Source organism: Gobius niger, assembly GCF_951799975.1.
Source record: "Gobius niger genome assembly, chromosome: 11".
In the NCBI taxonomy this organism is placed as follows: domain Eukaryota; kingdom Metazoa; phylum Chordata; class Actinopteri; order Gobiiformes; family Gobiidae; genus Gobius; species Gobius niger.
The window spans coordinates 32,448,381-32,591,254 of NC_136862.1; the positions used below are offsets into that span (position 1 = coordinate 32,448,381).

Genomic DNA, 142,874 nt, shown 5'->3' on the forward strand with positions numbered 1-142,874 from the left:
TGAACCCTGCGGTTTATATAGATGTTTATTGTCATTTTCTCATTTGGACCAGCCCTGAGGACAGGACACATTTCAATAGTTTTTATGTCTTTTCCCAAACTTTAATGCCCTTAATTTCCTTTTGTTGGTGCCAAAAACAAAAGACACTGAAAGACAGAGATGTTAGCTTTGATTTAAGCAAACATGCTAAAGCCGTTCGTTAGCTAGCTTGCATTGTTGGTAAAGTGGACACTCACAAAAACTGAGGGGTTATTTGTCACATGGGGTATAAATGGTGGGACATTTTTTTCTTCTGTGTCTAGTATGTTTTTCTGATCTTTATCTTAAGATGAGCTTTTGTAGAGGCTGTATGTTTGGGTTATTTAGTGAATTTGTACATGTTACACCTTATAAAGCGTTTTGCTTAAAGGGACTATACGGAGTTTAAAAATGTCAAAATTGTGTATTTTCCTCCCCCTACATGTTCCAACAATGCCCTAAGGCGTAGAATGAACCTGTTCACCACAACTGCCTCTAAAATCCTGCACTGTCACTCAAAAAGGTGTTAATTCGGGTCCAAAGTGCCGTCATGCACGAGCTTAATATAGAAGGTGAAGTTACACGTATGACCTGAGGTGGCAGTAGTGAGCATAAAATGGCCAACTTGCATCTAGCCCCTTTAACGAGTGTTATGAAATTAACTGGCATTGCAACTGTTTTAAAACTTGTTTTGCCCTTTTAGCTCAAAAAGCAAAAAAGTTACAAAGGTTTATCAAGTTTCATGTTAACTTCAAAAACAATAGTGACAACCAACCGTCTCGCTTTGTGACAACCTGCCCCGCATATGGGGCAGGTTGTCACAATCGATTTTGTTTGCTGGTTAATAACTATTTATCTGAATATGATAGAAAAAGAGAGCGAGGTCTACTTCAAGTCAAGGGTTGAAGCTTTCATTTAGTGCAGGTCAGACCCTGAAAAAAGTGTGACAAATAGCCCCGGTCGCCCCGAGCTGCCGTTCTCTTTGACAGTGCTCGGAGAGAGGAAAGTCCTGAAGCGGCTTACAGACAAGTGCGGCCTATAAATGTGGAAGAGAGCGGGGAGGGTTTGGCTGTAGTGTTGGGTCGCTACGGAGACTAGAGACTAGTCTAGACTTAGAGACTAGGCTAAACTGAGAGGTCATTGCTGAAGGAAACCCACCGTGGGAGAATGTGTTTCTCATCATCAATGCGTCGGGCCACACAGTAGACATTGATGTCCCGAGATTTTCATCCTTGACCCCTGGTATAGAACCCTCCCTGGTCATGAATCTCTACACATGGTTTTGGAGACTGTGCAGACTAGTATGTGCCAAGATGTTGAAAGCCTTGTCAGTAGAGCTAAGAAATGTCTCATGTAACCCAACCCTCCCCACCTTTACTTGGCTGTGGCTTTTGTTCGTTCAATAGCCTTTTATAATAGTATTTTCTATTTCTTAATTTTTTTTTTCCTTGCTGATTTTCACAATATTACAAGTTTTGTTGCGTTTGAGTGTGGACATAAATAACCGGAGTATTCGACCACCAAGCTCCCAACCAAGAAGCTTGGTCCGCAGCAGGAGCTTGGTTCACATTGCCGGCAGTAAGTCAGACCTGTTCCCGGTGCGTGTTGGTCTCCGCCAGGGCTGCCCTTTGTCACCGGTTCTTTTCATTACTTTTAAGGACAAAGGTGCTTCCCCTCTACAGGTCGGTGGGGAGTCCTTACCTCAAGTGGAGGAGTTCAAGTATCTCGGGGTCTTGTTCACGAGTGAGGGACGGATGGAGCGTGAGATCGATAGACGGATCGGTGCGGCGTCAGCAGTGATGCGGTCGCTGTATCGGTCTGTCGTGGTGAAGAGGGAGCTGAGTCGGGGCAAAGCTCTCGATTTACCGATCGATCTACGTTCCCGCCCTCACCTATGGTCATGAGATTTGGGTAATGATGGCCTGTGTTTACATCAGAAACAGCAGGGACGCCTCCAAACTGTGTTGGCTTTAACGCTTTTTACTAAAGCTCAAGTATTGCTTCATGTCAAAGCGCTCAGGTGAAGGAGCACTTTACAGTCAGTTATTTTATGCCAAATAACCGTCCCACGTCCGACATGTTCCTCGAAGACCTCACAGCGCGGGTGCATTTGTATATGTCGTCTCACAATTGTTAGGCAGGTCTGTAAAGCTATAACGGTGAATTTGGGACTACAGTGCATAGAGCTGCATAAAAAATAATGTATGTGCTGTGCAGAAACTTGTGGAGCAATTTGAACAATTTATGATGAAAAAACGCCTATACGCACGCGCTTATGTGTGGATCCCGTTTTAAACAAAAACAAGGCTGTGTGGACGCAATTTCCGGAGGGCATATTTATAAATGCCCTTCTACAAGTGGACTAGGCCTGAAACTTTTATACTCAAACAGTCGCTAACGGTCAGCTCACAGTAACATTTTCTCCAAGTACTTCTTTACTTCAGTATTTATTTGGGTCACTATTTGAGTACTTGAGTAAAGTGATTTCCAGATCCAGGTGGTGACGTTTTTTTGAGGGGCAACATTTTTTCTGGAATTGACGTTTTTTAAACACATCTATAAAAATAAGACTTGCGCCATTTTCCTTTCCATCCGAGGGCCATTAACTGAGATCTGGCTCAATGTAAGGACACAACGTTCACACTTGTGCCGTTTTCTAAGCACTTCTCCTTCTTCGGGCGATTGCACAGGCTGTAAAAGAAGACGGCATACATCAGAAGGTATGACATATATCAACAATAAAGACTACCCACCCTTTGCACTGCTGCATTTGGTCGATAGTTTCCGGGAGATCTTTGTTCAGCGTCTCTGGGAGGAAAAGGTTCACCACGCAGGACGCCATGGTGAGACTGCCCATCACGATGTACGGCAGGATCCTGTTGTACGTACCTGGTGAGTACAAATATACTGTATATATAATATAACAAATGTCCAAATATCTAAAAGAAACTAAGATAAATCAAGGCATGGGCATGTCTGCATTATGCAGTACTTGGGCCGACACTGGACCGTCATAATGAGTGAGAGTCACGTTACTGAAGTTGGGCCGATACTGGGCCGTCATAATGAGTGAGAGTCATGTTACTGGTTGGGCCGATACTGGGCTGTCATAATGAGTGAGAGTCATGTTACTGAAGTTGGGCCGACACTGGACCGTCATAATGAGTGAGAGTCATGTTACTGAAGTTGGGCTGACACTGGGCTGTCATAATGAGTGAGAGTCATGTTACTGAAGTTGGGCCGACACTGGGCTGTCATAATGAGTGAGAGTCATGTTAGTGGTTGGGCCGATACTGGGCCGTCATAATGAGTGAGAGTCATGTTACTGAAGTTGGGCCGATACTGGGCCGTCATAATGAGTGAGAGTCATGTTAGTGAAGTTGGGCCGACACTGGGCCGTCATAATGAGTGAGAGTCATGTTAGTGAAGTTGGGCCGACACTGGGCTGTCATAATGAGTGAGAGTCATGTTACTGAAGTTGGGCCGACACTGGGCTGTCATAATGAGTGAGAGTCATGTTAGTGGTTGGGCCGATACTGGGCCGTCATAATGAGTGAGAGTCATGTTACTGAAGTTGGGCCGATACTGGGCTGTCATAATGAGTGAGAGTCATGTTACTGAAGTTGGGCCGACACTGGACCGTCATAATGAGTGAGAGTCACGTTACTGAAGTTGGGCCAACACTGGGCTGTCATAATGAGTGAGAGTCACGTTACTGAAGTTGGGCCGATACTGGGCTGTCATAATGAGTGAGAGTCACGTTACTGAAGTTGGGCCGATACTGGACCGCCATAATGAGTGAGAGTCACGTTACTGAAGTTGGGCCGATACTGGGCTGTCATAATGAGTGAGAGTCATGTTACTGAAGTTGGGCCGATACTGGGCCGTCATAATGAGTGAGAGTCATGTTACTGAAGTTGGGCCGATACTGGGCTGTCATAATGAGTGAGAGTCATGTTAGTGGTTGGGCCGACACTAGGCTGTCATAATGAGTGAGAGTCATGTTAGTGGTTGGACCGATACTGGGCCGTCATAATGAGTGAGAGTCATGTTACTGAAGTTGGGCCGATACTGGGCCGTCATAATGAGTGAGAGTCACGTTGCTGAAGTTGGGCCGACACTGGGCCGTCATAATGAGTGAGAGTCACGTTGCTGAAGTTGGGCCGACACTGGGCCGTCATAATGAGTGAGAGTCACGTTACTGAAGTTGGGCCGACACTGGGCCGTCATAATGAGTGAGAGTCATGTTACTGAAGTTGGGCCGACACTGGGCCGTCATAATGAGTGAGAGTCATGTTACTGAAGTTGGGCCGATACTGGGCCGTCATAATGAGTGAAAGTCACGTTACTGAAGTTGGGCCGACACTGGAACGTCATAATGAGTGAGAGTCACGTTACTGAAGTTGGGCCGACACTGGGCCGTCATAATGAGTGAGAGTCACGTTACTGAAGTTGGGCCGACACTGGACCGTCATAATGAGTGAGAGTCACGTTACTGAAGTTGGGCCGACACTGGACCGTCATAATGAGTGAGAGTCACGTTACTGAAGTTGGGCCGACACTGGGCCGTCATAAAGAGTGAGAGTCATGTTGCTGAAGTTGGGCCGACACTGGGCTGTCATAATGAGTGAGAGTCACGTTACTGAAGTTGGGCCGACACTGGACCGTCATAATGAGTGAGAGTCACGTTACTGAAGTTGGGCCGACACTGGGCCGTCATAATGAGTGAGAGTCATGTTGCTGAAGTTGGGCCGACACTGGGCCGTCATAATGAGTGAGAGTCACGTTACTGAAGTTGGGCCAGCACTGGACCGTCATAATGAGTGAGAGTCATGTTGCTGAAGTTGGGCCGACACTGGGCCGTCATAATGAGTGAGAGTCACGTTACTGAAGTTGGGCCGATACTGGAACGTCATAATGAGTGAGAGTCACGTTACTGAAGTTGGGCCGACACTGGGCCGTCATAATGAGTGAGAGTCATGTTGCTGAAGTTGGGCCGACACTGGGCCGTCATAATGAGTGAGAGTCACGTTACTGAAGTTGGGCCGATACTGGACTGTCATAATGAGTGAGAGTCATGTTACTGAAGTTGGGCCGACACTGGACCGTCATAATGAGTGAGAGTCACGTTACTGAAGTTGGGCCGATACTGGACTGTCATAATGAGTGAGAGTCACGTTACTGAAGTTGGGCCGACACTGGGCCGTCATAATGAGTGAGTCATGTAACTGAAGTTGGGCCAACACTGGACCGTCATAATGAGTGAGAGTCAGTTTACTGAAGTTGGGCCGATACTGGGCCGTCATAATGAGTGAGAGTCATGTTACTGAAGTTGGGCCGACACTGGGCCGTCATAATGAGTGAGAGTCACGTTACTGAAGTTGGGCCGACACTGGGCCGTCATAATGAGTGAGAGTCATGTTTCTGAAGTTGGGCCGACACTGGGCCGTCATAATGAGTGAGAGTCATGTTTCTGAAGTTGGGCCGATACTGGGCCGTCATAATGAGTGAAGGTCATGTTTCTGAAGTTGGGCCGATACTGGGCCGTCATAATGAGTGAAGGTCATGTTTCTGAAGTTGGGCCGATACAGGGCCGTCATAATGAGTGAAGGTCATGTTTCTGAAGTTGGGCCGATACTGGGCCGTCATAATGAGTGAAGGTCATGTTTCTGAAGTTGGGCCGATACTGGGCCGTCATAATGAGTGAAGGTCATGTTTCTGAAGTTGGGCCGATACTGGGCCGTCATAATGAGTGAAGGTCATGTTTCTGAAGTTGGGCCGATACTGGGCCGTCATAATGAGTGAGAGTCATGTTTCTGAAGTTGGGCCGACACTGGGCCGTCATAATGAGTGAGAGTCATGTTTCTGAAGTTGGGCCGATACTGGGCCGTCATAATGAGTGAAGGTCATGTTTCTGAAGTTGGGCCGATACTGGGCCGTCATAATGAGTGAAGGTCATGTTTCTGAAGTTGGGCCGATACTGGGCCGTCATAATGAGTGAAGGTCATGTTTCTGAAGTTGGGCCGATACTGGGCCGTCATAATGAGTGAAGGTCATGTTTCTGAAGTTGGGCCGATACTGGGCCGTCATAATGAGTGAAGGTCATGTTTCTGAAGTTGGGCCGACACTGGGCCGTCATAATGAGTGAGAGTCACGTTACTGAAGTTGGGCCGATACTGGGCCGTCATAATGAGTGAGAGTCACGTTACTGAAGTTGGGCAGCACTTTGGTTAGCGCTCGTGCTTCACAGCTAGAAGGTCCAGGTTCGAGGGGGCCTCTCTATGTGGAGTTTGCATGTTCTCCCCGTATCTGCTTAGGTTACCTCCGGGTACTCTGGTTTGTTTGTATACTTTATTGTTCCCGTAGGCAAATTTGTCCTTTGCATTTGACCCATCCTTTGATGCCGCTGGGGCAACCCCTAAGGAACAGTGGGCGACCGCAGTGCTGCGTCTGGTGACCCATCTGATGTAGGGCCAGGCTGATTGTCAAAACCTGGCTGGAGGATTCACCTATTATACATGTTTTTAGTGTTCGGGGAAACGGGAGAACATACTGTACAAACCTTGGAAACTAAACATGGACGATTAGGGCCAGAAGTTGAGGTTCATTTTCTGATTCATATTTTGTGTGACATTTACTGAGCTTGTACTTGAAGTAAAAAGTTCGCCCGTTACTGACCCAAATAAATGACGTACGGCGCGGTGATGCTGCCCACTCTGGCCGCGGAGGAGCACATGCCCATGCCCACGTTCCTGATGACCGTGGGGTAGAGCTCAGCCGTGTAGATGTAGACGATCCCGAAGGCCATCGTGAAACCAAACTTCCCGGTCATCTCCAGGGCCAGTGCCACCGACTGCAGCGCTGAGAACACGCACCGTATTACAACAGGAGAGCACGAAACCGGATTTACGCGCCTTTCCAAAGGACTCACTTTCGGGTATGAACTGGATTAGCAGCAGGACGCCGCCCCCGATGAGGAGAAAGACGGAGAGGAGGGGGCGGCGTGGGCACTTCTTCAGCAGCCACGTCGACACCACGTACGCCGGCACCTCGGAGGCGGCGGACAGGAAGCAGTTCATGAAAGGATCGCCGCTCAAGTTCGACGTGTTCAGGGACAGGCCAAAGTAGCCAATGTTGATCGCCATCCTGGAGCAACGAGAAGAAGTCACAACAAAAAGTTATCATCTGAACTGAGTGGCATTAGGAGTCCATTTTTATTCAGTTTATCTATTCTTCGAACTAGCACACTGGGCTGTTGCAGAAGGTGTTCGTGTCGATTTTTTTTTTTTTTTACAATCAGATCTACTAAAGGCCTTCCCCACCACTTGTCAGACTAAAACGAAGCATGTGACCACAAAGGAGCAAATACCCACGGAACAAGCGTTAGAAAACTCATCAGACTAACAACAAGACAAAGGTTTACTCTGTAGACCAGTGCTTCTCAACCTTTTGGAGCCGCGACCCCCACTATAACAGTTAAAGGGGTTCGTGACCCCCGCTCGGGTCACACCGTGAGAAATAGAAACATTAGCCTACATAATTCTTCAAAAATTAAGAAAAAAAACAAACGGCTAAATTGAAAGTCATCAAACTACAAACAAATAATGGCACTCTGGTAAAAGAGCAAACAAATGCTACAATAAAATATTTGATTATATGCTAATGAAAATATGGCTATTTTATCAAAATGATCTGGCGACCCCCCAAATTTTTCTCCCGACCCCCAGGTTGAGAACCACTGCTATAGACGACAGTCAAACAGCTAGCAGTTTAAACAGCAGATTACTACTACTACTACTAAGTTAGTAGTATAGTACTACATCAGGCTCTTTAAACTCCATAAACACATTAAAGTATATACCCGAGCAATCCACTGGTATTTGCTAGTTTCCCCATAGTGTTTACAGGGACCGCGTGCAATTTAAGTGAAAGTAGTCAGTCTTCAGGGTAGTGTGCTGCTCTGTGTTAGGGCTGGGGAAAAAATCGATTGGATTAGCTCAATCCAAATACAATAATAATTTGGATGTTTAACAGTCTTTGCTGCACACTGCACAGTGGCCTTTCAGCTAGAGAAAGGGTTTGCCTTTGCAATTTTGTTTACGTTGATGCATATTAATTAAATACAATAATTATATATATTCATAAGTTTGCAGTTATTTGGTTATAAATGGTGGGGGGAAATTGAATTGAATCGTGAATAGAATTTGAGTATTTTATAAAAAATCACTGATTTTTTTGGGGAAAAATCGGCCAGCTCCAGTGTGTGTGTGTGTGTGCTGGAGGCGGGACCTGCGATCACTGCCATCTATCTGTCATGTTCATGCACATTCTCGGGATTAATCAGAACTAGCCCTTTTTTTGTTCTTGTGGAACAATTGTGATCAGCTGTATAAAACTACAATGATTATACACAGTAATGACATTAGGCGATTGGTTATGATTTAAAATGATCTATAAAAAATGAAAAATACAACTTATTCTTTCTTCTTTCTCTTATCAAAAAAAAAAAAAAAAAAAGCAGGAGAAGCTTAGTCCACCTAGCCCATTGATGCCAGCCGTCCCTGGCAGTTTTCCTCTTGTTTTTATGTCGGTGCTAGACGATGAGATTGGAACTCTGAATCACCCCATAATCACGGCTGTGTTTTTGACCAAGTGGAAAAAGGACAAGGGACAAGACCTTGTGGAAGGCCCAGGGCACGCTGGTGGGACTATGTCTCCGAGCTGGCCTGGTGTCGCCTCGGGTTCCCCCCAGAACAGCTGGAGGAGGCGTGTGTGGATCGGGAAGTAGGATGGATGGATGGATGGAAAGAGGACTCACCACAGGACCAGGCACATCAGGGTGATGCACCTGATGTTCCTGGACCTCAGCACGTCCAACATGGTGTACTTCTTCATTTCGGACTGAACCTGCCGCCACAACAAACACAACAGGGCTGAAGAACAACATGGAAAAACACTCAAAGACGCTCGACTCAGTAAAGTTGGTTTTGTTAAACTGCACAACAACATAAAGTCAGATTGATAAATTATTCCATTGTTGGCTGAATTTATGACATTTGTGAACAATTTTCATCTCGTCAGGCCGATCGATTGCGTTATCGGTTCCTACGAGGTTGCGATGCGTGACCTCGGACTCACCTCTGCCTCCTTGAAGATGACGGCGGGCGCCTCCACGCCGTTCCTCCGCGCCGCGTCTCTCACGATCAGCTCGGCCTCGTCGCTCCGGCCCTGGGTGACCAGCCAGCGGGGAGACTCCGGGATAAACCTGGGCCCAGGGCCAACATTTATACAGGAATAAAATCTGCTATAGGTTCATCATTGCAACCATGCCCCCTACTTTATTTCACTTTTGGCCCGTTGAATTATTTACATCATTTATTAAATATCTATTTAACATCTACTTTCTTTATCCTGCAACCTTTAAAGGGATACTTCAGGATTGTTGACATAGGGCCTTATTTCTTAGTTATCCAGAGTGTTGCTGATTTCTGGAGATATTTTTTTTCTAATTCATGCAGTTCTTATGTTTGAAGAGTTTGGTGGCGCTAGGCTAGTGCTATGTCAGGGCCCAGATTATTCATGCTTCATCTCAACTCTCAATTGCAAAAGGCGACATCTTGTTTTCCTTGCCTTGCATTGCCTAAATGACTTGAACTGAGAAGATTTATCTTGTTTTGAGCGGTTTTCACTCATTCAGACTGATGACTTTGCTTGTTTAAGGACATTTCAGACGAAGGTTTTGAAGTAAAGCTATCCAAATATATCCAAACCAGAAAAAAAAAGAAAAGAAACTGTATTACTAAAGCATGAACGGTGCTATTTATAATACAAAAGTCAGTGTAAAGGTTTCCAGAATCTCCCTGTGTTTACGCGCTCTTTGGTTCCACCACCAGAGGGCAGTGCACACGCGGGGGTTCTCCTGAAGAACATCAAGCAGACATTAACCTCTTAACCACCGCCTTAACCCAGTGCATTTCCTCCAGTGCAGCTTCACCCAAATCTAAAAGCTTCTTGAAAATATTGTGGAAACAAAAATGGTACAAAAACGAGGAGGAAAATGCAGCAAAAGAGCGACAGAAACGCAACAAAAAGTGTCAAACAGCGATGAAAAAGATGTCAATAAAGCGATGACAAAATGCACTTGGTTAAGGCGGGGTTTAAGAGGTTGAATCTGATCCAGTTAACCTTTTAACCACCGCCTTGACCAAGTACATTTTCTCTAGTTCAGCTGTACGCCTCATTTGAAAGCTAAGACCAACATGACTCATCTGGATCATTTTCCTCACGTTGTCGTCACTGTTTAAAACTTTTTTTGAGAGCGCGTTTTTGTCACTTTTTTTAATTGCCTTTATGTCATGTTTTCGTTGCTCTTTTGTTGCATTTTCATTCTTGTTTTCATCTCATTTTTTGTTGCTATTTTGACACTTTGGCTTTACCCAAATCGTAAGCTTCTTGAAAACAAACTGGAGACAGTGTGCTGGGTTCAGGCGGAGGTTAAGAGGTTAAAACAGACCACCTGCTCCTCTTTTGGTCGCACTGCACCACCCATTTAGACCCACTTTTTCAATAATGTTAGATTTAGAGTCATTACAGGAATTAAAAAACGAAGGCCCTGACGAGCAATTGTTTCAAGCTGGCATTAAATCTACATTTCTTCATATTTTATGGCATAGAAAATACAAAAGGTCTGGTCCAAAGCCCATTCAACTGCATGTTTTAATGACAATTTCAGAATTATTTTTTTTGGTGTCAGTTTACACAATTTATTGAGCCCCCTATTGGCAGACGCCTTCTGAGGAAGATAGTAAAGCCGGTAAACAAACCTTCTGTCTTACTAAAATAACAGTGTGAACCTTTTGCAAGGCTCTTTCTAAACATCTGATCACACAGACATTTCACATTTACCCTGGAGCTTCTTTAGTAATGCTTTTCTAACGTTAATTTTTTTCCATACACAATGAAGGCTTATTATAAATATAAAAATATCTTCATTTTTCTTAGAGAAACGGGGAGCTACATTGTTCAAATTAGGAGTAAAACTGCAAAATCTTTTGTCTTTTCAGGAGATTCAGATAAAGTTGTGCTTTTGCTGTGTTTGTCTCTGGAACTCTCAACAGTTTGGACCTGGAAGAAGCTTATTATTGTTTGTGACGTCACACTTAACAGGCGTATAGGGAAATAACGGGACAGGAAGAGCAGCACCTCCTGAGGCTCCACTCGGACTCCTGTACATACAGCCCATCCATCCATCCATCCATCCATCCATCCATCCATCCATCCATCCATCCATCCATCCATCCATCCATCCATCCATCCATCCATCCATCCATCCATCCATCCATCCATCCATCCATCCATCCATCCATCCATCCATCCATCCATCCATCCATCCATTTTCTTCCACTTTTCCATTTCCGGGTCGTGGGGGCAGCTGTTGGAGGGCCACCGTTTTTACATACTGAGTTATGTATTGACGAGTTCTTTAGGACCTGTCTGATCTTCAGTCACGTAAACACAGCACAGACGGCGTTAGCATTTAGCCTCTCCCTCTCTCCTCTATAGCTCCAAAACAGATCAAGATAGAAGCTACCAAGCTCTTCCACGTTTCCCCTATTTAAATATGGTTACGTGAAGTGTTCCACTACAAAGTATAATTACACAAAATTAAACAATGTGGATTTTCTAAGCGGATAAAAGGGGGAACTATATCGTAAGGCGTAATAATACCAGGAGTAGTTCGAAATCCGCACAGTAATATCTTCACTTTACTGTGCGGATGCCAAATAGCATTGATCACGAATGACGTCAAATTTGCTCATGAATATTCATAAGCTCCGGTGACAGCGCGAGATGCCCGAAAATTCGGACACTTTACAATGGCGACACCTGCTGCAATACGAATAGTTTTGGAAGAGAACGACGTCCCAGGGGCTTCATTTCATTATAACTCAATCGAGAAACACAGTGTAGATCAGCTTAAACGTTGGTTGACATGTAGAGGCCTCAAAGTGAGCGGAAAGAAAGCCGTATTAGTAGAAAGGTAAGCGTTTAATTAAGCTAGCACTCGCTCGGTAATCGATGCCGTATGCGGTGCAGCGTGTGGTGTTGCAAACTTTTTACTTTTTAATATAAACACATTGAAGTCACACATTTTATCAGTAGATATGAATTTTACGTCTGGCCTGTTAGTATCCATCATAAAGAACTCAGTGGTGTACAAAAAATGGTTTATTGTCGATGAGTTTTACAGTATAAAGAAAAAAATTATAATATTGTATTACAAGCCCTGTTACGGGCCTTTTAATGCACACAAATATATATGCCTACATATACTGCTAAAAATAAATAAAGGGAACACTTGAACAACACACTGATGTAAGTGTTACCTTTATTTTATGTATAAATAAAGGGAACAGTGAATATTGTCCTATTTAATTATGATATAAATTTGCTAATCTTTCCATTCTGTTTGTACAGATGTCAGCATGCTGTAAATCAAAAGCTACCAATTGATCCTGCTATAGACGGTGGTGCATGGTATGACATCAAAGCTGCAACTAAGCGGGGCTCCAGTCCAGCAAATGAGGATCCTCAACCAAAGGATGGAAATTGGAAAGATTTTCCTCAATCTGGCATACCACTGAATTTTAATACAGGTCATATTTATCACCACATCATAGAATCTGTACAAGAAAATATTGATATGGAAAATGAAGAATCAGACTGTCAAACATCAAAACCCATGAGAAGAGGCAGACAACTGTTTGAAAGTAGAAATGTGACCTTGATGCAGGATTTGTGCCAGGGCAACCTGTATCATGTAAAGGCAAAAGTTCTTGGAAGCATGCGCAAGATAGCATATAGTGTTGTGATAGTCCTCTCAAAGCACACTGGATTTGTGCAAAATGCTTCTTGTGAGTGTAAGGCTTCTTCACTTGGGCGCTGTAGTCATGTGGCTGCTGTTCTCTTTGCTATAAATGACTGTAAGGACTCCGGAAGTAATGAATCGTGTACAAGCAAACCCTGTGCTTGGAATATTGGCAGGAAGGCAGGCAAAAACCCAAAGTGCATCACAGACGCTCAGTACCCAAATAGGAAGCGGAAGATGTCCGAGGTAATGAAGTTTGACCCCAGACCTGCTCTTATGCAAAGAACATCAGTAACATATGAGGAGATGAACAATTTTCTGACAGACTTAAAAACTGCAAGTTACCCTGGGGGTAGCATATGGGAGACCATCATCCCCTGGCATTATGGTGACTACACCCTTTCCATTGATGAAATAGACTTGTTGAGGCAAAAGGTGGCCATTATTTGTCAAAATCTGATGCCAAGTGTGAGTGGTATCACAGAACTATGTCCGACACAGGGGGATGAGGCTTGGTTTGCTGAGCGCAGACTTCGGGTTACTGCATCGATTGCCAAATCAGTACTAACAGCTTCGAGTAACCAGCAAACCTGGTGAAAGCAAAGCTATGGGAACCACCAGTGAAAGCTGCCAGCCTGGAATATGGCCATGCAAATGAGGCTATAGCAAGACAAGGCTTTGAGGATATTTTCCCTAACTTTACTGTTGAAGAGAGTGGACTGTGGGTGAATTCTGAGTATCCCTACCTTGCAGCCTCTCCAGATGGTCTGTTGTATGATAAAGACTCGGACAGTCATGGGGTGTTAGAAATAAAATGCCCCATGTTACTGAAAACAATACATCCAAAAGACTTCTCCACAGCACTGACTAAGAGACAACTGGCAGCTTTCTGTTTGAAGGCAGATGGGGATAAGGTGACACTAAGTAAAAAACATGCCTATTATTACCAAGTGCAAATGCAAATGGGAATTTTACAGAGAGCGTGGTGCTACTTTGTTGTCTGGAGCCCGAAAGGATTGATTGCAAATACAATTTGTTTCGACAAAGACTTCTTTGATGCTATGGTTCCCGTTCTGAGAGACTTTCATTGTAATTACCTCTGCCCAGAATATGTTGAAATGAGACTTCCAAGACATCTCCCAATTTTGAGTTTGAAATAATAGATCCTAAAATGGATTGTGAAAAAATGTCTATTACTGGTCAAAGTTATTGTGATGTTAATCATTCTCTTGTCAGGACATGTCTCACTGAATTTAAATTCTCATTTCATTCTGTGGTTCTTTTATACATTGTTATTTTTGAAAACCTAAATGCATAATGTGATACATTTCCACAATACCACAGTAAACATTATCAGTAATCTTATTAAACAACCAAAATTTGTATTTGAAATATGTTTTTATTTCAACATTTCATGACAGTTTTTTCAATGTTTCTTATATTCCATGAAAATACTAAAGATGCTTCTATTTAGGCAACAAGTGGTTCTTGGAAGTTAACTAAACAGCCTGCCATGAAAACCATTTGTGAAAATACTGGCTGCAATGACAGGGGTATAACTTTGCTTAGCAATCTGAATTTCTTTATTCTCTCAATGCATCTTTCAACGTGGATTCGTACTCTTGCAATCTTTTTCGTGTAAATTTCTTCCTCTGGAGTAAGCTTTTTCCTCCCATTCAAAAATGGCGGGATGTTGAGGTTAACCCCCCTTTCTGACAGAATTTCCCTTATAGTGAAACCCCGGTCAGCAACAACAAGATCCCCCGTCTCCAGATTATCCAGAAATCCACTTTGCTTAACAATTTCAACATCAGAAATGGATCCTTCATAGGCATCAGATACAAACATAACAGCTCCGGTAGGGGAAATGCCTATCAACACTTTGTATGTCCCATGACTTTTGTACGATGAGTAGAGATTACCCTGTTGCTCAAAATTAGACGCTTGCTCTACAAAAAATTCAGTACAGTCAATGATAGTTCTTATCCCTTTAAATTTCTTAAAACATGAAGGGAGATTTCTCGCAACAATATCACGAGTTGCAAACATTGGCTTCTTCAATGTGGAAAACTGAAGATACATAAACTGAATCCAGGTGGTAACTATTTTTGAGACTAAACTAACAGAAATTCCAAATCTATACGCCAAATCATTATGAAGTAAGCCAGTTCTAAGTCTGATTAAGGTAAGAAATAGTTCATTGATGGGATCCAGTTTTCTTTTGACACCAGGCCTTTTTCTTGGAGATTTCTCTGACTTTAGTGAGCTTTTGTGATATGATAGTTTGTCTCTAGAGGGTCCAAGGAAATTCCAAAGAGCCATGAACTGAAGCCAAGTCAGACCGGTATAAAATTTAAACTGCTTGTCATCATTTTTAACATCATCAACAGAGAACACGTGTTTCTGCTGTGTAGCCGCGTTTTGATTTTTACACTTTGTGAGTTCATTTTTCAGAATCATGTTTTCCAGTTTTAACTTCACCACTTCATCGCATTGGATATCAGTCTGACAGGATTTGTCCATCTTATCAATGCTGTGCTCATCCGACATGACTTGGGCTGCCAGATCTGCAAAACAAAAGGGAACATATATAATAACCATTTCTGCATCAAAACAGACAGTGTGATTTTATTTGACAATACAAAATTATATTACATGTCATCCTACCTGAAACTGATGAAAGGTCCAGCAGGGCTGTTGCAGCATCCATTACAGTGGTTGTGTCATCATTGAATTGAAGATTTGTTGATTCATCCTCTGTCTTTTGGCTGCTTGTTGATGTGGTGGTGTTATAAGTAAACCTTTTCCTCTTTGTCATTGCTTCTTCAGAAGTGTCTTCATTTCTTGGTTTTGGGGGTTTCCTTTTGCGGGCCATTTTCTCCACCTATACCCAAGAAATTGATAATAGTTTAGGCTAATAAGCTCAAACATAAACACATAGCATTAGGGCAAGCTACTTGTGTTAGGAGTGTTTGCGGGGGGAAATGGTTTGGTTGTGACAACGGGCAGGTACAGAGATAATTTTAAAGGAAAAAAAAAAAAACAGCGCCAGTGGCCCCTGGAGTAAACAAATGGCCTGAATGTCTTGCGTTGCAGTGTATGATGTGTGTACAATACTGCGGTGAAGTTACGGATCTATATTCGGCATTAGCTTGACCAGAGAGGGAAGAGCTAGTCACGATGGACAAACAAAAGCCGTAACTAACGTCTAACTTCAACGCAGTGTGAAAAAGGCAAGTTAACGTACCTGCGCAGACGTTGCAGTTGCTGGTACTGGGTCTGGATTTTCAACTGTTGGTCCATTTCCACCGATGAAATGTAGAGAGCAAATATAGGTGTCTTTGGTCACATTTTTTACAGTAAATCCATCTCGCTTGCAAGCTAGCACCCAACGTTGACATTTCTCTGGTTTCCTTCGGGGCTTAGGAAAAGGAATGAAAAAAACTCCTTTCATATGGTCACGATCACCATATCGCGAGTCACTCCGGCAGACACCAAAGCAGCAGTGTTTTGTTGTTACCATAATGCGTCTCTTGAGGCGATAATTTGGAGAGAATTGCAAGTTGCTTCACTCATTTTCTCGTACAACACGCTTTACCGCTCAATTTAATTGTCCGAATTGAACATGGCCGCCGCGCTTGCGTAGTGCGCTGTTCTAAAAATAGCATTTTGCCGTAATCGTGATCAGTGCTATTACTCCTGGTATTATTACTCCTTACAATATAGTTCCCCCTTTTATCCGCTTAGAAAATCCACATTGTTTAATTTTGTGTAATTATACTTTGTAGTGGAACACTTCACGTAACCATATTTAAATAGTGAAAACGTGGAAGAGCTTGGTAGCTTCTATCTTGACCTGTTTTGGAGCTATAGAGGAGAGAGGGAGAGGCTAAATGCTAACGCCGTCTGCGCTGTGTTTACGTGACTGAAGGCACGGGGGAAGATCAGACAGGTCCTAAAGAACTCGTCAAAGCTAAGGTAAGAACATATCTCAGTATGTAAAAACGGTGGCCTATTCCTTTAAGGTGGCGGTTCGAGGAGGGCGACACACAGCCTATTGAATCATTTTGCAATGAGGGTAAATGTGCCTGCTGCCCACAGATGTTCCTGAGGAATCGACGCCTTGATCAAATAACGTGCATTGAAGATCATCAGAGCTACATTTCTTTTTCGGTGTTCGTACCACCACAGAGGGATGTAGACGACGGAGGTGGCGGCTAACACGGCCAGCAGGGTCCTCCACTCCCTGATGGCGTAGGCGATCCAGGGCAGCGTCATGTAGCCGATGCAGTAGAACAGGAAGGCCCCCAGCGTGCAGAAGATGACACGCATGGTTTTACTCAGCAGCTCTGTGCCTGCAAAACATCACGACAGGCCGACCGTGAAAAAACACAGCCATCAGCCACGGGACAGGAAAGCAACGTGAAATCAAACTGTTTAAAGTGGAAAAATACCAGTGTTAGCAAGAGTTAGAGACATGACTACTAAAGATGAGGCAACAGTAGGGCTGGGCACCATTACATCATATATGATACCAGTCCTTTCAACGATACTTGGTTTTAAACACCGATAACTGAACAATGCTTTTTCCGATGCCTACATATACTAAAATATTTGTCATTGAGAACCAGGAAACAGAACAATAATGTGTGAAAGATCTGACAATACCATATCAGGTTCAAGGCCGTGGGAACCCAGGGTGCTGAGGGCGCTGCAGCACCCCCTGGTGGATAGTTTGTGAACTGCAGGCAATATTGACCCCCTTAACTCCCACCTGAACTGAGAACATTTTCTCCAGTTTGGCTTTACCCCCAGTCCAAAAGCTTCTGGAAAAAAGGTGTGAAAATAGCAACAAAACTGAGACGAAAACAAGGATGAAAATGTGAAAAAAGTGAGAAAACATTGACGAAAAAGTGACAAAAAATGTACAAAAAATGACAAAAATGGACAAAAATTTGACAAAAAAATGCGAATAATTTGACGAAAAAGTGACAAAAAATCACGAAAATTTGACAAAAATGAGACGACTGCCCAACAAAAAGTGCTGAAAAAAAAAATCTGATGTGAGGAAAAACATCAATTTAGTTTTGTAGGTCTTTCAGATGAGGCGTTACACTGGCCTACAGGATTTGGGTAAAGCTGAACTGGAGGAAATGCTCTCGGTTCAGGCGGGAGTTAAGAGGTTAATAAATAGGATTTATGCACAGAAAAAGTATTTTGGGGGTACATTTTGTCCCTCAGCGCCCCCTAACTAAAATATCTTCCCACGGCTCTGATCAGGTTCATCTCCAATGTCAAGAAATGTGTGGAAAATGGGGAATCATTTGAGGTTAAAACATTTCAATCTTATAGAGCAAAATTCTACACAACTGTTTTTTGACCAGCCAGAGGTTAGCCAGGTTTTTCCCTGATGCCAACCCAAACTGCAGTCAGTGTGTGGCCTCCAGCCAATCATGTATATGTTTTGGTCCTGCTCAGAAATTAAACTCCTGTGGCAAAACATTTTTACATTCATAAAATCTGCTAAAGGTTAATCATTGCAACCATGCCCCCTACTGGCTACATGTGGTATCTCCCACACTTTGGGCTTATCTAAAGTCAGACTCCATTGTCTTCATTTCACTTTTGACCCGTTGAATTATTTATATCATTTATTAAATATTTATTCAAATGGAAAGATCCTCTGCCACCCACCTTCATGATTTGATTCACCCTGCAACTTTCTTTATCCTGCAACCTTTAAAGGGATACTTCAGGATTTAGGGCCTTATTTCCTGGTTATCCAGAGTGTTGCTGATTTCTGGAGATATTTTTTTTCTAATTCATGCAGTTCTTATATTTGAAGAGTTTCGTGGCGCTAGGCTAGTGCAAGGCTAGTGCATTTCTATGGTATCAGCTAGCCTGCATTAAAAACAGTCTGACCCGCTCCACAGAGCACCTGAGGCAAATCACTTATAACACCAGACTAACCATATAAATGTCTGTGTCCATAGAATCATTTTAACCATTTTGCATTTAAAATAACTTATGTTTGAGCAGCATCAGCTTCGTGGTTGTATAAGCTATGCGGCGGCGGAGTGATCTGCTAGAAAATAGTCCCTCAAAATGCGATCATTCATATGATGTAAGGTCAGATATATTTCAAAAATATTCTATGGACACAAATATCTATATTATTAGTAGGGCGTTATAAATGATTTGCCTCAGGTGCTCTGTGGAGTGTGACTGTTTCTTGTGTGGCATTCGCGGGTCTTTTTGACCCACTGTCATGTTCCGGGCATTTGGATGCAAGGTGACACAAGGGGGCGCCCTTCCAACCTTCTCAGTGTAAATGTGAGTTGACTTTCTTCAGAGTGAGACTTTAGGTCAGACACCATGAGTGAAAGTAACATGAGGCTAAATACAGTGAGCTCTTTGTTTCCAGTAAAAAGGCTGAGGCCTCATTGCTCTTCAGTCACAGACTGAGAAGTGAAGAAGGAAGTCATGGAGCTTCTGCTTTAGACAGAACTTCAGACTTCTGCTGCATGTAAGAGTTATATCTTATTCTGAAACTCCAAAATGTAGTAAAAACATACTACATGGACAATTATTATTACAATTACAAAAAGAAAAATATTTGAAAATCCTGTATCTAATCAAAAAATATTTTTTAATTTACTCTCATTGTACATATGTATCTTTTTTAATACATATGTACAATGAACTATATCCAGAGCCCATGAATCAGCCTTTGTCTGCCAGTGTGTGTGACTGTGTTAATGGGTTTATTTTATTATTTTGATCTGTTTTATGTTTATTTATGTTACTATTGTCATTTTCCATGTTCACCAAATCAAGTCTAAACAATAATAATAATTAAAAAAGAAATAAAAATGAGGATGAAAAATAAGAAAAATTAGGAAACAAAAAAAAAGAAGGGAAAATAAAATTATGTGTTTGAGGTGAAACACTTATTTTAGCCAATATTGCAATATTGATTTACACACCTCTTACCCTCTCGGCGGAACATTTTGCCCAGTTTGGTTTTATCCAAATCTAAAAGCTTAATAAAAAAAATAGCATCAAAATAGCAAAAAAAAAAAAAGGATGAAAACCACGACAGAAACACTTCAAAAATGTGACAAAAGCAGAGCGACAATGCAACAAAAACGTTACGGTCACTTTTCAAATGAAGCATTACGCTGCTCTGAAGTATCAAAAAAGCATCGGTCAGGTATCGGTATTGTAAACGCCGGTATCGGGCGGAAAAAAAATCCAACGACATCCAGTTGGTCCGAGGAAAGGTCTTACTGTGGCCAGAAGACGAATGTGGGGAAAGCTCGGAGGATTTGAAGCAAATACTCTTTGATGGAATGGGGAGGATAAAGGAGCGACTGTCTTTACCGAGGACAAAAGCCGAGATGTAGAGCGATATCTGCGACGCCCCGATGAACAGGAACATGACGCAGAACATCCTCCAGGAGTGTGAGAAGGACTGCAGCAGCACGGCCACGCACTGGGCCGCCAACGACACGAACACCACCTTCTTCCTGCCAAATCTGGACACACAAGAAATACAGCCACATGTGTTTTTCAATCGGACTGAACACATATAAGACCCAGCTGAGGACTGTCTGTAGACTTCAAAAAAGAGCCATTAGAAGACAACAATGATTTATCAGAATCTTTGTCTTTGGCAAATAAGATTCCTTTCCATTATGCGTGTATAATAATATAATATTGTAACATTATAATATTATAATAGTGATATATAGGATGTTAACAAAAATGTAATAATAGTAAAACTAATATAGTAATGATGGTAATAACAGTAATAATATTAGTATTAATAATAATAAAAACAAGTGCATTGTTTTGTGTGATCATAATCCTCATTTTGATGTATGCAACAGCATAAATGTAGTTCATAAACAGGTGCATGCACATAGTTGTGTGCGTATGTGCCTGGGTATGGAAAATCGAACACATGAATTTCTTATTCTCGTGTTATACATGCAGCCGTGCATGCGCCTTGTTTTTAGTATGGTGTTACTGAGTCAAACTGTTAAGATGATGTTATTAATGTAAATAATTCCTTCCTATGGGAAATGTAAGAACATGCGTCATGAAATCTTAGTTTCTTCTGATGTAAATACCTTTGAGGACACTTGTCTACTTAGGAATAGATCATTTCTTTATTTTTTTTGTGTGCAAACTTCTTCTTTGTTGTGGATACAGTCCTCACGTATTACTGTGAAAGGTAAATGTTTATTATGTTGAATGTAGGGGAGGCGCTCAGAAACTGCTTCAGCCGACTCCTTTGGCGCATCTATGACTGTTTATTGTGTATTTGTAAATCAGGAAAATGTAAGCTGCTCAAATAAAGTAAGCTTTTGCAGCACTACTGTTGGGAAATGGTCATGGATGTGGTGTCTCACTGTGAACTCACTTCAGATCAGTTCCATGTTCATGAATGTTTGCTCTGAGAAAGTTTATTTTTCTGCACTCCAGATACGGTTTCCCCGAGCGTGACCTTAGCGACCTGCTTTTTAAATTTTAGCCTGACAGTGGTTAGACTGGAACCCTTATGGGGATCAGCTGCAATGCATTAAGTGGTTAAGCAAAGTCAAACATTCACAATTGGTTTAGTGTGCTGAAGAGTTCAAACGTGAGGTCGAATCACATGAGACATACGCCGCGGCCTAAAGGTGCCGAGTCAATTGTTAACGTCGGAAGGTCAAGCTGTTGTGTATGTTGTCAAGTGATCTACTACACTTCACTCCATCGAAGTAACTTCCTTAATTAAGGACTTTGGTCCGGCAGAAACAGTCACAGTTCACACCTCTTCCTTACTGTCTGCTCATGGAGCTTATTGGAAACACGCAATGTTTGTAAATTTAGTTTAATTTGATCAGATGTTTTACTCAAAAACAATCAGAAAATAGTTATTTTTCTCTTTCCATTAGTTTTATCGACAAGACAAGTGAGATGATCAGTGTCCCGACCAATAATGACACAAAACCTACGCCCTGGCTTCACTCGGATAATACAGTCCCGATCAAAAGTTTAAAGGAACAGGCCACCGTTTTTACTCACTGAGATATGTTCTTGCCTGAGCTTAGACGAGTTGATGTGTACCTGTCTGGTCTTTGTGCATGCGCTCAAAGACCAAAGATGTTGTTAGCATTTGGCTTCTCCCAGCATATTCCTATATCTCCAAACGGTGTGAAGTTAGAAGCGACCAAGCTCTTGCACGGGCACACAGACCAGACAGGTGCGGATCAACTCGTCTGAGCTCAGGTAAAAACATATCGCCTGTTCCTTCAAGACCAGTTAAAAAATGGCAAAAAAAATATTTACAGTGGGGCAAAAAAAGTATTTAGTCAGCCACCAATTGTGCAAGTTCTCCCACTTAAAATAATGACAGAGGTCTGTAATTTTCATCATAGGTGCACTTCAACTGTGAGAGACAGAATGTGGAAAAAAAAATCCATGAATTCACATTGTAGGATAACAAAAATTCAATAACAAAAATTCAACTAAATACTTTGTAATATAACCTTTGTTGGCAATAACAGAGGTCAAACGATTACTATAGGTCTGTACCAGGTTTGCACACACAGTAGCTGGTATTTTGGCCCATTCCTCCACGCAGATCTTCTCCAGAGCAGTGATGTTTTGGGGCTGTCGCCGAGCAACACGGACTTTCAACTCCCTCCACAGATTTTCTATGGGGTTGAGGTCTGGAGACTGGCTAGGCCACTCCAGGACTTTCAAATGCTTCTTACGGAGCCACTCCTTCGTTGCCCGGGCGGTGTGTTTGGGATCATTGTCATGCTAGAAGACCCACGTTTCATCTTTAAAGCTCTCACTGATGGAAGGAGGTTCTGGCTCAAAATCTCACGATACATGGCCCCATTCATTCTTTCCTTAACACGGATCAGTCGTCCTGTCCCCTTAGCAGAAAAACAGCCCCAAAGCATGATGTTTCCACCCCCATGCTTCACAGTAGGTATGGTGTTCTTGGGATGCAACTCAGTATTCTTCTTCCTCCAAACACGACGAGTTGAGTTTATACCAAAAAGTTCTACTTTGGTTTCATCTGACCACATGACATTCTCCCAATCCTCTGCTGTATCATCCATGTGCTCTCGGGCAAACTTCAGACGGGCCTGGACATGCACTGGCTTAAGCAGGGGGACACGTCTGGGATTCCCTGTGGTTGTAGTGTGTTACTGATGGTCACCTTTGTTACTTTGGTCCCAGCTCTCTGCAGGTCCTTCACCAGGTCATTCACCAGGTCCCCCCGTGTGGTTCTGGGATTGTTGCTCACCGTTCTCAAGATCATTGTGACCCCACGGGATGAGATCTTGCGTGGAGCCCCAGATCGAGGGAGATTATCAGTGGTCTTGTATGTCTTCCATTTTCTGATAATTGCTCCCACAGTTGATTTTTTCACACCGAGCTGCTTGCCTATTGTAGATTCACTCTTACCAGTCTGGTGCAGGTCTACAGTTCTTTTCCTGGTGTCCTTCGACAGCTCTTTGGTCTTGGCCATAGTGGAGTTTGGAGTCTGACTGTTTGAGGCTGTGGACAGGTGTCTTTTATACAGATAACCAGTTCAAACAGGTGCCATTGATACAGGTACCGAGTGGAGGACAGAAGAGCTTCTTAAAGAAGAAGTTACAGGTCTGTGAGAGCCAGAGAAGTGACCAAATACTTATTTTCCACCATCATTTACAAATAAATTCTTTTAAAATCCTACAATGTGAATTCCTGGATTTTTTTTTCTCACATTCTGTCTCTCACAGTTGAAGTGTGCCTATGATGAAAATTACAGACCTCTGTCATTATTTCAAGTGGGAGAACTTGCACAATTGGTGGCTGACTAAATACTTTTTTGCCCCACTGTAAATCTCACATTGTGCATGGTTGGATCTTAACAAGGATCCAAGTAGAACTTCATCACGCAACAAGAAGAAATAAAATGGGAGTGAGACAAAACAAAGTTAAATAAAAAATAAAAAAGTTTTTAACGTTTTATACGTTTTTATTGAAAACAACAAATAAACCGAAAATGTCTGTTTTTGCTGCTGAAAAAGTTTAGAACCACCTTTAAAAGCCTGTAAAAAATGTGGATTCAGTGTCCTTTTCTGTGCGGTTTTCACACTGTCACGACGTCCTGATAACAAAGGCAAACAACGTTCTGGTTTTGATGGTGTTTGGGTTGTTGAATTGCGTGAGCAGCGCCTCTCGCTGCAGTGCACCATCACTGCTCGGTGGGACGCAGAACCACAGTCATCTAGAACTTCTGTAAAGATACTGAGGGTTGTGGAACAAAAAAGTCAAGACCCAAAAAAATGTACCCAGCACTGAGCCAGAGGATCCTCGACCTATGAAGGAAAAAGCCCCATATCATTATGGCTTCCAAGTCCAAACGGGCAGTTCTGTAGTGTTCAAGGAGACGAGGCCTTTGGAGACATTTTTGTTTCAGTAACGGCCTCATACTTCCATCCATAGCACAGGCAAGCTGTCTCCCCCAAGGAAAATATGCGAGTTGAAAAAAATGGAATAAAAAAAAACACAGCGCAGGTTTGTGCAGCGTCCCAAAGTGACAGTTTGATCTGAGAGCAGTGCTGACTGGACACTATGGCTGTTTTGCAAATGTTTACGGCAATGGTTTGTTAAATTTTTTCAAGATCCAAAGTTTCAAGAGCCACTAGGTTCAGTCGCTGCGGGAACGTTTCTGCTCCTGCCGTGTCGAAAGTGCTCAGTGCGAAAAAACAACAACAACAGAATACTGCAGTTTATCCAGGAGACGGTGTGTTTACAGGCACTGGAGCATCCTGGTTATTTACCATGTTCCAGTTATGGCAGTTTTTGGGATGAGGTGTTTATATGTACCTGCGAAAAGGGAAAAGTCAAATCCCCTGTTTACGTGATCAAATAAAGGATCCGTCTCATCGTGCGATTCATCTCAATATCAAAAGCATCATTGTGTTCTTTTGAATGGGCTGAATATTTGCTCATCCTCTACATCGTGAGCAGACAGTGGCGGGGGGATTGTGGGTAACTCGTTCCCTTTACTTGCCCCGGGTCTGTCTCTGCACCGATGTGGACCAGGGAGCACTGGGGCAAGGTTAAAGCCGGGGCGGGAGGGAGACGATGGAGGTGATGGAGTTCACTGAGAGACTCTTGGTTCGGTTTCTTTCAAGGTTTTCCATCGTGAGCGCAGCTGTTCCACAGAGCTACTTTGAATTCTTTCATGGTTAAAATAAAAAATAAAAACTCGGCCTCCTCTTGACTCCAGAATAGAGCCTCTTCGGTCTTGCTTCCACCATGTTTAACTGGGAAATGGTGTTTACACGCCGTTATAACCCTTTATGGATTTTCTCTTTGGCTATTGCTATCACAAAAATGAATGTCACACTAGCGCTTCCACACTTTTATGCAACGGAAAGACTTTTTTTTTTTCTTCTGGGTTTTGCTCTGTTCCGCCCCCCCGCTGGCCGACGACCTCCGGGTGAAGCCGCGGGGTGGGCTGTTTCTACAGCTGCAGGAAAAGAACGCGTGTCCGCTGGCTTTGATGGCAGCTCCGCACTGCTGGGTCTGGGGTCCATGGACGTCGCAGGAACACGTGCACGATGAGCTGGCCTGACATAATGTGTCAGTCTCGTGAAGTAACGATTGAGAAATGACAATGTGGTCTGTAAGAAATTGATTTTGTTGGGAAATTTCAATGATTTAATATTGGTTTGTGATTAAGGCATTTCTAGGATAAAAGAATTTAATGTATGTGTACATCAGGATGCTGTTTTTTTTGTCCTTGTCTGGAACTAACTAAATTCTTGTGAAGTCATCAACCTGGCACTTTATAAATGCATTGTTTCAAGGTTTTGGTCATTTTTTTGGGTCATTTTTCTGTCCAATTTTTATCACATTTCTGTCATTTTTTGTCACATTTTTGTCATTTTTTTGGTCATTTTTTAGTCATTTTTTATCACATTTCTGTCATTTTTTTTGTCATTTTGTGTCACATTTTTGTAATTTTTTGTCACATTTTGGTCATTTTTTTGGTCATTTTTTGGTAATTTTTTTGGTCATTTTTTGGTCATTTTTGTGTCCAATTTTAATCACATTTCTGTCATTTTTTTGTCAATTTTTTTAATCACATTTTTGTAATTTTTTGTCATTTTTTGTCATTTTTTCGTCCATTTTTTTAATCATTTTTTTGTCATTTTTTTGTCATCTTTTGTCACATTTTGGTTATTTTTTTGTCAATTTCTTGTGACATTTTTGTGACATTTTTGCCACTTTTTCATCAATGTTTTTGCCTCAGTTTTGTTGCTATTTTCACACCTTTTTTCCAGAAGCTTTTGGACTGGGGGTAAAGCCAAACTGGAGATAACGTGTTCGGTTCAGGTGGGAGTTAAGGGGTTAATTTATCTATAGACATTCGACACTGTAAAATGCGTCGCCACCCCAGAAATGATCCCTGACCCTGCTGGCCACCCTGTGATTTTTTTCCAGATCCGCTCCTTAATAAATGAGATATGTGGCCTCGTGCTGACTAAACAGTGATTTGAGAGTGAGAATAGCGCTAAGCCAGACAGCTGCAGCAGTAAACTGATCACTAACATATACATTGCATCTGTGCAGGTTGTCCATTTGGTACAAATGTTTTGAAGTAGGGCTCTGTGCTCTTTAAACTGGCAGTTCTGTGAATTTGCAGACTCTCCTGCAGCATGTCACCACACAGTCCTTTTGAGTTCATGAAGGCTTGAACTACTTTGCTCCCTAGCATTTATGTTAGCGAAAACATGGACAATACGATGACTGCAGATGAAAAGTAGCAAAACAGAACAGAGGTCACCAACCCTATGCCTGCGGAAACTCAGGGGAAGCCCGTGAAACGTTTTAAACATAAAAGAATATATAGCGATGGGAGCAACATACGTCACTGAGAAGGTGAGCGCCCCCTTTGGGTGAAAAAGCAGCTCTCAGCCTTTGAAATGAATGGGCAGTCATCGTCGGATAACTTCTAGTTTGCATATGAAAAAGGTTTTATTTGTTTTATTTATGTGCAAAGGAAGCCGTGGAAGTGAAGTGATCTCTGTTGCTTCGGATAATTCACAGAGAAGACTGTTAATGTTTTTAAACTGAGCAGCTAAGCAAAGCTAGTGTGTGTGCAACAGTTTTGCTGGTTTGCTTATAATGCCATTACAGCTCAAAATACAAAATGTTCCTCTTGTTTTTTGACAGTGAGTTGATGTGTCTGTAATCAAGAACGGCCATTTTCCTGTAGTTCTGAAGACTGGTTTAGAATATTTTATCCTCAGAGCGAGAAATGATCCCTGTTCCTATACAAAAACACCAATGTCACACGCTGCTCAACATCTTGATGCAAATACAGTTATTTGTGTCATGAGACTCAGAGTATTTGCTTAAAAGCAAATGAATGAATTTGACATGTAATATGCAACGGGAGAGCCATAGTTTTAGAAAGAATGGCCCAAACAGATAATGTCAAAATGTTTTCCCTGATCATTTTTCGGAAGTAATTGGCATTACAAACTTATACTTTCATCATTTGGACCGTCTCCACTTTTGGACGCCTTTGTGACGGTCATGTGACCATACTTCATTATGTATGAGAGAGAAGACGCTGGACTTTGTATATTGACGGTTACTATGGTTAACTCAATGGAATTCTTAACTCTACCAACTTCATTTTTGGTGCATTATTATTATTATTATTATTATTATTATTAATAAAAAGACTTTCATGCACATTTGACCTTTGAGTGACCCAGAGGCTGTATGGGTGATCGGGTGCCTTCACTTTCGATCAGTTGTCTCCATGTTGTCCAACATGACATCACAACATTCTAACGAAACTATTCACCTTACTCCGAAACCGGAGGTTTGCGTTCTCCACTGAGTGGGGGGACTTCGTGCTCCATCAGAAATGCCAAGACAAAGGAAGTGACGATCCGTGGGACAAAACAAGAGGCGGACGGCTGGTATCAGTGGGCCAGGTGGGCTAAGCCCTTCCTGTCATTTTTTTGACAAGAAAAAGAAGAAATAATAAAAGTATGAACGTATTTTTCATATATTATAGCAAATTTTAAATCACAACTAATGTCATTGTAGTTTTATACATATGAACACGATTTTTACCACAAGAACAAAAAAAAGGGCTAGTTATGATTAGTCCCGAGTACAAAACAATTTGAAAAAAAAAAAAAAAAAATGGACCCAAGTTAGTCTTGACTGTATTTGTAGGTGATAAATACGTTTATATTTCGCCAGAAAATGGCTAAAAAGAGTGAAAAATCATGTTTCCAAAAGATTCTGTTTTCCCCCTCGGCGAGGCCATAGATACAGACGGCAGATCACAGCAGATTGTTCTGTGGAAGTGGGGGGAAAAAACAGCAGCTAGTGCTAGCTAGCGTTAGCATTAGCACGCTGCTAACATGAAGCATCATGTTAGCATTCTCCGTCAAGTATTTATGGGCTGTTGAACCACTTTGCTCCTCTCCATGTCTTTGTATCTTTATTTAGTAGAAAACTATATTTATAATTCAGCATTTGTTAAAGTAGTTTTTGAATAATCAGAGAAAGTTTAGATTTTTCTCCAAATTGTTTTCCCCCTTAACTGTTTTCAAACATGACATATATGGGCGATTCCAGAGTCTGCCGTCTGCATCTATGTCATCTGTATCTATAGAGTTTGGGAAAATCCACTGTTACCATGGAGATCCGCCATGTTTGTGGCTGTTAGCATACATTTTCCATAGCTATACATGTTTGTTACTGGTAAATACATCTAACTCACTGTGGTGTCCAAATGTTTCAATGTGAACAATAACTCCTGTATTTAACCTTTTAAAATCTCCATTAGTTTAATATTTCTGCTAATCCCATGATGCTTAGCGATATTACATCACAGTGCTGAACTCTGTGTTGGCACCTGCCCTCCATCTGAGAAGATGACATCATCACATTCTCAAACGTGAAGCAGGTTTTTTGAATGGAATGTGTGTGTAACCAGAGATAGTTCAAGAAACCCTAAAACAAGCCTGCAAAGTTACAGTATTTGTGCCACTGTGGCCAAACATAAAGGTGCCATGCAAAGCACTCATACGTACAGCCGCTGGGTCACGGAAAGGTCTAATGTGCATTAATATCAACTTTTTTTTTCTGCATAGAAAGTTGCATAATGTACCATTAAAATAAAGGCTTGGTAGCGTTAATTTATTTCAATACTGATGTTTCAACGACAAAACGACAATTGGTTTATGATACCTGAACAATACTTTTTTTGTTACCCATACTAAGGTATTTGTCATCTAGAGCCAGAAAGCAGAATAACATTTATTCCATAAAATACAATTTATTTTAAATGTGTATCATTTATGTGAGCCTCCTTTAATGCTGTCCCAGGACCATCATTGGATCGAAAGAAATGATTTCTTTTTGGTCCTGCTTTACTTTTAATTTTTCAATACTGGTAGCACCTTGACTTTTTTCCGTTATCATGCTGTTGTTTAACGCAGGGGTTCCCAAACTTTTCAGGCCGCGACCCCAAAATCATTCAACCGACCACGCTGGACCTCTTTCTGTAAAATGAACCCACCATTTACAATCATTTAAGGAGCAAAACATTAGGAAACATTTCATTTCAATCTAAGATACTTCCAATTCAATGTCAGAAATGTAAAAAAATACCGTCTCAAAACCATATGCCCCCCAGGGGGTCCCGACCCCCACTTTGGGAACCACTGGTTTATAATGTTGTAATGCAACCTATTAAGTGGAAAATGAAAGGATGACATTGCAGACTTTCCACTCATTCCCTGCTGTTGCCATGATGGAACGCTAACTGCCATGCTATTGCTACATTATCACACTGGACATCTTTTTAGAACAATGCTCAGTATAAAAGGTAATCCCTTCATGATTACTTTATGCACGTGCGTTCTTTTCACGCTAAACCGAACACTCAACATTGCCAAGTGCTGTTGCCACGCTGCAATACCAGCTTTCCTCACTAGATGACACTATTGGTACAGAACGCTTCCCTCCAAACACTGTACTTTCATCACTAATCTTATTTCCCCCCAGTGGATTAGCAAAGTGGCAGCAGGGCTTTTGGAATTAGGCCGCTAACTTTCACCCACAACTGTAACTTCACCAACTGGAATGGTTTACCTGTCCGATAGTTGTCCCGAGATGAGCGACCCGAGGAGGTATCCCACAAACAGTGTAGAGGAGGCGAAGGGCACTTTCCATTGGTTGTCACAAACCAGGTCCCACTAGAAAACAAAAAAAACATGGAGTGGAAACCATTTTGTAAAAAGCATAGCAGTGTCGCAATGTCCAGTTTTAGTGGCGTGAGGAAGGATTATTTTGGATTGAATCAAAGTATTTGATTACAGAGTCCTTTGATGTCTTTTTCTGTGTCAGTTTAGGCCCCACCAGCACTGACTACATGCTTCAAAATAATGTTGCTTCAAATGTTAAAAATTAGACAAAGAAAAACATAAAATGAAGTTAAAAAACATACAAAAAAAAGTGATATTTCCAAAGAATAGAACCTGAAATACTGCAGCGAGATAAACACTTTTAACGTGAATTGCAAAGAGCAATCTGGAAACGAGTAACATTTTGTTGAAATGAGTAAATGTGTGCCTGATTTGAAGGTTTCAAGAAATCTGTCCGTCAAAAAATAGTTTGTATAGGCCCAGAATTTGGTGCAATCTAGGACCAAATGTAATTCTTGAAATTACTTTCTCAAAATCAGGGACAAATGTAAATTTTACCCAAGAAATTGCTTCATTCCTTTGTGGAGTGATGTAATAATAAGTTGTAGTAGTAAAGTAATTCATCGCGAAGACCTCGTTGTTTATTAATGTGACTGTCTTGTCTTGCTTTATGTTTAATAACTATAATCGCTGGACCTATCCACATGAAACAAAGATGGTCACAAAGTTCAACGCCTTCTCTCTCTCAGCACATGTGGATTTAGGTTTCAGATAAAAGGCGTTCAAAAGTGGGGACAATATTCCAAACAATGTGCTTGTGGCAGGTTTGTGAATCCAACCACTTCCGGGTAATGATCGGGGAAAACATTTGGACGTTTTGTGTTTGGAGATTTCTTTCCAAAGCCGTGTCTTTTCCATTGAGTTGTGTCTGTTCTGCTCAAATGATGACAGGACACTCTATAGCAGGGGTCCCTGTACCCCTATAACAGGGGGTACTAACCCACTATGGGGGTTTCCCCTGGGAAACACTGCTCTATAGCAGTGGTTCCCAACGTTTTTTGTCTTTCGTACCACTTGGGCCTTTCAGTGGTCAACCGTGTACCCCCTACCTCAAGGGTGTTGCAGTTTATTTAGAAAGTAATTACTTAAAAGTGGTATTTGTAAGAAAAAGGACAATGTTGCAGTCCAAATAAACCAACAATTCTCAGAAAATCAACACATTTTACTGAAAAAATATAGCTTTTCCTATTAAAAAAATGTTACATTTTCCCCTTTGTTCAATCTGAAATAGTTCCAAGTACCCCCTGCAAGGTTCGCGAGGGGTCCCCGCACCCCTGGGTGGGACACACTGCTCTATAGAACAGGGGCCTCTTGTGAGCTACTTTTAGGTGAAAGAAAAGCAACTTAAAAAAGCAAGAGCAACTTACGACAGTACATGTCAATATTTCAACACAATTAAAGAAAAATAACTGAAGTTTACGGTTCAGTCTTTACTGTATTTACCCTAATTGTTTGCAGTCACTGTTCAACGTGTTGAAAACGTGCTCAAATGTAGAAATGTAGAAAAGTAGAAAACTTTTGGGGAAAGGTGGGGAGCTACTGGTGTCGTAAATGTCGTAAATGCAACCTGTTGCAAAGTCTGATGTTTTCAACACTTCTGTTTGCAAATAACATGCGATCATGGCACGATATTTCCAAACTCACCGTCAGAACTAAGCAAAAACTTCAAACCCTCTGTGATCATTGTGCTGTACATAGTGATCCCCTGTGTCCTTGTAACATGTCATAGCCAATAACAATAATACAGTTCAATATAGTTATATCTCTGCAGTTGCGTGACCTATATCTGTGTGAAATGAAAACTGGCACAAAGTTTGACGTCTTCTCTGTCAAGTGTTGGATTCACCATCAGAAGAGGCGGTTTAAAGAAAAGCGTGTCATCGGATTCGAGAGTGTCGTGAGTGCAAAACCTGTCGACGACGCTTACGTACCTCGGTCACTATATTGGATTGGTAGATTTCTTTGCTGTACGTCCATCCGTCCAGACACGGCTCCTGGCCGAGGCCGCTCAAGTTCACATCCCTCCCGGGAACGTAGCCGAGCGCCGACAAATTCCTCACCACGTCTAACCTGTACCGGCTGCACTGGCTCCGCACCGCCTCCCCGTCCACCACCCTCACCGGAATCGCAGCGTCCCCCCACTCTGCCGTCAGGTTGGAGTCGGGGACCAGGCAGTGGTGCTCTGGGGCCGACCCGATGAAGACTATGTAGAGTCCGTTGAAGCCGGTGGAGACGAAAACGGTGTTGAGGAGAAAAAACGTGGTCCAAAAGTAGGGTCCCGTTTGCCCCAGGAAGGCGGTGTCCTCGTCAAAGTCCCCCATAGTCTCCGGAGAGAGGGCCTGAGCACCAAGAAATGTCCCGAGTAGAGATATGTGCACAGTGGACAATGGAGAGGAGGGGGGGAGGAAGAAGAAGAGAGGAGAGCCCCCTGGAAGTGGGATGGTGTCAGCTTCAATTACAGGGAAATCCAGGCAAGGAGTTCAACAAAAATGTAGACTTTATTACAGTTACTACTAAAGCCTTACCAAAGTACAAAAAACAACTGGAAGCCTTCACTGTGCTGAGCTGAAAGGTGTCGTTTCCTCTGGACAACATTCCTCAAAGAGCACAAAGTTAAGCACATGGCTTGTACTTGAAATGTTGCTAAGTAGCATTAGGGCTACAGTTGAGATATTTAACCACTTCATCCCTGCAGACTGGGAGCTAATGTGGGGTGATCTGAAGCAGAAGCAGTGGTAAAGGGGTTTTCTTGCTTTGAGGCGACACACTGTAGCTGTATTTCATAGTGATGTGACCAGCCGCTCACATGTGCTCTTTTGAACGGCTCTTTAAGGCTCGAACCAGATGTCAGTTGTGAATAGAGCCCCCGAATGAACACAAGAATCAGCCCAACAACAGAGCACGCACAAGTGAAAGCTTTTTGCTCTAAAGGCAAAGGTAAATGCGCAAAAAACGATTTTTCAGTCAGTTATTAGATTTGATTCCCGTGTTTGAAAGCGTAAACATCAGTCCCATTTTATCTTAGAAAATGTATTGATCGCATCTTAGATATTGTGAGTTGTCTGAAAGGGCGTTATTAAAATTTCATATTAAAAAGAGACAGTGTTTTGAATGGCTCTTTGAAACGAACCGATCCCAAAGACTCGGCTCCCAGTAGAGAGCCGAAAATCTCGTCATTAGTGTTTAATGTGTGCGATCTGGTCACACTGGTTTTCAGCTTTCATACGTCCAGATATTTGCCGGTTTTCAGAAGACATTGTATACATAATTGCTGTCTGCGTGAATGTTTTTTTGCCAATTGCGACCATTAAAATTGTGATCTTGATTCTATTGTGAATAATTTCAGCATCACATACCTCCAGCCAATGATCGCTTCCGTGAGGGCCACACCTCCACCTCAGCCATCAGCGTAAGAGCCGCACCTCCGTAGCAGCCAATCATCGCCCTCAGGCTCGCTTTTAAGCCCCGGCAATCATGGTTCGTTCGCTTCCCCGCTGTGCTGTGATCCGCCTCCGCCTCTTCTGCCCACGGCTTCTCCCTGCTGCAGCTTCACGGATCTTCCATACCACCACCAGTGTCCAGGCTCCAGGGAAGACATCCCTAACTCCAACCTGTTCATCCACACTGACTTTCATACATCGATGTTACCGCCGGGGTCTGATCACCAAAACTAATGTACATGTCAATAAATCTTCCTAATCGCTGCTTTTGTCTGTTTGAGTCTATCCAGGTTGAATTAAGGATATTGCAGCTGATCTAACACAGGACAGTTAGCGCCATACTGATGACCCACTGCTTTCCATGGGCTAAAACTAAACAGAAACAGATCAATATCTGTCTCTAGAAGTATGCAATTACAAAAATAAGGAAGTTGGCATATCCTTCAGTTGCCAGGACTTGTTATATTGTGCTATATTAGACCTAGGGCGATCTTCCATACTGTGATGTGTTCTTGCCTGAGCTTAGACGAGTTGATGCGCACCTGTCTGGTCTTTGTGCCCGTGGAAGAGCGTGGTCGCTTGTAACTTCACCCCTATTTGGAGCTATAGGAATATGCTGGGAGAGGCCACATGCTAGCAACATCTTTGGCTGTTTTGCGTGACTGAGGGCACACTCAAAGACCAGACAGGTATGCATCAACTCATCTAGGCTCAGGCAAGAACGCAAGTATGTAAACATGGTGGCCTGTTCCTTTAAGGTAAAGATTTGGGTAAAACTGGAGAACATGCACTTGGTTTAGGTCGGGGGTTATCTGCTCTTAAAAGTAAAACAAGCCGATGATCAGCCGTGGATGCAGCTCTATCAGATAAATCCGTGACCTGTGACACGTGAGATAAGACATGATTGCCGCCTTTGTTCCCAATCAGATCGGTTCGACTTTGGGCCTATAAATCCAGATGGATGTAGATATACAGACATTATCTATAGGTCTATGGAATTTCTCGATAACAGCCAAGTGAAATTGGGCGTCAGTCTACCATCAGCCATAAAGTATAGATGCTGAACTTCGTGTGTGAGCTGTGATTGGTTTGCGAAGTCCATTTAAAACAGAAGATCCACATACCACCGTGCAATGCTGTGTAAGGATTCACAGAGTTCACGGATAAGGCGTTTTTATGGTGAGCTGTTTCACAATCAAGCGCTGTGCCGACCTACGAGTGTCTTCTGTTTGAAAAACGTACCCGTTACTTGGCTCTGGTGTTGGACCGTTGCCGATGATGGGTTTAAATCTGGCGTGAAAAGAAAAGGAAACATGGCAGAGTAAATGTCAAACCTGCGTGTGTGTGTTTATAGGTAAACAGTAGCAGAAGCCGAGTGAGCCGGCTTGAAAACAATAACCCTGTATAAGCTTTTGGACCTTGGACCAGACTTTAACCGCAGCTTCTCAGGGACCAAGAGTGAGAGAAATGTTCTGATTGCATACATTAGAGAGAGCGTGCTTGACCTGTGTGTGACGCTGCCAGATTGAATCACAGGTTTTTGGCTTCAGGGGACAGGGACACCGTGTTCCTAATCAAACTAAACCTTAAAGAGGGGGTATTATGCTTTTTTCAATCACATAGCACCAGTCTATATCTCACTACAATGATGACAAACCTTCTGTTGGTCTGTAACTGCAGTAAATTAGAAAAACTGCCTTGTATAAAATGTCTCTCTCAAAATGGCCTTTCAGACACGCCCCCTCCACATGCTGTCTGTGGCATCAGTGGGGAGGGGGTTCTGCTGAGGAGCAGTGGTTGGTTACTCGGCTGGTGACCAAAGCTCGGAGGCGTCTCCAGGAGGTGGGGGCGTTCCTAGGAGGACTCAGGCAAACCTATCCCTAAAATGGCCGCCATCAGAGTTTTTACAGATTACTCAAAAATACGTGAATGTGCCAAGGCAACACTTCAGGCATGTTTTTAATGAGGGGATTACATAATAACATGATGTGAAGCTTTAAAGACCCCACACACGGTGATAAAAAAACAAACAAAACAAAACATGGGTCTCACCGTTTGGATCGTACGGTGTGCGGGTGCAGCCGCACGGCGAAATCAACACGTCACACACCGACTGATTTCAACGTGACTTCGGAGTGAACAAAGATGGCGGACGGAGCAGAGATAGAGGCCACGATTTGTTTGTTTTTCACTTTCTGGTGCTATGACAGCTGCCTTCAATTTGGATCCCCCTCCGTACGTCCTCGCCGCCTCGTCACCTCGCTTTCCGATTGGCCACTCGTCACAGTGACAGGCTGCGGCTCGTTTGTCCTCGGGGCTCACCACACACCAGGAGAACAATCCAACATGTGGAGTGTCCCGGATTTGAGATACGTTTATCTTACAATAAACGGAGAGTCCTTAAAGGAATAGGCCACCGTTTTTATATACTAAGACTTGTTCTTACCTAGCCTTAGACGTGTTAATATATCCCCGTCTGGTCTTTGTCCGTGCGCACTGTCACGCAAACGGAGCACATACGCAGCCTCTCCCACATGTCACATAGCTCCAAAAAAGCTCACGATAGAAGCTACCAAGCTCTTCCACGTGTTCCCTATTTAAATAAAGTTACGTGAAGTGTTTTCATGCGAAGTATATTTACACAGAAATGTAGCATGTCGATTTTATAAGCAAATAAAAAGGGGCACTATATTGTGAGGCGTAACGATACGAGGAGCAAAACGTCCGCGCAGTAACTCCTAAAGGTTATTGACGGAAGTGAGCGGGGGAAGTCTTTAGGAGTTACTGCGCGGACGTTTTACTCCTCGTATCATTACGCCTCACAATATAGTCCCCCTTTTTATTTGCTTATAAAGTCGACATGCTACATTTCTGTGTAAATATACTTTGCATGAAAACACTTCACGTAACTTTATTTAAATAGGGAACACGTGGAAGAGCTTGGTAGCTTCTATCGTGAGCTTTTTTGGAGCTATATGACATGTGGGAGAGGCTGCGTATGTGCTCCGTTTGCGTGACAGTGCGCACGGACAAAGACCAGACGGGGATATATTAACACGTCTAAGGCTAGGTAAGAACAAGTCTTAGTATATAAAAACGGTGGCCTATTCCTTTAAAGGAACAGGCCACCGTTTTTTTCCTATACTGAGATATGTTCTTACCTGAGCTTAGACGAGTTGATGCGTACCTGTCTGGTCTTTGCGTGTGCCCTCAGTCACGCAAAACGACCAAAGATGTTGTTAGCATTTTGCCTCTCCCAGCATATAGCTCCAAAGGGGGGTGAAGTTAGAAGCGACCAAGCTCTTCAACGGGCACGCACAAAGACCAGACAGGAACGTATCAACTCGTCTAAGCTCAGGTAAGAACATATCGCAGTATGGGAAAACGGTGGCCTGTTCCTTTAAGATCGTCGGAAGGGGAGGATCGGGGCTAAAATCGGCCTAATTATCCTGCCATGTGAACCAGGCCTAAGGTAGACAGGGTTACTCACCGTCCACTCGCTTGCTTCAATATTCTGAAGCTGCAAAACGGCAAGCGATAAAAGTGAACCGTTACTAGCATGACATATATATGGACACACATGAAATCAACTAAAAGCCCTGTCCGAACGGTCAAACAATTAGCAAGCGCTTTCATTAGGAAGACACAGTTTAAACAATAACTTTAGCCTATTTAAATCCTATCAAATAAATAACAGGCACAGGCAGGAGTAGCACTATCCCGTTTGCCCTATCTCTCTTTTCATTTGTTGAAAAGTACATTAACCCCTTAAAGCAGTACTAAGTAACGTGTTTACCTTAATAAATCCTCCCCGTAGTCCCTGTGGGGGTAATACAAGTGTTTATGGGATGATTGGAGGGTCTTTCATCTCCCCCTGGTGTCTCTGGACAGAAAGCCATGTTTGCAACTTGACTGCCACCGGGCCGGAGCCACCAATACACACTAATGGAATCACGAAGAAGAAGCTAACATGCTAACGGGCAAAGCTAGCTGCGGGCTAACGTCCCTTTAAACAGTATTTACAGCCAAGTTTGTATAATTGGATGCACAGTAACCCTCTCTTCCTTCGCCTTTCCTGTCAGCGTAGTATTTACTCTCCAAGACAATTAATAAGTTAAAAAATCGTAACTTGCTACGACACCTGCAGTTATGGCCTCTAGGGGGAAGAGTTACTTAGTACTGCTAACATTTTGGACTATACTGATGCGGCGAAACAAAAACATGCTCCTAATGACCAGCTCTACACAGAAAATTCTGTTTGCGTAAGAAAAGAATGAATTTGGATGAGAAATTAACCTGTGATAAATCTCAAATTCCACTGCCTCCCGTCACATCGCCATGACGACGAGCTGGAGACGCACCCACTCCCAATAAAGTTTACAGTCACATCATAGGAGGGGTGAGCCTCATAAATGTACAAACACACATTTATGAGGTATTTTTCAAGGATGAAAATATCTGTCATAAAATAAAGGCTTGTATTATAATTTTATTTAGCCTATTGGGGGAAATTCTAGACACTGTGGCTTTAAAAAGTAAATCATTTCATCAATTCAGACGAGAGTTCTTGCTTTAGCACAACCCTTTAGAGATTGTAACGGTTTTTCCTTAGCCTGAGTCTGGCCACAGGGGTGGAGGCGTGGTCTGCGCGTAAACTTCTCCTTTGATTGAACCCTGTTTCTGCTTCTATCCAAAGTGCAAACAGCTTTGAAGCAGCTCTAATCCTCAGTGCGTTGTTCGTATTCCCCAGAGACAAGTGTGGGGGATTACCAGCAAAAACCGCTGCTTTAACTTTGTCCCCAAGTTGCGCTGCGCTCCCCTCGGCTCCGTGCGTAAAGCGTGCGCCTTTGAGGACCTCACCATGTCGGACATCGACTACGACAAATCCACCGCGTTCCTCGGAGAGTCGCAGCCGTACCAGTGGCGCTTGTTCATTCTCCTCTCCCTGGCCATAGTTCCGGTTGGCTTTACCGGGCTCTCCGTGGTGTTCTTCGCGGACACGCCGGCGCACCGCTGCCGCATCCCAGTCGAGGCGAACCTGAGCGCGGCGTGGAGGAACAACAGTATCCCGCTGGAGAGGGACCAGGAGAGCGGGGCCGTGGCGCCAAGCCGGTGCGCCCGCTACAATCTGGAGGCGCTGCGGGGCTTTTCGGAGACGGGGCTGGAGCCGGGAGACGTGAACATGTCGAGCGTGGGGAAGGAGCGGTGTTCGGACGGATGGGAGTATGATGACAGCGTGTATGTGTCTACGATAGTGACGGAGGTGAGTGCACCGCGCACAGGGAAGGGGATGCGCACGTTCTCTGTTGAGAAACATGGCTATTTTGTATCCACAGACAACAAAACATAAAAAAATAAAAACCTTTTAACATAATTTGTATAGACCAGCCATTCCCAAAGTCCGGGACATCGCGGCCCCTGATCTTATATTTTGAGCATGGTACATTATTTAGAATCCGTATTTTTAAATACTCATTTTAGGAAGGAAGGTGAAGTTACACTTTCATTTGAAAGTATTTAGAGTACAGTTACTTTCCGAAAAGCAAAGGAACTCCCAGTACTCAATCATTAGACATTAGTTTTATTGCTTAACTTAAGAAAGAACTTTTATTGTGGACTTGTTTTTCCAAAATGACAGAAATGAAAAGATTTAAAATTAGCCTATGCCACAGTGTATTTGCCGAGAGAGATTGTGAGTTCCTAATTATTGGTTAATACATTTATAACAAGCGTTCCAACAAGTGTGGTCTATATTTTTGTAATTACACCAGATTTATATAAATATAGGCTAATGCAAATCGACATGAAAACATTTGACAGTGTGTAAGTATGTGTGGAAGCTCCTGTGGGGCCAGCCAGGACCACACTTTGGGAACCACTGGACCATAGACTAATAAGGATGCACATTGGAAAGCAGGACAGGTCAGTGCAAAAAGACACACGGCACATCAGGTCGGCTACATCCTGAACATCGCGCGTCTCACTTACAGAAGTTATTATATGAAAAGTTGCATGGTTCACACAGAGCAGTATGAGGCTCTGAGCGGGACAGGGGCCTAGAGGGACAGGGTCCACACCTTAGTGAAGTGTGGTGGTGTTTGGTGATGCTCTGCAGCGGCACAGGCTTGTTTCCTTTGCACCAGAGCGGCACCGTTCTGACAAAGACTTCTTTAACTTGAGTAAACTGCATCGATGGCCTCGTGGACTCAGTGAGTGCCACGAGACAAACTGTTAAAGACAATTCTCTTATCGCTAATTCATGAGAGTCTGATGCACTGGATTCTTTGTTTAATTTCGTAGTGAACACTGCAAATGTGAACTCACAGTCCATTCACTTGGAATAATAAATTATTGTTCTTCACATAGCTAGTGTAGTATCTAACACACACATAAATTATATGTATACAATTGCAAATGAAGGCAATATGTAAAATAAAATATTGACATTGATCCCTCCCTAATAATTATTTCCATAACAATCTGTTGATATTATGCAGGTTGCTTGTTTCTGCTCTAAATTATATCATTTTTATAAATCAAATGTGGGTTAGGGTTAGGGTTAGGGTTTTTTTTGGTTTATTTTTTCAATTTCAAATATTATTTGACTTGGTTTTACATAAAATGCGAGTCATCTTTAGATGCGTGTGGTCTTAAATATTGTAATTCTAGGTCTTAAAAAAAGTGTTAATAAGGTCTTACATTTCTCATTGCAAACTGTGGTGGAAAAAAGAACTCCTCAAGAGAAGCCCTGCTGAGTTTTATGAAATAAAGGTACATTTTTATTAGATAAGATAAGCCTTTATTGATCTCACAATAGACAATACACAATTGACTTGTTATCAGCTCTCAGAAACACCCAGGGAGTGAAAGAAAGACAGGAAATGTGCAAACAATTAAATAGTAAAGAGAGGCATCTTATATACAATACCAAAGAACTTTAAGGGGGCAAAAAGTATAAACAGTAAAAATCTATAAATGTATATAAACGGACTGTAATAAAATGTCAGTTTTAGCAGTGCAGGTTTACAGTCATAGTGCAAGTGGTTGACGAAGTGAAGTAGATACATACATTATTGCATATATTTTTGCAAAGGGGTTATTGCACATGTTACTTTACTGAAAGTACAGGGAAAATAACAGGAGAGTAACATGCAGCCAGCCTCTGGAAAGCCATCCCCAAAAAAATGGCTGATGTGCCTGCTCCACACATGACCAACAGGAGTCATTCAAAACACAGAATCTTATTCACTATGTTTACATGTGAAGTCAAATCCGACTAGGCTAAAGATTCGACTTCAATCCGTTTTTCCCCAAAGCCAGTCTTGTTCCAGTCACATGTCCTTTGGCAGCAGCAGGGGAGTGGAGAAGGGGGCAAGGGGGGCTATGCACACCATATCACCTTTGGCTGCTATGTTGTTTTTAGTGAAGAGCTGGAAACGGGGCACAGGTGAAACACATCCGGGCGGGGCAGGCAGTTAGTGAGGGAAGTAAAGCAAAATCACAAGAACACATGTCAAAATAAAACACAGGACTAGACCAAAGACAAAACATACAGAAACAGGTGAACAAAAGACAAATCTTGACATAAAACACTAGTAAAGAGACCGATTAGCATTTGGCGGCTAACGGCTAGCGGCTAACGTTATAAGACTCTATGCAACGATAGGCTACAGCTCTTTGTGGAAGAGAATTGTCTAATAAACAAGCACAGCTTAAAAGGCCGCTGGTGTTTTCTGACGATATGTTGGCATTTTGTCAGCTTCACCTCGTCGCTAGCAGCTAGCCATATCCGCTTTCTCCGCTGTCTCCTCCGTCTCCTCCATCTCGTCTCCTTTTCTTATCCACCGGAATACGTCCCGCTTCTTCGTTTCGCCGACTTTTATCTCCATTTGACAGAACTATAGTAAGTTGAAGCTTCGTAGTAGCAGTAAGCTAGCGCTGCGATGTTGTGACGTTGTTGACACCGTTGACCAATCAGGACACACACGTTTTCCCACGCTCACAAACACAGGCAGATCTTTGCGGATCTGGGGTCAGTTCTTGAAGGAGAAATGAGGCGGTAGATGTTATTAAACATCAGCTGTTTAGAATCATGTAGTGTCTTCGCTCTTACGATTCTCAGTCGTTAAGTGTGAACCCCCAAAGGTTCTAGAATCGCACTGAATCCAGTCATGTAGTGTGGACCCCCCATTCTATATACAATCGTTTAAGACTAGGAAAATCTTGTAGTGTGTGCTGACCTTAAAGGGGGCGTATTATGCAAAATTGACTTTTTCAAGCTTTACATCATGTTATTCTGTCATTCCCTCATTAAAAACATGCCTGAAGTGTTGCCTTGGCACATTCACGTATTTTTGAGTAATCTGTAAAAACTCTGACGGCGGCCATTTTAGGGATAGGTTTGCCTGAGTCCTCCTAGGAACGCCCCCACCTCCTGGAGACGCCTCCGAGCTTTCGTCACCAGCCGAGTAACCAACCACTGCTCCTCAGCAGAACCCCCTCCCCACTGATGCCACAGACAGCGTGTGGAGGGGGCGTGTCTAAAGGCTCATCCATCCATCCATCCATTTTCTTCCGCTTTATCCGGGGCCGGGTCGCGGGGGCAGCAGTCTCAGCAGAGATGCCCAAACTTCCCGATCCACACACACCTCCTCCAGCTGTTCTGGGGGGACCCCGAGGCGACACCAGGCCAGCTCGGAGACATAGTCCCACCACCGTGTCCTGGGTCTTCCACGAGGCCTTGTCCCACTAGGACATGCCTGGAACACCTCCCGCGGGAGGCGACCAGGAGGCATCCGGAACAGATGCCCGAGCCACCTCAGCTGGCTCCTTTCGACGTGAAGGAGCAGCGACTCTACTCCGAGCTCCTCCCGGGTAGCTGAGCTCCTCACCCGATCTCGGAGGGTGCGCCCAGCCACCCTGCGAAGGAAACTCATTTCGGCCGCTTGTATTCGCGATCTTGTCCTTTCGGTCATTACCCAAATCTCATGACCATAGGTGAGGGTGGGAACGTAGATCGATCGGTAAATCGAGAGCTTTGCCCTCCGACTCAGCTCCCTCTTCACCACGACAGACCGATACAGCGACCGCATCACTGCTGACGCCGCACCGATCCGTCTGTCAATCTCACGCTCCATCCGTCCCTCACTCGTGAACAAGATCCCGAGATACTTGAACTCCTCCACTTGAGGCAAGGACTCCCCACCGACCTGAAGAGGGGAAGCCACCTTTTTCCGGTGGAGAACCATGGCCTCGGATTTGGAGGTGCTGATTCTCATCCCGGCCGCTACACACTCGGCTGCAAACCGCCCCAGTGCGTGCTGAAGGTCCTGGTTCGTTGAAGCCATCAGAACAACATCGTCCGCAAACAGCAGAGATGAGACTCTGAGGCTCCCAAACCGGACACCCTCCGGCCCCTGGCTGCGCCTAGAAATTCTGTCCATAAAAGTAATGAACAGAACCGGTGACAAAGGGCAGCCCTGGCGGAGACCAACACGCACCGGGAACAGGTCTGACTTACTGCCGGCTATGCGAACCAAGCTCCTGCTGCGGTCATACAGGGAACGGACAGCCCTTAACAGAGGGCCCCGGACCCCATACTCCCGGAGCACCCCCCACAGGGCACCACGAGGGACACGGTCGAACGCCTTCTCCAGGTCCACAAAACACATGTGGACTGGTTGGGCGAACTCCCATGAACCCTCAAGCACCCGACGGAGGGTATAGAGTTGGTCCAGTGTGCCACGACCAGGACGAAAACCGCATTGTTCCTCCTGGATCCGAGGTTCAACTATCGGCCGGATCCTCCTCTCCAGCACCCTGGAGTAGACCTTACCGGGGAGGCTAAGGAGGGTGATTCCTCTGTAATTGGAACACACCCTCCGATCCCCCTTCTTAAAGAGAGGGACCACCACCCCGGTCTGCCAATCCAGGGGCACTGTCCCCGACCGCCACGCGATGTTGCAGAGACGTGTCAGCCAAGACAGTCCTACAACATCCAGAGACTTAAGGTACTCAGGGCGAATCTCATCCACCCCCGGAGCCTTGCCACCGAGGAGCTTTCTCACCACCTCGGTGACTTCAGCCCCGGTGATGGGCGAGCCCACCTCCGAGCCCCCAGCCTCTGCTTCCTCATTGGAAGACGTGACGACGGGATTGAGGAGGTCCTCGAAGTACTCCTTCCACCGCCCGACGACATCCCCAGTCGAGGTCAGCAGCCCCCCACCCGCACTGTAAACAGTGTTGGTGAAGCACTGCTTCCCCCTCCTGAGGCGCCGGATGGTTTGCCAGAATCTCTTCGAGGCCGACCGATAGTCTTCCTCCATGGCCTCCCCGAACTCCTCCCAGACACGAGTTTTTGCCTCTGCGACCGCCCGAGCTGCAGCACGCTTGGCCTGCCGGTACCTCTCAGCTGCCTCAGGAGTCCCACAAGCCAACAAGGCCAGGTAGGACTCCTTCTTCAGCTTGACGGCATCCCTTACTTCCGGGCGCCACCACCGGGTTCGGGGATTGCCGCCGCGACAGGCACCAGAGACCTTACGGCCACAACTACGAGCAGCCGCATCGACAATGGAGGAGGAGAACAGAGTCCACTCTGACTCCATGTCCCCCGCCTCCCCCGGAATCTGGGTGAAGCTCTTCCGGAGGTGGGAGTTGAAGACCCCACTGACAGAGGGATCCGCCAGACGTTCCCAGCAGACCCTCACAACACGCTTGGGCCTGCCAGGTCTGACCGGCTTCCTCCCCTGCCAGCGGATCCAGCTCACCACCAGGTGGTGATCGGTTGACAGCTCAGCCCCTCTCTTCACCCGAGTGTCCGAGACACGCGGCCGGAGATCAGATGACACAACTACAAAGTCGATCATCGACCTCCTGCCTAGGGTGTCCTGGTGCCACGTGCACTTATGGACACCCTTGTGCTCGAACATGGTGTTCGTTATGGACAAACCATGACTAGCACAGAAGTCCAATAACAGAACACCACTCGGGTTCAGATCGGGGAGGCCGTTCCTCCCAATCACTCCCTCCCAGGTCTCACTGTCGTTACCCACGTGGGCGTTGAAGTCCCCCAGCAGAACAGTGGAGTCCCCAGTCGGAGCACTATCTAGTACCCCTCCCAGGGACTCCAAGAAGGCCGGGTACTCTGCACCGATGTTGGGCCCGTAGGCCGAGACAACGGTGAGAGACCTGTCCCCGACCCGAAGGCGTAGGGACGCGACCCTCTCGTCCACCGGGGTGAACTCCAACACGTGACGGCTGAGCTGGGGGGATATGAGCAAACCCACCCCAGCCCGCCGCCTCTCCCCGCGGGCAACTCCAGAAAAATGGAGAGTCCAGCCTCTCTCCAGGAGTTGGGATCCGGAACCCAAGCTGTGTGTGGAGGTGAGCCCGACTATATCTAGCCGGTATCTCTCAACCTCCCGCACAAGCTCAGGCTCCTTCCCCCCCAGCGAGGTGACGTTCCATGTCCCGAACGCCAGAAGCTGCGCATGTGGACCAGGTCGTCGAGGCACCCGGCCTCGACTGCCACCCAGTCCTCTCTGCACCCGACCCCTACGGATCCCTCTGCGGGTGGTGAGTCCACAGGAGGGCGGGCCCACGCCGTCTCTTCGGGCTGTACCCGGCCGGGCCCCGTGGGCAAAGGCCCGGCCACAAGGCGCTCGAGTCCGAGCCCCAACCCCAGGCCTGGCTCCAGGGTGGGGCCCCGGCTGCGCCATGCCGGGCGGCGTCACGGTCCTTGTTCTTTCATTGTCCATAGGAGTCTTGTGAGCTGCTCTTCGTCTGACCCGTCTCCTCGGACCTGTTTGCCATGGGAGACCCTACCAGGGGCATAAAGGGGCCCCAGACAACATAGCTCCTCGGGTCATTCGGGTACTCAAACAACCCCACCACGTTAAGGTGGCAGCTCATGGGGGTTGTCTAAAGGCTCAGAGGTTCTTAAAGAGACAGAGGCCTATTTCAAGACATTCACTACAGCCATTTTGAGAAAGCAATTTTATACAAGGCAGTTATTCTAATTTACTGCATTTACAGACCAACAGAAGGTTTGCTCATCATTGTAGTGTGATATAGACTGGTGCTATGTGATTGAAAAAAGCAGAATACCCCCTCTTTAAGCGGTTACATGCAGCTCTAATCTGACTGCAATCGGCCCAGGCCGGTCGACGATCGGCTCCAGGGTAAAGTCGGATCGGATTTAAAAATGGACTGTAAGACATAAACATCAAAATTATCATTTTAAGTTGAATAACAGAAATAAATGAACTTTTTCATGATATTCTAATTATATGACGAGCACCTGTACTTTGCTTGTGTACAAGTCTTTTCATGGTTTAGCACCAAAGTACAGGTTGCACCATAAAAATCACATAGACACTGAGCCTTCATGGACCTAGTTTAATGGGCTTTTTCTTCCCATATGGTCAGGAATGGTGAAGCCAGATCCTACTATGGCGAGGTAAGAATGTCAGTTTCAAACACATTTTTCTGGTTTGTTGCAGTGGAACTTGGTGTGTGAAGACGGCTGGAAGACGCCCCTGACGTCTTCCATTAATTTCGGTGGAGTCCTCGCAGGATCCTTCATTTCGGGACAACTGTCTGATCGGTAATGGACAAACTATGTTGCTTCCTTTCTTTAAAAGCAATATCCATGAGAATGAATTGCGTTTCAAACTTGATTTGTGTTTTGGTTCAGGTTTGGGAGGAAAATTGTGTTGTTTGCTGCCATGACGATTCATACGGCCTTCTACATACTCCAGATCTTCGCTCCATCGTGGCCCATGTTCGCTGCTCTACACTTTGTGGTCGGGATGAGCAGAGTCTCCACGTACATCTCTGCCTTTGTGCTGGGTATTCAATTCATTTTTAAAGTTCACCTAAAGCGAACAGTGATGTGTCAAACCAATTGCAAAGTGAAACAGTGTCCACTTTACAAGCCGATATGGCGTCTCCACAGTCAAACAGTGGAAGATTGGAAGTGTTTAGGATGCGAAGGAGGGACCGTTTCTGTACAAATAATTTGCCTCTAACATGGCAATGTGACGTTAAAAGGATTAAGAGCCAAATTCCCAAGCATTCAGTAACTTGCTGAATTCAAATGTGAAAGTGCATGGATGGATCTCATGATACTGAGGCCCTGTCCAAATGTCCACACTATTCCTTATGTCGTGGACCAAATGGCCTACTCGCTGTCCTGGTGTCCGAATGCCCAGATTATGAGAGTCGGAGAAGATCAACTGACAGCTGTTGTGCATCGTTGAATGAATTCATATTTTTTATTAAAGTGTCATGCACTTCATCCACATGGGCTGGGCACAAAAATCAAAAATCTGGATACAAGGCTTTCAATCTCATTGTCCATGCTTTCTCCTCATGTCTCACCAAGCCAAAAATGTCATTTCTAAATAACCAACTCAACATATCGCCTTCTGCCAACCAAAATAGATCAGGATTATTACATTCAACTTTTTCAAACAAAGCAGTTCTTAAATCATTAGACGAGTGGTTCTCAACCTGGGGGTCGGGACCCCCATGGGGGTCGCGAGACAAATTTGGGGGGTCGCCAGATCATTTAGATAAAATATACATATTTTCAGTAGCAAATAATCTAATGTTTTATTGTAGCATGTGTTTGCTATTGTACCAGAGTGCCATTATTTCTTTATAGCTTAATGAATTTTATTTCAGCTTCTTTGTTTTTTAAAGAATTATGTAGGCTAATGTTCCTATTTCTCATGGTGTTACCCGGGCGGGGGGTCACGAACCCCTTTACCTGTTATAATGGGGGTCGCGGCTCCAAAAGGTTGAGAACCACTGCATTAGACAATGGACAATAGAACATAAAGTGGAATCCATCCTCCACCAAACATTACAGAGTCTGTTCTCTTCAGAAACCCCCCCCGTAATGACCCCCCTCACCTCGAGAGGCAGCACTCCTGCTCTGAGCTGAGCACACAAAGACTGCTGTCCTCTTTAAATTACATTTAACATAAATCTCTGTTGAAAAAACATTCTTTAATCTGAATGTAAGTTCTCAGTTTGGGTTTGCTTAGCGATTCAATTATCCACGGCTCCTTGTAATGATCAAATAGCATCTGCCTGTGGTTTGCTATTTTACACTGTAAATTATTACAAAACAATGATTGTGACTTTATTGTTGTAAATATTTGAAGGACCTTCTGAGACCAAGGACATTTATGAGATTTGTCCCAAATAAAGACTTTCCTAGTGAGTCTTTCCACAGGTAATTGAACAAGACGGTTCCAAAGTCTTAACGTTTCGACCCATTGTTTCACCACACAGGGTGCCCAGCCCAGGTCTCCCTCTATGGCTGCCTCAGGCTGAACTTATGGATGCCAAGGAAATACCTCATAGCTTTGCTTTGGACAGAGTTCTCTCTCTCTCGCTCTCTGCAGCCTCCTGAAAACCCCATAGTCCTGCTTAGAGCAACACAGGAGCTACCATTGAGTCATACAGCTGAGTGAATATAGTGAAACTCAAATCAGGACATTATTTCATCTTATTGAACCCAGAGCCCTCCCTGCAGAATCTGTGTGTACTCTTCTACCATAAAAAAAAATCAGATTCTCATGAAAACAAAACCAAGATACTTATAAGTTGCAGAGTACATCAGCAATGTTTGACCAAAATAAAGTTGATACTCACTTTGACAAACATAAGGCCCTCTAAAGAACTATTTGAGTCTTATCACAATTAATATCAGGTCTCTATTTAGTACACCAATCATCCATCCATCCATCCATCCATCCATCCATCCATCCATCCATCCATCCATCCATCCATCCATCCATCCATCCATCCATCCATTTTCTTCCGCTTTATCCGGGGCCAGGTCAGTCTCAGCAGAGATGCCCAAACTTCCCGGTCCACACACACCTCCTCCAGCTGTTCTGGGGGGACCCCGAGGCGACACCAGGCCAGCTCGGAGACATAGTCCCACCAGCGTGTCCTGGGTCTTCCACGAGGCCTTGTCCCAATCATTCAAGATATCTAAATTAATTTCATTCTCTGCAGCCAAAACAATATTGTCAGCGCACAACAAAATGCTGAGATTCAAATGATCAATATCTATTCCCAGGTTAGCTCCTTGTTTCACACCAAACCAGCCTGTCCTCGAATCATTCACCTGCACACAGACTGCTGGTTGCTTATGCAGAGCTTTCATGGATTTATAGAGATCGCCACCAATACCATACTTAAGGAGCTTATATTCCAAAAGGTCTCTGTTCATCCAATCAAAAGCTTTTTGCCTTCCTGCATTCGTGCTTGAACAGAAGACAGTACATATGTGTGATCTATGCATGCTCTGCCTTTCCTGAATCCATTCTGCTCATCCAGGATTTCATTAATTTCTATAAATTCACAAAGCCGGTTATTCAGAATAGCAGAACACCTTGTAAACTGTGCTTAACAAACTTCTATAATTGAGAGGAACTTTAGGGTCAGCTTGTGAGGACTTGCGAATAGGCTTTGAAATAGACCTATACCATCCTGATGGAATAATACCACTCTGAAAGCAATGTTTAAACAACCTGGACAGATGGTTTCAACAACTTAGGACTTCTAAGAACCTCATTAGACAATCCATCCACTCCCACAGCTTTATGTGGTTTAATCTTTTCAATGACTTTCTTCACCTCCTCCACAGTAATATCTCCTTTTCTGTTAGAGACTGGTCACCAAACTGGTATTACAAGCAAACCGGTTTCTGTCATCTGTTTCCCACCCGTTTAATTGGAATTGTCTTTTTTCTTTTTGGTCCATGCTTATTGATTTCTCTCCAGAACTGTTGTGAACGATTGCTTTGCAGGCGTTCCAACTGAAGGGCTTTCCCTCTCGTTTAACTCTATTCTTCTTAACAATTCAAAAAGTGTTTCTCAGGCAAACGAAGACTCAACCACAGAGACTGTAATTCATCATTCCAATATGGCTGCTTGATTTTGGGTTTCCTCTGATTACCTCTTCCGTGCATTTTTATATCTGATCTACATTTAGTCATTTCCTTCTCCAATAGTGTACAGAAACTAGCAGGAGTTCAAATGATCCTGTGTTTTCTCACTGCTTTCTAATTGCAGAACTGTGCAACAGGCCTCAGAGTCAAGTCAATTTCTATGTAGCTTTCGTAACGGTCTTTTATTCTGCAAAACAAAACTGGTCCAGTTACCCGGGTGTGTTTGCTCGGTCTGAAAACGCAGATAAAGCACAGAGTGATCAGGAAGTCTAGTTAATAAATAAACAACTTAAACACAAACTACGGTGAAAAGTTGCCAACGTCAGCTGCTTCTTTTGCTTGGCCTGTTCGTGATCGATCGCTTCTCCCTTCTCTTGCAAAGAAAGGAAATAGTCCAAGCCGTGTGAAATCCATGTTGAATAAAGCTTCTGGAATAAGACATCACTTGAAATGGCTGTTTTTTTTAGGCATGCAGATCGCTCTCCCCTTCCTGTCGGCAGATCACGCAACACAAGGTGACCCGTGTTGGTTTTGTGCCCAGGTATGGAGATCTTGAGTCCTCACATGCGCACGGCCTTCTCCTCGCTTGGGGTGTGCCTGTTCTTCGCAGCCGGGTACATGCTGATGCCGCTGGTGGCGTTCCTCTTCAGGGACTGGAAGAGCCTGCTCCTCGGCCTGAGCCTGCCCTGCTGCGCCCTGCTCCCGCTCTGGTGGTAGGTAGGTGGACTGAACCTCCATCTTTGTGGCCTTAGGATGCAATAGATCAACCAAACATGTGCCCAGACGTATGTGTAACCGGGTGGAGGCAATGCTCATTGTTTGAATGTATTCATTTAGCTGGTCAACATGTCAGAATAAACACACTCGCAGACTGAAACCACAGAGACAAATAACATTTAGTTTATTATAATTGTTAAAGCTGGTTTTGAGTTACCAGCTGAGGTGGCTCGGGCATCTGTTCCGGATGCCTCCTGGTCGCCTCCCGCGGGAGGTGTTCCAGGCATGTCCTATTGGGACAAGGCCTTGGGAAGACCCAGGACACGGTGGTGGGACTATGTCTCCGAGCTGGCCTGGTGTCGCCTCGGGGTCCCCCCAGGACAGCTGGAGGAGGTGTGTGTGGATCGGGAAGTTTGGGCATCTCTGCTGAGACTGCTGCCCCCGCGACCCGGCCCCGGATGAAGCGGAAGAAACTGGATGGATGGTTTTGAGCTTGTTTCAGAGCCTCCGAACAGTAGCAGCATATCGCAATTCGGAACACCTAATAAATATTAGACTACTACTAGTAAATACTACTAGCAAAATTCATTCTGTATGTAATATACATATTATACACAGTTGGAACTGGGAACCTTATGTTTACATACACTTTATCCAAACAAACATTTTTAACAAGAATTACAAAAATGGGATAAAAATTTGACAAAAAAATTACAAAAAAATTACAAAAAAATGAAAATAAAATGTGACGAAAAATGACAACAAAAATGACAAACAAGTTACAAAAATATATATATATATTTATATATATAAAAATATATATATATATATAAATATAGTATATATTTAAAAATATATATATATGTATATATGTATTTATGTATATACTAAATGGTATTTTATTGCAGTTACATCCCAGAGTCTCCTCGCTGGTTACTCTCCCAAGGGCGAATAGAAGAGGCTGAGCTCATAATAAGAAACGCAGCGAAAATGAACAAGAAGCAGGCTCCAGAAATCATCTTCAAATTCCTACAGGTGAGTCTTAGTCCATCAATCCAAAAACAATGCACTCATGACGGATGGTGTGATGATGGTCAGATAGTTGAAAAGATAACTTCTGATCCCAAAACACTCAAGACAGTGACCTGTCCCGCACACACTGACCTGGGCTCATTCACTCACCTCTCTCTCTCTCTCTCTCTCTCTCTCTCTCTCTCTCTCCCATTTTGTGCTTTTTTCACCCTCAAAAAATGAAATACAGTCGGACGTTTTTTTTTTCTTTTTCTAGAGGCGTTGGTTTTGTATCATCTGGATAAAGAATCTGGCACATGAACGACACTTTAAACCTGTTTATTTGACTTGAAACCATCTCGAGCGACAGTTGTGTTGACTTTCTATAGGAGTCTATATAACACGTGCCTCACCAGCTGCAAACCTCACCACATGTCACTGACTCTACAGCCCTTTCACTGCTGTACAATTATTTCACAACCACCACATACACTGGCCACAGAATGTTAGCTTTATTGGCCACAACTTTAAAGAAGGTCCTTAAAGTGCAATGAGAACAACTGATTAACTATTGACAACTAAAATAATCAGTAGTCCCAGCCGTACAGTAGGTTGCGTTCACATGACGTCAGGACATTCTGAACAGGATGTAGTTTGATGGGCAGTTACAAATTCTACGTCGGTAACTTGGTTTGTGGTTAATATTTCTGTGATTCCTGGCGCAGAGTTCAGCGTCTTCTCTGTATTACTATGGTTGACTTATTATTTCATAAAGGTGTCAAAAAGTGTTGTCAGAACATTGGTGTGATATAATCATTTGAAAGGACTTCCGGCCAAAAGATGAATATGGCAGGATTTGAGACCTAAACCTCATAATTAACCTCTTAACTCCCGCCTGAACTGAGAGGATCTTTTTCCTCACGTCATCAGATTTTTTTTTTTCCTTCATTTTTTTGTTGGGTGTTCAACTCATTTTTGTAACTTGTTTGTCATTTTTGTTGTCATTTTTCGTCACATTTTATTTTAATTTTTTCGTCATTTGTTTGTAATTTTTTTGTCAAATTTTTATCACATTTTTGTAATTTTTCTGTCATATTTTTTATTTTATTTTTTCCTTTTTTGTCACATTTTTGTAATTTTTTTGTCAAATTTTTATCACATTTTTGTAAGTTTTTTGTCACATTTTTGTCACATTTTTGTCACTTTTTGTCATTTTTTCGTCCATTTTTTTGTCAATTTCTTGTGACATTTTTGCCACTTTTTCATCCATTTTTCGTCACTTTTTTGTCAATGTTTTCTCACTTTTTTGTCACATTTCCGTCAGTGTTTTCGTCTCAGTTTTGTCGCTATTTTCACAGCTTTTTCCCAGAAGCTTTTGGACTGGGGGTAAAGCCAAACTGGAGAAAATGTGCTCGGTTCAGGTGGGAGTTAAGGGGTAATAAGATAATAATAGTGATCAGATAAAAACATATATATACTATGTTCTGTTTGAAGATTTCTTTGAAAAACTGTCTTTCTCCTTTCGAGTTGTATTTGCATCATCACATTCTAGAACGTGAACGAATGTGATGATGTCATAATCTCAGATGGAGGGCAGGTCCAAGACAAACAGCAGAAAGGACTACAATCACCACCAAATACTGATGAGGCATAACATTTTTAAATGACATGTGTCGCCTTTGCCCTGCAGTCCGCACCACCGTCGGCGGAGAAGAAGAAAACGTCCTACAACATCTGTGACCTCCTGCGCTGGGGCTCCCTCTGCTGGCTCTCTCTCACGCTCTGGATCGTCTGGTCGGTCCCCACTCACTGCACACAAATGCAACTCTTCTTTGATCTAGAGTGTATGTACTGCATAATGCTGCTACTTCATGCCAGATTTGAGGGATCGGGAAGCTGGTAGACAGTGCACGACAATAGAGCCGGATGAAAGATCTTAGCCTGTTTTGAACCTGATCGCACCACGCGGGGCGCCACTTAATTTCCACCAAACAAAGGGCTGTCAGACACTGTTAGCCTCAAAACTGGGTTCAAAACATGTTTTTAAGGAAGGCTCCGGACGCCCGCGGTCATGGAATTAATTCTAAAAGAAAGCGGTGTTCGCCTAATGGCTCTTGAAACCCTCATTATGAAACTGCTGTAGGCTTAGAGGGTTTGAGACAGGCTACCCCTAACCCTAACCCATTGTTTAAGGCATGCGATGTAGAGATGTGACGTTTCCGTAACTTGCCATGCTATACAAAAGGGAGAGTTCCATTTTCAAAGGATAGATTGTTGTACGTAATAATCATAATTTTATTTCAGTGAAGCGGCAATTTAGTGAGGAAAAGTTATTGTTACATTTTTCTTAAGTTAATGACATGGAGTAATCAGGGGTGTCAAACTCATTTTGGCTCAGGAGGCACATATAATACAGAACATTTTTCCAATAAATGAATAATAATGAGCTGTGATTTGGTCAAAGCCCCAACTTGACTGTAGCTTCATTAATAACAACGGCTTACACTTGTATTGCACTTTACAAGCCTGTGTCACAAGTTCCTCAAAGTACTACATAGTCATTATTCATTCACTCCACACTCGGTGGTGGTAAGCTGTCATTGAAGCCACAGCCGCCCTGGGGCAGAATGTCCATTTACCACGTGGCTATATAATGTGTTGTTCATATCCTGAGCTCTTATTATGTCAGTGCCCTCTGCTGGACACGTGTGGAACTCTTCCTTTCTTTTTAATTTAATGCCCCCTAGTGGCTAGAATGAGCATTCTGGTTATTCTTTAAAAAACCATAACTCCGCACAGGAATGTGCTAGACCAGACCTGGGCAAAATACGGCCCGCGGGCCGGATGATGATTCAGTCTGGCCCATAATTGTAAGTATGTCAATAAAAAGTAAGTCTCTAGCCCATTCCTGTACAGAGTTTTTTTTTTTTTTTTTTTACTACCAGAATGCTCACTCCAGCCACGAGGGGGCATCTTAAATAAAAATCAAGAGAAAGAAGGTGTCCAGCAGAGGGCACTGACATAATAAGAGATCAGGATACAAACAACACATTGTAGTCAAGTGGGACATGAACAGTCTGCCCCTGGGCAGCTGTGGCTACAATATAGCTTACTACCACGGAGTGTGGAGTGAATGAATATCGACTACAACGTAGCAGAGACTTGCGACACCGGCTTATAAAGTGCAATAAGTGTAAGCCGTTTTTATGAGACGACAGTCCTGCCAGGCTCATTATTATTCATTTGTTGAAAAAAAGTTTCCTCAATAGTATTTTCCCAATCACAACAATGTTTTATTTTGGAGCTTTTGTTTATGGAGGTGCTTTCAGTGCGATGGTTTAAGTTAATGAGGATCAAAAGTTTTATAACCTAAATAATGATGCGCACAGATGCGCGTCCTTGGCTTGACATGACTAAATATTTACAGAAAATAATACTCCTAAATAACGGTAGGTATCAGCTATTCAAAATACACAAAGTAGAGCAGAATAAGTTTGAGTTTTTGTTGGTGCGGCTCCGACTCAATTCAGGCTTCTCATGTGGCCCCTTTTGAAAATTAATTGCCCCCCCCTGGGCTACTTTTTTTTACATACTGTGGAATTTCTGCTCTACAGGGCAGCGGGCCGTATGTTTGACACCCTGAGATGAATGGAAAGTTCCATGGAATTCTGACATCTCTCATTTTCATCCGTTTAAAATTCTTTACCTCCACATATGTCACTTCCAATAAGGAAGTTAAACAATAAACATCCCAAACTGGGTACATTTTTTAGCTAAATCTTCGGTATAACTGTAATAGTAATAATTGTCTGCTCGCAAGTACCGAAAATCACCTCGATATGAAAAGTTTTACAGTCAAAAGTGTAGTTTTGGGAGAATTGCAGGTCTATTTTGAACGCAACATTGTCTTTTTACTTACAAATTGCAATTTTCTTCTTGACAAAGGCTTATTGTAGCCGAGACGCGTGGAAGAAACCAGCTTATGTTTAAAAAATGTCAATATATCCAGCCCAGCACAATAAAGGCTTTTTAGAAAACGTCAACAGAGAATTATCATGCGGGAGGAGTTCAGTATGTTTGGAATGATTTGTAAATTAACCAAACAATGTTTTGTTTGACCATATTACATTTAGAATGAACAATTTTGACGCTTCTAAATAAACGTGGAACTGAAGTTGGTTGGTGCATGTTGGTGGAGCTGCTCTTCACTGCAACATCGGTCTGTTTAACTCATAGACTGTAAATAGACAGCGCCTCATCACTCCTCCCCGTTTACCACAATGACCAGGGGGAAATCATGGCTGATCTACAGACTCCTCCTCCCCAGCTCTGATGAAGCATGTGCCTAAAAAGTGCATAAGAGCAGGATCTTCATTGTAGACTCGGCCCTTGCTGTTCACGCAGCTCCAGTGCTAACAGTCCAGCCCACATTAGTACGAGATTTCTATAATGTTATTTACAAAAACCAGCCTGGTGTCTTTTATTGTATCTAACCCAGCGTTGTCACAGGAGGAATATCTAGCTGTAGAAAGTTTAAGAAAATTAGGCACCAGGCTCCGAAGTTGTTTTTAACGTGTGTAAAGTTCAATGCATTCCAATGGGAGACTAGCGGCTAAATGGAGGTTCTAAAGCAATGGCGGCCTCTAGGGTCATCGCCACAAAGCAGAGCAGCCAGCCGCCATTGGTTTCACTCCGCGAGAATGCGTATGGAGTGTTATGCTTTGGAAGGAGCAGGAGGAAGCGGTTCAGAAAGCCTCCCTTGTGCTCCTGAGTGGGCACACCAGGCTCACGTTTGTTAGAGAATTAACAATGGTGTTGGAGAGGACAGATGAAGAATAGGCAGCAGTCTGGATGTCTTGTACAGGAGAAGTGTATCTAGACATGAACTCGAGACATTGCGCTAGTCCTGCCATTCAAGTCTGTCCATGCTGAGAGAAGTCAAGTCAAGTCAAGTCACAGTCAAGTCTATGACAGAGATAGTACGACTGTACAGCTCGACCCACGGATAGACCCCCAGTATAACAAATAGCAATTTAATGTGATCCTCAAACAAAGATCCTCATAACTACAGGACTAATGCTGCCTTCATGTGGTCTCGTAATCATGGTAAATACCACTATCCGAGTAGAATATTGAACATGACCACCCCCTCATCTGGTGTTTTCCACTGGGAAACTGGGAGATCATTTTAATGCCCACCACACAACACATTTAAGCCAAGTAGCAGTAGCCTAGCGGTTTGTAGATGACTTCATGATCATTTATTTGTTTATGATGTGTTGATGTTTTGTTTTTATATGTTTCACTTTGCTACGACACAAAAGCACACAATGCCCTCGTAACTTCCACTTCACAACTGGAATAGATCATCCTTACCAGAGCTCATGAAGGCAGCATAAGCCCAGACTCTCCTTGCCTGGTCATTCCTCTAATCCAGGGGTGTCCAAAGTGCGGCCCGCGGGCCAAATGTGGCCCTCAGACCAATTTTTGGTGGCCCTCGGGCTGCTTGCTGAATCGGTTCACATCATCAGAGATGGTCCTTTTTATTTAATATGTAATAATTCTACACAATTCTAACCTAACAACTAGCATTTTATTGTGAGACAGAGCTGGCATTAAGGTTTTAAGCATAAATAAAGGCATGAGGCACAATTTAAACCTCTGCTACTCGAAGGTTTCGTGGAACTAACCACCGACCCATGGCCCTTTACCCCGTGTACGCTCCAATATGTGGCCCCCCATGAAAAAAGTTTGGACACCCCTGCTCTAATCCTTGCCTTTTTCCTTAGTTCACCTGCTATTGTTTGTAACTTCCACTCGCATGGATGCTCTGTTCTCTGATTCTACACAATCAGTGACTTATTTCTTGAACAGATTAATGTTTTTGATCGTTCTCCTTGCTTGTGTTTTTCTTCCAGGAACAGTGTGAACATCGCATACTTCGCCCTGTCCCTCAACACCTCGAATCTTCACGGAGACCCGTATTCTAACTGTTTCCTTTCGGCTCTGGTGGAGGTTCCTGCCTATGCCCTGTCCTGGGTCATGCTTCGCTGGTGGCCCAGACGCCTCTGCCTCTCCACCACATTGATCCTGGGAGGAGCCGTCCTTCTCTTCATCCCCTTCATACCTCAAAGTATGATGCACTTTTAGTAAATCAATCCTCTTCCTGGACTATTTGGGCCTCATTGTGTATACCAGAGTTTGCAGCACACGTGGAAAGTCATAACCAAGTGGCTGGCATCGTGTAAGGATAAGAAATATCTGTGCAGAGTATGAGCTGCGGGAAACACCTCCAAAGGTGGCAGAGAATGACCGAGCCAAGATTCTTACAGACAGAATGGTAAAGGCAAATCAAGAGGAGATGGTGGTGGTGGGCAAAGAGCACATTGCTCCAGCCGTTGTGGTTGATTAGTGATCCAAAACAATCAATTAATCACGTCTTGTTTTTTAACTCACTCCCATATCTTGTCTATTCAATGTCTGACTCATTTTCCGTCATTATCTGCGCCGCATTCGCGCCACATTGCGTAGCAGTGCAGAAGCAGGACTCTTCTTGGTCCGTGGCAGACTCAGCGTGTGTTCACCGGTGCCTTCACTGGTGCAAAGGGCTTGACCAGCTACTTTCAGGAACATCAGTTCAGTTGTGGATGTTTGTAAAGCGGACGATAAAGCTGATGGTGCGTGAGTTTTGGAAAACTACTCCGCACTGGCAGCACTGTTCAACCGGTCAACGCACTAAACCTCACTCTCTGGGCTCTAATTTAGCCCAATAACATCTGAATCATTCATCTGACAGGTGCAACTTTGCTTCCTTTCTGCTCTGACTTCATTCAATACGTCTTTGTGGGAAATGTACAAGCACAGGGATGCTCTTTGTGAAGTTAGCAGGTAAAAGAGAGAGGCTGGAGATGAATGTGAGCGCGTCATCTCCAAGGAGCTTTGAGCCGGACATAAAAGCGGCTCAGTTGTTTGGTCAACCCTTAATATTATGTCTATGGTCAGCCCTCTGTCCACTCAGCTGAGAGGAGCAGTGGCGGAGCAGGAGTTAGTCATGTTGTTTGAGATGTGGTCTTGGTTCAGTTGGTCCACACATGTAACTCTCTCATTCTGCTATTAGGCCTTTGGTCTGCTTTACATGTGATTTAGTCCTGCCTTAGTCCTGATATTGCATGTTTTTGCCCTGGCTTAATCCTGGTTTAGTTCTGAGTAGTCCTACTTTATTATTAGGCTCTTTATTATTCTGTATTAATCTATTGCTGTGTTTTTTTCCTTTTTTTCTACAAAGCCATAAAATGCTGGAATATAATATAACTGTTATGTTGAAACCCAATTCTATTCTATTCAAGCAGTGATGATAATGACATTTTTATTCATTTATCCCAAGAATCTGAATATGTTTGGTGGTGGGAGGCTCACCCCTGACCGGCCCAGTGGCCAATGACAAACCACAAATCTCCCCCAGTGAAAAAGTAATGCAAGAGCCCTGCTGTGAGCAATGCTGACTGTGAAAGAGGATTTTCTCAAATTAATAACATAATAACAAGCCAAAATGGTTGATCAGTAATGTTTCATGTTCATATCTTTGGTTGGGCCTCCTTTGAATAAGTTGATCCTGACAAATATGTGAAGAAATGGGTTCTTCTTAGACGTAGGACTGCAGACCACAGGCCCAGAGAGGGGCTTCATAGATTATGGAAACAAATAAACTGAGTGGATCTGGCAAAAGCAGAATTTGTTCATTTTGTAAATCACACAGGATATAGGATATTTAAAAATAATTCAAGACCTTAAAAAATATTGGAGACTAAAATAACTACGGTATCAAATACCTTGTATTGTGCAGTATGAATACTATATACTGTTAAGAACCCATGACTACACGTCAGTACATAAGTACATAAAGATATAAAATGTAGCGTGTATCCTACTGCTTGTTGAAGGTTAGAGTTCCCCCACCTCCCAAATCCCACTTTAACCACTGCCTTTATAGGCCATTCTCTGTCATGTGACTTTTGTTTGGCAATCAGCTGTTTGGAACTGAATATATGAAATATTTGGCTCATTCTAGATGAGCCAGACGGACGCAGTTTTGACAGCTGCCTGCAGACGCACGGTGCATGTCGGTTAGATTTCTGTCCAACTTCACCTGACTGGCTCTGATGTCATGGGCACGTGGGGCACAGAAAGCCAGCCGACTTGATCAGCCGCTGCATCTCCCCAAAGGTACTGCAGCGGCTCCACGGCCCCGGGAAAACACGGGGAAACGCCCACCTGTCAGCGGCTCACGCTCGGGTGATTGGATACAAGTCTGCTGTGATCAGAAACGTGCTCCTTTCGTGATCTGTGGCCAGTCTTGTTGTTCTCTGCATGAGGAGCGGTCGGACGGTCTTCAGACTTTTTTCTCCGACCCCGTTGCCTCGGCTACTCTCGCCGATCACCCAGGCGAGCCTTAACCGCTTCTCGAACGAGCCTGGCTTGTTGCACAATGTGGCTACGCTAGTTCCTCTGAGCTGAAGCTGTGGGCGCTAGTACTTCCTGTCCGTATTAATTTCCATTAAGATTAGCTTAGACTTGTTCGAATCATCGCATTTCCTAGAGATTCTGTGGTGGACAGTGAGTTCCTGGTAGACGATCACTTCCTGCAGGTGAACGAGTTGCTACAGTGTAAATATTTCAGTGGAGGAGATGTCTGTGTTTATAAGGATCAGTGAGTTTGTCTTGAAGCTAAAGGCTAACATTCATTTCATGCATTATACAATTTGAAATAGTGCCACAAATATAAATTAATACTTAATTTTTTTTAGCGCTATATATTTTTACTCCATTTTTTATAGCATGTTAGCCTTTAGCTTCAAGACAAGCTATCAATCCTTTATGATCACAGGCGTCTCCTCTGAACTCGTTACATCCTACACACAGTAAATGATCATCTACCAGAAACTCACCAACTCGCCCACCACGTAATCTTTAGAAAATATGATTATTAGCCGAGGTCCGAGCTCATCTCTATAGGAAAAGAATACAGACAGGAAGTACTAGCGCTCACAACTTCAGGTCAGAGGAACTAGCATAGCCATACCGTGCAACAAGCCAATAACAACTCTGTAGTGGTGGGTGGACTTCCAAACAGCTGATTTGCCAAAAAAGTCACGTGACTGAGAAACGTCTTTACGTTTGTTAAGTGGTGACGTCACAGCTCTAATTCTGGGTTCGCATAGCCCGGCAGATGTGCGAGAAACTACAAAAAAACTCTTAAACACCACAATCAATATTTCTGAAACTCAACAGAGAGTTACTGAACCTACTGCTATAAAAGTAATATTTACCAAAATCGCTACATCCGGGTTAGTGGAGAAAAATCCCAAAGTCCGAGTCAGCGGAGCAGCTATGCTAACCCAGGAAGTAGTGACTTTAGTAAATAATACTGTTTAAGCAGTAGGTTAGCATTTTTGGCTAATGAGTAGGTTCAGTAACTCTCCGTTGAATTTCAGAAATATTGATTGTTTTTAAGAGTTATTTGTTTTTTTTCTTGCACATTTGCCGGTCTGCGAGGACCCGGAAGTGGAAGTCGTGACGTCATCACTTACATATGTTTGTTAAGTGATGATGTCATTGCTCTACTTCCAGGTCCAACAGAGCTTTATTGACTGTAATGTGATTTCAAGGCTCTTTATAGACAACTGATTGTAAAGAAATATTATATTTGCTCTGGATTTTCATCAGTACTGTTTTTCTGGCATTAATTATCAAATTATTTTATCCAAACGCAAGGAAAGATCATTTATATGTGTAAAAATATCTTCATTTTGCCTGAAGAAATGGTGAGATTGAGATAAAGTTTTTTGCCTTTATTTATTAGTGTAACTCAACAGTTTGGATCCGGAAGTAGCTTATTATTGTGTGTGACGTCACTTACAAACGTCAAGCGTGAACTCTAGCACCAAGTATGGAGAGAACAATGCAATGTAAAGTGTCTTTGAGCGTCCAGAAAAGCCCTTTATAAAACCAATGCATTATTATTATTTTTTGTTTTTACTTCTGCGTTCTCTCCACTGGACTTAAACTTAAACTAACTCACAGAGGGGTTCAACTTCACACTTCAGTGGCAACTCCTGCTTTATCACTGAATGCAAAGTACAAAGCGAGCTTTATTTCTGATTTCAACACATCTGTCATTATTTGATCAATTTACATGAAACAAATTTGATCTTTATCTAACCAGGAAAGTCCCACTGAGATTAAGAATCTGTGTGTAACTATATTTATGTCTTAAACAGCATGCCTCAAACAAATACATTATTAGGCCACGTCTGTTAACCTCTTAAACCAACGCCTGAACCGAGAGGATCTTTTTCCTCACGTCATCAGATTTTTTTTTCCATCATTTTTTTGTTGGGTATTCAACTCATTTTTGTCATTTTTTAATCAATTTTTTGTCATTTTTTGTCATATTTTGTCACACTTTTGTCAAGTTTTTATCACATTTTTGTCATTTTTTGTCCCATTTTTGTCATTTTTTTGTCATGTTTTGTCACATTTTTTTGTCATTTTTTTTTCAATTTCTTGTGACATTTTTGCCACTTTTTCATCCATTTTTCGTCACTTTTTTGTCAATGTTTTCTCACTTTTTTTGACATTTTGTCACATTTTTGTCATTTTTTGTCACATTTTTGTCATTTTTTTGTCAAGTTTTTATCACATTTTATTTATTTATTTTGTCTTTTGTCCCATTTTGTCCCATTTTTGTCATTTTTGTGACATTTTTGCCACTTTTTCATCCATTTTTCGTCACTTTTTTGTCAATGTTTTCTCACTTTTGTCATTTATTTGGTCATTTTTTGGTCAATTTTTTATCATTTTTTTGTCATTTTTTGTCACATTTTTGTCATTTTTTTGTCAAGTTTTTATCACATTTTTATTTTTATTTTTTTGGTCCCATTTTGTCCCATTTTTGTCATTTTTTTGGTCATTTTTTGTCACATTTTTTGTCATTTTTTTGGTCATTTTTTGTCACATTTTTTGTCTTTTTTTTTTTTCAATTTCTTCTGACATTTTTGTCACATTTTTTCCACTTTTTCATCAATTTTTCGTCACTTTTTTGTCAATGTTTTCTCACTTTTTTGTCACATTTCCATCATTGTTTTCGTCTCAGTTTTGTTGCTATTTTCACAGCATTTTTCCAGAAGCTTTTGGACTGGGGTAAAGCCAAACTGGATTAAGGGGTTAAAAAAGAAAGTCCCCTTAATGTTTGTAATGAGAGCTTTTCATCTCGGACTGTTTAAAAAAAAGAAAAAAGAAGAATGAATAAAATAATTACATTACGGTTGACGGCAATTCAAAGCAATATTGTCTGATGTCTGCAGACCTGACCGCCATTGCCGTGGCTCTGGAGATGCTGGGGAAGTTCGGCGCGGCCACAGCCTTCACCATAGTCTACGCTTACACGGCGGAGCTGTATCCCACCGTACTGCGGAACACGGCGGTCGCTGCCTGCTCCATGGCTTCAAGAGTGGGGAGCATCATCGCACCCTACTTCATTTATTTAAGTAAGTGCACACACTCACACATAGTCAGTTATATAGTTATGATGTTTGTAAGTTAATATGAACAATGACCGATAATAAATAAACACTACCCTAATCCACTTTTTTAACCTCTTACCACCCGCCTGAACCAAATGCATTCTGTCCTCTTTGGCCATTATATAGGTCTGTGTAACACCTCATTTGAAAGCTAAGACCCACAAAACTGATATTTTTCCTCGCGTTGTTGCTGTGTTGTGTCACCTTTTTAATGTTTTTTTTTGTCACATTTTTGTTGAATTTTTGTCACTTTTTGGTTGAGTTTTTGTCACACATTTGTTGAATTTTTGTCATTTTTTGGTTGAGTTTTTGTCACATTTTTGTTGAATTTTTGTCACATTTTTGTTGAATTTTTGTCACATTTTTGTTGAATTTTTGTCACTTTTTGGTTGAGTTTTTGTCACATTTTTGTTGATTTTTTGTCATTTTTTGGTTGAGTTTTTGTCACATTTTTGTTGAATTTTTGTCATTTTTTGGTTGAGTTTTTGTCACATTTTTGTTGAATTTTTGTCAGTTTTTGGTTGAGTTTTTGTCACATTTTTGTTGATTTTTTGTCATTTTTTGGTTGAGTTTTTGTCACATTTTTGTTGAATTTTTCTCACTTTTTGGTTGAGTTTTTGTCACATTTTTGTTGAATTTTTCTCACTTTTTTGGTTGAGTTTTTGTCATATTTTTGTTGAATTTTTGTCATTTTTTGGTTGAGTTTTTGTCACATTTTTGTTGAGTTTTGGCACTTTTTTGTTGCATTTACATCCTTGTTTTCTTCTCATTTTTTGTGGCTGCTTTGGTGCTTCTTTCCCCAAGAAGCTTCTTTATTAGGGTAAAGCCAAACTGGAGAAAATGGGATCCGTTCAGGTGGGAGTTAAGTTTGGGCAGAATTTGGATTTACATTTTGAAACACCCTTGGGTCAAAGATCAGTAGTAACTTTGATTTTGATAGTTTAGTTTTTATGTAATGTTGAGTTTTCACATTTTCTCCCTAATGTTACTCCCTAGTGTTGTGGTGTGTTGGGGGTGTGTGGGGGATGTTCTAGCCCGGACCTACCCCCACCATGGACAACCATCCCCAACTCACAAACCCTCCAACACCCCCCAGCAGATGTCCTCAAAACGTGGTTCTGCGAAGAAATAATACACCATCAACATGATATTGTGTCATCAGGCATTTAATTCATGTGACATTTACATAGTATTAAAGAGGTACATTTTCCTTTTCCTTACCGTATATGCGACCAAACAGCAACTTCAAAATGAGGGTTAAGACCTGCAGCCGGAACAACCGAAAAGCCGACGCAGCAACGCCTTCCTCAAAAGCCTGGTGGCGTCTATTGAGTCCAAAAATCTACGACCACATTTACGGCCTTCCCTTTCCGCTGCTTTAGAGTCTGTGCCCTCGCCGTGACAGACTGCGGCCTGTAGTAAAGCAAGTTGTCTAAGCGTTTTTTTGTGTTGTGCTGCCACAGGGAGTTACTGGGTCTCGCTGCCCTATGTGCTGATGGGGACAATCACAGCTCTGTCCGGGGTCCTCAGCCTGCTCCTGCCCGAGAGCCACGGACTCCCTCTGCCCGAAACTGTGGAGCAAATGCAGCCTTTCCCTGGGTAAAAAAACAAACACACACACATTTAGTCAGTATTATCACATCGTAGGTGCCGTTTTGAGGATGTTTTTCTACTTCGTTTCTATTCTGTGCGACTTTCAAATAGACAAAGGGTTTGACTTTGTTCTGTTAGTGGCCCCTAAAGCTTGTAAAACTTTGGAAGCGGCTGCCGTGGTTCATTCTCAGTGAAGCCAAAGAAACAGGTTAGCAGACGACAAGAAACCAGGTTATTCCATCAACACATTTTCCAAGATGGCAATATAATAGTGAACCACACAAATCAAGGTTGGGATGCTCTATTACAGGGGTAGGCAACGTCAGGCCCGGGGGCCAAATCCGGCCCTCCGGCACAGAACCTCTGGCCCTCAAGATGATTTTGAGAAACACTAGTACACAAATCATAGAGTACTTTTAACATTATTAGACTTAAATGGGAGAAAAAAGGTAGAAATACTGTCATTACACCCAATTAGGTCAAAATACTGGCGTTTGAAAGAAGTACACTGGAATAAGAATCATCGTTTTAAGGAAGAAATGACATAAATCTACTTGAATTAAGAGATTAAATCTAAGGTTTGAGTAGATTTGATCTGGTCTTAAGATGAGATGAAACCTCTAGTAGTCGTTATTCTCTTAATTCAGATAATTTTGTGTCATTTCAAGTGAAAAACGATTATTTTTCTGATTCCAAGTGGATTTTATTCTTGTTCCATTGCGTTTCTATCTTGGATTAGTTCAAACCCACTCAAATTCAACATAGAAGAACTTTAATTCAAGCAATTTCAAATAATTTATCTCATGATGGTAATTTTTCCAGTGTTGTGCTTTACTTTGGGCTAATAATCAGTGGCTTCGGCCCTCGGTCTATTTACAATAAAGAAAATCGGCCCCCGCCAAGAAAACTTGCCTACCCCTGCTCTATTATATTGACATTTCTTGTCTTATTGGCCTTTACCAACTCATCAATCTGTCATAATAAGCAAAATCGTAATCTCAGTTGGAATTATGGGAGGTCAATCGGGATAAATTTGACCCGGAAGTATGTTTTGACAGCGCAGAAGCATGTATGAAGACGAGAGAGTGCAGATAAATGTAGTTTAAATTATTTGTTTGTATGATATTCAAAACTTGCTAAACTGTGTGAGAGGCTCAGGTGGAGGAGACAGAGATGAGTCATGATGTTTTTAGACGATGGACATTTGCTAGTTTGAAGTTATTTGTGTGGAAACACGGGCCACCAACAAGTCCTCTTCGCAGACAGACACAATACGGAGAAACTCTGGCAGATCCTTGAATTCCTTCAGTGAAACAGGTCGTGGAGATAGATGGAGTTTGCTGCTGCACGTACGATGTGCTCGTGCCGTGACATCGGTGAAAATAGCATTATGTCCACGACAGACTTTCCTGTGGGTCTGGAAGTGTAGGGCCACGTAACTGCAGTCCAACACTGGGGCTTGAGGAGACGGCTTGTTGTTGTTTATTATCACATTTTATTTTTGATCTCCTTTATGAATGCCCTTTTAAGTTTTTTATAGATTATTATTCATCGAAGTTTTAGGTTTCATGTTGCACGATTGCGCTGAAGAAAATTCCTACTCGAACCTGTTCAATGTCAATAAAACCAATTCTGATTCTGTCGGAGTATTAACAAGGAAAAGCTTTCAGTTTCTACACATCTGGATGGTGAGGGAAATGTTTTACTTCAGGGCCAAGTGCGAAGTACAGTTTCTTTAAAGGAACAGGCCACCGTTTTTCCACACTGAGATATGTTCTTACCTTAGCTTTGACGAGTTCTTTAGGACCTGTCTGATCTTCCCCCGTGCCTTCAGTCACGTAAACACAGCGCAGACGGCGTTAGCATTTAGCCTCTCCCTCTCTCCTCTATAGCTCCAAAACAGGTCAAGATAGAAGCTACCAAGCTCTTCCACGTTTTCCCTATTTAAATATGGTTACGTGAAGTGTTCCACTACAAAGTATAATTACACACAATTAAACAATGTGGAATTGTTGGATAAAAGGGGGAACTATGCGTAATAATACCAGGAGTAGTTTGAAATCCGTGCAGTAATCTTCACTTTACTGTGCGGACGCCAAACGGATGTTTTGGAGCTATAGAGGAGAGAGGGAGAGGCTAAATGCTAACGCCGTCTGCGCTGTGTTTACGTGACTGAAGGGGGAAGATCAGACAGGTCCTAAAGAACTCGTCAAAGCTAAAGTAAGAACATATCTCAGTATGTAAAAACGGTGGCCTATTCCTTTAAGGCTGAGTGTGTTATCAGAAGAGAGCCGACAAATTACATATAAAGCATGTGATCATTGAACAGGACGCATGTAAGGTGCTATTGCACATGTTTTGCTGGGTATGTTTATTCTTTCCTTTGCTGCATGACTTTATTCAACTTCTTTGCCATTTAGCCTTTTCTTTAAACACAATCTTCGTAATCCCTCCTCCCCCCATACAATGCTGAGAGAAAACATGTTCATGGAGGCCAAATCATTGTGTAGTATGAAAGTAAAGATGACTTACTTTCTGCTTTTCTATATTACAATTTATATATAGTGTGTCATTTTCAGGAAAGAATTGTCCCCCAACCCAATAATAATATTTTTTGTCCAAAATGGATAATAATGGATGGATGTCGATATATTTTGGATGATCTGTTAATGTACCACAGTTTTCATGCCTGTGAAACAATCTTTATTCATGCATATTTTACATTGGGATTACTGGGAGACAGTGCATTTATCCCGATGACCAGAAGCCCTGTGCCTGTGCTCTACGAGATTCCGATTTTGCATAATTCAACATTCCCATACAGGCCTGTGGTTTCTGTGAATGCCTTTGAGCTGACTGTGTCTCCTTCCTCTGTAGCTGCTGTGTGAAGAAACCTTACCAACTCGCTGATGCCAAAGACCAAGAGGAAGCCGCTGAAAAACAAAGCCTCTCATAATTTTACAAAGTAACGAGGCTTCCACTTTGGTCCCTTGTTGTAAAAGTTAGAAGAAAGAAAATAAACAGTCACGTGGACTGGGATGGAGTTTCTCTCATGAAGTGCATTGCGTCCAAGAAAGTTCCTCAGCTCTGATTTGTGTACAAATGATAAATTATCGAAAAGTATGTTTTGCGAAGTTGGAGGCAATGACGCTTTTTTAAATGTTTTTTTTTTAAGAAAACATTGGTGTATCACTTTCAAAGGTCAAGAATAGACATTCTTTTTAGATTTCCATTTCCAAGGATTGGGATTTTTACTTTAGGACCTTTTTAAACTCCATACTCTGAATCAAATTCGAGATAAGGATTTCCTTTAGTTTACATAACTTTTGCTTTTGGACACATTTCAGTTTGGAGACCAAAGAGTGATAGGCAGCAAAGGAGTAAAACAAAACATGATTTCCTTGTGGCTTTTGGTTGATTACTCTAGCAAGAATACAACATATTTTTGCTGCTATAATTATGCAGGTTAATGTGAATTGACCAATGAAACATGATAACATTTACACCCTTATTTGCAATAATGCGCTGCGGTTCCTCCTATTTCTTGTGTAATCATTGTCTCTTTGTATATCCTTTTATTATCTGTCCTTTTTTCATGTGCTTTCCTAATTTGCATGTAATTTGTACTGTGAATTAGTCTTTGTACTTTGTACTGTGAATTAGTCCATAATTAATGAATAGTTTACTTATAGGATGTACATGAGCCTAGGGATGTAACGATTCACTCAAGCCCCGATTCAATTCAAATTCCGATTTTAACTTCCAATTTGGATTTTTTTATTATCTTTTTTTCCTATAAATAAATATGACTCATTTTATACCAAAAGATGTTTCTTTTGTTTTAACATGTGGATTTTTGTCCTTGTAGCAAACTGTAACTGTCTTAGTAAGAGAACTTTATTTTACAAAAAATTACAAGACATGAAAATGAACTAATCATTTTGACTGTGTGTGGGTTTTTCCTCAGCTGTGTCTATACTGCAACTTTCATGTGAGGGGGAATTGGGGGGAATTTAATTGAGCTTTATTTCGAACTGGTTTTAAAATACAAAGCATTAAGATTAGTGCTGGCCAACAGACATGGCATTAATGTCAGTGAAAGGTATCTTCGTATAACGTGGAAGCTGCATGAGGTCTTGGACGGTGTCCTAGAATCATGATCACTTCCCGACCTGTCTAGCTGTCAAAACTTTCCTGAATTTACGATCATATCACCAACTTCGGGGTGAATGTTGTCGCTTGTCCCCAAATAGCTGCATGAAGTCTTTACGCATCTTCAACAGCGCGGACAAGCACCGGGTTCTTACCTCGTCAGACTGGTTTGGCTTCCGCTATGGAGAACCTCGCCAAACCGGGTTGACCAGGCATTGGGCTGACGGGTTGAGGGGAGCGGGGAGAGCAGACGCTCAGCGGCGCTGGGGACAGAAAGACGCTGGAGCTGCGCGTAACACATTCAGCTGATTCTGGTCTGTCTCCAATAAAAATCAGAAGAGCTGAAGTCCAAAGGATTTGTACTTTCTATCAGGAGTTTCATTATATATCTATGGACGAGCTTATTGGCTTATGGACAGACCAAAGAGAAATCGCACAAAATGCGGTCGTTTTTTCTGCGGCCCGGTAGAAAATGCATCACAGCCCAGTACTGGTCCCCGGCATAGTGTTTGTGGACCACTGTTTTCGAGCAGCTATGTTATTAATAACTATTATTCAACACCAGTTGAAAATGACACAATTTCATTTATGTGAATGATTACTTACTGAGGGGGAGGAAAGAAGTTACTTGGAAATGAATGGTCATTTTGATAAAACAAAGGGCTTCTATTTAACCTGGCTAACGCCAGTGCTCGAATCATTTCGAACTGCACAGCAAATATCACTTGTGATTTTAGTCTGGCGTTAGCCAGGCTAGTTTCTATCACTATGCTGTGACAATACCTGCACAACCTGCTGAACGGAGCCGGTGAATTAGTTATAAACTAGCCGAACAGTGGATAATAGTGAAGCATTAAATGATAAATTCTATAATTCAGTGATATATTATGATATATTTTATCATTCAATGCTTCACTGTTATCCACTATGCTTAGTGGATTTCGCAGACGTGTGGGTTGTTTTGCACGCGTTCTGATTGGACGATCGGGATAACGCTCAGCCTGACCAATCAGAAGACAGAAGGTAGCTATAAATCCGGCTGTGTGCGTCGTGAACGTCATTGTTTCTTACTTGTGAGGAACGTAATCTATCTTACTACAATATGTCTGGACGTGGTAAAGGTGCCGGAAAAGTAAGAGCAAAGGCCAAGAGCCGCTCTTCCAGGGCTGGACTGCAGTTCCCCGTGGGCCGTGTACACAGGCTGCTGAGGAAAGGTAACTATGCTCAGCGCGTCGGAGCCGGAGCCCCCGTGTATCTGGCAGCGGTGCTCGAGTATCTGACTGCTGAGATCCTGGAGTTGGCCGGTAACGCCGCTCGTGATAACAAGAAAACCAGGATCATCCCCCGCCACCTGCAGCTGGCCGTCCGCAACGACGAGGAGCTCAACAAGCTGCTGGGCGGTGTGACCATCGCACAGGGAGGTGTGTTGCCCAACATCCAGGCTGTGCTCCTGCCCAAGAAAACTGAGAAGGCAAAGTAAAGACCCGGTCTTGACTACAAAACAACGGCTCTTTTAAGAGCCACCCACTTCGTAAAATGAGTGACTTTAATGTATTTTTCCAAAAGTTTCCTGCAGCTATCGAGCCGCGAAACCCTTTATATGGGTGTACCGTCCGTTACACGTATGACATAACATGAAAATCAATCATGGATAGTCTATTAACATTGTAAATCTGATGGTAAGTCTTCTGTTGCTAAATGCATACTAGGCAATGGACAACTAATGTAACACATTTTATCAGGGAAATTTGCCATGTAAGTGGTGCAAGGCAACATTGTTTAGACAAACACTGAAGATAAAATGAAAGTGGAGCGCCATGGAGCAACTCCGTCAGCTGCCAAGTCCTTGCTACTCTGTAGTGTCCAAATGCATACAGCTTTAATCGCTCACAAATTAATGTAGTTTTAAAATATTGCACATTTTGAGCTACATTAGTTTACTTTAGCTACAATGTAAACTAATTTGGACTTTACAGTGTGTTAGATATAGAGGTGTTCCCAGTTCTTTAGTCCACTCATTTTTCTCCTTCTGTGTTTAGCTAAAAGTCTGCGGGCGTACCATTTAATCACGTATGGTAAATTACCTTTAGGCCAAAGTAATGCAGCCAATTTAATGCTTTCTTACAATAAATGTATATTTCAGAATATTAGTTTCAATCTTTATTTGCATTTATGGTTGTTATGGCTCATAGATTAATGTTTTTCTTCAATTCAATAACTCAAAAATAGGCTAATTATTTTATTTTTATTTTTAAGGGCAAGAAAAGTAGATTTACATTGTTGCTGTTTTGAGCCTCAAACTTCATTAACACAATGTTGGGTGGAGGAAACGTGAAACCATTCTACCAATCATATGTAAAGAATAGCGCAGCAAATTTGCATGAAGTGGGTAAATAAATAGGAGAGGAAGAAGGGTGAGTACATATCGTCTCGCTGAGCTTCCAAACCTACAACGATGCCTGAAACTAACAAACCCGCGCCTAAGAAGGGCTCAAAAAAGGCCGTCACTAAAGCCGCTGGTAAAGGAGGCAAGAAGAGGAGAGCTAAGAGGAGGGAGAGTTACGCCATCTACGTGTACAAGGTGCTGAAGCAGGTTCACCCTGACACCGGCATCTCCTCCAAGGCCATGAGCATCATGAACTCGTTTGTGAACGACATCTTTGAGAGGATCGGCGGTGAGGCCTCCCGCCTGGCGCACTACAATAAGCGCTCCACCATCACCTCCAGGGAGATCCAGACCGCCGTGCGCCTCCTGCTGCCCGGAGAGCTGGCCAAGCACGCCGTGTCTGAGGGCACCAAGGCCGTGACAAAGTACACCAGCTCCAAGTAAAATCCGCGTTGACTGCGGTAATAAACGGCCCTTTTAAGGGCCACCCACAAAGACTAAAGAGCTGTACTTCTACACCCACAAAAATGAAGCGAAAAGGGCATTTCCCAAATCTAAAGCCCAGATAGAAATTTAGACGTCACGTGAACAAGGATTAAAATGCAACAAAAAAAATCAAACATGCAACAAATGATACACGGTAACACAAGGAATAATCTTAGCTCAGTTGTGTAGATCTTAACTTTCAAATCAGGCGTCACACTGGTCTATTAGGCTGTAAACTCTCCAGTCATGAAGGTTAAGGGATTAATTTGTAATTAAAAGAAAGTTAAACAAAAAAAAATCGTAATTTACCAGAAAATCCCCCTCTGACGAATTATCACTTTTTTTCTTACCAGATTGCAATCCATTCACAAACCACACATTTGACAATAATTCTTAACCTGAATGGAATTTTGAGATCTGTATAAATGAGAATGTCTTTATTGAAAGATTGATAAAATATCTTATTACTCAATGTAGTTTCTCAGTCATCCAGGTAGTTAAATAGACTCAAAAAAGGTTCTACAGTTTTCATACCAAATGCCACCTCATAAAATATTTTACCGTCCGAGCACAGCAGTACACTCATAATATCTTTGGGTTTATAAAATTTATATATTTTTTGGAATGTTTTTTCTTTGTATCAAGACGTTCGCTTAGGGGAAGTCCCGCCCACTGCCTGTCTTCACCCAGGTCCGCTAACGCTATATAAATATGCGGCGCAGACGCCCTCAGCCCATCTTGTTCATTATCCACTGAACTGTCAATATGAGCGGAAGAGGCAAAGGCGGGAAAGGACTCGGAAAAGGAGGCGCAAAGCGGCACCGTAAAGTTCTCCGTGATAACATCCAGGGCATCACCAAGCCGGCTATCCGCCGTCTGGCTCGTCGCGGAGGTGTGAAGCGTATCTCAGGTCTGATCTACGAGGAGACCCGTGGTGTCCTAAAGGTTTTTCTGGAGAACGTGATCCGTGACGCCGTCACCTACACCGAGCACGCCAAGAGGAAGACCGTGACCGCCATGGACGTGGTCTACGCTCTCAAGAGACAGGGCCGCACTCTGTACGGCTTTGGAGGATAAATTTATGGTCTACAAATAAAACCAAAAGGCTCTTTTAAGAGCCACCCACCAATTATAAAGACACTTCGTATTTACGTATATGTAATGATAAAAACACACTGGAGGGTTTTTCTCCCCTTATGTGATTTTTTTTTTTTTTTTTTTTTTTTCAACATGCTGTATTGTCTCTACTTTTTTGATTCCTGGGCCGGTCAGTTAGTGAGCCCACCACTGCCATAGATTTGTGTCCAAACACATTTTATTATATTTCAACCTTGACACATGGCCACATGGTTTAATAATAAACAAGAACTGCTAGAACTAAACTTGGATTAAGCTGGGGGGGGGAAACATGCAATTTGGCAGGACTAAATCACATCTAAACCAGGCCAAATCACAGCTTATTAATATTCATTTATAATATTTATATTTTTCATTTATATATATATATATCATTTATATATATATTTTTAGAAAATCTTTATTATATGTGGCCCGCGACCCGCCGTGGGAGCTGAATTTCGGCCCGTGACCCAAAATGAGTTTGACACCCTTGATGTAGAGCCACGCTGACCCCTCACACACCTGTGTTTCCACTGGTGTGACGTGTGTTTGGGATGTGAGTGTGTTACAGAGCAGCGATGGGCTCACACACAACCCCTTTCCTTCATAACCCCTGAGTTCTCCCCCCAGAGTGGACACTAGTGCTACAGCACAGACCCAGACCTGCTGTGTCCTCAGACCCGTGTCCTCAGCTGATGCTTCCTCCTCTGAACCTTAAATGTAAAAGCTCTGAAGACAGGACACAAATACAGGACAGCCAGCCTGAGGAGGAAATGTTTTACAACTGTTATGTTTAATTTGTCTGTGTTTGGATCAGATTGTATTGGAATATTATTTGTGTCGTGAATGAATAAAATTTACATGACACAAATGATTTTTGTTTTGTTGTATTAGTGAGCATACAACAACAACATTAAAACATTTGATTTTACAAAAGTCCAAACAAAAAAATATTTACACCAACAACAAAGTTAATATAAATAACATAAAAAAAACATTGCATAGCCTACATTTATACAACAGAACCGAAAAGCAAACAATGTATTAAGTCCCATTTAATTACCCTTCAATCATTTATAAACCCATTAATAAAAAATCTGCAAACCTTTAAGTAAATTTATGATATAGTTTTTACACAAGAAAAAAGTCACACAGAAAAAAGATTGGAAAAGACATTCAAAATGTCTCCAAAAGGCGGGTCATGAGGCTCTCAAAGCCTGAGAGGCTTTAAACTGCTGCATCATCTCCTCATGCCGCTGCTGGGCATGTTCCTGAAAGGAGGCTTCAGACTGCTGCAGGATCTGAGCGATGTCATCCCCTCGCCTCCTCTTCGGTGGTGGAGCCAAAGGTGGACTTTTTGGCCGGCTGACGAGGGCCTCTGGTCTTCGGACTTCCACTCCATCCGCTGTTCCCACCACTGGAAATGCGATGTCATGGTTGTCACCCAACAGCTCGTCCATTTCTTTAAAAAACTGGAATCGCATTCTCTCCTGGCCCGTGCTCGACACGTTGTCCTTTTTTTTTTATAGGACTCGACCAGTGGCCCCACTTCCTCGACACCTTGACTGGATCAAACAATTCATTAAATTGGTTAGTTTATCCGCAATTTCCGTCCACACATTTTTTTTATTCCCTCTGGACTTTTTGAGCCGAGCATTTAGTTCATTTACATTTTTGGGCAGCCCCTCTCCTTCTTCTTCAATATGCTGTCGCATTTGAGCAATAAGGAACAGTGTTTGCTCCTTGGTGAACGCCTCATTTTCAGGGACTGTTGTCGGAGTGGGAGATGGTCCCGGGTCAGGCTCTGTAACACACACACACAATACTATTAGTAAATATTTATACATCTCATAACAGCAGAGTGTGATATCACAGATGCAGAGAGATGAAAAGCTGAGAAGCTTCTGCTATAATTACACACACATAAAATGAAAACATCACCAAAACAAGACAATAATTTGTAGGAGCCTGTTATTTGAAGAGGCGCTGTTGCTCAGATGGGCACATACCTTAAATTCTCTGATTTAGGCCTGGGCCTTTATTTTCTCAAGCGCATTAGAGACAGGCCTTTATTTCTATTTGAGCAAAACGGACAATCAGGAAAATGAAGAAAAACAAGATTTGTGTCCATTTGCACCTAAAATATTAGGTTCATTTATTAACATTTCAAACCCTCTCCCAGCGGCTGGAACATTGACGTCTTTTATTTTGTCGGGACAACAGGAAGTGTTTCGTTGCTGTTAGCGGAACATTGACATCAATGTCACTGCAGGTTTCTGTTTCTCTTTTACCGCAGACTTGGATTATTTGTTGTTATCTTGTGTAAAGGCGAGTTTAGACGGAGCATTTGTGTTTGTGATCGATCATGAGACTGACCCGAGAGAAGACGAGACGCTCGCGCTGATGGGAGGAGTTATTTTGAGGCGTGGGACTGACCTGCACACGGAGCAGCTGGACGTGCTTTGAAGACGCGATGGAGACTTTAGTAAAACCCTGGAGGGTCACACAACATTCCTGTAGTAAGTATTTTATTTACTCCGGCGTCACCTCAGTTAGGCCCGCATAACCATCTCCTTCACAACTCTCTAGCTCACTTCCGGTCCAATCCAGCTCTGTGGTTCTAAAGCGACCGCAGAGTCAGACGCAGGTGAAAAAAGCACGTATGAGGTCCATCTAGTTTAACTGCGAGCCTTCGTCCTAGAACTACATTACCCAGGATGCTCGGGAGTCCCATGATCTACTACAAGGCTTTTGATTGGTGGAGCTTCACGTTCCTACACGTGTTTATTTATTGTAATGTAGACAACATATTATAAACAATGTATTCAAACATAATGCAGGCAGAGAGTGGACGTTTTATCCATATCTAACACTAGTAAGAAAAACGTCAGATGGATCAAAAAAATTTTCCCAACGATCCAATTAAACGAACTACCGATCATTTTTATTCCATTAGCAGATTCAGATTGTTTAATAGTGAAATAATATACAACTTGTGTCTGCAAAGTAAAAGAAAGTCGCCGTGTTTGCTGAAAACCTGGTTGCCTTGACCAGCGGGCGCGATGTCGCAATGGTTCTTGGGATACGGAGTTTCTATAGTCAGGAAGTGAATGATGTCACAGCCTTGTACCTTTGCCTTTTCTTCAACGTGTCGCCTTCTTTTTGGATTGAAATGAAACATTTTATGGTCACGAATTGCTACATCGCTGATTAGCATTTGCGGCGACGTTAAACTCTTCATATTTGAATTTTTGGAAAATCGACGGTCGTGTAGACAGGGATTTTTTGCGGACTGTGGAGCTCTATTCACCTTATTCCGGACGTTCGCGTGGGCGCCGCCATGAATTGTGCCCGCCCCTTTTCTCCTATGTGTTAACATGGGGCTGGAGAAGTCCGCATAAAATCAGTCACTACACGAAAACAAAGCCGTTTTCAGGCCACACAGAGAAATGCTGCAGTGTTGACATGTTGGTGCAAATGAACATCGGACATTTTACACAAATCAATCGACTAAACATCAGATTTGAGCGGAGAATATTTTCCCTCGTTCTCCGTTAAAATGAACGGGCTTCGCGCCCGACCGGAAGTGTCAGGAAAAAGAGGCGCCGAGACGACGCAAAAAGTGGCAAAAGTGGGCGGGGCGGAATAAGGTGAATAGGAAAACCACGATCAGCCATGACCGTGTCTATCTGTTGTTCTCCCTCCCCATGCCTGTGAAATGAATGAAATATGCCCATTAGGAGCTATGACTACTAGGTATTTTAGAGTGTTACTGTGCTTTTAATCAGACCAAGTTGCAGATTGGAGTTTAAGATCCCGTGGTCTCTCCAGGAAGGTTTCGCTGCAGTCTATTATGCAGCGCAGGTTGGGGTGTGCACGTGCAAGGGTTGCTGGCGTCACCTGTCTGATGTGTTCTTTTTCAGTCCAGAATACTAGATTCTTCAGCTCATGTGCCAGGAACCTAACCCATGTGTGCACCACTCGAGAACAAGTGGAATCTGTTGTGTTAAAAATGGCAGCCAGTAACTGATTTTTCAGACCCAGCCTCAACTTCATAAACACCATTACAAACTCTTCCTTAATTGACAATTTCCCTTTTGGTCCAGATTTTGTTGGGGTTTTCTTGTATTTCCTAATCTTACTTGCAACCATTCTTTTTGGGCCATGCCAATAGTTCAAACGACGGACTTTGGGTGTAAGAAATTCCAACATATTATTGAACACTTCACGATTTTGCAAGCCAGTGTGACTCCGTACTTGAGAGTCTGTGTTTACTAAACTATCACACTGGTCATAGTTTTTCTTTGACTTCTGATTAATTGTCAGCATTTTAACCTTTGCTAGTTGTTCAAGTTCAATTTGTTTCTCAGCACATGTTTGACATGCATTGTCCGTGGTAGGCGCATATGTGAGTGATAAGATAAGATAAACCTTTATTGATCTCACAAAGGAGAAATTCACTTGTTACAGTCGGCGTTCAAGAAGATCACTCAGAGTTAATAAAGTGCAGCTGATGCAGAGATTATTGCACATGTTACTTCACAGTCTTATTGCACAGTCTGACAGCAGTGGGGATGAAGGCTTTGCGGTAGCGCTCCGTCCTGCACTGAGGGTGTCTCAGTCTGCCACTGAGAGAGCTGCTCAGCTCTTCTACAGTCCCGTGCAGTGGGTGGGAGGTGTTGTCCATGATGGAGGTGAGCTTGGCTAACACCCTCCTGTCCCTCACCTCCTCCACAGAGTCCAGGGGGCAGCCCAGGACGGAGCTGGCCCTCCTGACCAGCTTGTTCAGTCTGTTCTTGTCCCGCTCTGTGCGGCCCGGGGCCCAGCACACGGCAGCGTAGTGGAGAGCAGAGGCCACCACAGAGTCATAAAAATCTTAGTTGCCTTTGTGTCTGCTTTGGGGTTCACATACCACATACCAACCCTAACACACAAGATTTGATTCTACAGTAAAAAACAGAATATATCGAATCTATACCTCCTCTAATGTAAAAAATATCATCCTGTAAAACTATATTAAATGATTTTTCACCTAATAGTATCCTCAATCATTCATATCGGTGAAATTGAACAAAAAGGTTACTGGAAACTCAATACCCAGTGCCTAAAAAACACAGAGTTTATCTCTGAACTAAAACAAGAAATATCACTTAAAATTGACCTAAGAGTTCTAACAAAATCAAATACGGAGCTATGGGAACTTCTAAAACTGAGAATAACCAAATATTTCAAATTCAAATGTAAAGAAATTAATAACAAAAAAAATCAAACATACGATAACCTAATCCAAGAATATACACTGCTCACAAAAACTTAGGGCACACTCAAAAAACACAATGTAACTCCAAGTCAGTCAAATTTCTGGGATATCAGACTGTCCAGTTAGGAAGCCACGCTTATTGTGAATCAGTTTCACTTGGTGTTGTGGAAATGAAACAGACAACAGGTGGAAATGAGCGGCAATTAGCAAGATCAGTCCAAAAGAGGAATGGTTTTGCAGGTGGTGACCACAGACCATTTCCCTGTCTTCATCCTTTGTACCGTATTTTTGGAACACTTTTGCATTTGTCCAGTGTTCTCACCACTAGAGGCATCATGAGGAGCATCTACAACCCACAGAAGCTGCTCAGGGAGTGATGCTCATCCAAAATGACATGTCCAGTCGTGCTGTGGCAAGAAGGTTTGCTGTGTCTCCCAGCGCAGTGTCCAGAGCATGGAGGAGATACCAGGAGACAGTCCCGGCGTCAAGAGGGGCATACATTCCCGCCCCCTCAGTCAAAATGTGTTTTCATTTTATTATATATTGTTTTCAGTCTATGATGTGTTCAAAACAACCTAAAACTCAGGAGAAACTTCACTGACTAATGAACTGTTTTGGAAATCGCCCTGTGAGGCGACTTCTGTTGTGATATTGGGCTATACAAAACCATTAAACTTGAAACTTGAAACTTGAAATTCAAATTCAGAGTTTCTAGTGGTCCTTGAACCCATCGCGCAACTGCTTACAAGGTCATCAGTGCATCATCCCGCCATAAGGAGTAGCCAGTAGCTATCTTTAAAATGGACATCCGTAAATGGCTGAAAAAGCCAATGACTACGCCGTCGGCGTCCATGCAGCCTGGCAGCAGCAACAGGAGAACGGGAGAGGCCGAGGAGCACCTGCCGAGGCCAAACTGGGAGAAGGAGCCGTGCATTCAACCGCACATGGAGGAGAGTGACCTGCCCGCCTGCCCACCTGCGCCCACCGCCTCTGAGCCGGGTTCACCGGGGGCGGAGAGGCCGCCATCGCACTCGCAGCAGCAGTCTCGTTTACCGGAGGACCTCGGAGTTGATAAGCCAGTTCAAATTCGTCTCCAGCAGTTTCCAAAGAAACAACAGCATAATGATGACTGTAAACGGTCGTTTTCGGCTAATTGGTACAATGAGAAAGACTGGCTTGAATATTCTCAGCAAGCGGACGCTGCTTTTTGTTTTCCTTGCAGGAAATTTGGAGGGAGCGACTCTGTTTTCACAAGAACTGGATATACTAATTGGAAGCACGCTAACGATAAGGCAAAGGGATTTAGCAGGCATAGTAACAGCAAAGAGCACCTAGCGTGCATGGCTAGCTGGAAAGAGAAGCAAATGCGATGCAACACAGGCAGTGAAATTTCAACTATGGTTAACTCTGATCAGCTTGCGCGAAACCGCCTTTATGTGTCTGCAATTGTGGACATAATTGAATTTCTCGTCTCAAACGAACTGCCACTACGGGGTGACGTGGATTCAGTCAATAGCAGAGATGAAGCGGGCAGCGGACTTTTTCTCTCACTGTTTGATTATACACTGAGGCAAAACCAAGAGCTAGCAAAGGCTTTCAGTACAATTCCAAAAAACGCAACTTACACATCACATGATATTCAAAATCACATCATTGAACTAATGAGCACGATCGTAACGAGCAAATTGTTAAAGATGTTGGGGATTCATGGTTTACACTTAAGGTGGACGGAACTAAAGACCCGACAGGCAGTGAAAATGTATCTATAGTTGTGCGTTATGTGGACAAGGACTTTAAAGTGCAGGAGAGGCTGTTATCAATGCAGACAACAGACAAGTGTGATGCCCAGTCGCTCACTAATGTTGTGCTCAATGAACTGTCAAATGCTGGTCTTGACGCAAATAAAATTCTTAGTCAGTGTTATGACGGAGCCAGCGTCATGTCTGGAAGAGAGGGAGGCATGCAGAAGCTTATTCAAAATAAGTTAAACAGAGAAGTGCCATACATTCATTGTTTCAACCACCAATTGCATTTGGTGATCGTTCATGCCATTTCCTCAGAGAGTGCAGTTGGAGATTTTTTTGACGTGTGTAATTCCCTTTATAAATTTGTGAAAAAGCCCACTGTAGCAGCGCAATACAGAGGAGAAAAGCTTAAAAGGCTGTTAGAACAGCGATGGACTGGACATCTTGACACAGTGTCTGTGGTGCTGAAGTCACACACCACACTGGTGGACTTCCTGAAAGAAATGGGATCCACAGGAGCAGGCGCTGATGTGAAAATTGAAGCTGTTGGACTTCATAAGGCCATCACAGAACGGAGCTTCAAATTTCTCGCCTGTGTGATGCATAAAATATTGGGGCTAATGGACCCAGCCAATGGGCTATATGCACAGTTTCCCCACGTGACGTCTTCCTGGACAGTCAGCCAGACGCAGCACTTCCTGTCGCTGGTCGTTTACGTTCACAATTAGCAGATTCCCACACAAAAATAGCGATAGCTCAGGATCTGGTTAAGGACAACGAGTTACTGATGGACAGTCACAGCAACGTATTACAAACATCATGTTCGCTGTGAATCCAGCCCCAAAGGAAACGCCAGCTGTCGTAAGGGGCGGAGCTATTATCTTAGAGCTAAAGGCTAGTGTTGAAAAATGATAATATAACATGTAAACAAGTAAATATTATTTAAACTACTAACAGGACGATTCTTTTTTGCGCAGGCTCGTTCAAAACCTTGCGCTAGTTTTATTTTTTATTTTGTTAGCCGCGTTAGCTTCAAGACAAAAACATCCACCGTTATGAACACGGAGTTTCCTCCAGTGAAGTCGTTGCGTCTCACGTAATATTTTTTAACCTGCTCCAGCCACATCCGAACTTTTACTCGCTGTCCTTTACCAAATCTTGAGCTATTGCTTCATTTCTGTGGGACCTGCTAATTTTTAATGGGAAGAGATGACAGACAGGAAGGACAGCCTCTGGCTGACTGTCCAGGCGGAAATCACGTGGGGTCACTGTGCATATAGCCAATCGGATCCTGCAGGCCGAAGAAACTGATCTAATTACTGCAGTCCGGCTCGTTCAAAGTGCATCCTCTTGCATCAAAGATTTACGCTCAAATGAGGAATTTGTGAAATTGTGGACTGACAGTGCGGCTGCGGCAGGTGAAGGCGCGCCTGCTCCTCCAAAACGACCGCGCCACACCACCAGGAGTCTTCAGGACTATGTAGTAAGTGAACGCCTTGGGCAGCGCGAAACAGACATTCAACAGGAGTGCAAGCGGCTGTTTTTTGGCGTAATCGACTCTATTCTGTGTGAAATGGCTGCGCGTTTCAGTGAGCGTAATGGGAAATACATGACAGCTTTGAACGCTTTGGATCCCGTCAGTGAGAAGTTCCTGGAGGCCGACAAAGTGAAACCACTACTGGATTTAACAAACACAGAAATGATTGAGGGACAGTTCACAGTTGCACGGGACTTTTTGAAAAACAGGCGCACAGGCCAGGACGAGGAGAAAGTGACTCTGAGCCAACTTGTTGCAAAGGAATACATGGTGTTGAGTGCCATGCCAGCGGTAATGACAGCGTTCAAACACGCACTAACATTCGGAGCATCAACTGCTATGTGCGAAAACTCATTCTCCACGTTGAAGAACGTATTTACTGAGCACAGACGCAGCATGTTGCATAGACGGAAAGCCCATCTCATCCAGCTGGCCTTTGAGAATGACCTCAGTCGGAAATTCAAACATGAATGGAAGGAGATGCTGTTAAGGAGGTTCCACTCATCAGGAAAGAGGAGACTACAACTCTACTGAAGGTAAGAGCTGGTTATTTTATCATCTGTACTGTTGATGCTACTGTTTGTGTTACCAATGTGGTTATATATCATACGCTGTTGGACATCACGTGTTTGATCTGCGGAGTCTGTTTTTGTGTTGCTCTGGGTTACCTGGCTTGTGTATTGCTTCTGATTGGCTAGTGCGATTAATCAATTTTTCGTCTGTTTCTCAATGGTCGGGTTAGAATGAGCGTTGTGTTAAAGCAGGTATCTTTACTTGTGGCAGTGTGCTATTGTAGCTTGTTATCACGTTTCTATGTGGCTTATATTAAACACTTAGGCTGCATAAGTTTTCTCATACTATGCATGCATACACGTCATCGCCCCCCCTCGGTTTTCAGCTGCCCCCCCTTCTGTACAGAGCTGGCGCCGGGACTGCCAGGAGACAGGCCAGTACACCAGGAGACCTGGGGGGGGCGACCGAGGTCAACAACCCAGCAGCAGGACCGCTATCTGCTCATTTGTGCACGGAGAAACAGGAGAAGCACTGCCCGAGCCCTACAAAATTACCTCCAGAGGGCCACAAATGTGCATGTTGGTCCTCAAACGGTCACAAACCGACTCCATGAGGGTGTCGGTTTGGTGGTGGGTCAGTGATGGTCTGGGGAGGCATTTCATTGGAGGGACGCACAGCCCTCCATGTGCGAGCCAGAGGTTCCCTGACTGGCATTGGGGACCGGGATGAGATCCTCAGACCTATTGTAAGACCATATGCTGGTGCTGTGGGCCCTGGGTTCCTTCTGATGCCTGATAATGCCAGGCCACATGTGGCAAGAGTGTGTCAGCAGTTCCTGCATGATGAAGGTATTGATGTTCTGGACTGGCCTGCCCATTCCCCAGACTTAAATCCAATAGAGCACATCTGGGACATCATGTCTCGGTCCATCCATCAACGCCACGTGGCACCACAGACTGTCCAGGAGCTGACTGATGCTCTAATCCAGGTCTGGGAGGAGATCCCTCAGGAGGACATCCGTGGTCTCATCAGGAGCAGGCCCAGGCGTTGTAGGGAGTGCATTCAGGCACGTGGAGGCCACACACACCACTGAGGATGATACAGACTCGTTTGGAGGAATTTCTACAGAATCTGGATCAACCAGTGACCTGATTTGTCACTTTGATTTTGACTATAATTTTGGATCCAGACCTCCAGGAGCTGAGAATTTGATTTCCATTTATCATTCTATGTTATTTTGTTCTCACCACATTGCCCTACACTATGAATAAAGATTTTCATCCGGAAAATCGAATTGATTGACATCTAGGATGTGTTTTTTGAGTGTGCCCTAAGTTTTTGTGAGCAGTGTATAACACTGAAACAACAGAAGGATAGATCTTCTGCACAAGAAGCTGAAATGAAAAATATTAAGACTCAAATTAATAATATAAACTGAAATCTTGTTTAATGTATTTAAAAGTGCCCAAATGGAAAATACAGTTGGCGTGGCCCAAGCTTTGAAATCAAACAAAGATAAATTACAAAATAAAATGATAGAAGTCATTAAAGACTTCAAAGGAAACTTAATCACAGATGAAAAAGAAAAAACATTAAAGACCTCTGTGCAAAGGCATATGAAAACATTCCCATTGATACAAACTGTGTAAACTCCTTGTTAAGTAAGATCTCTCCTCCGTCACATCTGGATTTCTCCGCTCTTTTAGGGAAAATTACTAAAGACGAAGTTACAAATGCCATCAAACAATTAAACACTGACAAAAGCCCTGGTCCTGATGGCCTGGCTACAGAATTCTATCAACTATAAATGATCTTCTCCAATTATTAACCGACTCCTTTGGGACTCCTTTTACCAGGGAGTAATGAGTTTGCTCTTTAAGAAAGGTCCTCGTGATGATATAAACAATTTTAGACATTTAACAATAATGAATACAGATTACAAAATATTTGCCAAAGTAATTATGAATTGGATGAATGATGAATTGGAAGAAATTATAGAACATGAACAAACTTGTGCAATCAAGAGCCGCTTAATGTGGGACAATCTGTGCACTTTAAGGGAACTCATTCACGAAAAAAAAGAGAATCAAAACTTTTATGTTGTCGGTCTGGACCAAAAAATAAGCATTTGTTTACATCTCTAGAGATTACCTGTGGTCCGTTCTCTCCAGATATGGGTTCCCTGATGATTTCATAAAAATGATCAAATGTTTATATTTAAAGTCAGATGTTCGCATCAATGTTAACGGTGTTTTAACAGAATCTTTCCCCGTTAACCGTGGCGTAAAACAAGGCTGTCCACTAAGTGCAGCTCTCTATGTGTTGGCCATGAATCCACTTATCTTCACCATAAACAAGAACACAAATATTACTGGTGCGCACGTTGGCACATCGCTGAAAGTCAAGGCATGAGCCTATGCTGATGACGTCACAGTCATAAGCAAAAAACAATTTCAACTAAATAAACTTAACAACATTCTAAAGCTATACGAAGACGCCTCTGGAGCTGTTTTAAACCAGCACAAATCCGAGGCGGTTTGGATTGGTGACGAGGAAAAAAAACACCAATAGATCTTAAAACCAAGCCTGACATAAAAGTCTAATTATATCTAATTATTATTGAAAACAACTGGGAATCTAAACCGGAAGAAATTAAAACTGAATTAAATAAATGGGAAAACAAAAAAACAAGCTATCAGTTAAGAATCAATATAATTAAACGGTTTGTCCTCTCAAAATTAACATTTCTTGCCACGGTCCTCCCACCCCCCAAAAAATGTGAAACCAAAATTTGTGTGAATTTCTCTATATTCTCATCAAAAATCTGCTCAAAGCAGAGTTTACATCTTAATTCATGAACTTTTATCAAAATATTGAATGTTCAGTGCAGTTTGACAGTGAAAGTAACGTACAGTAGAGCAGAATGTGTTTGGAAAAACAAAGCTGTAAAAGTTACACAGACAACTGATATTCTATAAACACCAAAAAAAATGCACATTTATTTATACAAAATCATCTTTTTTGATCATGATCTCTCCTAAAACTGCTCAGACACTGATATGCATCAGATTTTATGATCTGTGATAAAGTTTTGAGTGTTTACAGCGTTTTGTCTCTGCAGGTGAACAGTAGAGCAGCTCATGTTTGGTTCAGGTGACGTTTATAAACACTCAAACTAAACTGTACCAAATACAGCTTCAGCTCCAACACAGGGACAACACATCACAGTGAACATGTTCCTGGACCTTTAGAACAAATACAAACACAATTCAAACACAGACACATCGTCCAACACAGACGTTCCTCCATCACAGCTCAGTTTGAAAAACAAACGTCCAAAAGAGAATCTCTCAGGTCAGTCCCGACCCACAGTCCACATCTGCACCAGCTGCTCTTAGAAACATTACATATTTCCACATTCTGAGGTTGTATTTGACACAGTAAGTCCGAGAGTCCACACAGGTTTACATGAACATAACACAGGCTGTTCACCTGCAGAGACAAAAGGTGATGATTTTGTATAAATAAATGTGCATCTGTTTGGTCCCCTAATTTTGTCCCTAATTTTGAATATTTCCACTTGGAAACTGAGCAGATAGTCCGAGTTATCCTCAGAATTAGATTTTTGATATTTTCTGACTGTTGTTTATAAATATAAAATATTGCACATTTTGAAAGCTACATTAGTTTACTTTAGCTACAATGTAAACTAATTTGGACTTTACAGTGTGTTAGATATAGAGGTGTTCCCAGTTCTTTAGTCCACTTATTTTTCTCCTTCTGTGTTTAGCTAAAAGTCTGCGGACGTACCATATAATCACGTATGGTAAATTACCTTTAGGCCAAAGTAATGCAGCCAATTTAATGCTTTCTTACAATAAATGTATATTTCAGAATATTAGTTTAAATCTGTATTTGCATTTATGGTTGTTATGGCTCAGAGATTAATGTTTTGCTTCAATTCAATAACTCAAAAATAGGCTAATTATTTTTTGTTTATTTTTAAGGGGGAATTGTCAAGAAAAGTAGATTTACATCGTAGCTGTTTTGAGCCTCAAACTTCATTAACACAATGTAGGAAACGTGAAACCATTCTACCAATCATATGTGAAGAATAGCGCAGCAAATTTGCATGAAGTGGGTAAATAAATAGGAGAGGAAGAAGTGTGAGTACATATCGTCTCGCTGAGCTTCGAAAACTACAACCATGCCTGAACCTAACAAACCCGCGCCTAAGAAGGGCTCAAAAAAGGCCGTCACTAAGGCCGCTGGTAAAGGAGGCAAGAAGAGGAGAGCTAAGAGGAGGGAGAGTTACGCCATCTACGTGTACAAGGTGCTGAAGCAGGTTCACCCTGACACCGGCATCTCCTCCAAGGCTATGAGCATCATGAACTCGTTTGTGAACGACATCTTTGAGAGGATCGGCGGTGAGGCCTCCCGCCTGGCGCATTACAACAAGCGCTCCACCATCACCTCCAGGGAGATCCAGACCGCCGTGCGCCTCCTGCTGCCCGGAGAGCTGGCCAAGCACGCCGTGTCTGAGGGCACCAAGGCTGTGACAAAGTACACCAGCTCCAAGTAAACCGCGTTGACTGCGGTAATAAACGGCCCTTTTAAGGGCCACCCACAAAGACTAAAGAGCTGTACTTCTACACCCACAAAAATGAAGCGAAAGGGGCATTTCCCAAATCTAAAGCCTAGATACGAAAATTAGACGTCACGTGAACAAGATTAAAACGCAACAAAAAAGTCAAACATGCAACAAATGATACACGGTAACACAAGGAATAATCTTAGCTCAGTTGTGTAGATCTTAACTTTCAAATCAGGCGTCACACTGGTCTAATAGGCTGTAAACTCTCCAGTCATGAAGGTTAAGGGGTTAATTTGTAATTAAAAGAAAGTTAAACAAAAAATATCTTAATTTACCAGAAAATCCCCCTCTGGCGCATTATCACATTTTTTTTCTTACCAGATTGCAAACCATTCACAAACCACACATTTGACAATAATTCTCAACCTGAATGGAATTTTGAGATCTGTATAAATGAGAATGTCTTTATTGAAAGATTGATAAAATATGTTATAACTCAAACAATGTAGTTTCTCAGTCATCCAGGTAGTTAAATAGACTCAAAAAAGGTTCTACAGTTTTCGTACCAAATGCCACCTCATAAAATATTTAACCTTCCGAGCACAGCAGTACACTCATAATATCATTGGGTTTATAAAACTTATATATTTTTATGAATGTTTTTGCTTTGTATCAAGACGTTCACTTAGGGGAAGTCCCGCCCACTGCCTGTCTTCACCCAGGTCCGCTAACGCTAAATAAATATGCGGAGCAGACGCCTCAAGTTCATCTTGTTCATTAACCACAGAACAGTCATTATGAGTGGAAGAGGCAAAGGCGGGAAAGGACTCGGAAAAGGAGGCGCCAAGCGTCACCGTAAAGTTCTCCGTGATAATATCCAGGGCATCACCAAGCCCGCTATCCGCCGTCTGGCTCGTCGCGGCGGTGTAAAGCGTATCTCAGGTCTGATCTACGAGGAGACCCGCGGTGTTCTCAAGGTGTTCCTTGAGAATGTGATCCGTGACGCCGTCACCTACACCGAGCACGCCAAGAGGAAGACCGTGACCGCCATGGACGTGGTGTACGCCCTGAAGAGACAGGGCCGCACTCTGTACGGCTTTGGAGGATAAATTTATGGTCTACAAATGAAACAAAGGCTCTTTTAAGAGCCACCCACACGTTATAAAGACAGTTCTTTTACGCATTGATGAAATATGTCATTGAAAACACACCGTGTGTATTTCCCCTTACGTCTTTTCCAACACGTCTTTACATTTTTCCAACATGTATTGTCTTGCTCTTCTTTTTTTGGCCAGTCAGTATTCATGTGTCGGTCGCGAACGATCCTGCTCTTTTGAACGAGTCTTTACAGTGAACTATATGAACGGGTTCGCGGAGGTGAACTCTTTTTTGTATTTGTACATGCTTATTTTGCTAAACAAAAGTCACTGCTGGAGTGGGGCAGAGGGACAGTTATTGTAAATGCGAGACCGCGGGACGTGAGCGCTGAATGAGAGCAATAGAAGCGCTTCTATTGCTCTCATTCATGTAAACTTTCCTCGCTTAATCAGGTCGTGTTATTGTTTTTTGTGATAAAAACTCCATAGAGGGAAAGATCGATGTTGTATTGTTAGAAATAGTGACATTTTCGTTAAAATCACTAAATCACATCTAAACCAGGCCAAAGGCCTAATACAGAATAATGCAGTTACAAAAGAGGTCCGAAAAATTCTGTAAACCTCATCTGAGCCATACCTGTACCTTTCTTTTTTTAAAATTCCTTTATTTAACATTGAACAATTTTACATAATATTTTCATAACTGACAAGAACAAATAAAGTGCATTTCATTCATATACAAAAGTTACAATACAGTTTACAATTTTAAAATGTCTCAGGTAAGTTGTTTCGTAATGTCCAGTGATCGTCTTTTGAGTTCTGTGGAAATTTGTTTGCAAACTGTTGAACTGTCTATAAAAGTCTGTGTCGTGGTTAGTTTTGATCGTGTTTTCCATATTTTTATTGCACTATAGCGATGACCTGTTGGAAAAGTTGAGTTTTATTTGAAGTGAAGTTTTCTTGAAAAAGTCCATAGATGACACACTCCAAAAAGTCATTCTTTGCTCTTGTAAAAGATAATAAATGCAAAATGTTAACTATTAAAAAAAAAAAAAAGAACAGCATTTTATTTATGTGACAGAAGTAAAGTGTATGTGAATGTGTATTTTTCGGACAAGGCTTAATAAAACATATAAACTTGAATTGAATTAATCCCTTAAGAAGACTCCAACTATTTTCTCCAGAAGCAAAGTCTATGTGAATGTGTATTTTTCAGACAAAGTTCAACCATCCATCCATCCATTTTCTTCCGCTTTATCCGGGGCCGGGTCGTGGGGGCAGCAGTCTCAGCAGAGATGCCCAAACTTCCCGATCCACACACACCTCCTCCAGCTGTTCTGGGGGGACCCCGAGGCGACACCAGGCCAGCTCGGAGACATAGTCCCACCACCGTGTCCTGGGCCTTCCACGAGGCACAAAGTTCAACAAAATATATAAACTTTAATTGAATGAATCCCTTCAGTAGACTCCAACCATTATCTCTAGAAGTAAAGTCTATTTGAATGCGTATTTTTCAGACAAATTTCAATAAAACATATAAACTTTAATTGAAATAATCCCTTAAAAAGACTCCAAACATTATCTCTAGAAGTAAAGTCTATGTGAATGTGTATTTTTCAGATAAAGTTCACTAAAACATATAACATCTCCAGGACGATAGGGGGCAGCAGCGAGTTACACACTGCACCCCTTCATGTAGAGTAAGGAATTCAAAAATGTGAGCCCATTTTCAACTGTCAGGTAAGTTTTTTCTTTACTGTTTTTTATCATATAATTCAGTAGCAAGAAAATATGTACATGTTCTGGTAATTGACGACTCTGTGTTGCTGCTGTGACTGGAAAGTGAGTGTTGAGAGATTTGAGAGATGATTTAGCTAAATGTCAAGGCTTCACCAGGCTGATAATGTTTTGTTAAGATGAACGTCAGAGGTTTGTATAAATGTTTAAAGTGATGATTGTGGCGCAATCTCAACATTTAGCCTTAGATACTTTTGACTTCTGCCATGTTTGAATAAATCAAACTTGGGGAGTTAGAGAAATGGTGACAACAGTAAGAGGCGAGACAAGCTGGCACCAAACAGGCATCATGCCCAGACACATGTCCCAGCGACATCTTTATTTAAGCGCCCATTTTACTCATTGCTTGGGTAATTTTTACTTGGGCAATGTGGTTAAAAACACGTTGGATTATATGTGTATGTGTGATGAATGAATGAATTTATTTTTGCTTTTAAAGGAGGCCCAGTTTCCCCCAGCTCTGCTCCAGGCCTGACCTCAGCACCCTGTTATCCACACACGAGCACAGGGCAGAGAGGACCAGGACTGGAGCCTAAACGGAGCGACAGGTGCAGAAAACAGTTTAGAGATGTTTGTTTCTACCTAAGTTTACTTTGATTTCCTTGTTGTTAATAAGTCACATGCTTTAGCAGAGAGCTAGCGTAAAGCTGACCGTTTTAAGGGAGTTATAACCCGTGCTCCCCTCAGCAGCGGCATCACTTTAATATTTTAGTTAGGTTCCTTTGTTTTAGCCAATAAGTAGTTATATAGCCAATGTTAGGGTTAATTACAATATGTTTTAGTGAATCCAGAAGTGTGCAGCACATTTAAAACCAGGATTTATGACAAAACCATGTTGAAGACAGAACATTTTAACATGTGAGAATAGTGGGGTTGGTCTCCCTTTTTAGCCAATTTGATCAGTCTAATGTCCCTTTTGTGATGGTTATTCTCAGCATGTGTTTGTGAAGGCTTTGCCATCCAGGACTTTCATTGCAGTAGATCTATTGAATATTGTCTTTCAGGTTAGGTATGTTGAGTTTACTGTTTTTATTGGGTTCTTATTTTCAGTACTGATCCAAGTTGTGGGTCAGGAGGATTTAGAAGCTAAGCATGATGTTGTGGATGTTGTGGCTAACAAAAATGCTAAGAAAAATACTAAAGCAAAGTAGTTCTTAGAGCCTTTATTAGCACTAGATGACAACGTGAAGACAATCGCAGAGAGTCTGCAGGTTTAACAAAGCAGCTAGCTTATATACCACAGAAGCTGCCTTATTTGGTCTAAAACAGATCATTCTAACCAGGACACCAAAATAGATGTCCTTAAACAGAGGCCATGCAAGTGGACAACTGCAATCTAACTTTATTTCATGGTCACTAAGGTCAGCAGGAGAAGGCCAACTTAGGTCAACAGGAGGTCACAGGAGATAGCAAAGAAACACCTGTTATTTCACTTTAAGCTAAGAACATATTATATTTAGAAAACTGCAAACAAGAAAACACATATTTCCACAATGTGCAGGTGTCCCTTGAACCACAGTATGCCCACACTTGGGCTAATGTATCATTTAGATTTAGTCATGTCATTAAAGCCATGTTTGCTTGCAGAGTAGTGCTAGCAGTGAAACCTGGAGAGACTGTGTCATCAAAGATGGACCAACCTGAATGAGGACGCCACTTCGCTTGTTAAAGAGTATTTGGTAAGTAGCTTTGTCAGACCTATCATAGCTTAGCCGTCTTGTCTTTTTTTGGATGCAGACTCATCTTATATTGAGACTCAGAATCACAGAGCCTAGAGATGGGTATCGAAGTCTGGTATCATTGCGACACCTTTGCCTTGTCTGACTAGATACAAGCTGTGTCTGACCATGTGGAAACAATGACTGTGGTTCTTTTTCATTTTTCTAGCACCAATGAGATTATTTATTAAGACATTTAGCTAAATGGCAAATGCTAAATGGGAAATGGCGTATCTACCATTTGAAATGGTATTTATTACAATTTAACTTTAACTCCACTTTACAACTCATGAAACGCTTGGTAAATATCCCCTTGTTCATTGAGGCTAGAGGTTTGCAACATTTTGGATTCAAGCAGCCCATTCTTTACAAAATGTCTGTAATATAAACCAGAATGACATTACGTCTAACTGAGGACTGATTCCAGATTAGACCAGGAGGAAACTTTTCCTGATTACTTTAATGGATCACTTCTTACACAAGAGAGGCACAAGAGCATGATTAGATGATATGGTGGTTCTTAACCATTGGTTGCAGTTGCCTGTTTTTAGGCAAATATCTCCACACTGTGAAGAAAAGGGACACACTTGTGAAGCCTAAACTTTAATATTGTTGTAATATGGGTGAATCCAATATACCTATCTCTTGTTGTAGTAGTGAACCTAGTCTATTAATTTGTACTAATTACATTTTTATTTTCAAGTGAAATAGAGCTATAAAATTGAACTCATTAATTTAAATTATTATTCTTTTTTTTTGCTTTTGATTTCGATTTTAAAAGAAATATTAAGTATCATCGGGTCCATAATAGACCCTCACTGAATTTCATTGAGTCCTGAAGAAATAAAGGTTAATTAAAAAAAATGCGATGTGAAATGTGAAAAAAAGACAGATAAGTCTTATTACTAATTGAACTAATTGAATCAGTGCTGGTGAACTGTAAGCTTAAGGCTACACGATTATATGTCATTCACACCTGGCTCTCAGAAGTAATCTTATTGTTTAAAATAATATCATCAATTTTCCTAACCTCTTTTTCCATTACATTTAGGACACCGATGCTGGAAGTGAAAACAACATGGCACCGACCATGATGGCAGTTTATGATTCTACAAGAGATGAAGATGATGATCCAGAGGAAGTTTGTGTGATGGACATTTAACAGATTAAGCTGTTCCCAGAAGATGGAGAAAATTTGTTTTGGCTCGGAGGGAGGTGCGCAGGAGGAAGAGGAAGCAGGAGGTGGAGCTGACCAGTGAAGGACACCACGCTCTGAAACAGGGACAAACCCAGGAGGTGCTGCACCGTTTCAGAGGAGACTAAAGGTAGCCAGGTTTCATTCGGGTGATATGGTTTCCCCGACCTCTGGGTCAGGTCGGCCCACAGTGGCTGCACGGCTCAGTCGCATCGCTTTAGGACTAACACCTGAACTATACCTGAATTATTTTGTTGTACGCTTGTACAATGACAAATGAAGCACTTGCTTACTTACCTACTTAAACTTTACACAGTTATTGAACTTTACTCCATGGTGGTATGTTCCCTCTTCAAAATCAGAACTGCAGTAGTATCTCACTTCATTCATACAGTATCCCGGGTTCTTATGCTGTATTCATGTTTGGCTTTATTCCAAATCTAAATGGGTCTTTTTGCCTTGCATTGTTGCTGTTTTTGTTATGTTTTTCAATTTGCTGTCTGTATCTCAAACGCTGGACTTTTGTTGTTAATTTATAAAATATATATATTATATCACATAGTTGTTTGTTTTCCTAGCATAAATGTTGAATATTTACAGCTTAAGCTAAAGTCGGGAAGTTCTTTTTAACCCGAGTTCCTCAGTTGAGCAAGTTTGAAAACGTTTTCCCAGTTCCAGAGGATCACCTGAAAGTTAAAATTTTACACAATTTTGTAATTTCTTCCATTATAGTATAGAATTACATGTAACACTTACATAAACTTTAACTAAAAATAATGAATCAATACTACTGTTTATGTGAATATTCCCTTAAAGGTTAACTTTTTATATCACATAGATTTATAAAGATTAAGTTATTTGAAAACGTAGAGTTTAAGTGAACCTTTACTTGAGAAACATGATGTTTATGTGATTTAACTGGCTAAAGTGTACTTATAGAAAGTCTTTAAGTTTTATTGCATCATTTAGATGGCATGTATGTAATAAATTCACATGGAAAATCTGCACCCGATTCAATCACGTAAAGTCTGTCTTTTTGTGTCAATTATTTTTTGGAGTGCAGAGTTGTAATTAATTGTGAAAAATGAGTCCGATGTTGTGTAGTTGAGTCCAGATTTCTTGAGTTCTATAACAGTCTAAAAACAGATGTTCTTGTGTTTCGTCCGCTCCACAGTTGGGCATGGGGCATGTTTTTGTTTTTACATAGCAGCTTCAGGAGACAATGGCCGGCACAGTCTGTGAAGGCACATGAGCCACCGAGTGTCTCTAATCGTTTCATTCATTTTTTTACAGGTTATTTGTTTTATTACAAATTTCGAGTCTATTAAATTAAATTTTTTAAAAAGCATCACTCCACCATATACCGTGTCGCACATTTGGTTATACAGCGTTTTTAGATTTAAGCCATTCCAGTCAAGTTTATGCTTTTCTTTAACATCACATACAGAAGTTTATATTGTGGGCCTTGTCGCGCTCTCCCTGATCTTTTTTTCCAAAATGTTAGGTCTCCTACCCAAGGGGCTCCTCGGGAGATCGCTAAGGACATATTTTTAATAAACAAGCATGTTAATTTAATTTCTAAGTTTACAGCGCCAGAGAGCTAACCCTCCCAAGTTTTTATGTTTAAACAAAATGTCTCTCTTTGTAACTTCCCTTGTTGTGCCTCAAATAAAGTTCACATATAGTTTGTGTATTTTAGTTACACTTTTTCGGGGGTGGGAGGACCGTGGCAAGAAATGTTCATTTTGAGAGGACAAACCGTTTAATTATATTGATTCTTAACTGATAGTTTGAAATCTAATTTCTTCCGGTTTAGATTCCCAGTTGTTTTCAATAATAATTAGATATAATTAGACCAAGCACTTTTATGTCAGGCTTGGTTTTAAGATCTATTGGTGTTTTTTTTCCTCGTCACCAATCCAAACCGCCTCGGATTTGTGCTGGTTTAAAACAGCTCCAGAGGCGTCTTCGTATAGCTTTAGAATGTTGTTAAGTTTATTTAATTGAAATTGATTTTTGCTAATGACTGTGACGTCATCAGCATAGGCTCATGCCTTGACTTTCAGCGACGTGCTAACGTGCGCACCAGTAATATTTGTGTTCTTGTTTATGGTGAAGATAAGTGGGTTTATGGCCAACACATAGAGAGCTGCACTTAGTGGACAGCCTTGTTTTACGCCACGGTTAACGGGAAAAGATTCTGTTACAACACCGTTAACATTGATGCGAACATCTGACTTTAAATATAAACATTTGATCATTTTTATAAAATCATCAGGGAACCCATATCTGGAGAGAACGGACCACAGGTAATCTCTAGAGATGTAAACAAATGCTTATTTTTTCCAGACCTGAGAGTATTTGCAGAGTGCAGTGTCTCATCAATAAAACTTTTGGAAAAACACTTTAAGAACGTAAAGAAGAGCCTTTAGACGCTGATTGTGATATTTGCCAGTGCCATTCACGGAGCTCAAACATCCTGAAACTACAGAATAAGCTTTTAATCACTCAGATATTGTTTCTTGAGTTCGCTGTGCGTGCAGTCGGGGTTTGGGGACGAGGCAGCGGTTCACTTTGGGCGTGAATGAGGAGCAGAGGTGGTGAGAGGCTTTACTCAAAGCCTATGGTTTAATTCTTATAAGTTTATTACCAATCAGTTCTGAATAAAAAGGTGATGATTAAATAAAGAAGAAAGCTCAGCGGTTTAAAATGTGCACAAAGCTTCATTTACTCAGTGTGACCTCCCCTCGCTACTTCCCCTCGCCTCTCCTCGTGTCTGTGCAGCATTTCTGAAAAGTGAGGACTGAGTACGACAGGTACAAACCTAGTGTGGTGGTGCGTAATGTTTCACGTTCAGTTTGATTTCTATAAATACCACCTTTGGCGCAGAACAGTTCGTACGGAAGGTTTTGGCCTCCTTTTGTCTGTACGTGAGCTTTATAAATGAGACCCCAGGGCTTTTGCCAGTGTTTAATTGTTTGATGGCATTTGCAACTTCGTCTTTGGTAATTTTCCCTAAAAGAGCGGAGGGAGAGATCTCACTTAATAAGGAGTTTGCACGGTAATAGGGATGTTTTCATATGCCTTTGCACAGAGGCCTTTCAATGTTTTTTCTTTTTCATCTGTATTTAAGTTCTACTTCAATTGTGTGCTTGCCCTTAGGCTGCGCTATTGCATATCTCTCGGAAGCACCAGCTTCCTGCCCTGAGAGGATCAAAGAACTGACCGCTCCAATCATACTTTGGGTCCACTCACCCCTGACCCCTATAAAAGGGGGACTCTCCCTTCAATCGTCTCCTATTTCTCTCAGCTTTGCTCTGAAATGGATTTAGAAGAACGAAGCTGACTCATCGCACTCCATCGCTTGGCCACTCTTCGCCCACTGGCGTCAAGCAGTGGGTTTGCGGGTCCTGCACGGCGCCACTCCTTGCGGGGGATCAGCACGCTAGCTGCTTCCTCTGCCTGGGCCGGCGCCACTCCGCAGAAGACGGTTCCTGTGCCGCACGCCTCGCGCTCCTTATTGGCTCCTGCCTCCCAAAAGTGATCAGATCAGGAATGGGATACTTCGAGTGTGGATTCCCCGGCTCCAGCCTCCCCGGTGCGGGAGCGGAGCCCGCCGCCTCCCGGTGCGGGAGCGGAGGACGCCGCCTCCGCCTGTCCCGAGAAGGGACTGGGTTGCGCTTGTTTGACGAAGACGCACTTTCCCTTTTCTCCGAGGAGATGCAGCCGTGGGAGCGTTACCCCATGGATCGTCTCCCGGGCCTCATCACTTCAGCTGTGGCTATTGTAAAGATTAAAAAGGTGCGTAACTAAGTCCGCCATCTGCTCCGGTCCACATCGAAATCACTCTCAGGAGAATGGTTTCCTTCTTGAGGTCATTTATTCAATCAGATGTCACAGAATACATGTTACAGCTCAACATGCTTCTACGGACGTAACACGGAAGTCTATGTATCACAACCAAACATTCTACTTTATACCCCAGATGCCTTGCCTCCTAAACCAAACATTAGATTTGACTTTTCACCCAGACAGTACGTGCGGTTCCGAACCACAACAAGTTTGTTTAGTCACTATTCATTAACCTTAAAGTCTGATGAACCTGGTGCTAGCACAGTTAACCCAGTCCATCAGACTTTTAGCAGACGTCCAAGGCTGCTCTACAAAAACAGCTTATATAACCATGACAGAGCATTAAATGACCCCTAGGAAGGTTTTATAAATTGAAACAAGATTAATTAATCCATACTATCCTCAAGACAAAGTTACGCAGCTCAGCCGAGACAGCGGCGCTCACAAGAGAAGTGGTGTCTCTGCTACAGCGCGGCACCATAGCAGAGATGGAGCCGCTCAGAGCGAGGATGGGGTTTTATTCCCCGTATTTTCTTGTTCCCAAAAACAGCTGCGGTGTGCGGCCTATTCTGGACCTACGGGTTCTCAATCACTGCATTGTGAAGAGACCTTTCCGCAATGCGTCAGGCCCGGAGATTGGATGACTTCAGTGGACGTAATGGACGCATACTTCCACACCCCCATTGTCCCAGCGCACAGGAAGTTTCTCCGGTTCGCAGTCTGGGACAAATGCTACGAGTATTGCTGCCTCCCATTTGGCTACTCCCTCGCCCCATGAACCTTCTCGAAGTGTGTGGAGGTAGCGTTGGAGCCGCTTCGCCGCCAGGGTCTCAGAATCCTGACTTACATCGACGATTGGCTTATTCTGGCTTCCTCCCCACAGGAGGCCGAAGCCCACACGGCCGCTGTGCTGAGGCACATTTCTCGGCTGGGGCTGGTTGTCAATCGGGAGAAAAGTTGACTGGCTCCGACCCAGGAATTGGTCTCTCCCTGGAAAGGCAGTCAGTGATTCTGGATCTGGGACTACAGGTGTTGGATGGTCCGCGGATTCTACCACGGCGAATCCGCTCCCTGCTTGGCATGATGGCATCAGCCCACCCGGTGGTTCAACTGGGTCTGCTGCACATGAGAGGCCTTCAACGCTGGTTTTCACGACTCGAGCCCCGCCGTGTGGCACGGTTGTCCCTCGCCGTAAGGTCCGGTGTAGAATTCTGGTTGGACCCGGAGCGCCTCCATCGGGGGGTCCAAATGGGCTACGTGCTCCATTACACGGAGGTGTTCACAGACGCCTCCCTGATCGGCTGGGGCGGAGTACTGGGCCATCTCACGGCGAGCGGTGTTTGGCCCCCGTCTCTGAGACACATCAACCTCCTAGAGATGGAGGCAGTGCACACAATGTCGGCACGGACAGGATGTCCAGAGGGGTGCCCTACGGGACGAATGGGCCCTGGCACCGGAGGTCGCGGCGGAGGTGTGGCTCCGGTTCGGCAGACCAGTGGTCGACCTTTTCGCCAATGCAGAGAACGCACAGTGCCCACTCTGGTTCTCGCTCAGGTCAACAGACGGGCCTCCTCTCGGCGTGGATGCCATGGCCCATCGACCATGGCCGTCCGGCCTGCTTTACGCGTTTCCGCCCCTGCGTCTCATTGCACCTCTTCTTCACAGAGTGAGGACAGAGGGCACATTCATCCTGCTCATAGCCCCAGACAGTCCGAGCTCCAGGTGGTACCCCGAGGTGGTATCAATGGCACAAGGGGATCCGTGGCCCCTCCCGGACAGACCGGACGCTCTGACTTGCGGCAGCCATCGTTACCGGGCACGTGGGGTTCGGAGTCCACACTGCTTGCAGTTCAGGGCGTTCGTAGAACCCATTCGCCAGGTAGGGATGGACTGTGTGTCCTACAAGACTGCGATCCTCTTAGCTCTAACGTCGGCTAAGAGGATGAGAGATCTCTGTGCACTCTTCCTGCATGTCACTCCCTGAGGGTGATGGGTTGATGGAACTCTGGCCCAACCCGGCCTTTCAGCCGAAGGTCATTACGCCCGCCTTCAGGTCAGGGTGATCAGAATTAGGCCCTTCTTTCCCCCTCCGCACGCGTCGGCGGAGGATGAGTGGCGAAACCGCCTTTGCCCGATCAGAGCGGTACGCCACTATCTTGAGCTGACTGCCAGCTTCAGACGCTCAGATCAATTGTTCGTGGGCTTTGGGGTCAGGAACAAGGGTGCCCCACTGTCCTCCCAAGATTGGCCCACTGGATATGCCTTACCATCCGCGCTGCATATAAGGCACAAGGACTCCCTCCGCCAGCAGTGGTCAGAGCACACTCCACACGTGGGGTTGCAGCTTCTACGGCACTGCTCCATGGCGCTTCGATTGAGAAGGTCAGCATGGCAGCTTCTTATGTTTGATTTCCAGGCACGTCCTAGTGGGACAAGACCTCATGGAAGGCCCAGGACACGCTGGTGGGACTATGTCTCCGAGCTGGCCTGTTGTCGCCTCGGGGTCCCCCCAGAACAGCTGTAGGGGGTGTGCATGGATTGGGAAGTTTGGGCGTCTCTGCTGAGACTGCTGAATTTGAAGAATTTAGTTATTCTCTGTTTTAGAAGTACCCATAGCTCTGTATTTTATTTTGTTAGAACTTAGGTCAATTATAAGTGACATTTCTTGTTTTAGATCTGTGATAAACTCTGTGTTTTTTAGGCACTGGGTATTGAGTTTCCAGTATCTTTTTTTGTTTAATATCACCAAAATGAATGATCGAGGATACTATTAGATGATCTGAGAAATCAGTTATTATAGTTTTATAGGATAATATTTTAACGTTGGAGGAGGTATAGATTTGATCTATTCTGGTTTTAACTTTAGAATTGAATCTTGTGAAGCCATAATCATTAGGTTTTAAAACACGAAATGCATCGGACAAGTAATGGGCTGTTTCCGAATGTCCACACTATTCCCTATATAGTGCACTATATAGTGCTCACGCCATTTTGTAGGGGTGTCCGAATGCCCAGAGAGAAAAAAGTAGTGCACTCGAAATTTCCCACAATGCATCTCGAAAAGTAGTGAGCATCGATGGTCACTAGACGGGTCAATATAGACCACAATGCATTGCGGGCAGAAGTAAAAATGGCAGAGGCACGAAGGGACTGTGACGAGTTGGAGCGGGACATGAGTTATAAATGTAAGTATTTAATCATCATGGACATGTAAATGTGTAAACCGTTATGTATTGTTCATGATAAGCTGCCAAAATAAGTCACAATACCGCCCTTTTAGGCGAACCAGCGTACTAATGTTATGCCACGAAAATGCTAGCATCTCTTGCTACATACTGCTTTAAGCCCACGCTACGAAAACGGGTCACTGGTGGTTAGTTTATGTACATGTGTTATAGGTATAGCATTTATTTTGTGTTTAATGTTTTAAAGGGACAAACGCCGATGTGGACCGGCTCATCCGTCTGCGGGTGAAAAACGCCCGCCTGTTCTCGGGCCGGCGTTTTGCCTCGGCGGCTGGTTGGGAGTACGACCATTACGAATGATTAGTAATGATTGTAAAAACGTCTACTAGTATTACATTACTTTTTATGTATCGTTACTTTAGGGCAATAATAAAGGAAATGGGGCTGAGCCGCCTGATCATCCCTGACAGAGCGCCAAATAGTGGGAGAACCTGAAGAAGATGTACAAGGTTTGTTTTTCTGAAGCTTTATGCGTAATTTGTGTACAGTGTGAAGCATTTATTTATACAAAACTCACTGTTTGAAGGAGCTCAGACAGGGACAGGGACAGGCACGGAAGGAGGGGAGCCCACTGCTGTGACGTGGAACTGGTACTCCCTCATGGATGAGGCGATTGGCAGCAGGCCTTCTGTGCAGCCTCCCTGCTTGATTGCCTCATCCATGTGGGAGGGCCCTTCCACATCTGTGGAAAACCCCCCTGCCCCGGTGCAAGAAGAGGTGGAGGAGGTAGAGGAAGAGGGCAGCATGGCAGCCAAGAGGCCGAGGAGAGAAAGCCTGGTCAGCCTGCTGGAGAGGGCGGAGAAGAAGGAAGAGGAAAGGGAGAAAAGAGAAGAGGAGAGGGCTAAAAGAGAGGGAGAGAGAGAGGAGAGGCTGTTGAAGTTGTTGGAAAGAGTTGTCGAGAAGTTATGAGTTTGAATTGAATAAAAGTTTACTTTGAGAACAGGTGTAGTTTGAACTAATATACATATTGACAGATAATGATGAACACAACTTATTTACACAATAGAAGTATAATCAACTAGATATATGCAAAGACTACAGTATATACATATATTCAACAATTTATTTTTCTTATACATTTACATGTTAATTTTATTTTATTTTTATTTAAATAGGAAAAAAAACACAGATTTTGGGAAATATGAAATTAATAGTCGTGGTCCTGAAGAGCTGGTGGCCTGACCCTTGGGGTGGAAACTGCTGCTGCCATCCGTCCACGCAGCTCCTGTCCGCACTGCTGATCAGGCTGGTGCTGGTGATGCTGGTCTGGCTCATCATCAGGCCCTGGCTCCTCTTCCACTGGCTCCCAGAGATCACCATCGCTGATGCAGATGTTGTGCAGGATAGCGCAACAGGCAGTCACCTGGACTGCAAAGGTGGGTTGTACTTCCAGTGCCTTGAAAAAAATGGATCGCCATCTTGCTTTCATCATGCCAAAAGCTCTTTCTATTACAGAACGTGCCCTTGCATGATGCCGGTTGAAGCAGGCTTCCACTGGGCTCCGTACAGGCTCTCTGTATGGAGTGAGGAGTGTGATGGGCTGACGGAGGCAAGGATAGCCACCATCACCAAGGAGGATGTGTCCATTTGGGGGATAGAGGCGGTGGACGTACAGGGGACTATGTTTAAGCACACGAGAATCGTGCACAGATCCGGGGTAGCCAACAAACAAATCAATAAATAAGCCGAGGTGATTACACACAGCCTGCATTTGAATTTGATTGATTTCCTGTTAAAATAACACGGTGCATTTTCATGAAGGGGCTTGATTCTGATGTGGCAGCCGTCGATGCTCCCCACCACATTACTGAAAGCAGCTGATCCAGCCAGCAGCTGAAATCCAGCAGCAACTTGGGGCAGTTCCTCCAGGGAAGGGAAATGAATTATTTGGCTCCGCATCTGAAGGATCTGGTTGGCCACCCTGTGGATCACATCGTGGACCGTCGACTGAGGCATGTCAAAGGCCCTGGCGACGACACGGTATGCGGTGCCACTGGCCAACCAAAAGAGAAAGACCAGAACCTCCATGTCCTGGCTCCAGCCCTGGTGATTTGTGGTCTTCAGGTGGTTAACCAGACGGGTGATGGTGGTTCGAGTGAGCCGAAAATTAGGGCGGAGGTCAGACCGGCCGTTTAAATACATGCCGAGCAGGGGTACATGGCAGTTAAGTCGGCAGTACAGAAGTGGTTCACCCTAAAACATAATATACAACTTCATTAATAGAGGAAATTGCTTGTTACTGCATCTCTTTACAACATACAGGGCTGCAGATAGAAACTGTGCTATCAAAAAGAACAAGATATGTATCTTCTTTTTGATAACACATTTTCTATCAAACTGGTACTGATGAACAAAAAGTGTTATGTAAACTGATTTAATGAACACAAGGGAAAAATATATTGTAAATCTAAATGAGCATAAAGTAAAGTATAAATGTAAGAAAGTAGTAAGGTTTTGGCAGGCAAAAATATATACATTATAGATGTTTACAGTCAGTGTGTGTGGTTGTGATTAATAAAGTGGAATTAATATAGTGTATACATAAAATGAGTGAAATACATGCCCATTGAATCTGTGGATCCTGAATACAGGCTCAACGTCTATAGCTCCTGTCACATCTGTATAAATCTGCTCAGTTTAAAAACCGGAGTCCAGGTCCAAATCAAACCAGGTGGTTGGACCTGCGCGTTAAATCCTTAAATACTTTTACTTTTAAAGTACATTTTACAGGGGATACTTTTACTTGAGTTGAAATTTAATCTGATACTTTTCTATTTTAGGTACAGTTTTTGTCCTGTATCTGCACTGTTAGTTAAGGATAATGAGTACTTCTTTCACCACTGCCTTTAATTAGTAGCCAAAGATAAAGTAGGCATGTGTTTTTAGTCCCTTGCTATGTATTTTGTGTTCTTTCAAACAATAAAGTTTATAATTATCTTGCATTTTAAGTGTATATTCAATGTGTTTTTTGTTTTAATATGTTTAAATGTATATAACATTGGCTAATGTGTCTCCCATTGGTTGAGAATAGTATTTTTAATTAGAAGATACACTTACAAAGTACTACTTAACCCAGTAGATGGCGCTAATGTTAATGCTAATGCTATAGACGATGGACGAATACAATACTTACACGGCGCCTTGCCAATGAAACGAGAGCCATTCTCATTCTCCTCCTCCTCCTCCTGATTGCCTGTCTTCGTCTTCCCACAATTCGACGGGTTTTGATTCTCATTATGAGAATTTGAATAATGGTTAGCATAAAGACTGCAAAATTCAATGGGGGTGCCATTTCAGCGGTGACAGAAGAGGCCGGTCAGGACTCGGGTGGTGGGAATATCAAGACGTTAATTAAATAAGTCGACCAAATCCACACATATATATATATTATTTAATACATGTATATTAGACACAGAATAATATTTAAATACATATATATGTATATATATATATACACCGAAAGTATATTGAACCAGTGACGTCATGACGGGGGGGTGACGTGAGCCGCGGGCCGCGGCTAAAAATAGTGTGCAGCGCGTCCGAATCGCCAACAGAATGAGTGGACCACTCACTCACTATATAGTGCGGGCCTATGTAGTGAATGAGGGGTTAGGGACTAGTGTGGACATTCGGATACAGCCATGGTCTGAAGTGATTTCTTTTAAAAGTTTGCCTTCTTTCCTAAGTGAAAAAACATTGTTTCCAATGTGGTCATGTTCTTAAGTGACAGTGTTAAAATCACCACAAATAATGATATTATAATTTACAGCTAATATCTCTCTCATTTTCCTTAAGAGCGCACTTTTTTTTTTTAAACTGTTGTGATGTATAGACATTAATAATTCATATCTTTTGATTTTGATAAAAGCAGTCAATCATTAGCAGTCTCCCGGGAATTATTTCTCTTTTTCTTATAATATCCACGTCGTACTTATTAAAGAAAAAAAGCATCTTCTCCGATCGATAATATACATTTACCCTTGTCCCAGTGGTTGATAACATCATTTATATCTTGTAATGTTTTTAAGCGCATTTCTTGGATACATATAAAGTCATAGTTAGTATTCAAGAATTGTAGATTTGGAAGTCTATATCGGACAGATTGCATACCTCTCAAGTTCCACGTTGCAATAGAAAGTTTCGGAGAAGGAGAAGGGGAGGGTAAGGGGATTGCTCCTGCACTCTGACTCTCGCTGGCACTCTCGTAGCTCTGGTGGTCAACGCTTTCTGATGAGGCTCCGTGGTCTGGGCATTGGTCCCAGGAAGACGCTCTATGGACAGGGTGTAGGTCCCAGAAGGGGGTTCACTTGAGGCTACGTGGGAATGTGAGTTTGTTGTAGTCTCAGGAGGTGCTTGTGTGCAGACTTGAAAGGTGTTGGTGTGTGCAGAAGGGCACGTAAAGTACGTGTGGCCTCTTGTGACGCACAGGGAGCATAGTGCTTCTGCTTTACAGTCTTTCGCCTTGTGTCCAAAGTTATCACAGCGCCAACATTTTACCAAAGGGCACTGTCGCACCTGATGGTCGGGAGATTGGCAAATGAAGCAGGTGATTCTTTGACCAGGGTATATAATCCTCCCATTATAGGGACTTTATACTGTACTTGCGTAGTCCGTACCATATACCAAATTTGTCCAAAGGTTTGGATACATGTACACTGCGTTCCAAATTATTATGCAAATTGGATTTTTGTGTCAAAAAGGTAAAAAAAAAAACAATTATAATAATGAAACTCATGGATGGTATCGTGGCTCGGGGCTCTATGAATCACTGACATTAATCTCAGAGACCTGGGATAATTAGTGTTCAGGTTAAGCCCAGTTAAGGGAAAAACTGCTGAAAAGGGTGTTCCACTTTATTAAGCAGATCATCATTTTCAAGCAATATGGGAAAGAAAAAGGGTCTGCCTGCTGATGAAAAGTGTGAAATAGTTGAATGCCTTGGTCTAGGTATGAAAACCTTCGATATTTCATGAAAGATTAAGTGTAATCATCATACTGATAAGAGATTTGTGGATGATTCAGAGCACTCGCGTTTTGTGCAGATAATGGCACAATATGGACGGTTTCTGCCAGACAAACACATCAGATTAGGAGAACAGATGCCATAAAGCAGCATACAGGTATTTGAAGCTGCTGGTGCGCTCTGGAGTCCCCCGAACATCAAGGTGTAGGATCCTCCAGAGGCTGCAGTTGTGCATAAACCTTCTATCCGGGCGTCTCCTAAACAGTTAATTGAAGCTGATGAACAGAAACGGCTGCAGTGGCTCAGAAATACATGAGGACTCATTTTCAAACAGTCTTGTTCACTGATGAGGCCGTGTAACCCTGGATGGTCAGATGGATGGAGTAGTGGATAGTTGGTGAATGGCCACAATGTCCCAACAAGGCTGTGACGTCAGTAAAGAGGTGGCGGAGTCATGTTTTGGGCCAGAGTCATGGGGAGAGAGCTGGTCGGCCCCTTTAGGCCCTTTTAGGCTCCCTGAAGGTGTGAAAATGACCTTTGAAAAATATGTGGAGTTTCTGACTGACCACTGTCTTCTATGCTACAAAAAGAAGAGCCGTGCTTTCCCGAACAAGATCCTCCTCATGCATGACAACGCACCATGTCATACTGTAAAGAAAACCTCTGCATCACTGGCTGCTATGGGCAAAAAAGGAGAGACACTCATGATGTGGACCCCCTCCTCCCCTGACCTCAGCCCTGTTGAGAACATTTGGAGCCTCAACAAAAAACACTTCTATGAGGGTGGGAGGCAGTTTTCATCCAAACAGCAGCTCTGGGAGGCTATTTTAACATCCTGCAAAGAAATCCAAGCAGAAACTGTCCAAAAACTCACAATTTTAATGGATTTAAGAATTTTGAAGCTGCTCTCACAGAAGGGCTCCTATGTTAAAATATAACTTGACCTGTTAATATTTTTTTGATTGAAATAGCTTCTGATTTCAGTAAATATGACCTCCTAATGCTACAAATACAACAAATGACCATTTTCAGTTAATTACAAGCTTTAAAATGTATTGAAACGATGAGTTGCATAATAATTTGGAACAGTGGATTTTGAGGTTTTTACTATATTTATTTTTGAAAAAAATACTGTTATCACTAGGACATTTTTTCCACCACATTTAAATGATCCTCTACCACAGGGGTCCTCAGACTTTTTTCTCTGGGGGCCACATTATTGTTCCTGACTGTGATGGGGGGCCGGACCAGGTTGGCTATAATATAGAATTGTATGACCCAGGACAAAATGCCTCATAGTGAAGTAGAGATGACTCGCCTGCACTGTCGTCCCCACGACTATATCCACAAGATCAACACTTGATTCAGGCTCATGTTTGTTTCACTGTAGTGGTTTGCAAAAATAGTAATCAAGTCTTCACACTTTCTTTTAATTTCCATTTATTTTTATTTCTTCTTATTCTTATTTTTTATAACTTCTTACACTTGTATTGTGCTTTACAAGCCTGTGTCACAAGTTTCTCAAAGTACTGTCGTCATTATTCATTCTCTCCACACTCTGTGGTGGTAAGCTTCATTTACCACGTGGCTATAATGTGTTATTCTGATCTCTTATGTAAGTGCCCTCTGCTGGACACCTGTGGAATTATTTTTTATTTATTCAAATTGCCCCCTAGTGGCTGGAATGAGTAAACTGGTTATTTAGTTAAAATATCCTAACTCCGCACAGGAATGGGCTAGAAACTTACTTTTTTTTTGACATACTCAGGCATTTGTGCCCTACAAGTGGGGGGCCGGATTAAATCATCTCGCGGGCCGGATTTGGCCCGCGGGCCGTAGTTTGAGGACCCCTGAACTACAGCATGTCACTTTTCAGTGTCTGGCTCTGTTGCCATTCAAGCAGTATTATTTGTTCGCCACTAGATGGCGACATTATCATGTATTTGTTATTATTGTAAGAGATCATAGATTTAATAATTAGAGATTGACTAGAGTGAACAATTTTCAAGTTCATTCTGTCAGTTTTAATAATAATAGATAATAATATCTACAATCAGACCAGGTCTCAACCTTCTCAAATATTTATTCATTGTACAATTACTTTATTGAATTTTATATTCTTCAGACTGTTTGCATTTGCAATATCTGAGTGTCTTATTTATTTATTCATTCATTCATTTACTTAACAAAAAGCATGCTAAGGCTCCAATGTGTGATATACTGAATGCACTTTTGTTGTTGATTAATGAGTAAAATGTGAGAGAGCTGCAGTGTTTACCCCACGATCAAGATCTGTTAAAACTTATTTTCATTTCTAAACATTTACTACAAACATTTGATCGTGAGGAAAAACATTCCAAAGGAACACACACACAAATAGATTTATGGCTCAGGCAGCTGAGTCGTTGCAATCCGTTCCTTCCGAAGAGCTGTTCAAAAGACTTTCTGTCGTTTTATTTTAACGCCGGCCCGATAACTCCCATTATCTGAGAAGCATATCTTTATATTCAAATTAGACAAAATTACGATGAGACTGATTCATGCCATCTAAATAACAGATCCATGGGAATAACATAGGGCCACAACTAATGAAAAGAGTTCTGTTCTTTTCAGAATAAAAGCGTTCACTTGTGTTGCCTACTCTGCTCTTCTGGTGATTCTTAAGTTTGTTCAGGAATAATCTGTGCAAAATTGAACGAATAAAAGATCTGGTTCAAGCTAATTCATGAATGTCACATCACAACACAATCTCCCTGAATGCAAAATCAAAAGCTTTTTTCTCTGGCCAAAAAACAATAACAGACAATTTGAAATCGTCTTTAGGTTTGCAGACATTCCAGACTCCTGAGATTTAAAGAAATACATTTAAAAAGCATTTTCCTCAAATTGTGACGATGGCACCTGCACTTAAAATAGCACCAGTTTTTCCCCAGTTTGTTTTCTTCTTTGAGTGTTAAACATAAAAAAATAAGGGAAAATTTGAATTTTACAACCTTTAATTTCTCTCTTTTTTTTAATTTTTTTTTTATAGTAACTTACATTATTGTTTTAAAATATACATCATATTTTATCATCAGCATTTATTTTTTGATAAGATTGTTATATTAAAATAGTTTTTGTCATTGTGATCACCTTTTTTCACCATTTAGAAAAATCAATACAATCAATATGTGGTAAAAAAAAAAGTCTTCAAGGGCTGCATTAGCCTGTATGTCAACATTTATATTACCACATGACCTGATTTACAGAGTTCATAATAATGTCACATAGCAGACATTGTAATTTAATCAACAGTAATTTAATACTCCTGTTTATCTATCCTACTATTTATCTGTAGCCAACTAACTCTCTAAATATAGGCCACGATCAGAAGGGTGGCTCCCTGTCCATCTGCTGTTGTAGCCTGTGTTTATAGCTTGTTTAGGGATAAATGATGTTTACCAAAGGGCATGTTGTGACACATTTGAAACTGACAACATTAACATTGCAAAAAGGTAAGTCAAAATATAAACGAAGCAATCTGACATGGAAACGTGGAGGTATTTTGATGGTGGATCTACCTCAGTATGAAGGTCGTTATTTTGAAGAAGTTGTGTTTGATGCCATCAGAATTGATGCTAATTTCAGCTAAATACTGAAGTTAATGGAGATTTTTAATACTTATAAACACTCTTGAACATCTCCTCTAGCTATCTATATACACAATATTGTAAAGAAATTCAAGTGTACATAAATTTGAAGCAAAATGTTGGAAAAAGTCGGTACAATGTGTTCAACGCAAGTGGGTACCAGCGCAGTTTAGTGGTCTGTATTTTAAAAAGCACGATGTTGTGCGTGAGCTGATGCGATCGATGGAAGTGTGAGATTGTTAATCAAACACTGGTATAAGATGCTTTGCATGAAATCTCTAGTTTTCGTATATTTTGAAGCTAAAAGTGTGAAGAGAAAGCACAAAGCGGAGACACGGGCGCGCAGCAGACATGGTTGAGTCTCCACGGTTCTCATGCCCGTTATAAACCCTCTCCGCGTGAACCTACGCCTCACTCTCGGATCTAAACCGACACGAACAATGGCAGAGACCGTTCCAGCAGCTGCTCCCGCTCCGGCCAAAGCGCCCAAAGCCCCCAAGAAGAAGGCCGCCGTCGCCGGCAAGAAGAAGGTTGTCGGCCTCAACCTCCAGAAGCTGATATTGGAAATTATCGCGGAGTCCAAGGAGCGCAAAGGCGCCTCCGTGGCCTCTATTAAGAAGGCACTGGCTGATAAAGGCGTGGATGTGGTGAGTAAGAACAAACGCATCAACGCTGTCCTGAAGAGGATGGTGGTTTTAGGACTGTTGAGCCAAACCAAGGGAACAGGCGCCTCCGGCTCCTTCAAAGTGGCCAAGGCTGAGGCTAAACCCAAGGCTGCGAAGAAGAAGACCGCCGTTAAGAAGCCGACGGTCAAGAAAGCAACCACCCCCAAGAAGAAGTCGGCCGTTAAGAAAACAACACCTAAGAAGTCCCCGGCAAAGAAAGCGGCGAAGAAGGTAGCTCCAAAGAAAGCACCTGCAAAGAAAGCAGCCAAGAAACCCGCCCCCAAGAGCCCCAAGAAAGTGGCCCCCAAGAAGGCACCCGCCAAGAAGACACCCGTCAAGAAGGCGGCCGCTAAAAAGACAGCCCCCAAGAAAGCCAAGAAGTAAAGTCTTCATTACAACACAAAGGCTCTTTTAAGAGCCACCACTTTTACCAAAGAGTGAATATTCTATTTTTATTGCAGTGATTTGTTATAATATACAGGTAGTACTATTTAACTATAGTACAGGGGCAGTTGCTCAAAATAAAAGTTTTTGCACATCCCCTTTCTCAGTTAAATGCAATATTGTTTTGTTTCTAAATTATAGGATATTATTTATTATTATTATTATTATTATACTATTAGAAATACTATAAAACGTAAGTGGTTTTCCTGCCTGAAACCACAATTTAGAGCAGGTTTTATTCCTGGCCAATAAAGGATTTAGGTTACATTTCATTTTCAGAAATGTTTCTATGTGCAGTGGAATGGTCACTTAGGGACGCATTTTAAAGCTTTTCAATCATTTCACACTGTTGCTACACTCAAGCTACATTTACAGCATTAACCTTACAATGTTTTTATATTTAATCCACATTGTTAACATTAGCTTTTGTTAAAACATTTCTGATTATTATACTATTAATAAACTATGCTTAGATTATGACTACTATTATAAATGCACTAATCTACCAACAAAGTAGCAGCCGACACAAATTACAAGTACTAAAGTGACTAAATTGACACATACAGCACAATACTCATTGTAAATCAGCATGCATTTTTTGTAGTTGTTACAGTTGGGACAAGACGAATTATGTTGATGAGGGCTTTTGTGCTGAATGAGAGAATAAGAGAGAAGGAGGCGTGAACGTTTGCTGTTTGAATGCAGAGCGCGCGCACAGCGAAGCCAATCAGCTTTGCCCTGCGACTTTAAAAAGCCGCTGCATCCGACCACTGCTTATATCGTCTCAGGTTTTCACACTGAACACGAGGAGCAAAGAAAATGGCCAGAACGAAGCAGACCGCCCGTAAATCCACCGGAGGTAAGGCTCCCAGGAAGCAGCTTGCCACCAAGGCTGCCCGCAAGAGCGCCCCGGCCACCGGCGGTGTTAAGAAACCTCATCGTTACAGGCCCGGCACCGTCGCTCTGAGGGAGATCCGCCGTTATCAGAAATCCACCGAGCTGCTCATCCGCAAGCTGCCCTTCCAGCGCCTGGTTAGAGAGATCGCCCAGGACTTCAAGACCGACCTGCGCTTCCAGAGCTCCGCCGTCATGGCTCTGCAGGAGTCCAGCGAGGCTTACCTGGTGGGTCTGTTCGAGGACACCAACCTGTGCGCCATCCACGCCAAGAGGGTGACCATCATGCCCAAGGACATCCAGCTGGCCCGCCGCATCCGCGGGGAGAGGGCTTAAATAGACTTTCTGATTCAAACAACGGCTCTTTTAAGAGCCACCTACGACTAAAAAAGCGCTTTCTTTTTTTTTAATGTGTTGTAAGATTTTGATATACATAAAAACATCAGTCCACACCCTGCATTTCCTTTTGTACGAGTAAATTACAGTATCTGTGTCTGTCGCCATCCATAAGCGTTAATTCGCCAGTAGATGGCGCCATTATCCCACATTTCCTACAGTTGTGGAAAGTAGTGCTTACGGCTCTAGAAAGAAGCCGTCCAAAACACTGGCTCTTTTTTAATAGGCGTTATTTTAACGAATATGTCACTATTTCAAACAATATAACATCGATAGATGTTTCCTCTATGGACGTTATCACGAAAAAACCCGATTAAGCGTCTCTCATTCACGTAACTTTTTCTCTGCCTATTTCTCCCTCGCGCAAGGAAAAAAAAAACTTAAGTGAAAGGGGTCTAGCTTCAACGCGATCTCCTCTGTAACCGTTGTTTATTATTTCATTAGGGCTGCAGCAGCGGCGGAGACGACTGGGGGCGAACTGAGGAAGAGGCAGTTGGCGCGGTGATGTCGCTTCGGAGGCGGCCAAGAGCGGAGAGTGCTGGCGCTGGGAGCGTTCGGGCGCTCTCTCTTGCGGTTTCCCCAGAGCCGCGCTCACTTCCCGCGGTCGTGCATTCACAAACCGTCCCTCTACCACTCCTCTCTCCGTCCGCCCCACTCCAGCAGTGACTTTTGTTTCGCAAAATAAGCATGCACAACTAAGTGACGTCCCTCCAACGAAGAGGAATAAATAAAAAAATTAGCCGTTCACCTCCGCGAACCCGTTTACTCACTGTAAGGACTCGTTCAAAAGAGCCAGATCGTTCGCGACCGACATATCACTAGTGGAACGAGGCTTATCAGTCTGTCATGACATATTTCACACTATACAATGTTTGAGAACCTTGATTAAATTATTTTCTACTGAAATAACCACTTAGTCCATGCATTTTCTTTTTCGGCAAAATCAGCCCTGCCTGACAGTAGATTTGTTAGTCTGTAATCTATAACTACAGTTTACAAGGGAAAAGAATTCATTGTAGTGTCAGATTGTAGATTCGATAGTGTCATTTACATTGTATAGAAAGATAAAAATGCAGTAGTTTTGAATATACATCAATTACTCATGTCGAGATGTTTATGTTAAACGTCGTCTTCCTGGTGAAGGTGGAGCTGTGAAACTTTAGACGTTTCTATTGTATTATTCAAATGAACCTAAAGCCCGCTCTCTGACTGAAATCCCGCGCGCAAGCGCTACTAGTTTGATGTCTTATTGGTGGATTGACTCTACGCTTGACCAATCACAGAGTAGCAAGGGCTATATAAGGCCACTCGAAGAGCAGTGGAACATACTTTCGATTCTACTTAGACTCGACGAATAATCTCAATAGTAATCATGTCTGGACGTGGTAAGGGTGCCGGCAAAACAAGAGCAAAGGCCAAGAGCCGCTCTTCCAGGGCCGGGCTGCAGTTCCCCGTGGGCCGTGTACACAGGCTGCTGAGGAAAGGTAACTATGCTCAACGCGTCGGTGCCGGAGCCCCCGTGTATCTGGCGGCCGTGCTCGAGTATCTGACTGCTGAGATCCTGGAGTTGGCCGGTAACGCTGCTCGTGATAACAAGAAAACCAGGATCATCCCCCGCCACCTGCAGCTGGCCGTCCGCAACGACGAGGAGCTCAACAAGTTGTTGGGTGGAGTGACCATTGCACAGGGAGGTGTGTTGCCCAACATCCAGGCTGTGCTTCTGCCCAAGAAGACCGAGAAGGCAAAGTAAAGACCCGGTCTTAATTACAAAACAACGGCTCTTTTAAGAGCCACCCACTTCTACAAAGAACAAATCTTGGCACCTTTTTTTTTGTTTTTGTTTTTTTATATACCTTTTTAAACATTTCAAACATTTTGAAAGTATATGTCCTTTTAATTCTATGCTTATTTCTTGTACAGTGCATTTGTGGTGTAAGCTTTAGAGAAACCTGCAATTACGCCAATGGAATGAGTCATAATTTAGCCATGCATTCCGTGGTCAAAGAGAATTAAGATGTCAAATTTGCTATAAGCTTTGTGTAATGTGTTCATGACAAAGTATCAAAATATTTCCTTTAACTTTTCGATTAGAAATACTATTGAAACCTTTTAACTTGATAGTGATTTTAAGGAGTACACTTTTTTTTTTTTAGTTTTTAGACTATTCCTAGCAGTTTTTCAAATTGTTACATTTATGAAGTGTGACATCACACGAAGCTTTATCTGAATCTCCTGCTGAATTAACAAATAAAAATGATAAAAGGTCTCAAACACACTTTTAGAATAACATAATGAAGATATATCTATATTATGATTGAAATAGCCGAAATCTCACAATATGAATGAATTGTGGGTTTTGTCCATTTCACATAATATCCAGTAAAAAGGATATATATATATATATATATACAAACACAGCGTCACGTAGTCACCATATACTGTAAAATTAAGAATTATAACAGCTGGAGGCACTGTATGTATGTATATATATATATATATATATATATATATATATATATATATATATATATATATATATATATATATATACAGTGCCTCCAGCTGTTATAATTCTTAATTTTACAGTACATGGTGACTACGTGACGCTGTGTTTGTAAGGGGCGGCGTGTATTCACTTTAACCAATAAGATCTGAGGAACAGCACAGCTGATGAACATGAGCCGGGTATAAATAAAGAGGAGAACGTCGTCAGATAGACACACGCAACAATGCCAGACACGAAGCCAGCAGGGAAGAAGGGTTCGAAGAAAGCCGTAGCGAAGGCTACCGGGAAGGGTGGCAAGAAGAGGAGAGCTAAGAGGAGGGAGAGTTATGCCATCTACGTGTACAAGGTGCTGAAGCAGGTCCACCCTGACACCGGCATCTCCTCCAAGGCTATGAGCATCATGAACTCGTTTGTGAACGACATCTTTGAGAGGATCGGCGGTGAGGCCTCCCGCCTGGCGCACTACAACAAGCGCTCCACCATCACCTCCAGGGAGATCCAGACCGCCGTGCGCCTCCTGCTCCCCGGAGAGCTGGCCAAGCACGCCGTCTCTGAGGGCACCAAGGCCGTGACCAAGTACACCAGCTCCAAGTAAAATCCGCGTAGACTGCGGTAATAAACGGCCCTTTTAAGGGCCACCCACAAAGACTAAAGAGCTGTACTTCTACATGCACTGAGGCATAGGAAAGAGAGGGCATTTCCCCAATCTAAAGGCTTAAATGGTGACAATAATTAGAAATCATGTGAGCAAAGATGGAAATGTCACAAACATGCGACAAAAAATGAGTATCTAAAATACAGGGCAACAGGAGGAAAAATTTAAGGTCAGTTTAGTGTATGAGGAGTTTTGAATTAGTGAGAGTTGCTTGGTGTCTTTGTTACTGTATTCCACAGATGACTCTTGTGAAGCTAAAGTTGTGTAAATTTGATTAAGAACAAATGACTTTATATTTTCATGGCACTGAAACAGGCCTGGTAAGTAAAAAACACTGCTATGTAAAGAGAAACTTGCAAGCATACGTTAAGTGTTTTCAATGGCACTTGTTTTTGCAAATGAGCTCAACTGTTCATATTAGCTTTCAAATCAGGCTCTCCAGCTATGAAGCTTTTAGATTTAGGATTATTAAGATGGGGTTAAGAGGTTCATTTGTAATTAAATCAAAGTTTTAAAAGTCTTTTATAAGAAAATCCCCCTCTAATGAATCATCACATTTTTTCTTACCAGATTGCAAACCACTGACAAACCACACATTTGGCAATAATCCTCGCCCTGAGTGGATCTTTGAGAGCTCAATGAAATATCTGATTAGGCGCTGCGATGTTATGTCACAAATCAAGCAGCAGTGAATACAATGCGTGTGGTGTCATTGAAAACAATGGGAGATCACATTGGGTGGTTGTCATTGGGTTTGAGAGGATTTACTGAATTCACTGAATAATTGTCAGATTGTGGTGAAATGTAATTTGATGACCTGATGACCTGCCTATTGAGGTAAAAAGATATAAACAGAAATTGGACTTAATCTTGATGAATTTTGTACAAACAGAAGTGGCACACTTCACAAATCCATCTTAACTTTGTGGTTAATTTCACTGATTTATGTGTGCATTTTGAGAAATAATCCTGATTTATGTTAAACGTAATGCTGACTTGAAAATGTTTTAGAAGCTCTTAAAGGGAGGGTATTATGCAAAATCTACTTTTTCAAGCTTTACATCATGTTATTATGTCATTCCCTCATTAAAAACATGCCTGAAGTGTTGCCGTGGCACATTCACGTATTTTTGAGTCATCTGTAAAAACGCCATTTTAGGGATAGGTTTGCCTGAGTCCTCCTAGGAACGCCCCCACCTCCTGGAGACGCCTCCGAGCTTTCGTCACCAGCCGAGTAACCAACCACTGCTCCTCAGCAGAACCCCCTCCCCACTGATGCCACAGACAGCGTGTGGAGGGGGCGTGTCTAAAGGCTCAGAGGTTCTTAAAGAGACAGAGGCCTATTTCAAGACATTCACTACAGCCATTTTCAGAGAGACATTTTATACAAGGCAGTTATTCTAATTTACTGCATTTACAGACCAACAGAAGGTTTGTCATCATTGTAGTGTGATATAGACTGGTGCTATGTGACTGAAAAAAGCATAATACCCCCTCTTTAAGTGACGTTAATTCTATTTTATTTGGCTTCAAATTTAGCAAAATCATGAGCTATTTAACACGTGTCATGATGTCATGACATTCAACATGTTTATAACAATTTATTTTGTGTTTTAGGTCAAATAAATTGTAGAATTTGGAGCCTGAAATATCTGGCACAGTTACGTTAAAGATGCAATATGCAACTTTTTAGGTGAAATCTTAATATTTGCACACATTTGACCTTTTAATGACTCAGTGGCATTATGGGTGCAGCATTGCACTTTTGCAGCATTGCACCTTTGTCCCCTCCTGGAACCGCCACCTTAATGTGGTGGAGGGGTTTGAGCGCCTGAATGATCCTAGAACTCGGTTGTCGGGGGCTTCGTGCCCCTGGTAGGGTCTCCCAGGGCAAACAGGTCCTCGGTGACGGGTCAGACAAAGAGTGGTTCAGAAGCCCCTTATGAGAGACCAGGCCCGTTTAATCATGAGGCCGTCCTTCTGTGGACCCACCACCTGCAGGAGGAGCCATAAGGGGCTGGTGCAATGTGATTTGGGCAACTCCAACAGCTGCCCCCACAACCCGGCAACGGACAAGTGGAAGAAAATGGATGGATGGATGGCATTGCACCTTTGTTTTCCCTGACAGTGGCCTCTATGACGCTCCAGGATCAATTGTTTTTAGGGGTTGATGCCAGAAACGGGCCAGAAACCCAAAAACAATTGATGGCCTCGTGGGAGGCCCAGGACACGCTGGAGGAGGTGTACGTGGATCGGGAAACTGGGCATCTCTGCTGAGACTGCTGCCCCCGTGCAATAATGGAAAGCTGCAGACCCGGAGCCGAGACAGATCTACCATGAAAAGCGAATCCATTACATTAATTAAACATTAATGTGTCATGTGATCTTTATCAAACAGCAGAAGCATCTACGATTTAAACATTGCTTCCTGATAACCTGGTAGATAAAACTGTTCTTCAGTCGACTGGACCTGGCCCTTGGACTCTCTATATCCAGACCGGTTGCCAGAGGAAATATGTTTAATCCCATTTTCAAAGACCGGGGCAATTTATGACAACGCAACATACTTGGGAAGAGAAGGGGCCAAACAAAAAACGGACAAGACAAATATTTATGTGGATGAGAGACTTTTAATCTCTTAACCCCCGCCCCCCCCCCTTAACCAAGTGCTCTCCGTTGTCTCCAGTTCAACTTTACTCAAATCTAAAAGCTTCTCGACTAGAGCTAAAACACACATTACATTATTGTAAATTTACTAGGTACAATGTATCAAGGTAGTGTAAAATAAAATGTTACCGATTTAATTTGAATTTTTACCGCTTTGTTGTCACTTTTTTGCTACGTTTTTGTTGCGCCTTTGTAACTTTTGTTGCGTTTGTCCCATTTTTGTTGTGTTTTTGTAACTTTTTTGTTTTGATTTCAACACTTTTTTGTGTGTTTTTGTCACTTTTTTGTTGTTTTTTTGGGTAACACTTTACATTACGGACCGGTAAGTCCTTGGTACTTACAGAGGTAGTTCTAGATACTTATGGTGGTACTTACAGTGATACTTATGGTGGTGCTTAAAATTGTACTTATTGTGGTACTTACAGTGGTAAATTCTAGTAATAATAGTGGTACTTCTAGGTACTTGTGGTACTTAAAGGACACTATAGTGAGAATTACAAGTTATGTACTTCTATATACAGTGGTAACTCTTAGTAATGAAGGTTGTACTTCTTGTTTTCCCTCATGCTGATTTATGTTGTTTTAGAGTCACACTATCCTAGAAATGACTTCTGTTGTACAAGTACCACATTTACTACCTATGAATTGCTGCTGTAGTATCCTTGAATTACCAATAAGTACCATAGATGCATCACTGTAACTACTAGAAACTATCAATTAAAGTACCAAAGTAAATAGAAGTACAACCTTCATTACTAAGAGTTATCACTGTATCTCTTTGTAATGAGAGCTACAGTGGTAACTCTGTGTCTCCCTGACCCTAATCCTAACCCCTAACCCTATTTACTAGTAATTACCACTTTTAGTACCACTGTAAGTACCACAATAAGTACCACTGTCATTACTAGCAATTACCACTGTAATTACCACTGTAGGTACCACGGACTTACCGGCCCGTGATGTAAAGTGCTACCCTTTTGGTAAGTGTTTTTATAACTTTTTTGTTGAGTTTTTATTGTTTTTTCTCACATTTTCTCTCTCTCTCTTTTCTCTCTCTTCTCTCTTTTCTCCCATTTTGTGGAGCCATTTTGAGTGCTCAACCCTTGTTTGTTATGTATTCAAAATCCCTCCTCAGCAATTGATGGACTGTCTTTGAGGCTGATTGACGGATGTCCTGTGACTGATGTGGAATCCCAGAGTCTGGTTAACTCTGGGATTCCACCTGAGCTGACACGTCCTAATGAAGGACCCGCCTCTCTGCCATTCTTGGCTGCGGGGATTTAATTTGAACAGCCACTTTGCTGTGTGTCTCTTCGTAAGTGGTCACATTTGTACAGCGCTTTTCTACCAAAAGCGCGTTACATCGAGACAGCACTGACAGAGAGACGTGCAGCAAAGTGGCTGTTCAAATGAAGTCCCCACAGCCAAAAATGGCAAAGAGGCGGGTCCTTCATTAGGATATGGCAGCCCTGACTCGTAGCCGTCCTGGGTGAAGCTAGACAAATCCAAACATTCATCTATCTCCTCCACAAAGCAGGGCAAAGGGCAGGTCGGGCATGTCGTGAGGGAAATTTAAAGGGATGGTAAGTGGGAGAGGGTGATGGAAAGAGAAAATGAATGTGAATTAAATGCGCTGCCAAAACTTCCACTTTGACTTTCGCTTCTTCTCCATGTGCTGCAGGAGAACTTCTGTCTCCTGCTGTAAAGCTCTCGATGTGGCCTGTTCTGTGGCGAGGGCCTGGGTCAGCTCCTTCATCTGGTTCTTATCGCTCTCCATGGTCTGCTGCTGACCTGCCACTGTCCTGCTCAGCTCATTTCTCTCCATCACAACAGTCTTGATCTGCACTAAGTAATTGTTGGCAAAGTCTTTGAACTTGTCTCTTTCCGACTTGAGAAGGGTCTTCCGATCTCTCACTGCACCCCTTTGTTCCTCCAGTGCCTTCTCCAGGGCTGGGACTTTGGCCTGGAGCTGTTTCCTGCTCTGCGCTTCTTGTTTCAGGGCTGCCTCGTAGTCCCTAACTTTGTCATTGTAAGATTCAGCTTCCGTTCCTCCTTATCTGTTCCTTTAGTTGTACGTTAGCCTGGCGCTCCTTTTGCAGAAAATTTCTTTCTTTCTTAATCATCGTATTAGCGTCTGTCGGACGTTTTCCCATCTGAGCAGCGTAGGCCTTGTATTCACCTTCCACCTTCTTGAGTTGCTCCTGTGCTTTGCGGAGAGACACCTCCATCTCACACTGCTTTTTCTCAAAAGTCTGATTCAACAACTTCAGTTTTTCCTCAAGATTTCTATTCCTGTTCTGTTCTGCCTGCATCTCGGCCTTCAACCTAAGCTCTTGTTTTTGTAGATTGGTGATGGTTTGTTGACGCTCATTCAGCGTCTTCTGAAGGCTTTGAACAAGCTCTTCCTGGATCTCCTTCTGTGTTTGCATCTTATAAAGCTGTTCCTCCTTCAACGCCACATCCCCCCACACTTTGTTTGCATCATCTCTCTCAATTTGCAGTTGGTGCGCTTTTAGCAGACAATCTCTTTCTTTCTCGATCATTGTGTCAGCAATGACACAATGATCGTTTTTCCATCTGAGTAGCGTAGGCCTTGTATTCACCTTCCAACTTTTTGAGTTGATCCTGTGCAACAATATGAACGGGTTCACGGAGCTGAACGGCTAATTTTTTTATTATTATTTTATTCCTCTAGGAGGAGGGGCGTCACTTAGTTGTGCATGCTTATTTTGCGAAACTAAAGACCCATTTCGACAGCACTAGACCAGTTCCGTTCACGTTGTGTTTCAAGAATCTTTAGGACAAAGTGGTCTGGGTCGTTATGGGAGGGGCCTAGTACATTCATATTCATGTGCCAGCCTGATATCACTGTTTTAGTCCTGAATCAAAATGGCGGTAGGCATTTCTACGATATATTTAATTTTAACAATTTTGCGTTTAAAAGTCCTTATATTTGAGCAGCATCAGCTTCTACGCAGCAGCAGCAGAGTGATCTGATAGAAAATAGTCCCTCAAAATCATTCATGTGATGCAATGTCAGGTTATATAATTTCCAAAACGTTCATGTGACAATCATTAGAAGCTTATCTTCATAATTAGTGGGTGGCTCTTAAAAGAGCCGTTTTGAGCTAGTTGTATTTTGCGGGTTTATCCTCCGAATCCGTACAGAGTGCGGCCCTGTCTCTTCAGGGCGTAGACCACGTCCATGGCGGTCACAGTCTTCCTCTTGGCGTGCTCGGTGTAGGTCACGGCGTCACGGATCACGTTCTCCAGGAACACCTTGAGGACACCACGTGTCTCCTCGTAGATCAGACCAGAGATACGCTTCACACCGCCGCGGCGAGCCAGACGGCGGATAGCGGGCTTGGTGATGCCCTGGATGTTATCACGGAGAACTTTTCGGTGACGCTTCGCGCCTCCTTTTCCGAGTCCTTTCCCACCTTTTCCTCTGCCGCTCATTTTGATAGTCTAGTGATAGGAGAATCAAGATGAGCTTGTGGCGTCTGCGTCGTGCTTTTACTCAACATCTGCGGACCTGGATGAAGACGGGAAGTGGGCGGGACTTCCTTGTGAACGTACTGATACAAAGCAAAAACTTTCACAAAAAATATATTAATAATAATAATAATTAATAATAATACTAATTGCGTAGTTCTGTAAACCCAGTGATACTATTGTACTCCAGCCTTTTGCTGTCTGGTTTATCAAAAATGATTAATAGATGTGCCAAGTTATGTTTTGTTTCACTAATGAACAAAACAAATTTCGGATTCTGAATTGTACATTCGCTTCTTGTGGTACTTCGAAGTAGCTACAACATGACGTAGCATTTCATTAAAAGTGTAGGTGTAGGATTATATTGATTGATCAATAGAGTCATTCAGTTCTCAAAGGGCCACTCAGGTTGATTGACAAATGTTTGGTTTATGAATAGAGATCACTGTTTTCTGGTGAAAATCCAGGTAATTGGTCAGAGGGATTTTTAAGTCAATTAATGTGACAAATCACACTTTGTGCGAAGAACAGCTCTTTAGTAGTTGTGGGTGGCCCTAAAAAGGGCCGTTTATTTCCGCAGCTAAAGCAGAGTTTACTTGGAGCTGGTGTACTTTGTCACAGCCTTCGTGCCCTCGGACACGGCGTGCTTGGCCAGCTCTCCGGGGAGCAGGAGGCGCACGGCGGTCTGGATCTCCCTGGAGGTGATGGTGGAGCGCTTGTTGTAATGCGCCAGACGGGAGGCCTCACCGCCGATTCTCTCAAAGATGTCGTTCACAAACGAGTTCATGATGCTCATAGCCTTGGAGGAAATGCCGGTGTCAGGGTGAACCTGCTTCAGCACCTTGTACACGTAGATGGCGTAACTCTCCCTCCTCTTAGCTCTCCTCTTCTTGCCTCCTTTACCAGCGGCTTTAGTGACGGCCTTTTTTGAGCTCTTCTTGGGCGCTTTCGCAGTATCAGGCATGATTGTAGCTATCGAAGCTCTTTAGTTAGCAGCGCACAGCGCGTCCTCTGTTATTTATAGCCCTGCGTCATGCAAATTCGCTGCACTGTTTCTCACATCTGATTGGTAGAATGGTTTCACGTTTCCTCCACTCAATATTTGACAATGACTCTGCACCATCCTCAGCGCAGGCAGAGGCAGGACTCGCCTCACCTCATGTTTAACTGTCATTTATGACAGAAAGTTGCCTCTAAGGTCCGCTAGAACAGGCTAGTGTTAAATAAAAGCACATTAGAGCGAGGCCAGACTAAGATCTGTCTTTCATAGCTCTGTGTCATTACATCACAGAATCCACCTCATCAAAGTCACTGCTGAGCTGAAGCGTGTGGGCTGAACCATTTGGCACATTTTTAAAGGGGTGCCAGGGCCCTGAGATATTATCCATCATTATTGTTTGTGCAAAATTCTGTGTAGCAACCATTGTATTTTAGCCGGTTGTTCAGTTCTTATAGGAGGATACCTGCTCCTCTAAAGTCCATAAAATCACATGTGGTGTGCCCCAGGGTTCGATTTTAGGCCCAGTGCTTTTTAACCTGTATATGCTCCCTCTTGGTGATGTCATCAGGAGACATGGAGTCAACTTTCACAGTTATGCTGATGATACACAGTTATACATCTCCATGTCTCCTGATGACACCAGGCCAATGGATGCACTTTTTAACTGCATTTTAGATATTAAATCCTGGATGGCAGAAAACTTTCTCCAGCTTAACCAGGACAAGACTGAAGTTTTAGTCATCGGTCCTGAGGCCCAGAGAGAGAAACTTTTACCCAAACTGCAGTCATTGTCTTTTAATCCTTCCTCACAGGTGAAGAACCTGGGCGTGATCTTTGACTCTGAGCTGACTTTTATTCCACACATTAAGAATATCACAAAGATAGGTTTTTACCATCTAAAGAACATAGCCAGAGTCCGCCCCATTCTCTCTCGGGCCAACACGGAGACGCTAATGCATGCTTTTATCACCAGTCGTATCGACTACTGTAATGCCCTGCTTTCTGGTCTTCCCAAAAAGAGTATCTCAGGTTTGCAACTTTTACAAAACTCAGCAGCTCGTGTCCTGACGAGGACCAGGAGGCGGGACCACATTACACCGGTTTGAATCGCTGCATTGGCCCCGTGTGTTTCAGGATCGATTTTAAAGTTCTTTTAATGGTTTTTAAATGTCTTAATGGTCTTGGTCCTTCTTATCTTTCAGAACTGCTTTTACCTTATGAACCTTCACGGCCCCTTCGCTCCTCTGGCAGAGGTCTCCTTGTTATTCCTAAAGTCAACAAAAAGACTTATGGCGAGGCGTCTTTCCAGTATTACGGCCCTCGCCTCTGGAACCACCTGAGGAGGAGCTCAGGGCTGCAGAGAACGTTCATGTTTTTAAGAGCAGGCTCAAGACCCACCTTTTTAGCTTAGCTTTTAGCTGATTTCTACTTACTTATTTTTTCAGTTATTTTTATTATTATTTATGTTTATAATTATCTTATTATACTAGTTTTTAGTTAGTTTTATATATATGTTTAGTTTATTTTATTTATTATTATTATTATTTTTATTTATTTTATGTATATATTTGTATATTGCATTTTTGCATTTTTAGAATTTCCAGTGTTTCCTCTGAGGGAGCCCTCTGCCCCGGGAGCGGTGGTCGGCTGTGGCTGTGTGGGCACTGTCCTCTGGGTGCCCGGATGGAGGTGTGGTGCTTCTGCTGCACCTCCGCTGGGTGTCCGGTGGTGGTGCCCTGTGGCTGTGGCTGATGTACCGCTCCCGGTGCAGACGGCTCCTCTGATGGCATTTCCTTACCTGGTTCATCTGTACCCAGCCTCAGCACTACGTCCATTATCTCATCGTGTATGTGTGTGTGTGTGGCTGCGTGTGTGCGTGTGGCTGTGTGTGTGTGTGTGTGTGCCTGCGTGTGTGTATGTGGCTATGGGGAGGGGGGTGGGGAGAGCAGTGTTGTCTGTTTGGAAGAGTGGGTGGTTGGGTGAGCGGGAACTGCTTTTAATCTGTAAAGCACTTTGTGTTACAACTCTGTATGAAAAGCGCTTTATAAATATAGTTTTGATTGATTGATTGATTGATTATAGTATCAATTATAAGGAAACTTAGAAAGTACAATACAGAACGCTTTCTGCAGCATTTTTGAGGGCCCCTACCCTGCTCTGGGTCCGACGCCCCTGAGCACAAGAAAATTTGATCCCTGTATTTTGCAGTATGTTAGAGCATGTTTGATGATTAAACAAATATCTACTTTGGCTCTGTCTATCTCTCCCTCGTGCAAGAGTGGTAAAAGAAAACTGAAGTGAAAGAGGTCTAGCTTCAGCGCGGTCTCCTCTGTAACCGTTGTTTATTGTCATTAGGACTTTTATTTCTCAAACTCGTTGCCTTATGCTGCTCACTTTGAGCTCCTTGTGGCGCTGCAGCAGCAGCGGCGGCGGAGATGACCGGGGCGGAGGAGGAGGCAGTGGGCGCGGTGATGTCGCTTCGGAGGCCAAGAGCGGAGTGAGCTGAGCGCACAGGTGGAAGATGTGTCGGGCTCCTGTAGCCGCCTCGTCACTCACGAACCCCTCGCGCCTTTTTCTCTCCTGTGGCTCGGGAGAGTGCTGGCGCTTTGAGGGTTCGGCGCTTTCCCCGGAGGGACGCCGCGCTCACGTCGTGCATTCGCTGTCCCTCTGTCGCTCTCTCCGTCCACCCCACTCCAGCAGTGACTTTGGTTTTGCAAAATAAGCATGCACGGCTAAAGTGACGCCCCTCCTCCGAAAAGGAATAAAATAATAATACAAAAAAGGAGCCGGATCATTCACGACCGAAACATAGAGCCACAGAGCCACAGACAGAGCGACAGACAGAGCGACAGTCAGAGCGACAGACAGAGCGACAGTCAGAGCCACAGACAGAGCCACAGACAGAGCCACAGACAGAGCCACAGACAGAGCCACAGACAGAGCCACAGACAGAGCCACAGACAGAGCCACAGACAGAGCCACAGACAGAGCCACAGACAGAGCGACAGTCAGAGCCACAGACAGAGTCACAGAGCCACAGACAGAGCCACAGACAGAGCGACAGTCAGAGCCACAGACAGAGCCACAGACAGAGCCACAGACAGAGTCACAGACAGAGCCACAGACAGAGTCACAGACAGAGCCACAGACAGAGCCACAGACAGAGCCACAGACAGAGCCACAGACAGAGCCACAGACAGAGTAACAGACAGAGTCACAGACAGAGCCACAGACAGAGTCACAGACAGAGCCACAGACAGAGCCACAGACAGAGCCACAGACAGAGCCACAGACAGAGCCACAGACAGAGCCACAGACAGAGTCACAGACAGAGCCACACACACACAGAGTCACAGACAGAGCCACAGACAGAGCCACAGACAGAGCCACAGACAGAGCCACAGACAGAGCCACAGACAGAGTCACAGACAGAGCCACAGACAGAGCCACAGACAGAGCCACAGACAGAGCCACAGACAGAGCCACAGACAGAGTAACAGACAGAGTCACAGACAGAGCCACAGACAGAGCCACAGACAGAGCCACAGACAGAGTCACAGACAGAGCCACACACACACAGAGTCACAGACAGAGCCACAGACAGAGCCACAGACAGAGCCACAGACAGAGCCACAGACAGAGCCACAGACAGAGCCACAGACAGAGCCACAGACAGAGCCACAGACAGAGTCACAGACAGAGCCACAGACAGAGTAACAGACAGAGTCACAGACAGAGCCACAGACAGAGCCACAGACAGAGCGACAGTCAGAGCCACAGACAGAGTCACAGACAGAGCCACAGACAGAGCCACAGACAGAGCGACAGTCAGAGCCACAGACAGAGCCACAGACAGAGCCACAGACAGAGTCACAGACAGAGCCACAGACAGAGCCACAGACAGAGCCACAGACAGAGCCACAGACAGAGCCACAGACAGAGTAACAGACAGAGTCACAGACAGAGCCACAGACAGAGCCACAGACAGAGCCACAGACAGAGTCACAGACAGAGCCACACACACACAGAGTCACAGACAGAGCCACAGACAGAGCCACAGACAGAGCCACAGACAGAGCCACAGACAGAGCCACAGACAGAGTCACAGACAGAGCCACAGACAGAGTCACAGACAGAGCCACAGACAGAGTCACAGACAGAGCCACAGACAGAGCCACAGACAGAGCCACAGACAGAGCCACAGACAGAGCCACAGACAGAGTAACAGACAGAGTCACAGACAGAGCCACAGACAGAGCCACAGACAGAGCCACAGACAGAGTCACAGACAGAGCCACAGACAGAGTCACAGACAGAGCCACAGACAGAGCCACAGACAGAGCCACAGACAGAGCCACAGACAGAGCCACAGACAGAGTAACAGACAGAGTCACAGACAGAGCCACAGACAGAGCCACAGACAGAGCCACAGACAGAGCCACAGACAGAGTCACAGACAGAGCCACACACACACAGAGTGACAGACAGAGCCACAGACAGAGCCACAGACAGAGCCACAGACAGAGCCACAGACAGAGTCACAGACAGAGCCACAGACAGAGCCACAGACAGAGCCACAGACAGAGCCACAGACAGAGCCACAGACAGAGTAACAGACAGAGTCACAGACAGAGCCACAGACAGAGCCACAGACAGAGCCACAGACAGAGTCACAGACAGAGCCACACACACACAGAGTCACAGACAGAGCCACAGACAGAGCCACAGACAGAGCCACAGACAGAGCCACAGACAGAGCCACAGACAGAGTCACAGACAGAGCCACAGACAGAGCCACAGACAGAGCCACAGACAGAGTAACAGACAGAGCCACAGACAGAGCCACAGACAGAGCCACAGACAGAGCCACAGACAGAGCCACAGACAGAGCCACAGACAGACACCTGCCTTTTGTGTCCCCAGTCTGAAACAAGCTGTATTTTCTGAAAATATAAAGATTTTAATCTTTATATATATATATATATATATATATATATATATATATATATATATATATATATATATATATATATATATATATATATATATATATTGAAATACAACCTATGGTGTATTATATAATTAAGGATATAACCAATGTTATTCTGCATATACATTTTTAGAAATGTTTGTTTTTCTGTTTTTTGTGATTTTGCCTTGTCCCCAGTGCAGTTTCCTCACTTTCGTTTGCAAAAGTAAAGGAAAACAAATTAAAACTTGTACTTGTACTCATACTTTTTAAAATACTTATATCAAAACAAATGAATTATGTTGAATACTGAATTGTTTTTTTTTGTGTTGGGTTTTGTTTTAATTGTTTAAAATGTTGGTTTAATGCAGGGGTCACCAACTTGGGGCCCTTTGGGGCATGTCCAGTAGCCCTTGGGACTTTTTCTAAAGTGTAAAACACTTCATTTTCTTGAATCTTATTCTTAAAATTACAGTTATTTCGGTTCTTGTGACTCAGTATGAGTTTAAAATAAAGCTATTTTAATATAATATGGGGTCAATATCCTATAAGTGAACAGTTTGTACGTTTAAGTCTTTAGGATTTGTTTTTAACTGGTAGCCCTCGAACAACTTAATGCTCTTAAAGTAGCCCTCAGCTGAAATAAGGTTGGTGACCCCTGGTTTAATGTTTGTGGGTCTTGTTTTTGTTGATGAGTCTGATGGCAGAGGGGGAAAACTGTTCAAGTATCGGGATCCTGAGGCAGGTTTATAAAGGGACTATAGGGAGTTTAAAAATGTTAAAATTATGTATTTTCCTCCCCCTACATGTTCCAGCCATGTCCTAATGTGTAGAATGAGCTCAGACCTGTTCAACACAACTGCCTCTAAAATCCTGCACTGTCACTCAGAAAGGTGTCACTTCGGGTCCGAAGTGCCGTCATGCACGAGCTTAATATAGAAGGTGCAGTTACACATTTGGCCTGAGGTGGCAGTAGTGAGTATAAAATGGCTAACTTGCATCTAGCCCCTTTAACTCCTTCTTTTTATTTGAGTCTCATTCAATAAATATATCTGGAGATTCCAGCCATAGTTGTAGCCATCATTAGCGATTAAGTCTTATCCTATTTTTAGTCTGCAAAAATACTACTTCTTTGTGACGCAAGGACACCGCTGCGTAAAAGCGCATACTGTGCGTAAAGGTCATTTTTTGCATCATCTTTGGTGGAGCCATTCGGGGCACGCTGGGAGTGGCCCATTTACTTTAAGAGGTGTGCCAATTAGTAACAGGTGTGGCGCTGCTGGAGCACACGGTTTTGACCGTCCTCTGAGATAAATCTTACCAAACATCTATAAACTGAGTTATTCATTATTTTGTTTTCAGTTTTTTCCATAATCACCCTGTACTACAATAAATGGATTGACATATCCGACGACATTTAAACGTTTTGGCATTTTTACTTTTTCTTATTATACGGCTCTTCACAACTTAAAGGTCCTATATCATGCAAATTCGACTTTTTGGAACTTTTAGCCATGTTGTTATGCTATTTCCTTATCAAAAACACCCCCAGAGTGGTTTGTGGCTTCATTCACGCAGCTCTCAGTAATCCTCCTGAATCCTGCTCTCTGAGGCTCCGCCCTCTCCTGGTGAACGACTGACCTGTTCAGTTGTGTCGTAACAGCGGAACGGAAGAGCTCAGCATCTGTAATGTAATGTCTAACAGCGTGATTTTAATTTGTAAAATAGCTTTTTCATTATTTCTGTCGTAAGAGAGAAACAAAGAGAAACAAAAAAATAATAATAATAATAATAAAAAATAAAAAAAGGAGGTGCCCGAGGTGCTTCCAGGTCAGCTGTGGCCAAAACAAACACATCCCCTGAGCGCCTGAACAGACGTCATGTTTGCGCTGCAGCTGAAGATGGAGCTCGTTGTCATCTATTCTGGACACACCTGTTCTTTATTCTTACCTAACAATAACGTCACGGAGAAAAAGAAGCGCGTTTGGCTACGAGAACGGGAGTTTATTCAACCTTTTTCAGGAAGAGGCCACTCAGCTGTTATTTGTCTCCGGGATTCAGCGACTATCAGCAAAATATTGTTTTTCTGTGACTGTCTCTGATGGATGTTTGGTGAACCTTCACCAGAATCAAAGTGGATTAACTTTTATAACCAACACGAGTCCCATAATGTAAACTGCGATGGAGCAGAGGGTGAGTCAGTCCAAACGCGGGTTAGCATGTGTGTTAGCATATTAGCATGTGTGTTAGCCATTTATGAAGCTGTGTTGCAGATGTCAACTCCGTATAACTGCATTGTGAAGCAATTTCACTTATTGCTGTTTATTTATATTACGGCAAAGTTATATGTGCGGAGAGAGGGGGCCGAGTTAACTGAATCGAAGCGTTGTGTCTTCCGGGTTCGAAAAATACCTCCAGAAAACCCTTATATTTATCACAAAAATGAGTGCTCCATAGTGGTAGAGGTACAATATATCATATAAATGCCTATACTTATCTTTGGAATGGCTAAAATAGCAGGATATAGGACCTTTAAGTAGAACGCTCCGTTGATTTGAATGGGATTTCCCAACGTTCTACCAGTCATTATTTTCTGATAAAGGACCTTCAGGGCGAACCGGACCCTGTCGATGCTTATTTTCCAGATAATGACCAGCGTTCTGTACATTATCCCTTACTTATGCACGCGCTCAGCCAGCCAACAATGCGCTACCACAATCTTCATTGAGTTTGACTGAAGCTGCGCTCTTTAGCAGAGTGTGTGGCCCTGAAAAGAGCCGTTGTTGGTTCGGGGGAAGAGAGTGAAAGAGTTACTTCTTGGCCGCGGCCTTCTTGGTTTTGGGCTTGGCGGTTTTCTTTGGGGGCGCTTTCTTTGGGGGCGCTTTCTTCGCGGGGGCTTTCTTCGCGGGGGCTTTCTTCGCCGCAGAGACTTTCTTCGCCGCAGAGACCTTCTTCGCCGCAGAGACCTTCTTCGCAGGCTTCTTGGGGCTCTCGGCCACTTTCTTCGGGCTCTTGGCTACTTTCTTGGTCGCCGGCTTGGCTGCCTTCCTCAGCGACTTCGTGGGCTTCTTGGGTGTGGTCGCTTTCTTGGCTTTCTCAGTGGCAACGGGCCTCTTGGCTTTAGGGGCGGCTTTCTTGGCGGGCTTCTTGGCCTTCTTTGGCTCATCCACGGACTTGTTCATCTTATAGGAGCCCTTCTTCTGCACCAGAACGCCCTTATCCAGCAGTTTCTTGATGGCGAGCCTGACTCGTGCCTTGTTCTTCTCCACATCGTATCCGAGGGCGGCCAGGCCCTTCTTGATGGCGTGCAGGGACACGCCGCCGCGGTCCTTGGAGGCGGACACGACTTTGACGACGAGCTCGCTGACGGTGGGGCCGCTCTTCTTGGGTTTGGCGGCGGTCTTCTTCTTGGCAGCTTTGGCCGGAGCCGCAGCGGGAGCGGGAGCTTCTTCTGCCATAGTTTATCAAAACGTCACTCACAGCAACAGTCTGAGAGAGAATGGAATTTCCCCGAGCACGAGGCGCACTTAAACACAGCATGAGAACCGTAAAGACTCAATGTAACCCGAAGCTGCTGAGCGCGTGTGGGTCAGAGGCTGTTGTGCTTTCTGCGCGTCAGGAAAAGGCTCTAATACTGAAATAAACGCGGTGGTCAGGACGGAAAAGAGCAGGAGACGGCGCGGAGGTCGTTTCCCCTCGGATTGAAATCAAATACAACATAAATGTGAACGAGTCTTCGCGTCTGGAGCGATCCAAACCTTACACTGTGCGCATTCTGGAACAGACTATTCCCACTAAACTCCTTTTAACATCATCCCAGAGCCGCTCAGGCCTCCGTAAAGACACTTTTCCTGTTACAAACCGTCCTCTGCAGACACAGAAAGTCAAAATCTCTCTGTCAGAAGTGAGCTCTGCGTTTGGAAGCCACTTCAGCAGCAGCAGCAAGCACAGACGAGGTCACGGCCTGGAGCTCCTGCCACAACTGAGCAATGTTTCACAGCGTTTGCGTTCTTCCTTCTTTGACTGATTTTACTGAACGCCACATGGACCAGGTCTGTGTGATCTCTTCCCCTGGAAATATTTCATAAACATGACCCGATTTATGTCGCCAGATCAGCGGTCAACAAGGGCAGATACATTGAAAACTGTAAAGTTGTCAAGAGAACGTTTTAAGCGTTGGAAAAGTAGGGGGAAAAAATCAACCTTCACCTGAGACTAGTTTGGAAATGAACTTAAAGGGATATTTCAGGATTTTTGACATAGGGCCTCATTTTCTCGTTATCCAGTGTGTTGCTGATTTCTGGAGATCTTTTTTTTTGTAATTCATGCAGTTCTTATATTTGAAGAGTTACATGGCGCTAGGCTTGTGCTAGGCTAGCGCATTTCTATGGTATCAGCTAGCCTGCATTAAAAACAGTGTGACCCGCTCCACAGAACACCTGAGGCAAATCACTTATAACATCAGACTAACCATATAAATGTCTGTGTCCATAGAGTAATTTTTTAAATATAACTGACCTGCATCACATGAATGATCGCATTTTGAGGGACTATTTTCTAGCAAATCCCTCCGCCGCTGCGTCGCTTATACAACCACGAAGCTGATGCTGCTCAAATATAAGGTATTTTACTTTCAAAATGGTTAAACACAGACATTTATATCGCTAGTCTAGGTCTAACTAGGAAATGAGGCCCTATGTCAAAAATCCTGAAATATCTTTTACCTTTAAAAATACCTTTAAAAGGAACGGCCTCTCAGTTTCAGCCTCCAATAGTTAATGGGTTCATGGCTTTAAACAGGAATATGCTTCTTTTAAAATAACAAAACAAACCAGACCTTTTAGGCCTAATCTATGGGTGGGTGGGTTGGGGGGGTGGAAAGAGCCTTGAACTTGTAAAAGTTTACCCCGTTCTTTCCCTGACAGACATTACAAATAGGGGAGACCAGGGCTGGTTGTCACACGGGTTGGGTGTCAGCGTGGGCACGTGTTTCTTTTACTCGTCCTCCTCATCGTTCTCATAACTGCAATAATAAAACAGTGGCACGGACACTGTTTAATTATTTAAAAAAGCTCTTCTTAATTAAGTCGCAGTCGCCTCAGTGTGGGGACATTTGAAGGCAGACGCACAGTGCGTACTGAGCAAAAGCAGCGGCATTGAGAGAGGAGTCAGGACACAATATGAAATAATATTAAACAAAATGTGAACAAAGCAGTTATAGCCTAATGGACGTTGTTTTATTATTATTATTATTATTATTATTATTATTATTATTATTATTATTATTATTATTATTATTATTATTATTAATATTATTATTAATAATAATAATAATAATAATAATAATAATAATAATAATATTTTCGTTTGTAGTCCAAATCAGAAATGCATCAAATTAAAGTTCAAGTTATAAAATGCTAAGTTTGAGAGGGACAGTTTCATTGTGAGTGACGCATAAAGCGGGACAACAATGCACAATGACCCACTTGCCCTAAATAGAATACTATTCATTAATAGGCTATCTCAAAAACGATAAGAGCACAATCATTTTTTTTTTTTACAGCAAAAGCAACTGACCTCTGTTTTTGTAAATGTGAGTATACAGTATGATCCAGGTGATCTGTCCGTGGGGCGCGTCATATGCATGCCCATTATGCGTAAAAGCATTGCCCTCAGCGAAATCATGTGTTTGGAAAAAACTGTAGGCTAAAACAGATGCAACATTAAACATATGGCGGGCAACCCCGCAAACCCGAACATGCAATATTGAAAAGGCACCGCAAGCGCACTGCAAAACACTGCAATGTAAACACACCACATGCATTTGGATCAACTCAAGTCTGAGGCTGCGTCCGAAACGAGCAGATTGGTAAGAGCTCTTACGCCAAACCGGATGTGCGTCAGCGTCCGCCATGGAAAGATGCTTCCGAATTGGTCTGTCAGTTAGGAAGGAGTTAGGAAAAGGAGCCTCGATGCTAACTATCATAGCTTAGCATAGGGCCCTCTGGTGCTAACTGACCAGTGATTACGAGCTATGTGCCATCCATTGAAATATATACATGGAAGAGGCATGCTGTCCCATCTCTTTACATAGAGGTGCTCAGTGGCGCATGACTCCAGTTTCGTCCGCCATAACGGCCCAAAGTACCCGTATGACGCGTCACCTGTATCTATGCTCCCACGGCCCAAGTGGGTGAAGTCAGCGGGAGCGCGCACGGCTGCAGACGAAGCCTCAGAGCGAAGCGGACGCCATTACGCTGTAAATCAAATCTCTTAATATCATCGTTCTTTAAACATAAAATCATTTTTTAAGGCCATTTCAGGCGAATAAGCTACCATGCTACGATGACTTTGGGGGTTAGTTTGTCAGTGCGGGGCTTAAAAAGCTAGTTTAGTCCGCTCTTGGAACAACCGGGCGCTTAGCGGCCCTTCGGACGTACGTAGCCGCGCTCATGAACTTCTGCTCGGTCACTTTTCTGGGAAGTTTCGTAAGTGCTGGAAGCCATAAAAATCGAGTTATTACTTCACTCTATTTGCTAGTATAACATCACAACTAGAATTGTTTGGCTGAAATACAAAGAATGAGCACTACAAAAGTGTTTTATATTACATTTTCATTGGTAAAATGTGAGATATTGTTTTTTATATAGCATTTATCTGTACTGTACTGTACTGTACTGTACTGTACTGTACTGTACTGTACTGTACTGGATCCAGGACAGATGCGGAAATCATGCATTTTTTGTGTGTTTCATTCTACTTACACAAATAATGGTATAAGTACATAAGTACATTAAATGCTGCTAGTATTTTTTAAATTAATAAAACAGTTACAGGTTATTAGTGCCATTATTTAATTTGCAGAAATTAGTTTCCAATAACATGTAGGCTAGTTGTTTCTTAGTAACCATAAGTATTTAGTTTTTGGCTAAAGACATGGAGAAACATAAACTTACTTGAGATGTTTGTTATTTCGCGTTTATCCTTGTTTTTAGTCCAGTCCGTTCATTTGTTTTGCTCAGACTTCAGCCGCTGAATCACACGAGGGAGAACTCTGCTCGTTCATGAGTCGTCACGCACACGCTCGCGCACGTCTACGGCCCGGGTGACGTCACGTCATTAGAAAACTTTTTAAAATGTATTTTTGATGCTTTACAAATTTTTTTCAAAGAAAAAAAGTCCATGTCCTAAAAATAGTAATTTTAAAGAAATATATTTGCCTCAGTCTGAAACTCCAGATGCCTGTGGACCATTTTACAGGCTGCTCCTTTTACATGAGTGTCTATGACAAAAAGGGCATTTTGGGCTGCTGGCTGCAATATCACGGCCTGCCACTAGCACAACTGGAGACGGGTGTAAAGGGGCGGACCACCCCACTGATGCCATCCCATAAGCCACTGCGCCAATCCTCGCCCCCACCCTCGAGTGTCTCATGCGCAACCACTGTTGATTGACAGGAGCACATTTAATAAAAAAAATAATAATAATGATAAAAAATAAGATTCTGCACAAGCCAAACTTTAATATAAAAGTGATAAATCCATGTTGTCGTCCCCACAGCTCAGTCACATGTCAGTGTTAAAGAGGAAACTCAGGAAACGGGTTAAATGCTTTTGTTTTCATTTAGTAGAAACTTACGCCACATGGATCATTTGCATAATGTAGCTTTAAGAAACAGCTGTTGAAATAAAAAAAAACACTAAAGGGAAATGTTTGGATCATTTGGATTTTTTTTTTCTCCTTAAATGTCTTTATTTGGACACTATGTTGTTGTTGACACTGTACAGTAGGGGGCGACTTGTGCTTTTGTTTGGCCTGCACTCCACCAATAACTTTAAAGAAGAAGAAAAACAGCTGTTGGTGATGTCACTTCCCTTTCCCCTGTTTAAGGACGGACGGATTGTTCAAATTCTGCTGAAGCTCTAGTTCCCGAACTGCACAGATCTAACAGTCGACCCCATGAAAGGTTAAGGAGTTAGTTGCTAGTGTTAGAGCTTAGAGGCGATAATCTGATGGTTTCAGACGCAGCCTGACTCTGCCGTACGCGGGTTTTTTAGAGGGAAGTGACCCGAAACAAAGCAAACAAAAATATTGGGAAAAACTAGTTAGTCCGCCCTTACAGAGTGAACTCCCAAGCATAGGCTACGGAGGCGGGACGGACAAAAAATAGAACATTATAAGCACATCAAACTTACTTTAAACAGCTTTAATATTGTTAAGAATGTCTAAAAAATCTAAAAGCTACCTGTGTGTCGTGAACGCCCCACACACAGTCTGCTCAATAACCAAGTCGCCGACTTGTGTGAAGTTAGCCCCCCCATAGTGTCCGATTTGCTTCAAAATGGTGTCATTCATTTGTGCTTCGTTTGTGCACGTTTGTGCACATAAAATTAGCGTTTGTGCGCACTTCGTTTCTGAGGTATTGATCATTGATTGGTAATTGATCAGTTCCCATAGTGTCCGATTCACTCCAAACTAGTGTCATTTTTTAGCACTTCGTTTGTGCACGTTTGTGCAAATAAAATTAGAGTTTTCTCACTTCGTTTTTGAGATATTGATCATTGATTGGTAATTGGCTCGGGTCTGGGTCCTGGTCTGATCTTTGTTCAGGTCTTGGTTTGGTTCTTAGTCTTGATCTTTGTTCAGGTCTTGGTTTGGGTCTTGGTCTAGTCTTGGTCTGGTCTGGTCTGGCACAAACGAAAGTCACACAAGTCAGATACTTGTATAGTTTAGCTAAAAACAATTGCTTGATAAAAAAAAAGTATTCATAATAAGTGTCTTTTACCCATAAATCTTACATAAACGCTGGGATTAAAGCGACATGACTATCAGTATTCTAAGTGGGATGTTCTTTTGTAGCATAGACCAGTGGGATCATTAGATGTATTTTTATGTGCCCACTGTTCGGGTCTTGGTTCGGGTCTTGGTCTAGTCTTTGTCTGGTCTTGGTTCGAGTTTTGGTCTAGTCTCAGTTCAGGTCTTGGTCTGGTCTTGGTTTGGGTCTTGGTCTGGTTCTTAGTTGTGGTCTTGGTCCAATCTTGTTTCGGGTCTTGGTCTTTGCTTAGTTTTAGTCTGGGTTGTGGTTTGGATCTTGGTCTGGGTCTTGGTTTTAGTCGTTAGTTGAAAACTGCTGAAAATCAGGAAAAAGACGTTTAATAAAAGATAAAGAACATGAAAACCAATTATTGACTGCGGAAGGTTTCCACAGTCAATCAATACCTCAAAAACAAAGTGCGCACAAACGCACAAACGAATGACACCATTTTGAAGCAAATCAGACACTATGGGGGGGCTAACTTCACACAAGTCCCACGCCGCTGGTCATCAATCGGCATCGTAGCCTTGTACGATCCTACCATTAAAATAAACAATTAAAACCAAGTATTGTTGCTACAATACATCAGACAAACAACATATAGGCTTTCTAAAAATCACTCACCAAACAAATGCAACCCTCACACCTGACGTGGGTGAGCACAGCATGAGCCCAGCAATCTCCCTGGTCGCCCACGGAAACTAGCACCTCGCGGCAACCAGGCCACTTCCTATTTAACCCGTCATCGGCCCAAGGGGCAGCAGCGACACCCCGAGGTATCACCCATTACAGTTTCAATTGTCTTTGGTTTATGGTTTGTTTTGTCCGTGTTTTCCAGATTTTTACAGCTGTGATGGTGATGACGAGCTGAAATAACTGAGTTGGAGGGGAAATGGTAAAATAGCAGCTCCACGACACTATGGCCCGCACTGACAGTCTGTTGTGGGCCATGAGCCAAAGGGTGTCGCGGATTGACTCGTCCATAATTTAACATTTAAAGAGTAACTAAACGGGCGTGCCAGAGTCTTTCCCCAACCACAAACAAAAGTCAAAAATTGCTGAGAAAGGGGTGGTCTCCGAGGCTTTGGGGGGGTTTGGGGAGGTGAGTGTGTGGGCGGGGTCTGCTCTGTTGACAGTCTCAGACCAAGCCCCTAGATCTGACAGGACTGACAGACTGCTGTTACCGCTGTCACGGCGGTACACTAGGTTTATTTTTTCGTAGGATAGTTGGTACACTCTCATGACTTGTGATTGCTTGATGTAGCAACTATCCTACGAAAAAAAAAGATTGCCGCCGGTAGAGTAGACTACACGCTCGCTGTCAGTGACTGCGAACAGAGAGACTCTACACCACCTCAGCCGAAGTGTGAGCATCACAGGGGCGCCATCTACTGGATTGACTCAATATGAAACCTCCAGAATCTCAAACTATAAGTTAGCATCGTAGCTAAGGCTAAATAATACTACTCTCCTAAGTGAGCTGAATAAAATACCAGTTGAAATATTTATTACGTGTATGTTGTAAATGTATGTAAAGCCTATGAAGAGCACCTCACTGTCCCCTCAGAGACACTCACTTTACCAAATGCATCCAGCAAGATAATTAATTTATTCATTTGAAATACTGTCCACAAAACATGTCACACAATTGTTTGTCTCCAAAATAAAGAATATGAAACAAGAACCAACATATGAATCAGTTTCAGCATGTCATTGAAGATAAAGCACACCATCCTCCAGATCACAAGTTTTTATTGCCATTGTAATGTTTCACAGACTTATTTGGTGCAATAGTGCATCATGAAAGTGACTTTTAGACATAATAAATGACAAAACATCTAGTCAAAAGAAATAAACAAAGATAAAGATATAGCAATGTAAAGGTAGCTCAACTCTATTAAGAAAAGGTTCATACTGTCTTCTTGTTTTGTTCTTTTGCTAAGACAGAAGGTGATCGAAACTAGTAAAGCAGGTAAACAAACCTTTCTGCCTTACCAAAAGAACAACAGGAATAGCTCAACTATACAAAATGAAAACATCAGGTAGTGAGTTATTTACTGATCAGGAGTCTGGCAGTATACAATAGTCTTATGCATAGGTTTGCTGAATGTTCTAGGCACAATAAACTGATAACTTCTGCAAATCTATATATGAGTTATCTACGCAGCATGGTCAATTACTTTTACCCCTAAAACAGCTGAAATGCATTATGTTTGCACTGTTCTGAATGTAATGCTCATACAGTGCCTCTCGAAAGTATTCATACACCTTGAACTTTTGCACATTTTGTCATGTTTACAACCCTAAACATAAAGATTTTATTTTGACTTTTTTAATGAACGTTCACACACAAGTAACAGACAACTGTGAAGTGAAAGCAAAATGATACATGATTGTGTTATTTTTCAAAAAATAGAAAACTGAAAACTTGCATAAGTATTCATACAGCACTTTCTAAGTGCATTAAATTGCCTTTATAACATTCCTAATGACTCCAGAATGTTCACTCCTTGGCCAAACGGTTAAATAGAGGCCACCTGTGCGTAATCTACTCTCAGTATAATTTCAGCTGTTCTTTTAGGCCCTCAGAGCTGTGGTCGGAGTGTATTGGTCACTAAACAACATCATGAAGGTCAAGGAGCACCAGAGAGGTCAGGGATAAAGCTGTGGAGAAGTTTAAAGCAGCGTTAAGTTATACAAAGATTTCCCAAGATTTAAACATCTCCCGGAGCAACTGTTCAATCGATCATTCAGAAATGGAAAGAGTAAAGCACCACTGCCAACTTACCAAGACACGGTCGTTCACCTAAAATACTAGATCGAACAAGGAGAACACTGGCAAGAAATACAACTAAGATCACTGTGGGGGAACTGTGAAGTCCTGATGCTGAGCTGGGGGAATCTGTAAATGGGACAACTATAAGTCGTATCTACACAAATCTGGCCTTCATGGACGAGTGGAAGAAGAAAGACATTATTGAAAGGAGGCCATAAGAAATCCTGTTTGAAGTTTGCTAGAAGTCATATGGAGGACACAGCTCCATGTGGAAGAAGGAGCTTTGGTCAGATGAGACAAAAATTGAACTTTTTGGCCCAAATGCAAAACGTTATGTATGGAGCAAACCTAACACTGCTCATCGTCCTGAGTGCACCATCCCCAGTGTCAAATATACGGGGGGGGCATCATGCTGTGGGGCTGCTTTTCCTCAGCGGGGACTGGGGAGACTGTAAGAATAGTTGTGATGATGGATGGAGCCAAATATGGGGACATTTTGGAGGAAAACCTGCTGGAGTCACAAGAGAACTGAGGCTGGGGCGGAGATTCACCTTCAGCAGGACAATGACCCTAAACACAAAGATAAATCTACAATGGAATGGTTCAATAAAAACATATTAATGTGTTAGAATGGCCCAGTCAAAGTCCTGACCTAAATCCTATTGAAAATCTGAGGAAAGACCTGAAAACTGCTGTTCACAAACGCTCTCCTTCTAATCTGACAGAGCTGGAGTTGTTTTGTAAAGAGGAATGGGCTAAAATGTCAGTCTCTACATGTGCTAATCTTGTAGAGTCAGATCCCAAAAGACTTTCTGCTGTTATTGCAGTAAAAGGGGGTTCCACAAAGTATTCATTCATGCTGTATGAATACTTGCACGCCCCACTTTTCACTTTTCGATTTTTTTTTAAAATAACAGAATCATGTATCATTTTGCTTTCACTTCACAGTTGTCTGTTACTTGTGTGTGAACGTTCAGTAAAAAAAATGAAAATAAAATCTTTATGTTAAGGGTTGTAAACATGACAAAATGTGCAAAAGTTCAAGGTGTATGAATACTTTCGAGAGGCAAGTGTTCTGTTGTGACACTTGAACCAACAAAATGCATTGACTTTCAAAAGTGTGATCATGAGTACGCAGTAAATCACCACCCAAAAAATCCCTTATAAGTGGAAAGTCTGTGGACCAACATTCAGCGCACACTGAACTGCTGAACCTCTGCAGGCGTCGTCTTCTGTGGGTCACAAGAAATGAGCTCCAGGGAAGTTGATCTTCAGTCTGTTGTGTAGTTATGTCGTCTCAACCTGAGGGGGGAAAGTACAGGCTTTTGAATTGACAAGCAGTTCATACTTCCATACCATAACAGAAAACAGATTTTCAATGAGTTGCTCAGAATACAATGGTCCTGAAACAACCAAAATGCTTTTTAGTCGTTTCATTTGTATTGATACTATCCATTAGATCTGGGATTATAACTGATGAACGCTGACATTTCCTCCTGTCCATCACTTACTCAGTGTCCATCATGTGTTTTTGAACCATTTATTGATTTGTACAAGACTATCAATAAATGCTATCTCGCTATTTTAATGACTAAAATAGCGAGAGGAGAAGGACAGCTGTACGAGAGCTCACACAAACAATGCTCACTTATAGCAGTAGATTGGTAACTGCTGCTCACCTCACCGGATCAGGACTGGACGCACACTCTTCACAGATGAGGTCTTCCTCCTCAACACAAACAGCAGCTGTTGAACAAAAGCATAACAGATATAATGATGTTATTTTAATCATTTAATCACAGATAACTGTATCAGTGTATGCAGAATGTGAACCTCAGGTTTGATGAGTGTTGAGTGGGCTCACTGGGAAATCTCTGAGCTTGTGCATTTCACCACATCTGCTTGTAGCTTCTCATGTAGACCTGGAGTGCAGTGAAGACCGCTGTAGTCTGAAAGAGGCAAAGATAAAACATAATGTCACGAATATAGTAGGATTCTACAGGTCATCAGAATCTAAGTCAATTGACTATCCTGTACTTTATTTGAGTTGATCAGAATCTGCACTATAAGGTTTTGTTGTGTGTTTTTGTTGATGACTTATGTACTTTTACTCCACTACATTTATTTTATGTCAAATTGATTTCGCTCTATATACATTGATTACTCAATGCTAAATGGAATCAATGTGATCAGATGTATTGTGAACTAAATAATTAAATCATTTGGACCATCACTGCTCAATACTAGAATTTAGTCAATTATTCCACCAGCTGTGCCGACAAAAACATGAGGGAGTCAAACTTATTTAGGACTAGAAAAAATAACTGTTCACTGTCTACAGTACACAACTCCATGTCCCCAAACCCCAGTACTTCAGAATATAGCCTTGTCCAACTCGGCTAAAGATTTGACTCTGATCCCTTTCCATTCAGGTCAGATTAGTTTTACTTTACAGGCCAGATCGTTTGCTGCAGTCGTGTCTGTCTGTCCTGGATAATAAACATTTGCACTGTTTTCATCAAAACCACGACACAAGCTAACGTAGCTTTATCTTTCATTAGCAAAAGCACTTTCCAACACTAACGTATCGTTTTCATGAATGCACAACATGTTAATAAATAAATGCAGCTCACTCACCTTCAAATAGCGCTGTAGCTCTGCACTGGTGTTAGCTCCCAGCTAGCAGCACGCTCACCCCAGGGCGTGAGTGAAAAAACTCATGACAAACTCGGCCCAGTTGGATAAAGTTGTGTGTACCTCGCTTGTGACAGTGACGGTGCCATCGACTGTCCTGTGTAATCCAACTATGACCAAAAAGAAGAAACTAGACTCACAGCCTCTCTACAAACACCAGGCGGTGTGTGCACTACGCGTGTCCTGGTTGCTACGTGATGGAGGCGGAGGCGTGTGTGGGCGGGCCACAGAGGCGTGTGTGTGTGGGCGGGGCCACAGAGGCGTGTGTGGGCGGGGCCACAGAGGCGTGTGTGGGCGGGGCCACAGAGAACCAGTAGGGGCGCTAACCCTGCGGTTTTAGACACAAAAGTGAGATTTTGAACAAGTTTGCACCAAATGTCAAAATATTGACTGGGACATGTAGCTAACTCTATTCAACAACCATAGACCGTTTATCAGCAAAAAAAAAGTGGCTTTGGTGTTTAGTTACTCTTTAAGATTTTTAAATAACACATAGGATTCGTCATCATTTAGGTGCTTGAAATTTACAGTGCCAAAATACATTACATCACAAACTTGTTGTACAACATCTTTGACGTAAATGTATCTCTAAAATCACCATAAAGGAGTTTGTACTCCGGACCATGGCAAGCTCCTTTCCGTTTCTTCCACTGGTTTGGATCGCCCACCCAAGGAGCGCCTCTGGAGATGGCCAAGGATATATTTTACACAAAAGCACAGGTTATCAGTAACCACATACTTTTGTATTTGGTTCTACGTATTTCATCCTTGTAGGTTGTCTTATAACTCTCATTAGATTATCTTCTGGTAAAATGTAATTTCTTTTCATTATCATGCTAGCTCTACATTACGTCTTACATACTAGCAAGTTGTCTTTCAAGTCTCATTTGATTTCCATAATTACCAATGCTGTCAAACTTACGGATAATGCTGACAATACTACTGTTGAATTTTGCAACAACATTACTGTGATTCATAGATGGGAACACCCACAGTGTGTGTCGGTGTTCCCATTATATGAAAAAGAAATTAATTAAATTAAAAATTAAATTCACTATTTACTTGTACTTAAACGGGCACATGCACGCTTCGGCTGTCCAGGTGCCTGTATAAGCGTGAGTTTGTGCCTGGATAACTCAGGCATTAATGATGTAACGTGAAATTTCATGAACACTAGATGCTGTTAGTACCACTATTGTAATCAACCCTATTGGGGATTGCCTGTAGCCGGAAAGTAAATTTAATTTTTAATATGGTGGTAGGCACGTAAGCTTTCTTGCTTCTGTCTACTCCTATTGAGTTTTTGTTTATTTATTTATTGTTCTGTTACAATGTTAACGTAAATAATTACTCAAATCAATCAATCAATAGTGCATATCGGATCTCAATGGTGGAAAGAGACCGATCTTTTGAATTAACATAGGATGTAGCCCAACAATGGAGCAGGTGACATAAGTGAAAGCTTTTTACACTAAAAATGTCAAAGCAAAATGCACTAAAAATGATGTGTACGGCTATTTATTTCTTGTGAAGGAAGATTGCAGCAACACTTTTTTCAAAGATATCAGTCCCATTGTAACTTCAGCTTATTAAGTGTGCCTTCTATTAATCACGTCTGAGATATTGTGAGGTGCCTGGCTGGCGCTGTTGAATTTCTATGAAGAGAATAGCTCTTAGAAATAAACTGATCAAAAACTCGACTCCCAGTGAAGAGCCACACATCCCATCGCCTTTCTCTTCCGTGGGACCCTGGTGAGCAAACACGTCAGTCATCTTCACCAGGACATAAACCTTTATTATATTATAGAGTGATGGATGCGCCACCGGGTGAGGCAGAAATTCCATTATCATAATTTCACATATGTATTCGTTCACATATTAGAAGCATATCTTCGTAATGAGTGAGTGGCTCTTAAAAGAGCCGTTTTGTTTCAGCTGTGGGTCGCGGGTTTAACCTCCGAATCCGTACAGAGTGCGGCCCTGTCTCTTCAGGGCGTACACCACGTCCATGGCGGTCACGGTCTTCCTCTTGGCGTGCTCTGTGTAAGTGACGGCGTCACGGATCACGTTCTCCAGGAACACCTTGAGCACACCGCGGGTCTCTTCGTAGATCAGACCTGAGATACGCTTCACACCGCCACGGCGAGCCAGACGGCGGATAGCGGGCTTGGTGATGCCCTGGATGTTATCACGGAGAACTTTACGGTGACGCTTTGCGCCTCCTTTTCCGAGTCCTTTCCCGCCCTTTCCTCTTCCGCTCATATTGACAGTTCAGTGGTAAATGAACAAGATGAGGTTTGGGTGTCTGCTTCGTGACTTTATTCAGCATCTGCGGACGTCGGTGAAGACAGGGAGTGGGCGGGACTTCCCCTAATGATATGATTGGACCGGAGCCTCGAAGGACTGCCAAGTGGTGCCAAGTTATTGCGTCTTTTTTTTTCAACACAAAAATAACGATTCTGAATTGTACTTTCGCTTCACGTGTACTTGGAAGGTTAAATGTTTTATGAGGTGGCATTTGGTATGAAGTGTAGAACCAACCAATGTTGGCGGAATAAGTTTTCATTTATATTTTAATGAACATGCATTAATTAATGAGTTGAGAATTATTGACATGTGAGGTTTATGAATCGATTAAAATTTAGTTAAGAAGTACAGATTATTGGTCATTACAAAGTAAGTGTAATTGGAAGTACAGCCGTTTAGTGGTTGTGGGTGGCCCTAAAAAGGGCCGTTTTTTTCCGCAGCTAAAGCAGAGCTTACTTGGAGCTGGTGTACTTTGTCACAGCCTTGGTGCCCTCAGAGACGGCGTGCTTGGCCAGCTCTCCGGGCAGCAGGAGGCGCACGGCGGTCTGGATCTCCCTGGAGGTGATGGTGGAGCGCTTGTTGTAGTGCGCCAGACGGGAGGCCTCACCGCCGATCCTCTCAAAGATGTCGTTCACAAACGAGTTCATGATGCTCATAGCCTTGGAGGAGATGCCGGTGTCAGGGTGAACCTGCTTCAGCACCTTGTACACGTAGATGGCGTAACTCTCCCTCCTCTTCGCTCTCCTCTTCTTGCCTCCTTTTCCAGCGGCTTTAGTGACGGCTTTTTTTGAGCCCTTC

The 142,874-nt window shown here is 42.9% G+C and overlaps 16 protein-coding genes across 16 annotated transcripts in view; 10 read left to right on the top strand and 6 right to left on the bottom strand.

The window, feature by feature from the left end:
- Positions 1-2,579: 2,579 nt before the first annotated feature.
- On the bottom strand, positions 2,580-32,685 carry LOC306970377 (organic cation/carnitine transporter 2-like). Its single transcript, XM_079566339.1, has 10 exons — positions 32,124-32,685; positions 30,080-30,183; positions 20,270-20,424; positions 17,070-17,241; positions 9,157-9,283; positions 8,837-8,925; positions 6,950-7,164; positions 6,697-6,879; positions 2,772-2,907; positions 2,580-2,709 (listed from the first exon to the last, which is right to left on the bottom strand). The coding sequence occupies exons 1-10, from the start codon at positions 32,511-32,513 to the stop codon at positions 2,637-2,639; spliced, it is 1,644 nt and encodes a 547-aa protein (XP_079422465.1). The 5' UTR covers positions 32,514-32,685; the 3' UTR covers positions 2,580-2,636.
- Positions 32,686-38,340: 5,655 nt separating this feature from the next.
- LOC306970374 (solute carrier family 22 member 4-like) lies at positions 38,341-67,582 on the top strand. The gene is made up of 10 exons (XM_079566336.1): positions 38,341-38,895; positions 46,133-46,236; positions 46,327-46,481; positions 50,144-50,315; positions 51,228-51,354; positions 53,021-53,124; positions 57,249-57,463; positions 62,694-62,876; positions 64,376-64,511; positions 67,383-67,582. Exons 1-10 carry the CDS (start codon positions 38,494-38,496, stop codon positions 67,459-67,461), a joined length of 1,677 nt encoding a protein of 558 aa, XP_079422462.1. The 5' UTR covers positions 38,341-38,493; the 3' UTR covers positions 67,462-67,582.
- A 2,158-nt stretch (positions 67,583-69,740) lies between these two features.
- Positions 69,741-70,196, top strand: LOC306970856 (histone H2A-like). Its single transcript, XM_079566890.1, has one exon. The coding sequence runs from the start codon at positions 69,760-69,762 to the stop codon at positions 70,135-70,137; it is 378 nt and encodes a 125-aa protein (XP_079423016.1). The 5' UTR covers positions 69,741-69,759; the 3' UTR covers positions 70,138-70,196.
- A 910-nt stretch (positions 70,197-71,106) lies between these two features.
- LOC306970419 (histone H2B 1/2-like) lies at positions 71,107-71,509 on the top strand. The gene has a single exon (XM_079566398.1). It carries the CDS (start codon positions 71,113-71,115, stop codon positions 71,485-71,487), a length of 375 nt encoding a protein of 124 aa, XP_079422524.1. The 5' UTR covers positions 71,107-71,112; the 3' UTR covers positions 71,488-71,509.
- Positions 71,510-72,294: 785 nt separating this feature from the next.
- LOC306970566 (histone H4) lies at positions 72,295-72,606 on the top strand (the record flags this gene model as incomplete). The annotated part of the gene is made up of 1 exon (XM_079566559.1): positions 72,295-72,606. The coding sequence occupies one exon, from the start codon at positions 72,295-72,297 to the stop codon at positions 72,604-72,606; it is 312 nt and encodes a 103-aa protein (XP_079422685.1).
- A 13,289-nt stretch (positions 72,607-85,895) lies between these two features.
- LOC306970353 (histone H2B 1/2-like) lies at positions 85,896-86,288 on the top strand. The gene has a single exon (XM_079566293.1). It carries the CDS (start codon positions 85,911-85,913, stop codon positions 86,283-86,285), a length of 375 nt encoding a protein of 124 aa, XP_079422419.1. The 5' UTR covers positions 85,896-85,910; the 3' UTR covers positions 86,286-86,288.
- An 806-nt stretch (positions 86,289-87,094) lies between these two features.
- LOC306970858 (histone H4) lies at positions 87,095-87,406 on the top strand (the record flags this gene model as incomplete). Its single annotated transcript, XM_079566892.1, has 1 exon — positions 87,095-87,406. The coding sequence occupies one exon, from the start codon at positions 87,095-87,097 to the stop codon at positions 87,404-87,406; it is 312 nt and encodes a 103-aa protein (XP_079423018.1).
- A 20,819-nt stretch (positions 87,407-108,225) lies between these two features.
- On the top strand, positions 108,226-108,915 carry LOC306970496 (histone H1.3-like). Its single transcript, XM_079566482.1, has one exon. The coding sequence runs from the start codon at positions 108,234-108,236 to the stop codon at positions 108,840-108,842; it is 609 nt and encodes a 202-aa protein (XP_079422608.1). The 5' UTR covers positions 108,226-108,233; the 3' UTR covers positions 108,843-108,915.
- Positions 108,916-109,671: 756 nt separating this feature from the next.
- On the top strand, positions 109,672-110,146 carry LOC306970563 (histone H3.2-like). Its single transcript, XM_079566556.1, has one exon. It carries the CDS (start codon positions 109,722-109,724, stop codon positions 110,130-110,132), a length of 411 nt encoding a protein of 136 aa, XP_079422682.1. The 5' UTR covers positions 109,672-109,721; the 3' UTR covers positions 110,133-110,146.
- A 1,392-nt stretch (positions 110,147-111,538) lies between these two features.
- LOC306970589 (histone H2A type 1-like) lies at positions 111,539-111,962 on the top strand. Its single transcript, XM_079566586.1, has one exon. The coding sequence runs from the start codon at positions 111,565-111,567 to the stop codon at positions 111,940-111,942; it is 378 nt and encodes a 125-aa protein (XP_079422712.1). The 5' UTR covers positions 111,539-111,564; the 3' UTR covers positions 111,943-111,962.
- Positions 111,963-112,921: 959 nt separating this feature from the next.
- On the top strand, positions 112,922-113,294 carry LOC306970083 (histone H2B 1/2-like; the record flags this gene model as incomplete). Its single annotated transcript, XM_079565920.1, has 1 exon — positions 112,922-113,294. The coding sequence occupies one exon, from the start codon at positions 112,922-112,924 to the stop codon at positions 113,291-113,293; it is 372 nt and encodes a 123-aa protein (XP_079422046.1). The 3' UTR covers position 113,294.
- Positions 113,295-119,167: 5,873 nt separating this feature from the next.
- Positions 119,168-119,479, bottom strand: LOC306970221 (histone H4; the record flags this gene model as incomplete). Its single annotated transcript, XM_079566100.1, has 1 exon — positions 119,168-119,479. The coding sequence occupies one exon, from the start codon at positions 119,477-119,479 to the stop codon at positions 119,168-119,170; it is 312 nt and encodes a 103-aa protein (XP_079422226.1).
- Positions 119,480-120,068: 589 nt separating this feature from the next.
- Positions 120,069-120,479, bottom strand: LOC306970281 (histone H2B 1/2-like; the record flags this gene model as incomplete). The annotated part of the gene is made up of 1 exon (XM_079566197.1): positions 120,069-120,479. One exon carries the CDS (start codon positions 120,477-120,479, stop codon positions 120,108-120,110), a length of 372 nt encoding a protein of 123 aa, XP_079422323.1. The 3' UTR covers positions 120,069-120,107.
- Positions 120,480-128,294: 7,815 nt separating this feature from the next.
- LOC306970406 (histone H1-like) lies at positions 128,295-128,942 on the bottom strand (the record flags this gene model as incomplete). The annotated part of the gene is made up of 1 exon (XM_079566384.1): positions 128,295-128,942. One exon carries the CDS (start codon positions 128,940-128,942, stop codon positions 128,295-128,297), a length of 648 nt encoding a protein of 215 aa, XP_079422510.1.
- Positions 128,943-141,651: 12,709 nt separating this feature from the next.
- LOC306970423 (histone H4) lies at positions 141,652-142,037 on the bottom strand. Its single transcript, XM_079566402.1, has one exon. The coding sequence runs from the start codon at positions 142,029-142,031 to the stop codon at positions 141,720-141,722; it is 312 nt and encodes a 103-aa protein (XP_079422528.1). The 5' UTR covers positions 142,032-142,037; the 3' UTR covers positions 141,652-141,719.
- A 469-nt stretch (positions 142,038-142,506) lies between these two features.
- Positions 142,507-142,874, bottom strand: part of LOC306970421 (histone H2B-like) — a gene marked incomplete at its 5' end in the record, with an annotated part of 397 nt that continues 29 nt past the window's right edge. Inside the window, one exon of the mRNA XM_079566400.1 lies at positions 142,507-142,874. This exon is cut by the window's right edge and continues 29 nt beyond it. Coding sequence (XP_079422526.1) covers positions 142,529-142,874 — 346 coding nt within the window. The 3' untranslated portion in view covers positions 142,507-142,528.

Excerpts from the sequence above, each read along its gene's own strand:
- LOC306970419 (XM_079566398.1), top strand. The coding sequence starts at position 71,113 with ATGCCTGAAACTAACAAACCCGCGCCTAAGAAGGGCTCAAAAAAGGCC.
- LOC306970353 (XM_079566293.1), top strand. The coding sequence starts at position 85,911 with ATGCCTGAACCTAACAAACCCGCGCCTAAGAAGGGCTCAAAAAAGGCC.
- LOC306970423 (XM_079566402.1), bottom strand. The coding sequence starts at position 142,031 with ATGAGCGGAAGAGGAAAGGGCGGGAAAGGACTCGGAAAAGGAGGCGCA.
- LOC306970496 (XM_079566482.1), top strand. The coding sequence starts at position 108,234 with ATGGCAGAGACCGTTCCAGCAGCTGCTCCCGCTCCGGCCAAAGCGCCC.
- LOC306970563 (XM_079566556.1), top strand. The coding sequence starts at position 109,722 with ATGGCCAGAACGAAGCAGACCGCCCGTAAATCCACCGGAGGTAAGGCT.
- LOC306970856 (XM_079566890.1), top strand. The coding sequence starts at position 69,760 with ATGTCTGGACGTGGTAAAGGTGCCGGAAAAGTAAGAGCAAAGGCCAAG.
- LOC306970377 (XM_079566339.1), bottom strand. The coding sequence starts at position 32,513 with ATGGGGGACTTTGACGAGGACACCGCCTTCCTGGGGCAAACGGGACCC. Across the intron at positions 30,184-32,123 it reads AATCCAATATAGTGACCGAG|TGGGACCTGGTTTGTGACAA; the intron begins GTACGTAAGCGT and ends TTTGTTTTCTAG. Across the intron at positions 17,242-20,269 it reads CATCTCGGCTTTTGTCCTCG|GCACAGAGCTGCTGAGTAAA; the intron begins GTAAAGACAGTC and ends GATGTTTTGCAG.
- LOC306970374 (XM_079566336.1), top strand. The coding sequence starts at position 38,494 with ATGTCGGACATCGACTACGACAAATCCACCGCGTTCCTCGGAGAGTCG. Across the intron at positions 51,355-53,020 it reads TCATCTTCAAATTCCTACAG|TCCGCACCACCGTCGGCGGA; the intron begins GTGAGTCTTAGT and ends TTTGCCCTGCAG. Across the intron at positions 64,512-67,382 it reads CAAATGCAGCCTTTCCCTGG|CTGCTGTGTGAAGAAACCTT; the intron begins GTAAAAAAACAA and ends CTTCCTCTGTAG.
- LOC306970589 (XM_079566586.1), top strand. The coding sequence starts at position 111,565 with ATGTCTGGACGTGGTAAGGGTGCCGGCAAAACAAGAGCAAAGGCCAAG.